General features: G+C 39.4%; 2 protein-coding genes across 2 annotated transcripts; both read right to left on the reverse strand.

Moving 5' to 3' along the window:
* Window positions 1-1,759: 1,759 nt before the first annotated feature.
* Window positions 1,760-108,402, reverse strand: COL15A1 (collagen type XV alpha 1 chain; the record flags this gene model as incomplete). The annotated part of the gene is made up of 36 exons (XM_079533921.1): window positions 1,760-1,976; window positions 2,337-2,452; window positions 4,793-4,978; window positions 5,892-5,951; window positions 7,226-7,285; window positions 7,454-7,582; window positions 10,004-10,068; window positions 15,060-15,195; window positions 16,333-16,443; window positions 18,261-18,310; window positions 20,554-20,643; window positions 25,114-25,159; window positions 28,737-28,778; window positions 29,870-29,938; window positions 31,610-31,669; window positions 31,784-31,837; window positions 34,690-34,725; window positions 34,843-34,920; window positions 35,432-35,494; window positions 36,507-36,542; window positions 38,137-38,202; window positions 44,008-44,091; window positions 44,184-44,219; window positions 45,058-45,111; window positions 52,079-52,231; window positions 52,417-52,452; window positions 55,257-55,319; window positions 55,876-55,983; window positions 57,425-57,487; window positions 62,552-62,667; window positions 63,505-63,631; window positions 73,532-73,627; window positions 74,106-74,180; window positions 77,301-77,848; window positions 107,775-107,857; window positions 108,332-108,402. 36 exons carry the CDS (start codon window positions 108,400-108,402, stop codon window positions 1,760-1,762), a joined length of 3,483 nt encoding a protein of 1,160 aa, XP_079390047.1.
* A 19,655-nt stretch (window positions 108,403-128,057) lies between these two features.
* On the reverse strand, window positions 128,058-131,300 carry LRRC14B (leucine rich repeat containing 14B; the record flags this gene model as incomplete). The annotated part of the gene is made up of 2 exons (XM_079533700.1): window positions 128,058-128,703; window positions 130,396-131,300. The coding sequence occupies 2 exons, from the start codon at window positions 131,298-131,300 to the stop codon at window positions 128,058-128,060; spliced, it is 1,551 nt and encodes a 516-aa protein (XP_079389826.1).
* Between the last annotated feature and the right edge of the window lie 12,879 nt (window positions 131,301-144,179).

Here is a 144,179-nt window from a genome sequence, read left to right on the forward strand (position 1 = left end):
TTCAGAAAGTCATGGCTGTCAAGTAAAGTCCTTGGTGATTTGAAAAAGGGAAACATCACACCCATTTTTAAGGAAAAACGAAACTACAGGCCAGTGAGCCTCACCTCAGTGCCAGGGAATATCATGAAACAAATCGTCCTTGGAAGTATGTTAAGGCACATGCAAGATGAGGATGTGATCTGAGACAGCTGGCATGGCTTCACCAAGGGCATTTTGTGCTTGATCAATCTGGTGGCCATCTAGGAAGGAGCAATGGCATCAGAGGACAAAGGAAGAGCAACTGGTGTCATGCACCTTGGTTTCTGCAAGACCACATCCTTATCTCTAACTTGGAGAGATAAGGATTTGAAGAGTGGATTATTTGGTGAATAAGAAATTGGCTGTATGATCACAGTCAGAGGATTGCATTCAGCAGCTCTGTGTCCAGGTGGAGGCTTGTGATGAGTGGTGTCCTCAGCAGTCCAAGTTGAGACTGGTGCTCTTCAACATCTTTATCAAAGATGTACAGTGAGATCAAGTGCACCCTCAGCAAGTTTTGAGGATGGCATGAAACCGAAAGGGATACCATCCAAAAGGACCTTAACAAGCTCAAGTAGGCCCACATGAACCTAGTGAGATTCAGTGAGGCTAAGTGCAAGGTATTCTACTTGGGTTGGGACAGTCTTAGATATGAGTACAGACTGGGAGAAGAACTCATTGAGAGCAGCCCTGCAGAGAAGGATTAGCAGTTCTCACGGCCAAAAAGCTTGAAATGAGCCAGCAGTATGTTCTTGCAGCCTGGGCTGCATCAAAAGAAGGATGGCCAGCAGGGTGGGAGAGGAGATTGTTCCCTTCTACTCTTCCATTGTGAGGTCCCACGTGGAATACTGCCTCCAGGTCTGGCATCCCCAGCTCAAGACAGATGCAGAGCAGTTGGAGTAGGTCCAGAGGAGAGCCACAAAGATGATCAGGGAGCTGGAGCACCTCTCCAATGAAGAAAGGTTGAAGGAGCCTTGCTTATTCAGCCTGGAGAACAGAAGGCTCAGGGTAAACCTTATGGTGGCTTTCCAGTGCTTAAAAGTAGCTTATAATCAGAAGGGAGAACAACTTTATACTTGGTTAGATAGTGATAGAGCAAAAGGGAATGACTAAAATAAAGGAGATTTAGATTAGATATTAAAAGGATTATTGTTATTAATGAGAGGGTGGTGAGGCACTGGAACAGCTTGCCCAGAGAAGCTGTGGAATGGAAGTGTTGACTTCCACTCCCTGGAAGTGATGAAGGCCAGGTTGATTGGGTCCCTGGGCAACCCGATCTAGTGGTTGACAAGCATGCCCATGTGAAGTCGCTTCCAATTCAAGCCATTCTATGATATATTTGAATAGTGCCTTGGATATTCAAAATCTATACAAGTGAAAAGAAGACTTAACTGCAAAGAAACAGCAGCCATGAAGGCAGGCTACTGAATCTTCCTTGTAGCTCACACTTGACTAGTGACCTTCACGAATCTTCAACTCAGAAAGACAAGAGGCTGTGGGTGAAATGTTGGCATACCTTGAACCATACGAAGGTTGAGTGGAAAGAAAAGCTTTAAGTGTGCCTCATGAACACTGAATGTTCCACCCAACTGGAATATGGTTTGTGTTGAGGTATGTTTTCTTTGGCTATTTTTTCCTGAAATGTGCAATTACAAAAAATAAAATATTTACATCATTGGAAATGAAACTTCTGTGTCAGCTTTTTCTCTCATAACATAGAATATTATGTGCAACAGATGAGTTATTTTCCCTGGGGATCAGATACAAAACTGTTTTCAATACAGAGAACAATAAACTGATTATTACAGCTATATGCTTTCTGATCAAGAAGTTTTCCCATTTTCAGTGGTGATGCTTGTCCCATAGCTGCCAAATCAGCTGTGTGCCAGGCTTCACAGTAGTTGCTGACCATTCGGATCCCATTTGAAGTTGAACCATGCCATATTATTTTTTGAGGCCTGAAAAGTGATGTTAAAAAGTTATTTGCTGAGAAAAATCATTTTTAATACACAAATATTTTAACTGCATGCCTATATATAGTGACTTTGTTCTGTTCATACTATGTAACCATTATTTTTTATTCTCCTTCTGCTTGAAGCAAAGAGTGAGTGTGAAAAGATGAAGACAGAATGCAAAGGAGGAAAAGGAGAACACAATCTGATATCTCAGTTGTAGCCTATCTGAAATGGAGAAGAAAGATTGCAGAAGAAAAAGGAGAATTTTTTACCACATTTCAAGTAACTCAATGTACTGCCACTTGTACTATCTGGTAAAAATAAATGTCATGTAAAATTTAAAAGATAGTAATATAAACTCACCAGAATGGATCTGTCATGACGTTCCTACCATCAAAGGAGTATATTGGAACGTGAATGTTGAATTGTCCACCATTTCCATTAAATATAGATTCCCAGTTGTTGAAAAGTGTTTCTCCCTGTTAAAATTTCAGTGCAATTTTTACAAACAAAATAAATCTGAAAACTGCATCACACCTCATTTTTATAAGACTCCTCTGTAAATCTAAAATCTTATTTTCTTTTAAAAACACTTCGGATTCTAGCTTTCACATCTCAGATTCTGCATGATGCTCCTGAATGAACTCATCTATCATCTCTGTGCAAAGACCTCTCTGATCCACACCTTTGCCTTATAGTTTCATTTCTGCCCTATTGTCACTCCAGATATTCAGCTTGATTGAAAAATTTTGAACTCGACTATTTCATTATCACTGTGACCAAGACAGCCACCTACCATCACATCTCCCACAGGGCCTTCTCTATTCTCAAACAACAAATCCAGGAGGGCTCCTTTTTGCAGTCACTGGGGACTTTACCAGACAGCCATGATTTTTCAAATATGATGGAGAGGAGCTCAACAACCACATCAGCCACCTCTTTCAGAATGCTAGTATGGATATCATCCAGCCCCACGGACTTAAATACACTCATTTTCATGAGGAGGTCTCACACTTGTTCTATTGTCACAGTAAGAAGGAATCTGCTCCTCTCACCCACACCTTCAGGGTCCTGGCAGACATGGGAAGGAGCCTGACCACCAGTCAGGCTGAGGCAAAGCACTTATTGAGCACCCCAGCTTCTTCCATGCCTGAGGAAGCCAATACTCTGCCCTCATTCGTTAGAGGGGGAACACTCTCCTTGATCTGTCTCCTCCTGCTTATGTACCTGTAGAATCTCTTCTTGTTATTTTTCACATCCATCTCCAAGTTCAACTCAATCTGTGCCTTGGCTTTTCTGATCTTACTTCTATACATGCAGACAACATCTCTATTTTCTTTCCAGGCTACACAACCCTGCTTCCACTTCCTGTACATGTCTCTCTTTTCCCTCAGTTCAAGCTGCAGGTACTTGCTTAGCCATGCTGGTCGTCCACCTCCTCTGCTCAATTTCTTCTTCTGCTGCATACTTCTTCAAGAGCTGTTGCGCCCTTGGTTCATCCCATTTATTCCTCATACTGCATGCAGTGGTATACAAGCATTTCAAACGTGCTCCCTGGAGTGGCATAGATGCCTCCATTAACCTTGCCACCCTCACACAGTCATGTGTGATGTCACACCATTTCTTGGCTTGACCTCAGTGTTCCTAATGGTTTCCTCTTCCCTCACTGATCCTAGTTTAAAGCTCTCTCAGTCAGTCTTGCCACGTTTGGAACCAACAGATGTTTCCCCCTTTAAGAGGTTTATCCCATCAGGCCCCAGCAAAAGACACCAAGTGTGTTTTGTGACAATCAAATCCAAAATTCTGTTGGAGGCATCATTCTTGGAGCCCGGCACGAATGACCTGCACTTGCCTGTTTCTTTTCCAGTCTCTCCCCATTAATGGGACAATTGAGGAATACATTTATCTCTCTTCCTGAGTCCTTTAGCCACCTCCCAGGGCCCTGAAATCTCTTTTGATACACCTCTGGCTTCTTGATTCGACATTGTTGGTACCCACATGAAACATCAGAAGTGGGTAATGATCTGAAGGCTGCTGATAATCCTCCTGTTTACCACCCCTGATCTGAGCCCCAGGGAGGCGGCAAACTTTCCTGTGAAGAGAATTTGGTCCCTTGGAGGAGGTAGATAGTCACCCATATTCATCTATTCAGCATTTCCAATCATCATGAGTTATTTCTTTTGGTTTATTTGTCTGTTCTTCTCTGGGAGCCACCCAATACCGCAAAGACGTGGTTTGTTTTCCTCAGTTTTAGAATATGTGTGTTTATGTGAGATCACAATTTGACTCATGTTGCAGACTTCTCCTCAGTCTTTCTCCCCAGGTTCATGGGGGTAAATCTAGAATCACTCCTAAGCATAGAATTTGCTTTTATCTTAAGAAATGAGAAGAATAGTCATTTTAGTCTACTGTGCTCTGTAGTCATACTAGAAATTAGAACATAAAAACTACATTTGAGGAAAAAAAAAAAAAAAAAAAAAAAAAAAAAGCACTTTTCTGTGTTGATCTAAAACACATCCAGAACATGGAGCACCATGCTGTTGCTTTGTCAGCAGTCTACCTGAAGTAAGCCATTCTCATAGATTTATTTCTCCCACATGCTTTCTGACATTGAAAAAAGTAACCCTTGGTAATGCAAAGGAAATGTGAGCCTGTGACTTTATCATTACCTTTTTCATCTTGGAGCCTGACTCCAAAATATGAAGCAAAACTTTATAAAATGCAGCTTGTGTTGAAACTTGAGTGATTTGCTATTTTCCAAGATTTTGGGGCACCCAGAACTTAACATAATCTAGCAAGTACTAAGCACTTGTTTTTACCTTAAGATTGACTACTGGCAAATTGTATCGGTCTGTTTTTCTGACAACTGTGACCAGATCTTGCAAATGTGATGAGAGAAAGGCCCTATAGGTAGTCATCAAACCTGCTTGCTGGGCCTGTTGGAAACAGTGAAAATCTGCTCTCATGTCACCAGAAAATGGTAAGTTTAAAGCCACCAGGTGCAGCTGGGGAAAAGAGAAGAAAACCACAATTTTAAAAGAAGTTTATAACATGAAAAATATATATATTTGAAGAAAACTAGGCCCCACCCCTTGCTAGCACAACATATAGTACCTTCCATACCATATCAAAGTTATTTGCCATCATAAGTTTGCATTTCTTAAATCTGTGCAGTATATAATAATATACTTATTTATTTTTGAACAGCTGGGAAACAGTAAAGATTATCTATATGCTCCTAAAAAATAAAATTTTTAAAAGTAGCTGGTATTTTTAAACAACAATCTTGGAGTTATCACACAAATAAAATCCCAAATCACAGAGGCCTGGAAACAAATAGTAAGAGGTGACCATTCAAAATTTGACTGTTTCCAAATACAAGTGGTAACAGACTAGATTCAAAGGGTACAAATGCAAGAACTAGTCAGTATTTTTGTTTTTACGTGTAATCCTTATTTTACTTTCCTTGACAAATATTTAAAGTATTTTAAATGAAAGCTTATATTCTAAAATATCTATTTAAAAACAAGCAGCATCATAAAGACAGAAAAAATTTGAACTAATATTTTAGTGATTTAATTGTGACACAATTACTAGCTTAAAAATTAATGTGTTGCAGTTTTCTTGGTACAATCACCAAGTGAAGACCTATTCCTAACTCAAAATCTGTTGGTTTTTTTGCTTTTTTTTGTTTGTTTGTTTGTTTTTCAGATATGAAAGAAGCCAGGGAGATTAAAGTAGCCCAGGAAACCATTTAAAATTTTCTGAGATATCTAAACCAATTTTTAAAAAGGCATTTTTAACTTTCTAAAGCAAAATCTGCAAACCTGAAGATGAAATATTACACATCTCCCTACGCACACAAATTATATTGCTTCAAAACACAGCACACAATTGCAATACAGAAGTCATACTTACTGCTGGTTTTCTGTTGTTCATGTTTGATATCGGATTCGGGACCGGAAGAGACTGAAATCCCTGTTATTTTAACACATGCAGAGATATACGTTAAACATGCCACTCAGAGTAGAATTTTAGGCATTCAGTGATATTCTAAATAAAGCAACATTGAACACTGGAGAGTCTGGAGTTGTCCTGTCTCAGAAAAATAAACCCGAATCGTGTATCCACGTATACTTTGCATATCACAAATTTAGTCTGTCACATGAATATGTGTTTGAATGAATGCTGTCTCAGCACCCTGATTTCAGCTTCAACAGAGTTGTTTTAGTCCACAGTGTTTGGTACGATGCTATGTTTTGGCTTTAGGGAAGAACAATGTTCGTAAAACACCAGTGTTTTTGTTCTTGCTCAACGGTGCTGTACAAAGCCAAGGACGTTTCAGTTTTCTCACCTTCTTGTGCTGTCCTGCCAGCAAGAGGGCTGGGGGACACAAGGAGCAAGGAAGGGACAGAAGCAGGACACCTGTCCTAATCTGCCAAAGGGATAATCCATACGTATGAAATCATGTGAGGAAAACATTGAACTGAGGGGAGTTGGCTGGGGGGCTTCTACTGCTCGAGGGCAGGCTGTTCATCAGTCAGCATGTTGTGAGCAATTCCACTGTGAATTACTTGTTTTGTGAGTAGATGTATTATTACTGTTATTTCTCTCTCTTTTCTATCTTAGTAAATAGTTTTTATCTCAACTTGTGAGTTCCACTTTTTTTTATTATCTCTCCCATCCCACTTGGACAATGTGCAGTGAGAGAAAGGCTGTGTGGTGTTAGCTGCCTCCTGGGTTAAAGCACAACACCCAGCCAGTATTGCCTTTCTAGCCTTCTCTTGCCCTTTCATTATTGCAGCAGTCAGATCAATTAATCTGCCTACGTTTCAACAAGCTATATAAAGATGATGAAGATGTATCATGAATAAAGGACTATAAACTTATACAGAAAGCCTTCTTTTCAGAGGTACTTTTCTGAAATTCCTTGGTAGGAACCACAGCTTGATACAACTGACTTCAGTGTTATGAAACAGAACACCGATTTTCTTTTTTAGTAGGCAGTCTTCTTTGTCCTGCTTTTTATAGAGGATGCTTTGTCTCTGTCATGTTTGGATTTGCAGAATATAATGTAAAAATCTAATGGCTGGCCAGCATGAACTAGTCTGCAAGCTTGTTTAGTGGTATTTTGAAATGACAGCTCTCAGTAGAAGATCGTGTTATGCAGGAGCCTGCAACTTCTGCCAAGTGTATCACCTGTTTTCACACATTTAGACTCGGTTTTTCACAGTCCAATATTTTATACTTACATAACTTGATACAGCTGGAGGAGGAAGGCTCTCATCAGGGACAGGAATTAGCTCACTTAGCTGATAGAACACAAAAGGAAAAACAAAGAAAAAAATATCAGTAGTAGCTGCTGAACTAAAAAAAAAAAATAGAACCTTTCCATACATACTTCTCCATCCCTGTAAAAATATCCACAATTCTATTTTGAGTAAGAGAGCTGGAAAGGATAGGACACAGTGCAATAGTACCTGCAATTTTCTCCATCCATTTCGAACACGGATAAAAACATCGCTGGTTTCTCTAAGATAGATTAGTGTACCTTCTGTTACCAAATGAACCTTTTCCAACATACTGTCAATGTTTTGAAATGTTGTAACCTGCCAAACAGCAAAACAAACATTTTGCAAGTTAAATATAATTACATCATTAAATATATCATTATATATATCTATATCTATATATATTATATATCAATATATATATATCATTAAATATAATTACATCATTTCATACAAAAAACTTCAATAACAAAGACACACTTTGGCATATTGACATTGTCATTGTGTTGATTTGAATAGAACTATACCAGTAGTCCAACAAGGACAAGTGAAAGGTCCTGCGCGTGGGTCAGGGCAATCCCAGGCACTGATACAGACTGGGCAGAGAATGGCTCGAGAGCAACTCAAGGAGAAGGATTTGGGGGTGTTCATTGATGAGACATTCAACATGGGCTGGCAGTGTGTGTTTGCAGCCCAGAATGCCAATTGCATACTGGGTTGCATCAACGGAAGCATGACCTGAAGGTCAAGCGAATTTATTCTACCCCTTTACTCTGCTCTTATGAGTCCCCATCTGGAGTATTGCATACAGTTCTGGGGCCCTCAACACAAGAAGGACATGGAGCTGTTGGAGCAGGTTCAGATGAGGCCACAGAGATGATCAGAGAGCTGGAGCAGCTCCCCTGTAAGTATAGATGAGAGAGCTTGTGATCTTCAGCCTGGAGAAGAGAAGGCTCTGGAGGGACCTTATAGTGGCCTTCCAGTACGTAAAGGGGGCCTACAGGAAAGCTGGGGAGTAACTTTTTATAAGAGCATGTGGCAACAGATGAGGGGAAATGGTTTTAAACTGGAAAGAGGTAGGTTTAGACTAGCTATTAGGAAGAAATTCTTTACTGTGAGGCTGGTGAGACACTGGAACAGGTTGCCCAGAGAGGTTGTGAATGCCCCCACCCTGGAAGTGTTTCAAGGCCAGACTGGATGGGACTTTAGTCTAGCAGGAGGTGCCTCTGCCTATAGCAGGGGGATTGGAACTAGATGATCTTACAGGTCCCTTCCAACCCAAAACATGCTATGATTCTATGAATAGGACAAGAGGAAGCAGTTTGGAGTTGCATGAGGGTAGATTTAGTTTGAATATTAGCAATTTTTTTTTTCACTTAAACAAGTTGCGAATCTTTGGAATAGGTTGCCTAACAATGTTTCATCCCTGAAAGTACTGAGAAGATGTGTAGATGTGCTCCTTAGGGATGTGTTTTAATGATAGACTTGGCAGTGCTAGGTAAATGCTTGGACTTGGTGATTTAGAAGTCTTTTCCATCCTCCATGATTGCCTGATTCTATTAATGCTTTATGAATCATGCAGATGTTACTAGCAATTTGCATATTGATTTTTTTAATGTTGATTTTGACCTAACTGGGCTTCTAGCTCCTAGTCTATGATCACATTTCTCTACCCTGAGGCACCAGTCTTTAAATATTTGTTTCTCCCCTCTTCTTAAAATATTATAAGAATTGTCAGGTTTTGAATTTCCATGAGAAAAAACAGAAGAGACACAATACTATGATGCAAAAGCATTTACATTCTCATTAGTTTATTATATGTGATGTAGGCGATCTGAAAACCTGATCATTTATTAGTGCATTCCCAAATGATTGCCAAAGGTATGCAGGTAATCTGAACTTCTGACATAGCATGAGAATGTGGAAAAGATAAAAAATGGCAGTGAAACCTTTGCAGGTTTGAATCTTAAATGAATATTAAAAACATTTAAAAATTTAGAAATCAACAAGACATAAGTTGTCATTTTTGCTTCATGGATATCTGGGATACAATTCTGATTTGAGTCATCTAGTAAGAAAAGGAAAAAACTCAATTTCAGTGTATCTTCTGGCACAACAATTTTTAGATTTCTTAGGGAAAATCACAGTTTTTATTTTATAATCAAATAAATTGAATTGCTGAATTGCTGAATTGCTGGAACAGGCTGCCCAGAGAGGTTGTGGATGCCCTGTCCCTGGAGGTGTTCAAGGCCAGGTTGGATGGGGCCCTGGGCAGCCTGGTCTAGTATTAGGTATGGAGGTTGGAGGCCCTCCCTGAAGCTGGTGGGTTGGAATTGATGATCCTTGAGGTCCCTTCCAAGCCAAGCCATTCTATGAGTCTGTGATTCTATGAATGTGAGGTTGTTTGCTTGTTTGTATTTTTCCATATTGCCAAACTCTTTTGGAGTTATTTCTTTGAACTTGGAATATGCACACCTTTCCATTACTTACTTCCATTACTCCATCACATCCCATTGCATTTCTCCAAACAGGAAATGAACAGACTACTCTCATTGCCTTTCCCAGCTGTATGGGTTTTTTGTTTTTTTTTTTGAAAAATTAAGAGGTTCAGAAAAATAGGAAAAAATATAATAAAAACACAGGACTGAGCTTTCCCTCCTCTATCACTGCTAATAATGGCCACCAATAGAAATTGAAAAACAAGTTTCAATGGCAAAATTCCATCTTTTGTCGTCTTACCAGATTCCTGGTTACAGGTGACCCTGGTTCTCCAGGAGGACCTGGTGGTCCAGGCATTGTGGCTGCTAAAACACAACAAAAATATGGCACATGTTGAAGGTCATCTGTTTTGAGAGAGAGTGAATGACAGAAAGAAAGCACTTGGCAGTGTTGCCTTGGAGTAGTGAGAAGTTAAAATGGCCATAGTCCATACATAGCCAAGTTCTGAACAGCTATGTTCAAGTCAACTACTACTAGAAAATGCATTCGAAAGATATTTATTAAGATATTTATTTATTTCTTTAAAGTAATAGTGAAACTTAAGTCTTTTCCCTGTTCTTTGCAAAGGTTAAATTAATAGATTGGAACATGTCGTGGGCATTCTGCAAATAAAGATCAACTTAAATTGACCAGAACACTCATCTGCTTAAAGATAAGCAGCTCTTACCCATGTAGACTTTGAAAGCCATTTTATCCTTTGCTGTAAAAGTAAACAAAACCAAACTTTTTATGAGATTAAAAAAAAAATCACAATTGTAAGTTCAGCTTATGTTTGAAAGCAACATAGGATTCTTTGGTGGTATGAACTTGAAGCTCTAGGAGTGCAGTCCACAGCACAAATTACCTAGCATCCCTCTCTACTCCAGTACTAAATTTTTTTCACCTTGAACTGAAAGTCAGTGCTTTCTAGAGTAAAAATTACAGGGAGGAAGCAAAGTAATATTTAAAAGACTGAAAGCAAGAATACTGTGTGAATGCATGGTATGACAATGGCACTTTGAAGCTGCTTGGAATAAAGGGCTTCCACGTGCAGACCCTCGTGAGAATCATGGCAAATCCCAGAGAAGTCAGTAGTAGTATCTAGACAGATCTTACATTAACCACAAATAGAAACTCCTTATGTGGAGGAAAAGAAAGACAAAAGTGGAAGCAACAAAACAGGTCCAGGGGTATTCACGGGAGTACATTAGTATACTTGTGGGAGTGAAGGTAAAAGGCTCAAGAAAAAATACAATTAGAAACAGAAAGTCGTGATATGAGCTGGTATGACACAGAAGAAAGAGAATAATTGGTGGATTGCTGTCAAACTATGAGGATTGCTTTGAAAGTAATGTTCTTATTTTATATGTTGTCCCGAGACATTATAAGTGGATGCTGGTGGTAGAGGTTGAACCTTCCCACCAAAATTCCATTAAATTTGGTTGCTGTATGAAAAGTGGCAGCAAAAGGGCAGTCTGACAAAATGATGCCTGATATAAAAGTGTGTAGGAGGCAGAAATGTGTGATTGAATTCCTCTCTGCATAAAAAAATAGCAGTCAGTGACGTTCATTGACACTTGCTGAATGTTTAGACCTAAAAGTGGATGTTAGTACAGTGAGGCAGTGGGTGATGTTTCAGCAGTGGTGCCAAGGACATGACAGACAGCCATGTTCCAGATGGCAATGCACAGCTGTCACTCCATAAAATGAAGTGTGTCTCAATCAGCTCATCCATGCAAATAGGTGGATTATGACCAGGAAACTTTTTGGAGCTGAATATTGGCTTCAGTGCATTAGAAATGACGTTGGCAACATTGGAATATTGCAGTTTGTACCAGATTGTCCCATGAACGTTCACATGGGGAAAGAGAGAACACCATATGCAAATCTCTCAGGACCTATTGAACCAGTTACACATTGAAGGTGACAGTTTCCTGGAATGCACTGGTTACTGGTTACTGGCAACAAGATGTGGTGTCACCACTACGAGCTGGAGTCAAAACGGCAGACCATGGAGTGGTGACATGTGAATTCTGCATGGAAGAAGAAGTTAAAGATGCAGCCCTTATCAGGTAAAGTAATGTGTAATGTCATTTGGGATAGGAAAGTGATGATTCTTCTGGATTTCCTGGAAGCCAGACAAACCATCAACTGTGACCATTGTGATTCTGACTAAGCTGAAGGCTCAAACTTCCAGAGTCAGGCCAGAGAAGAATACGACCTTTCTCTTGCAACGTGATAATGCCAGGACTCAGATGAGTTTGAAGACTGTGGAGCACTCTGCCTATTCTGTCTGGACTGTCCTATCATTCCCACCACATAGTTTGGATTTGGAGCCTTCTGACTTCTATCTGTTCAAGTTGATGAAAGATATACTCTATGGGCAACATTTTCCTAGCAACGATGCCATCACAGTAGCTGTGAAACAGTGGTCACCTCTGCTGGTGCAGATTTTCCTTAGCATGCCATGCAGGTTTTTGTTCATCACTGGCAAAAATGTAATAATGGTGACTGCGTTGAAAAATGGTGTTTTGTAGCTGAGAATTTGCTCTATCAATGAGTTATTGTTCTGTCTGTATCTGTTGTAGTTACCAAGGAAATAAATAGGCATTACTTTCAGAGTGACCTATGTATCTGAGCATGGAGAAGTTCCAGCTAGTGTTCAGCACGCTTGTGAATCTGTTTTATGAAATAAGCAAAAACACCTCCAAGGTTCAGCTCTTAGCCACTTCCCAACTCCTACTATGATAGGCACTTCCAAAGTCTCCAGCTGCTCTTAGCTATTCAAATAGTTCCACAATCCCAAATGTGGACAGAACTGCTCTTCAAAGCTGAAGGAGAAATGGAGGAAATGTTCTTTGAGCCACACTTAGGAGAAATTTGTTTGCACACATCCAGTTGTTCTCCTTGCAGTGACTTAACTGCTTATCCACAGGTTACTGAATAATTTGGAACCAAATGGACCGAAGGAGAGTATCATGGTTTTATGATTTTTGGTTATCGGAATTCCGCATCATAACATCATGTAGTGCACTGGGAGTTAAAGAGTCAACGCTCCAGTTCCAGGTGCCTGTCACAGAAGAGAAGAACAACTACATACCCCAGAGGACTTTCACTGTTCTATTATTGCTTCCACTCAGAGGGAAAGATAAAAACTGTTCACAGACCACAAGCCCTCCCTTTTCCCTTTTTGACCATCCGGCTCATCTCTGTTGCGGGTGCTGTATCACTTCTGCTTACTTAGAGTAAGGCCTTTGGTTTTTGGACACTCTCTCTCATTTTATTTGTTTTATTAGCTTCAATTCTAATTATATTGTATTATGTTGTATTATAGTGTGTAATCTTACATTCTGTTATCTCATTTAGTAAATTAGTTTCTTTCTCCTCAGATCGTTCCCACTGTATTGTTTTTAGGCCCATCTCCCTACCCTTTCCCCTTTTCCCCTTTTTCCCTTTCCAGGGGTTTCCCCCCACACTGCTAGTCACAGAACTGGGCCAAATCAGCCCTTAAACCATTGACAGAGAGGAATGGAAGATAAGCTAAAGGAGAATAAATATTCTGCCTTCATAATTTTCAAAGGATTGGGAACAATAATCTTGAGTGAGAGTGGAGCTATGGATTCTGCCTCCCCTGCAAATACCTGCATTAAGATAAAATAAGCATATTGAACATCTGCTTTTTTGTATCTCTTCACTCTGAAGTAGTTTGATAATCTGAATAGAACAGCCCAAGATTTAAAATATTGATTGTTCAGTCAGTAAAAGCTAGCCCTACCAACAATGCTGCATTCTAGAATTTGTTTTTTACTGAATTAGAACTTTTGAATTGGGAGGCTGCAATTCCATACCAATAAATCAAACTCTAGTGTTCAAATTTTATTTTTTGGTGAAGCTTTGAGAAACGTTGAAATTCCCTTTCACACATAGAACAATCTATGTTCTGAGGATTCTCCAGAGCAATTCCTTAGTACCAATGGCAGGGAGAGCGGGCTCATTTCTCACAAGCATTCAAAGCTACAGATAAGAAATTCCTCATACCCCATATCAGAGTAAGAGCTTTAAAAGTGATGAGTAGGTGCCTTAAAGATACTAAATAAACAAACACCTGTCTTCATGACATTTAGTAAAAGTCTCCATCCATCAGTGTGCTGCCAAAAGAAGCTTCTTACAAAGCAAAGAGGAAGATGCATAGAAGGATGATGGAGACTAGCAGATAAGCTAAAGTGAAAGAGATGGAATGCAAACACACATATATATATTTGTCTGACTAGCCAATATTCAGAAGTACTTGATGTAAATTACGTGAGGAAAGATCTAAAGGCCTCTGTGAACTTTATGGATGCCAAGATTATGTCCATTTTATTATCATCAGAGGCTAATACATAGGTACATGCCTATGTTCCAGTGTTGAACATAGTAAGGATTACTTCTTCCTCACACATTCAGAGGATGAACATTTCTGGCAGACACTCCATCCATAACGTTCAGTGAATGACAGCTTGAAAGCCTCGCCTTGTCCCTGGGAGCTGCATAAACCAGTCTAATTTCTGGATTGTTCTGGAGAGAACAAACTGGGAACACAGGGATTGGCTTCCCAAACCAACATACTGGAAGTACAGATATTGCTGAAAGCAGTCTTATCATTAGGTCTCAGAAACAGGTCTTTATTAAGTAAGCCAACCCAAACGTTAGGCAAGACAAATCTGCATTATAATCTTTCTACACAGTTAACAGTGCTGTTAGTATGCTTCCTTCCTTCAGCTAATATTAGGGAATGCTTTCTGCTGGAGTTTCCTGACAGAGGAACAAGGGTCTCTCACTGATGGCTGATCCTCTGGCTTTACACTTGATGTGATGTCAGTGGAGCCAGGATCCTGTCCATCAGAACCTAGTCTAAGCACTGGACATTAACAGTATGAGGCTTGTGACTAGCAGACCTGTGACCCAAAATGAATCAGGAGTGTTACTGTCTTGAACTCTGACAGTTGATATAAAGCCATGCATACCTTTAATGCAAATATGAGGGAACCTCCAGCACCATCTCATTAACAAAGCTTATGTTATGCATTAGTGCTCCCTTAGCACTAGTCAAGGAAAACTGAGTGTAGAGTTGTTCCTTTTGTGCTTTCAGATCAAATTCACTCTCCCTACAGAAAAAAAAGCAGCATTCAGGAAAGTGGGGAGCAACCTGATTCAAGAATGGAGAGTAGACAGGTAGATGGAAGAACACATACAAAAAGAAAAGAGTGTGTGGGGGGTATGTAAGTGTGCATATGTGCTCACATACATAATGAAAGGCAAAATCACTCCCTCTCACCTGATCCATATATTGCAGGGGGTCCTGGTGGGCCTGGTGGGCCAGGGGGTCCAATTTTTCCATAACCTGGTAAACCAGGTAAGCCAGGCAACCCTGGAGGTCCTCTGGGTCCAACAACTGAATCCCCTTTAGGTCCCTATTAATGATAAAAAGTATTTATTTGAGTGTATCAACGTCTGTTATGGTATGCTCCACACCTCTGTCCCTGAGCTTCCTCCTTCATCCTGGTCATTATGCCCAAGGCCTTGCTCATGCAGTGAGGTGCAAAAGCCCCTGACCTCAGGACTGATAACAATCAAGGTATCACTGGAGACTGCAATACTGTCTCAAACTGGGTGCTCAAAGAAATGAGAGCAGAGCCCTGGTTCAACAGATGCCAAATCTATGAATACGAAGCAATCATCTTACTTCATAAGCAAGGAGACCAAGAGCCCCTTTAAGCTCTCCTAGCTCTTCAGCTAGCTGCACATCAGGATGTCCTCTTGAGTGGGAATGCTTCTCAAGGTTGCTTATGCTTGTGCAGAGGTCCCTTACGCCTAGACATGGTGATGTCTTTCTGACACAGATCCTCAGTTCATAGTTTTAAGCTGCAGTACTTTCACTGAGATTCAATTTTAGATCAGTTGTGCAACCCCAACCTCTACGTAGCAAATTGTCAGCAGCCGTTTTAAACCTTGTTGAAATCACTGCCTTCATTGTTTAAATTACTACATCTGTTTTATATCAATAAGTATCTTCCTGCTTCTCTTGTGATTGAAATGTATACCACTGTAGTTTCCATCTGTGATGATATCAGTGTTGCAGGTCCTTCACCTCTGATGGCAATATTTTCTGACGGCAGGCAACCACACCACTTTTTCTAAGTTGTAAGCATTTTTTTTTCCAAAGAGCCATGGAAACTGAAAAATGTACTCATATATTAAACTAGATTCAAGACATGAAATTTCAGACTAGATAGCTTTCTGATAGTTCTTGCATGGTTGTATCTATTTCCTTGGTTTGTATTGCTATCGATAGCATGAATCTATATACTGATACAGTTGTGTTAGCAGCTGAGCATAGCATCTGTTTCTCAAGGCAAATTAATTCAATTCACAATAGTGAAGTTTATGTGTTTATGCCTAATGGAACTCTGCCTTACTGAGCTAATGGTTAACATATAAGTATGCATATAGTTCTTAATACCATCTTGATGCTTGTCTCTATTAGTGCCCCCTAAATTAAAACAATTTGTATTCACAAATATTTATATTATACAACTTGTGTATCTTACAACTAATCCTGGTCTTCCAGGTGGTCCAGGTGGTCCTGTCAGGTAAAAACCTCCATTTGGTTCTCCTTTTTCTCCTTTTTCTCCTTTTTCACCATTGTCTCCTTTTTCACCCTTTAAAGATAACATAGTATAAAACATTCAGCTGAAGCAAGATCAGAATTCCATGCACTAATCTTTTAAAGTTATCTAAGTTATCTGAAATTTCTAAGCTTAATAAAGAAGAGCATCTGCTTAACGTCTTTTTGACACCACTTCCTTCTTCCATGATATGGAATAAAAAGGAACACTCCCTCTAATGAGGCTGCAGGAATTTCTTAGTGTATAGACTAGGGGAGGTGGGACCTAGGTGGAAACAGAGGAAAGTGCCTCTGTTGCTGTTTCCTGCTATTTTACCTAGCAAAATCTTGTTCCGTGCTGTAGCTGGAGGCAAAAATAAAAAGAAAAAAAAAGAAAAAGGAAATTGGAAGAAACATAAAAGCCATGTTTGTTGTTTTTCTCCCCCGCTGAGGAAAAAGCAATTTAAGATTGATATGAAATTCTCAATTTAAAGGAATCCTATAAAGTGATAACGACAGCGCATAGGATAACACAAAAGGACAGGGGAATACACCAAGATAATGGAAGAGACACCACAGAAAACTGCAGACACTTTGAACTGTGTCCCTTCTATTGTCCTACTTCATTAAAAGCTTAATTAACAGCTAACTGGAGAACAGTGACAGATAAAGAGTATTTAAATTCTAGATTTGTGCAAAACGAGCCACAACAATTATAGGTTCTGCTGCACATTATTTCCTTTTCTTTGTCTGCCCTTTTTTTGTTTCCTTTCAATTTTTTGGTGTCTACTTTTGTTCACCCTTCTGGGAAACAAACCTGTGGATCGAAGCAGTGAAGGTCAAAGCAAGCAGGTAGCTGGAGAAAGCCAATAGAGATGTCCGTACGTAGCTCCCCCTCTGACTTCTTTTTCAGTTTCCCAGTAAGCAAAACTACAAAGGTTTCTTTGTGGCATGGAATTTTGTAGAGTTAAGAATGATACGAAACTATGTCTGTAGCATTACAGCTTTAGCTACTACTTTATTACATCAGTTAATCCATGCATACATGGGACCTTCTATGTCATAGAAATGTCTTCTGTGCACTTGGCCAGATAGAAACAAAATCTGAATACAAGATGGCACTAGGAGTCTTTCAAGGAAATTGACAGTACAGTTATGAATAATAGTTTTTTTTTTCCTAACTAAATGATAACTTGATTCTACTTTTTTTGTATCTTTTACTGATAAATAGCAGCTTTGTTCACTTAAAACTGTGTTGTATATGTATTCATTTTTTGTCATCAACACAGTCATGTGAAAAGAGGATCAGAGAGAGACTAAATGCATCTTGTATGAATATGATTTCTTGTAGGAGATTTCAGGAGACAAGCATCAAGAAGCAGAAGAGTGTTTTCCATCACTCTAAATTATTTTATTCAGTGTGCTGGAAAGATAAATAGTATTAAACAGAACTGAATTTCTTTTTGAATGTTGACAGTTGCTACCTTTGTTCAAAGAAGCCCATTAGATAATGTATGTCTCTTACATGAATTGTCACGAAAACAAAAGCATTAATTATGGCAAATAACTGGTACCAATCTTTGTTAGATAACAGTGAATTGTGGCTCGCTTCAATACCTCTGGGAAGGCAAAAAGCCTCATTAATATATTTTTTAAGAAGTTATTTTTATATATTACTGACAACTACTGTTTCTATCTTCATAATAAGCTTGTCTCTGCAGCTGGAGTTTAATAAATTAACATTATTTATGATTTCTAATCTAGTTATCTGTTTCGTATATTTCACCGTAATATACTATTTCATGCTTAATATGTTATAAAGAATACTTTTAAAAAGCTTAAAGAACTCAAATATAAACAGGATAAGATTACCTTTATGCTATTAATAAAGTGGCTGAAATATGATGGAGGCAGAGGTGGACCTGAAAAATGGAGAAAATACAGAAAAGTGTGATAATTATCTGTCATTTCCTCTTCAAAAGCACTGCTCTGGGTATTTCTGACTTAGAAGTTTAATGGAAAATGATTCACAATATCAATATGAACATTTAAATCTCCCATTGCTAGTTTTGTTTCCTAACAAAGCCAGGTTTACACGCCTGGTCTTGTCTGTTACTCCAACTTAACTTTTGAACCTTGTTGTAGATTGCACTCAAATTTGAAAGCAAAGATGTCTCAAAGATGAAAAGTTCCTAGTTTTCAAATAAATGTCAGCTGGGTGTTGGATGAAAGAGAGGCCTCCAAATTAACTCTGCTAGCAGAAACCAAGAGACAAGGAAAGTCTTCTACATGTTTTGCCAGCAGTGGGGCAGCCAGTCTGTTCCTGCTCAGTTATGAATTAGTTACAGTTGTGCTATCTTTCATGGAAGGACAGTTCCATAGCCAACAACAGAAAGACCCAGGGTTACTGCTCTGCTGCTGATCATAGAATAGCTGACATTTTTCCTGTAACCAAAATTAGTAGCAGTATCAATGATTATACCAGCTCATCGTCAACAGTAGTTCTGCAATGCTGTTAAGCCAGCACAAAAAAATATAAAAAACCTTTAAATGTTCTCTATTCGGCAGATACTTGGAAAATGACATTTTTTCCAGGTGCCCATCACAGCTACAGACATTTTCTTCAAACACATTCTGAACTTTGGGCCCTAGACTTTTCCAGCCACAGATTTGAGATCTCAGTATTTAATCTTAGATGCAGTTAATCATGTAGACAGTGGATACATTGCTACTTTGACTAAATGTATTGCTGCTAGTGCAGCTATTTTGATTTTATTTCAACCTACACACCTCTTACACATAGGTGACTGAAACACAGCATCTCTGCTCTGGGTACTTACCATGCCTGCATCTCTATAAGGAGTAGCAAAATAGAGTGCAGCCTGCCATTTATCCAGGCATTTTGTGTTGGCTTCATAGTTTTGCATGGAATCTATTAATAGAGTTTGTTTGTAAAGTCAGAATGATGACATTCTGGGAAAGCAATAGACAAATCTACTGAATGAACAGTTGGTGGAGTTCAGGAAGCTATTCTCATTGCTGTGACTACAGACAGTTCAGTGGGAGGCCCTTCAGTTATTTGCCCTCGGAAAAAAATTCAGACATTTCCTGTACTTTAATCATGTTCTACTATTCTGCAATTTCTAGCTCGTGAATTTCCACTGTCAGAGCTTATGTGGATATCTGTGACACCTAGAGAAGTTATTTGTATGAAAGAATAATTTAGCAACTGCAGCAATGGGCAAGAAATATACAGGAAAATTTTTAGAGAAGAAATAGAATTGGTCTTAGTTGGTAGGTGAATGAATAAATATGGTTTTTTTAGGAGAAAGATAGAGGCAAGACAATTTAACTAGAATTACTGTTTTGTCTATCTTTAACAAGATAGCAGCTTTACAACAAAATCATAAGCATCATGATTTCTTTCTTGAGTACCTAAGTCACCAGGTATGGAAAAAAAACCACAACTGTAGGCATTAAATTGCATTAAATACAAAGCCTGGGAATGAACAGAAATGTAGATAGTGAATAAACTTGCACAGCAGAGGAAATGTTCTTAATTTCTGTATAGGAATGTTTCTTGCTCTTTCTTTTTCCGAATTTATTAATGACTAGGTAGTACTAACTTCTATTTCAAAGCACTGGATATTGACAAGTAAAGATTAATAAGAACAGGACACGAAAACAGACTCGATTAGGTGTCCTCTTAAAAATAAAGAAATCCAAAGAGATCCAAAGAGATGTCCTTTTAAAAATAAACAAAATGTCTTCAAAGTGAATTGTGGCTTTGGAACAAGTTACAGTTTTGTATTAATTACGACCACATTATATATTATAAATTTTAATATATTATATTATTTTATTATATTATATATATATAATATATATATAATTATATATTAATTTAAAATATATTAATTATATATATATATTATATTATATTAAATTTTAATATATTATATTATAAATCCAGTACAGACGCTTCTTTATAGAGAATATTTTTGATACCATTACATGCTTTTTGTTCTGGACTCCTTAAACAAGAAACTAGGTATAAGTCTTCAAATAGGCAAAGCTGTAGTGGTAAATACCAAAGTACTTTGCTGAACTGCTTTTTAAGTTAAACACACGCCTTTACAGGGTGCCAATGACAGATTTAATGTACCTGGTGGTCCTGGAGCACCTCTATTTCCCTTTTCTCCTTTTAAGTCCACTGAACTGTGCAGACTCCAGCAATCTCCATTCCCCTTAGCCCCTGCAATAAAAGCATCACAAAGAAGCAAAATTAATGAGAACTTTCAAGCAGCAGAGACTAGAGTAGTGACACCCAAACCATTTAAAGTAAGAGCAGATTTTCCTGCAGGATGTCACTTCTGGTCTCTGTATGCTTGTCTCACTCTCCTCGTGAACGCTGAACAGCTACCTGATTGTCCTTCCTTGCTTATCAATCCCAAGGTGTGCAAAATGATCTTTCTCTTGCAAATCAATCTTTCGGTCTGCCTGATCACCTAGGCTATGACCCGCTGAATAAGCGTGTTCTCTCTGCATTTGTAAATTTAATGGGACAAGAGCAGAAATGATTCTTGAAATTAAGGTTTCATATTTGGTAACAAATCTACTGTCTCTGTAATACAGAAGATATCAGTATGATATCTGTAACTATGAATGTCAAAAATATTACACCTTATTGCTCCCCTATATCATAAGAGCATTATTAATGAAGGAAAGATTCTCTGAGATCAGAAAAGCTTTTCTCATCATGTTCCTTCCAGGTGAGCTGAGGATAGAGTTATACGCAAATACATCTGGATAAACATTTTTTTTTCTAGGCATTGTTCAGCTTTCATTCAACCTTACTCTATTAAAGATCTTGATAAACTGACTCCTAGTATTTAGATTTCTTCCATTTTACTTCTTTTCTTTCTGCTTTAGTAGTTGTCAATATATTTACAAAATTCATGTAAAACATCTTTCTGCCACAATAACATCGTATAGCTGCTTTCTTTGGGCAGAAATGCCTTTTCCAGTTTAAGGTGAGGTGATCTTATTCTGAGTGATGAGCAGGAAGGGCACTGAAGTACGACGGCAAGGAGGTACAGGACACATCTGTTGAAGCCATTTTCACTTGTGGTTTCTTCAGCCTGTGTTCACTTGTGACCTATGCTGGGAGTCAATGAATCATTAAGAGTACTGGCTCTTCTCTAATCTGATCCAACTGCATTTGTGAATTTCATGGGGACTAGCACAGATACAACATTTGTCTTGCTTGGCTACTCAATCTATGTTCCATGACCTGATGCTAATTCTAAATAAGACTTTTATGGTAAGAAATAAAGATTTTAATGGTAGCAAAGCCTCTTTATTAGCTTTCTGTGACAGCACTGGTCTCACTCTCTGCCCTGACATGTTTTAAGGTGAAAAATATTGTAAATATCTTTCCTTTTTTCTAGCTGCACGGAACTACCATAAATATAGAAGAATCAAGATTAATTTCTCTTTCAGATTTGCATTTTACAACAGAGATTTCCAGACAGATCTCCTCTGCCTTTCTTCTTCTTCTAGTCATAAAAAGTGAAAGATGGTCACGGATATCACTGTGGTTTTTTTGATGACTCTTGGCCTTCGTCTACAAGTCCACGTTAAGATGGCTTCTGATAGAAAGCAGGGTCTCATTTTATGGTTTGATGCCAACCACATCAACTATCAGGTGTACAGCTAGACAGTGTTGCAGGTTGCCAGCTGAACACTAACTGTCCATAGTCAGAGCACATTCTGGGGTGACATCTTTAGAATTATTTTCAAGGCAGATTTCTAGTTCAGTCATCAGTATTTTAGGCAGTCTTAAAACATCAAGATAAACATAGAACTTATACAAGGAACCTCTAGCTTTCTCTTCTTCAGGAGATCGTCACTTCTCATCTGCTTAATCCACTCCCCTGATCCTGATCCCTTGCATTCAATTTTCCTTCTCTTCCTTTCTTTTTCTGTTTAGACCAAAATGGTTTTGTCTTTCTGACCATCTCAGTCACTGCAGAGGGAGAGGAGCTATTTGAACTGCTGACATCAGACCACTGACTATTCTCTGGACCATGCTGGTGTCCAGAGGTAGTAATTTCTTCCTCCAGAAACAGCCACAAAGCCCAGCATTTGATACCATGTTCCACCTCTGCAATATTCAACTTGTACATGCTCTGATAAATTAGACTGTAAACTCTTCAAACTCCTTTGTACAGTGAGATCTTTAAAGTAAGCTAAATAAAAGGAGGAAGATCAAGCATTTCTGACTTATGTCCTCCAAAATCTCAAGAAGACCTTCCTCATCCCTGAATACTGTTGGAGCATCAGCTGACTACTTCCTTCGGATGCTGTGGAACTTCACTTTTGTATCTTCAAAAAGCTGTGAAGGAGCAAAACTGTCACAGAACTTTGTGCTACTCTTGGAATTGAAGAACTTCTACAGTATTCGGTCATGGCATTGCTGCCTCAGTCAACAGTCACTTAAAAAAAATTTGTGTTGTATGTGCATGCACACAGAATTGCAACTTGTTTCCCTCCACAATTCACATGCAATTGAATCTGTTCCTGCAGCAGGATTTTGGGAAAGGGCAAAAGGCCAAACTGCAGACAATCGCTTGGTTTATTTTTAATGCCTGGGGCACCCAGTAAGCTGCAACTTTGTGTTTATCTGGTGGAGTCCAGCTTCAGAACAGAAAAGTAAGTAATTTTACAATAATTTTTAAATGGGAAGGAATTTTAATGTAAATGGTGACTTTTCTTCCTGAAGCCAAAGTAATTACTGTTTGGGCTGGGAATTAGTATGCATTTAGAGAAACGAAACTATAATGAGGAACTGAATAAAACCCAGAAAGTTTAAGCAACATTGTCATAGTATAAATTCTCACATTCAAGATCTTATTTAGACTGCAGACTGAGAAGGAAGTCCTTTTAATAGCTTGAAATATTGTAGGGAATTCATTTCTTTGATTAATTAATAAATTAATTACCATTTTTTGTCATCCTCTCAAGTAGAGGCTAAAGGACTGATACAAAGAATAATTAATTGGAATCAACTCTTTGAATCAAGGGAAAAAAACATGAACTTCAGGCTCTCTGTGGGCATTTATTCCATTGGATCATGCATTCTTCTCTGTCAAAAGCAAAGATATGCAGAAAGAAATCAGAAGAGCCCCTATGTACAAAAAGAAACAGAGAATTTTTCCAGGTGTCCCACGTGTGGGACTTCTCAACTTCCTTTTCCCTTATTTACTTAGTTTGCCTTTCAGGTTTTTTTTTTTCTAGCTGTTCCTGAACCCCAAGAATTACTTTCTTTTGAACAGGCCTCAACTTCCTAATGTATGAGGGGTATGGCAACATTTCTTCTGTCTCACCCAAAAAACTCAAACTCCTTTAGAGAAAGTACCAATATCTTGTGCTTTATCTGAGCAATATTCTCTCTGGCTCCAGCAATTTGTTCACTCCATAATAGTTTTCTCTTGAGCAATAAGATAGAGAAGCACTTAGGCAGAACAGTAGGCTCTGAACCACAGCTGACCTCTAGACGAACTTCACTACCAAATGCTATACCACATATGCAATACAATCTTTATCTATTTTGCTCAAACAAAATGAATAATTTGTTACCAATCTATATGAGGTCTGTTGTAACACTTACTGTGCTACACTAATTCCGATAGAGGATTTTTCTTTATTTAGAGCCATGTTTACAAGGCAATAAAACCTTGTGAGCAGTGGAACCAGACATGTGATCTTGTTGAGAAATTTGTGGTTAAAGCCCAAACAGACTGAGACATTGCCTTGAGCCCTGGACAGGCTTTGGGTGAAATCCAACAGGAGGATGACACCAGATGTTTCCACACTTGAAATTATGTAAGCTTGTTTATTCAGCTATATAAAAACTGGACCCCGCTGTAGCAAGTTCAGAGACCTCACCTATGAGTGGATGCACTGCATAGGACCTCCCAGTCGCCAGGAAAAGCTCTCCAAATCCTTGCTGCAATCAGGGCTCCCCAGTGATTGTAGATCTGGATGATGGTAAAGTATTTGGGCAGTTGGTGATGTCTCTTCTGTGATCACTATAGTTAATCTTGTGTAGTAATGATTAGGTGCAAGACCTTGCTCTGTTTTATTCTTGCTGTACTATTTCACTTGTTGCTTTATTGCTTTAAGCTTAAGTAAAGGTAAACTCACTTATTTAAATTTGGTGCCTGTGTCCTTTGTGCTGACCCCATTTGTTGCCAAAACAGATAGGAATCATAAAAAGAGTGTATTTTGTTATCAGTTACTCAGAGAAAGGAAGTATTTCAAACCTCATCAATAAGGCACTGGAGGAATGAGAAACTTGGCTGGTTGGTGGGATGTAATATCAAGTGGATATTAGAATTTAATCTGAGGAGAATGACTTGTCACAGCAGTGTGTGATGCCTGCTTCTCTCACAGTGCTTCTTTGCTCTGACAGAGGGCTCCTAAGATTGGAACGTTTGGAACCTGTGCTGCATTGCTTTATTTATAAGTCTTAGCCTTCAAAGTGTAGACATATGCTCATTTGTTCCTTGGTCTATGTATTGAGACTGGACCAAGATATAAAATTACGGCTTCAAAAGAAAAGGAAGTGAACTTCATGAACTCAGTTATGCAACAGCCAAGAAAAAATTGTTTGTTCACAGCAAGAACAGCTTATTTAAACCATGTTACAAGAATTACTCACCATGGACATTAAGAACATTTTGATTTCCAGGGTAAATATTGCTCACCTACAGGCAAAGAAAACTCACTTAAAAATTATCCATACCCATTAACTGACGGAAATGCATCAGTTAGTACTGTTAGAAAGCCTGAAATATTTGCATGCTATCACAGAAAGTACATAGATAGCTCCTAAATGTTTCCTGTTTATTTCTGTGGAAACAACAGATACAAATATAAAACAACGCAAGAGATACAAAGAGCACAACAGTACTATCTGATGAACTCTCAACTAAAAAACACTACTTTTTAACACAGTCGCCACCATTACCTATACATTTTCACCAGAGTTGAACACAGCCTGCATGCCACACTTGTGAAAATCTGCATGGCTGTCTGGAACATGGCTTGTCTTTCACGTCACTGCTGCTGCTGTTGAAATGGACCACCCATCACCTCACTGTGTCAGCATCCACGGTTTAGGCTCCACAAATGTTCAGCAGGTGATGATGAAAGTCAATTGATGCAATTTTTTCCACATGGAGAAATTCAATTATATGCCTTTGCTTCATATGCATTTCCATGTTCACTAGATCAGATCTCATTCTGAGCTAGAACACTTCCCATGATGGGGCACCCAAGATTTCTCTGAGCAACATGTTCTAGAGCATCACTGCTCCCATAGTGCTCTCTTCCTAACATCTAATCCAAATCTATCCTCTTTTAGTTTAAAACTTTCACTCTTTGTCCTATCACTACACTGCCTTACAAAGAGTCTCTCCTCTCTCTTGTAGCCCCTGCCTAAGTAGCAGAATGCTGCTGTAAGATATCTTCCTGGAGTCTTCTCTAGGCTAAATAAATCCAACCCTCTCAGCACATCTTTATAGGACTGGTGCTCCAGCCCTCTGATCATTTTCACTGCCCTTCTCTGGATCACGTCAGACTCAGTACCTTTCATATGTTGGGGGCCTCAGAGCTGAACACAATACTGCAGATAGGGTCTCAAGAGAGTGGAGTAGAAAGGGACAATCACCTCCCTCAACCTGTTGGCCACATTTTATTTTTTTTACCCAGGATACAACTAGCTTTCTGAGCTGCAAGTGTACGTTGTCAGACATCGTGTTCTTTTTTTTTTTTTTACCCCCAAGTCTTCTCCTCATGGCTGCTCTCAATCCATTCATTGCCATGTCTGCATTCATTTTTGAGACTTCCCTGGCCCATGTGCAGGACTGCTCATTCAGTCTTCTTGAATTTCATGAGGTTCATGTAGGACTACCTCTCAAGACCATCAGAGGGTCCTTCTGGATGGCATCCTTACCTTCCATTGCGTTGACTGTGTTACTCAGCTTGGTATCATCCTCACATTTGCTGAGGGTGCACTCAGTTTCATTGTCCACATCACCAACAAAGTGTTAAATAATACAAATTCTAACAAAGACCCCCTGCAGACATCATTCATCATTGTTCTCTGCCTCTCACAAGTCTTTCAGTGCAACCATTCAGCCAATTCCTTATCTGCTGAGTGGTCCATCTGTCAAATTCAGGTCTTTCCATTTTAGATATATGGATGTTGTGCAGGACAGCATCAAAACTTTGCACATGACCAGGCAGCTGGCATCAACTGCTCTTCCCTTACCCACCAGTGATGTAATCCTGCTATATCAGGTCACCAAATTTGTCACACATGAATTGTAATGAAGTGAAACCACGTTGGCTATCACACCACCTCTTTAGTTTTCATGTGACTCAACAGTTTCCAGGAGGATCTGCTCCATGATCTTGCTGGACACAGAACTGAGACTTACTGACCTGTATTTCCCTAGGTCTTCCTTTTTTGCCCTTTCAGAATGGGATTTATCTTTCCTCTCTTTCTGTCAGTGGAAACACTACTGGATCACCAAAACTTCTCAAGTACGATGGATAATGGCTTAGCAGTTTTGTCTTTCTAGTTCCCTCATCGGGTAATGTACTTTCAGGTTGCATGGATGGTTTTGCACCTGATCTGCTCCTACAATGGGCAATACTTCATTCTCCTAATCCATGCCTTTGGATTCTGTGAACTGGGCCTTCTGACTAGAGCAGCTGCTGGAGAAAACTGGGGCAAAAATATAAAGGCATTTAGTATTCCAGCCTACTCTATGTTCTAGGTAAATAAGTCATTTCCATCAGCAGAATGTCCACGTTTTCCCTAGTCTTCCTCTATTACTGATGGTTCTTGCAGAAATCCCTCTTACTGCCCTTGACGTCCCTGGCCACTTCAATTCAACTTTGGCTTTAGCTTTCATAACTTCAAACCTGGCTGAATGTATCTACATTCCTCCAAGGCAATCCGTCTGTGCTTCCACCTTCAACAGGCTTTATTTTTGTGTTTGGCCAGGAGCTTCTTGTTCATCCTCGTAAGCTTCCTGGCATTTTTTCCTTACTTTCTCTTTGTTGGGCTTCATTGCTCCTGAGCTTGGAGGAGGTGATTGCTGTATACTGACCAGCTCTCTAGGATGCCTATTCCCTGCAGGTCTTCATCCCATGGTACTCTACCAAGGAAATCCCCTTGGACACTGAAGTCTGCTTTCCTGAATTTCAGGGAGGTGAGCTTGCAGTACATCTTCCTCATAGCCCTAAGGATATTGAGCTTCCCCAGGGCTGCCTTTGACCTTCACGTTCCCCCCAGGTCTCTCTTTATTAGTTAGAATTAGGTCCAGCATAGCACCTCTCCTCATTGGCTCCCTTATAACTTGGAAAAGGAAGTTATCTTCAAGGCACTCCAGGAACCTTTTGGTTGATTATGCCCTGCTGTGTTAGTCCCTCCAAAAGACATCAAGGTGACTGAAGTTCCTCATGAGGACCAGGGCTCATGAACATGATGCTGCTCCTATCTGTCTATAGAGTGCCCGTTCTGCTTGGACTTCCTGGTCAGGTGACCTGTAGCAGACCCCCACTATAAAGTCATCTAATCCTGTTTTCCCTTTAATCCTAACCCATAAGCTTTTGGTCAGCTCCTCTTATCCATTAGCAGAGTTTCGTAAGCTCTAGCTGAACACTGACACAGAAGGTGACCCCCTTTATTAATTTTCCCTTCCTGTCCTTCCTGATGAGCCTATATACTTTCATTACAACACTCCAGTCATGAATTATATGTGAATAGACTGCATATGAGTGACAAACAAGGAATGTGATCATCCTTTCCTGATGCACTTTCCATGCCACATTAAAATATGTAAAAAGTCTTATTTTGAACAGAGAAATTGGAAACAGTCGGAGACATAACAACATGGAAGCATTACTTGTATGTACATCTAAAAGGCTTATGCATATGTATGTGTAAACATTAGCTTCTCAAAGCAGTTCTCAGACTGTAAAAATGTGGAGTTTTGAAAGACACTGAAATTAGGACAACCAACTAATTACAGTGCATTAAGGGAAAGGTTACTGTGTTTTCAGTTCTCTTGTATTTTTTACATGTGGCTAACACTGAATATCTAAACACTTGAAAATCTGTTATCTCGAATGCTAAGTAAAGCATATTTCTGTTGCAAAGCAGAAGTCATGGAGTAAAAAGCTGCAGATCTACTGTGGTTATGCACAAGCTACTTCGGTTATGCATCATCATGGCCGTGCTTGCTCAGAGCAGATTATTTTTGTACTTACTGTATTCTTGCAATGAGGTCTAGGAGAGACTGGGAAAACTGCCTATTCAAAATAGGATGGGAAACAAGTTTAATGAATGTGAGCAATAATAAACAACATAATATACCTAACAGTAATATCTAGTTGACATGATGAGACAAAGGCAAGAAACAAAAATCAGCACCCCCTGAACAGAGCCTGCTTGCTGCCTGGGAGCTCTCAGGGTTCTGTCAGCATAGAATCATAGAATGGCCTGGGTTGAAAAGGACCACAGTGGTCATCAGTTCCAACCCCCTGCTGTGTGCAGGTCACCAACCAGCAGCCCAGGCTGCCCAGAGCCACATCCAGCCTGGCCTTGAATGCCTGCAGGGATGGGGCATCCACAGCTTCCTTGGGCAACCTGTGCCAGTGCCTCACCACCCTCTGGGGGAAAAACTTCCTCCTAATATCCAACCTAAACCCCCCCCGTCTCAGTTTAAAACCATTCCCCTTGTCCTATCACCATCCACCCTCACAAACAGCCGTTCCCCCTCCTGTTTCTACGCTCCCTCCAAGCACTGGAAGGCCACCATGAGGTCTCCTACAGCCTTCTCTTCTCCAAGCTGAACAAGCCCAGTTCCCTCAGCCTTTCCTCACAGCAGAGCTGCTCCAGCCCTCTGCTCATCTCAGCGCCTCCTCTGGCCCCGCTTCCAGAGCTCCACGTCCTTCCTGTGCTGGGGGCCCCAGGCCTGGACGCAGCGCTGCAGATGGGGCCTCACAAGAGCCGAGCAGAGGGGGACGATCACCTCCCTCTCCCTGCTGGCCGCCCCTTTTTCATGCAGCCCAGAACACAGCTGGCCTTCCGGGCTGCAGGCGCACACTGCTGCCTCATGGCCAGCTTCTCGTCCACCAGGACCCCAAGTCCTTCTGCGCAGGGCTGCTCTCAAGGATGTCTTCCTCTATGTCCCAATCTGTACGCATGGGGAAAAACTCTTATGTGACAGTGGCTCTTCTTGAGAAATTTCCTCCTATGCACACAAGCAAGTTAACCCACTCTAAATGCTCTTGCTTGAAACAAATTTTGAGATTATATTTTGCAAAGCATTTTAAGAACAGCATATTTCTTTTTCAGAGGAAGAAGAGTTACAGATTATTGGATTATTCCTTATACTTACTCCTTTGATGTGAACTACATGTCCTGGAGGTCCGGGGGGTCCAGGGGGCCCAGGCAAACCAGGAATGCCCTGTAAAAGAAAGTGAAATACGAACAACTAGACAGATCTTTTCATATCGGCTTAGGGAACAAAGGATCACAGGATCAGAGAGCACTGTTTAACCAAGAAGTTTTGTGTGAAATGACTTGAAGGAAGACTGATCTTTCCATTACAGGGACCAAGCTAAGCTGGAAGGTGAATTTTAGTATTTAGCCTAAATCTATGGAGAACAAATCAGTCTAAAATTATTATTTCCAGGGAAAAACAAACAGATAAACAAACATCCAACAAAAAGCATTAAAACTTGATTAGGTCTCCAAGATTGATCTGAGAGCCCTAGGACTGCTGAGATTCATATAGTTCAAAGTGTTTGTCAGGTAGCCACACACTACTTAACATCTTCAAGAAACTTTGCTAGCATGGCTGCCCTTTACAAAAAACTGTATCAACTCTTCACTGTGTCATTTAAAAACTTAGCACCACGCCATGTCCAGCTTTCACTCTGCATTGATGTGAGCTTCAGTGAAGCAGCACCTCAGCAATAGCCAGAGATCTAATGGATTTTTTATCTTTCCCAAGCACTTGAGGAAGTGCTATTAGAAGATGTAGTCTGTTTTGCTTGCTTGCTTGCTTTGATCTCCCAGCCTAATAAACTTAATCTAGTGATGCAAGCTTTAATAGTTTTTGTTAAAGTAGACAATCCAGAAAATTAACCTTGACTCTGTTTGAAGATACGGAGAAATCAATTCAATGTTTACTGACAGGCACTGTTCATGTTTTCTGTTTGTTTTTCTCCTGTTAGAATTTGCCTGATTTCTGGTTTCATCTTCCAGCAACTAGGTTTCTATTAACTAGATCATCTCATCTGAAGCTGATTCCTACCGTTGCATGATTTCTATGATAAAGTAGTAAGAGGCCCCTGTCTTCTTTTTTCTTCCAGCACATCTCTTATACAGACAAAATATTATTAGCTGCTGTTGTAGTAAGAGTGCAATTTTTTTTCCCCAGCACAGATTGGTCCATATCAGAGTGGTTACAATAAATACACTAGACTGAAACATTGCTTATCCTCAGTAATGCTTATTGTTGTGTAGCCCAGTCTTCATGTTTGCCATGAGACCAGTGGAATAAATTCTATTCATAAGAACAGAGTTGCAGCAACAGGACCTTGGTTCATCACTTCTTATTCTACAGTTACAGGATGTGGGTGGGCATGTATGTGCTATCATCTTGGGAGCACTGTGCAGTAGTCATTACTCTGGATGCATGTACACGACAACTCAAGCAGGTAATATATGTCAGTAGGCATCTCCTTGTTTGTAGGATAGCTGATACTTCATGACATACTTATGTACTATTTGGACATATGCTAGTTATTTAAAAGCCCATGGGGAAATCTTCAAACAGTGAAGATACTTGTATAGTTCTGAAAAGGATTGACAATCTCGGGTCATTTGTTATTTGAAACACCTGTGTAGTGAATTTCACATATAACTAACTGTTACATCTGGGATCTGAAGTAAAGAGCTATACATGTAAGAATAGTCCAGATGGACCCAGAAGTTGACTTTCAATGCTTGTTGTCACACAGGAAAAATAGCAGGAACATCTAATCATTTCAAGCCCATTTCAGCTTTTTAGTCCTGTTGTCATTTTAAAGGGATTGAAAAAAATCATATTCAATTAACTTTAAGAACTTACATTTAATGCTTCTCCTCGTTCACCTTTCACACCTTTCAGCCCATTCAGTCCTGGACGGCCCTGAAATGAGTATATATAAGCAGAAAAAAAAAAAAAAAAAATAGTAGAAATAACATAGTATGTGTCAGAAATGAGCTGCTCTGTCTTCATTCAGTTTGAGATCTTAATACATACTGGGCGTCCTGGGAAACCAAGTTCTCCTTTAGGTCCAGCAGGTCCTATTGGTCCCTGGAAAAAAAAAAAAAAAGAAAAATGTGATTATGGGAAAAGGAGAAAAAGAAAAATATTGAAAAAATGCTATATGGAATATATCTATGAGACATATTTTATTAGAAAAAGAGGCATAGTTTCACAGTTGCACAAAAAACTAGTCTGCGATTGTTGAAAATGTGCAGAATTTTCTCACTATCTGTTCTTCTAAATGATCTTGAATGCTGAGAGGGTTGCATATAACTGTACTCTGGTTTGGAAAATACTGATCATCTGAAATGAAACCTGAATTCTCAGCCATTGTAGTGTGTGCAATTCAAGAGTAAGTTGCCATGAATCAAAGCAAAATTAAATGTGTTAGTCAGTAGAAAAAAGGCTGCTAGTGGTATATACTTTGTGCATCTGCTCTTGGTTTGCATTGTTTCATTAGTTATTTGTGCTGTAAGTCTGTAAATCAGACCAAGACTTCAGATAGCTCCAGACTTCTACATGTCTCTTGACAGTTTGGATATGTGGACTCATTGGGCTGGCAGTTGAAACAGATCCTTCTTTATACAAGAGTTACCCCTCACGCCTCACAGACTGATCAAAGCAATTTCAGACAGAAAGGTCAAGCAGGTCACTCAGAAAAAATAGTCCAGTGCCATGGATGATCTATGATTTGCTATTTGCAAACATAAATCTTCTAGGCAACCAGAGGTAGCAGATCAACAAAAAGCGGTAAACCTGCAGACAGCACAAGCTTTTGTCTGCTGTCAGCTTCCCAAAACTCACCAAAACCACAACTGTCTAGACAATCTCTTTACTTATGTGTCAATCTTTCAAGTTTATTTTTCTTTTTTTTCCCATTCTGGTGAGATACTCATGAATAACTAGGACTTTAAATGTATATCAAGATTGTACGAGCTGACATCACCAAAGCCACCTTTACTGTTTCCTTTGTCAAAGTCTCAGCCTGCACCAAGCAGATGTTAATGACTCCCTGAGACAGAAGCCAGCAGTCACAGCTATATGTGAAAGAAGGAAGTGAGGAAGCTGCAGAAAAATGCTTATCAGAAAAGAAAATTTCATTTGCAAAAGCAGGGGAGGTGATTTGTGCAGGCTTACACTAGGGTTATAGCTCAGGGCTCCTGTTACATAAATGTGGTGGTTTGCTTTATTGATAGTGAATAGCAAAATCAAGCTGGTAAAAACTCCTCATTTCCTCCTTATCAGTAGCTCTGATTCAGTCTGTCTCTTCCACTTGTTCTACTAACAGCACTAACCTCCTAACTACCCCCAGCCAAAAACCTGTTTGTCTGCACCTAGTCTATTGTGCTCCAAACTCCTGCGATCCTCACTTCTGTTCAGATGAAGTCTCAAAGAGGAGGAAAGCTGGGGAATTATTTTAAATTCTGGAAGCCTGTCTGTAAGTTTGTTCTGCCCCAGTAGCACAGAGGAATGATGATGAGTCCTCAGCTATCCTGGACTGTTCTTGGGGCAGAGCTTTATTTTATACAAAGTGGTACAGAACAATACTTTGATAAGTTGGGCCGCAGACTGTCTGGCCAAGTACTCTGAAATTTGTATATTATTGCTGCATGGGACTCCCAGTGACTACAAAAGGGTTTTTACTGGGAGCAAATGCTAAAAAGAATCATGCTTGTCTGCAGCAATGATCAAGCTAGAGTTATGCATTAAGAATCCCTAGGCACTAAGAATACACTAAGACCAGAAATTGGCTGGTCAAAATCTTGAGACAGGCTCTGTCTACAAAATTATCCCATAGTGTAATCATTCACCAGTCTGGCAAAAAATGAATGGCCCTGTCTCTGCACTAAACTGTATGAAACATCTCGTGGCAGTGGCGATGTAAACACAGAGCTTGGGACTAACAGAAAAAAAGACATGTCCTGAAGGATGCATAGCAGTAGGATAAGTGGCAAATGACACAAGCTAGAACAATGAGAAATTTCAAACAAATGTAAAGAAAAGCTTATTTATCTTGAAGGTTATTATGTAACAGGAACTTGCTGGCCAGAGAGGCTTCCACATCTTCTGAGAGATGTCAAAGACTTGACTTTGGCAAGTCCCTGAATTAAAGAGACTTGCTTTGGCCAGAGGGGTGTAATAGATGACTCTGAAGTTCACTTTCATTCTAAATTACACAGTATTCAAGCAGTTTATCAACACATCCAGCTAGTTGTTTCTAGAGACCACAACAACTGATAGGAAAGTGTCCTGTTCATCTTAATGCACAGAAACCACAGAATCATAGAATCAAACAAACATAGAATCATAGAATGGCTTGGAAGGGGCCTCAAAGATCAACTAGTTCATGGTCCTGAAGTTGGACTTTGTGAGGTTAATATTCCTTGCGATCTTCAACTCAACCAGGTTGTGGTTGCTACAGCCCATATTGCCTCCAGTCTTAACCTCTTTCATGAGCTCAGCAGCATTGGGGAGTGTCAGGTCCAGTAACCAAAGAAGCTACTAACAAGTGAGGCACAATGGAGATAAGGCTACATCAAAAGCAGATCAAAAGCAAAGAAAGACTCAGTATTCTTGATCTTTGACAAATACTAGACTACAATAAATACATTTCTGCTCTAACACTATTGAGTCTGTGCAACTCTTCATATTTTACAACAAAATTACTGTTGTGCTTTCATACTACATTGTGTCCAGTCAAAGATTTTAGGCCAAGTTTGTGAAACAAAGACACTAAACCCCAATTTCAGTAAATGGTCTGAGGCTACTTCCTAATGTGCGGCTTCCTCTGAACCCAAGGGAGTTAGTTGCAAATTCTTGTTTCCTATAGAAATTGGGGCTGACACCGTCTGTTGTTTTAACTCAAATAGAATCAGAAAATAATTTAGTTCTAGTCTTACCATTGGTCCCATTGGTCCTACCACTCCAGCTTCACCCTATTGAGGACAGACACATGCAACAATTACAAGGAGAACATCTGCAGTATCTAGCAGAGGTAGCAGATAACAAGGCCACCAAACATTCTGGAAGAACACAAAACAGTATTAACTCACCTTCTGCCCTTTTCTTCCCAACAATTCAGTTAAAGACCCATCAGCAGCAATGATAACTCCAGATTCTCCTTTTTCACCCTGCAATTATTGTCAAAGTAGTAATACTTGTTTTTCAAAAAAGACTTTCAATGGCTCTCAACAGATCATCTGTATGAAATGTGCTCATAAGATCTCTGCTAAAGAGAAATGGGATACTGGCATCTTCCTGTGTACTGTCAGCTCAGATATTGGTTAGTAAATCCTAATATAACTGTAAATTCTTTACAGAACACTAAGTAGAAAGCAAGAATCTTTATTTCTATGTCCTTGGGACATTATTTGATGTCCTTATCTCTACTTCAATACCACCAATATTTGCCTCTGACATCCTGGGCCAACATAATAAAATAGGAGGCATTACTTTCAGAGCAGCCCTTATATCAGCTGGCTTTGTTCAGCATTCTTTCAAATTCCACTTACTACATTTTTTCACACAAGCTTACTTTCCAGTTCCTTGTAAAATTAGAATAATAAAACTTATAATGTCAATAAGGATTTGTTATCAAGCACATTTTGTTGTACGTATTTTTCCCTAAGCAATTTCTCTTACCTGTTGTCCTTTGGGTCCTTTCAATCCTGGCAAACCAATATCACCCTTTGGTCCCCGTGGGCCCTAAGCAAAATCAAATCCATAATCCATAAATCCATGGTAAAGAAAAGAGGTGAAGTAGGGGTGGTATTTCCATGTAAAAATTTTGAAAGACTGACAATTAATTACATCGTTTACTAAATATTGACAGTTCTTTTTAACTGAAAAGCATATCAATTTTTTTTTAAAATGTTATTTATTTTGTATGGTTTCCTGTGCAGCCTACCATACACAGGACCCAATAAACAATCTTTTGTATAATTTTAGGCAATTTGCCAACATTATTTATCAACTTCCCCAGTTTTGTCCTTATTCTCAGGCCATACAAGTGGTCCTGAGTTCATATGCACACATCCAAATTGTAAAACACTTGTAACAAGGGAAAATAATGCTATTACATTACATATCATATAAGTAAGTTTGATAATATAAGCAATATTATAAGTTGCAAACCATATAATGCTTATATGGGATAGGAGTAGGAGCACAATAGGGAGCATAATATAATGCATCATTTGATAGTCTGGCTGTGTAATGCTTCCAATATGGCATCCTTAAAAAAGTGGTTATTCTAAAAAATGTGTTTAATTTGATATAAGAATATAACCTCTTGTGTTCTTTGTATCATCCTAAAAGACTAGAGGAATAGTAAACCTAGCAGCTCTCCACAGTGGTGATCAAAAAATAATTAAAAAAAAAGGCTTAAGGAATAATATACTTCCACACATTTGAACACAGTGTTTAGAAGCCCATTTTTATTCCTCCTAATTTGCACAGAACTTTTCCTTAGGTAGTAATTTTTCATTAGACTATTGTATTTAAACTACAGAACTGACTCTGAGATGAGCAGAAATGTGAGTTGGGCATATAACAGTATATTTCCTAAAGCTAATTTCTACTCTACACGTTGATTAAAAAAATACTCTCTCGTAAGAAAATTAATCAGACTTCATATGAATTCTGTTCAATATAATTGTTAAAGTATTTAAAACATACTGAAAACCTCTTACTTATACTGCAGAAACAGAATACTTACAGGAAATCCTGGTAAACCTGGCTTACCATCTGGTCCCTGCAAAATGCAAAAACTCACTCACAACCACATAATACAGACTTGCAAAATGGTGTGGGTTTTCAGTGCATTGTCTAATTTGTGAATATTAACTGATCTGAAACTGGATTGAGAACTTCATTCATCCAGCGGTAAAGCTGTGGTCATTTCACAATACCTAATGCTTCTACCTTTTTCTGAGACATTCAGATTTACTTTCCAAAACTGAAGGATATCCAGGAAAGTCTGAATGAACATGATGTTTTCCCCCATGTGAAAGGCATGCAACTGCAACTCAGACTCTTTAAAGTCTTACAGAATCCAACATAGAAACCACAGAGGCCCTGTCACCTTTTCCACTGAACCTCTGGTTGCCAGTAGACAAAAAATAGCATATCTGCTAGATCGTGACTATAAACACGTATTTGTATTTGTACTGGACATTTTTAAGACTGTCCAACAGTGTTATCTGCATATTCACTTTAGTTCTTGTTTAAAGCATGTGGACATGGATTACTTAAGTCACTACGACACTCCAATCTTCTCCCAGTCTACAGTCAAAGACAAGACTGAGGTTGTGAAACCCTTCCAATTGTAACTAGGCTTCAAGCTACAGGGTTTATTTCTTTCTGTTGGGACTGTAAAAACTACTACAAATCAATAAATTTCTACTGGGATCATGTTTATGCCTTTTTGATATCCGGTCTTTTAAGGTTTGAAAGGCAACTAGCTGCAGTAACAGACTTCACACAAAATGGGCCATCCTATGCTGGCATTGGCATTCTGTACATACATCTTCCTTCTTTTGTCAGGGACTGAATGCGAGGGGTGCTCACAAGTAAGACAAGAAGCAAAATAAAATAAACAAACAACAGACTGCAAATGAAACTGGTTTTGAAGCAAGACACTTAGTTTGTGGAATTCAAATTTTGTGAAGTGCAATATATTATAGACCTTCACGCAAGTCCTATCACTGAATAGACTGCAGCTCGGAGAAGACAGGTTTCTAGTCCTAATCTACTAGGATCTAGTCCTAGTAATTTAAAAACCCTTCCAGGAAGCATCCAACTCATCAAATATTTAACCAAACTGTTTTAAAGCTATGTGTCTAGCTGCAAAACAGCCAGAAATTTCACATCTGTTGTTTTATGAGATTTCCAGATTATCATCCACAGATGTAATTGCTGTGAAATTATACACAAGAGTCTAGTATTCCTAGTTGTAATTTCAGGAAGAACTGAGTGAAATATTTCATCCCAAGATTTCATGATTTGAAAAACAAGAGTATAAAAAAAAATAGAAAAAATGCTATGTACATCTGCATCCCTGTTACTGCATCAGTTTCACATTTCTGTCTTTCTGGTCATATTCAGATCGTGTTCAGATTCAGAACTAAAGCAACTGCTTCCATTTCTTTCTTGTAGACAAAAGTTTAAGAACTAATTAATCCACACAGAATATATTTTTCCCTGAAGTACTCTCACATAGCTTACTGCTGAAACTAGCAGTAATTATACACATTTTTAAAGCACAGAAAACTCTCAGCTTTGGATACTTAAAGGGAAAATTAAAGACAGAGCAATTTTGGAGATTTAATAAAGGAGCATATACTCACAGGAGGCCCAAGCAGTTTTTCAATTGTAGTGAAGTTAAGAATTCCTTCTGTATCATTGAGAAGTAGCTAAAGAAGTGGTTAAGGAACAGTTTATTTCAAATACCAAACAAAGCACATAGGGGTAGACGTACATTTTTAGAATTCTGCAGAAAGTTAAAACATCTTGTTTGAAATGTGGTAAGAAAATCACAAGTAAGGTCACAGGAAATGTTAGCTAATACAACTTTTGTTACAGATCTGGAATAACAATACGTAGCACTTGCATTTCATTCATTATGTATGGATTTCACAATGTTTTAAAAACTTTCATTAACTGACTCTCATACATTTTTAAGTTGAAAACTGTGACTTTGTGTATTGTGGTCTGCGGTCATTTCTCCACGGTCAAGATTAAAATAAAAATTTTATACTCCAGCATGTCACTGGCATTCTGAGATGGTGAATCTATCTGACCACAATCTACTGTGTAAGTTCAAAGTTAGAATTATGTTCTGAACATGTTTGCATCACACAATGCAGTGTCATGGTAGTGATTCTTCAGTTAGCTCTGATCATGCTTCTGTGTGTAGTTGGTGCAGCGCAGAGAAATCATTGAAATCATCCGGATTTCCCAAAACTGTGTAGTTTATCTGGAGTAGTACCATAGCTAATGAGTTCTGAGTCTTCAGAAGCCCAAAGAGAGAAAAGTAATAACAGTGCTTTTATACTTCTTTCTATCCTGGTATTAGTAAGCTGTACATTAGCTAGACATCCCTTCAGACACTGAAAGCCCAAAAGGGTGTGTATGCCCCTGCTGCTAAGTGACAGAGGCAAACTGGTAACAATAGACAAGGAGAAGGCTGAGGTACTCAATAAGTTTTTTGCCTCGGTCTTGTCTGATAACTTTTCATCACACAGATCTCGAACAATTGGTTTGGAAGGACGGTACTGAGGAAGCATTGTCCCTCCCATTGTGAGTGACGATCACATCCATGACCACCTGAAGAACTTGAACATCCACAAGGTCCTGTGAGATGCATCCCAGAGTTCTGGGGGAATTGGCTGATGTGGTCACTAAGCCACTCAATTACATTTGAAAAGTCATGGCAGTCAGGTAAAGTCCCTGGAGACTGGAAAAAAGGCAACATCACATCCATTTTTAAAAAGGCTAAAAAGGGTGACCGAGGGAACTACCAACCTGCCAGTCTCAGCTCTGTGCTAGGAAAGATCATGGAGCAGATCCTGCTGGAAGCCATGCTAAGACACATGGAAGACAAGGTAGATGATATGGCAGAAATAGCATGGCTTCACAAAGGGCAAATCCTGTTTACCAAACTAGAGGCCTTCTATGATGGTGTAATGGCATCACTGGACAAGGGAAGAGCCATTGATGTTATCTATCTGTACTTCAGTTAGGCCTTTGACATGTTTCCCCACAACATCTTTCTTTCCAAATTAGGAAGATATGAATTTGAAGGGTGGACTGTTCTGTGGATGAAGAACTGGCCCAGGTGAACATCATGAAGTTCATCAACCCAAGTGCAAGGTCTTATATTTGGGTTATGGGAACCCGCACTATCAGTACAAAGTAGGGAATGTAAGGATAGAGCACAGCCCTGACAAAAAGGACTTGGGGATACTGGTGGATGGGAAGCTAGATGTGAGCCAGCAATGTGCCCTTGCAACCCAGAAAGACAACTGTATCCTGGGCTGCATCAAAAGAAGCACGGCCAGCAGGCTGAGGGAGGTGATCCCTCTACTCTGTGCTGGTGAGGACTCACCTTGGATACTGTGTCCAGGTGTGGAGTCCTCAGTACAGAAGAGACATAGAGCTGTTGGAGTGCGTCCAGAGGAGGGCCACAAAAATGATCCATGGAGTGGAACACCTCTCCTCTGAGGATAGGCTATGGGAGAGCTGAGGCCCTTCAGTCCAGAGAAGAGAAGGCTGCAAGGTGACCTGGTAGCAGCCTCTCAGTATCTAAAGGAGAACTACAAGAAATAAGGGGACAGACTCTTTAGCAGGGTCTGTGGTGACAGGACTAGGGGAAATGGTTTCAAACTGAAAAAAGGGAGATTTAGGTTGTATATAAGGAAAAAGTCTTCTACAGGGGGGTGGTGAGGCACTGGAACAAGTTGGCCAGAGATGTGGAGAAAGGCACGAGTCCATGGAGGCATTCAAGGCCAGGCTGGACCAAGCTCTGAGCAACGTGATCTACCTTGTGGATGTCCCTGTTCACTGCAGAGGATTTGGATTAGATGACCTTTAAAGGTGTCTTCCTCATTTAAAGACTATGATTTTAAGGATAGAATTAAATTAATGAAGTTGGTCCAGGACTTTTGGTCCAACTTCCTGCTCAAATCTGGTCAAACTAGATCAGGTGCAAGAGTCTTGAACACCTTGTGGGATAGAAATGCCAGTTATTAGTAACCAATTCCAGTATTTGAGCATCCTTGGAGAAAAACAAAACAAAACAAAAACACCTCAAATGCCTTATATCTAATCAGAATTTCCCACGTTCCAACTTGTATCCATTCAGGTCTCATGGTAATGCTACATAGCTCTAAGATGAGGCTTGTCCTGTCTTCTCTGTAACCCGTAGTTAGGTAGCTGTAAACAGCAAGAAAGTCTCTCCTTAGCCTTCTTTTCTTCAGGCTGAACAAAGGCAGTTTCTTCAGCATCCTCATATACCATCTATTTTTGACCCTCACCATCTTGGGGTCCTGCATGGACTTTCTTCACTGTGGTAATATGTTTCTTGTACAGGGACACAGATGGATGTGGTACTCCAGATGTGGTTCTATGAATGCCCACCATAACTTTCTGAGCCCAATACTTGACCCAATTTTTCACCTATCTTATCATCCTTTTATCTAATTCATAGGTCAACTGCTTGGTGATAAGACCATGGAACATTATGGTTTAAAACCTATAAGCTAATTTTCTAGTTAAATAGGCGTTCTGAATGCTACATAATACAGTCACACATTATGTTGGAAGAGTATTTAAGTACATTCACAACAACAACAACAAAAAAGCTATAGATGAAAAGATACACTAACTTATTTTTGTCATTTGTTTCATTTCTTCCATGACAACACCCCAACAAAGTGATAATCTAACCTTGTTTTGAATTCAGAAATATGAACCGAATACTTATAGAATCTTGAACCAGTCCACTTGTTCATCAGGCAAGCCTCACCACCTATTTCAAGTTCAATATTTGTGTGCAGCAATATATTCCCATTCAATGGAATGAAATACTTCTGAATTTCACAACAGCAGGGCAGGGCATGTATTCATGTGCCGGGATTCACTCAGCACATGAAGAAGTATGTTGTACTGAAGGTATTGTCAAGTCTGAATGCCTCTTCAGCCTGTAACTATGTCCAAATCATAGCTGTCAGATCACAGTCCTTTGCATCTTTTGTTACGAATGAAGTGTGTGGGACTTAATTTTGAAGTTGGTTTGAAAAGAATTCTGATTTAAATCACTGCTTTGAATGGCTGCTTGACCACATGGTCTTCCTTCCAACTATTGCACAAGTCTCTGAATACTATTTTTCTAACCTGGGATGTGAGGAAGGACACAATTGCATTGTCTTATTGTATGTTCTACTAAGCTAATCTAGTTTATCCATCCAAGCATGGCAGTTTATGGCCAACTGTCTGTGCTGTGAGGTACTACTGGTATCAAGATTCATGCAGTAAAAGCCTGTTACTTCTAACAGGTGCTGCTCCCTGCTCTGTGCCCTCATGTTCTACAAAAAAAAAACAACCACCAAAAAACCAACAAACAAAACAAACCTGGAAATCTGTCATTAAAGAAAATAAAAAGCATGTTTAAGTCCTGCAGGCAGCGCTCCTTTCCCTCTCCTTCCTTCTCTTGTATATACCTGTATATGGTATTAGATTGTGTAGTATTTTGGAATATCAAGCAGCAGCAAAATGAGACTTTTTTGTATATTAGGGTAGATTCTGATTGATATAGCAGAAAAGAGTAGAAGAAGTAGAAAGGATTGCTAGCTTCTGAGGTGTCAAAAAGTACTGAAGAAGCCTGGAAATAGCTAGGGCCTCAGTTCTATCTTAAACAGAAAGAATTACTGCAAGCAGAACTAACAACTTCATTTAAAATTACAGAGCTAAAATACCAGAATCAGCTGTTGTGATGTGGATATTGGTTTGACCTGGGTAGGAAAGATTTCTGAAGTGAACCACAGATGTTTGATGTTTGACTGTCAGAAAAACATGAGAGTGAAAGAATTATTTGGATAATTTAATCTTCTGCCTCAGCGTATGTATTTTAAACAAAGTTCCTGTCATTATACAAACATCTGTGAAGTTGGTAGAACTCAGTGTCCCAAATATTTACATATACTTAAAACCACAAACATGTTTAATCAACTGTTTCAAATTTCAGCAAATTTCAAGTCCTTGGAGAAATCGTCTGATTATCCATAAGTAGATTTTGTAGCGCATGAGAATAGAAGGCTCTTGTTGTACATTCACAGAATATTTGTTCACTAGGAATGTTCATAAAGCCACCCTACTTCGTAAAGGAGCCAACTGCTTAAACTCTAAGGTGTTTAGAAAAGAAAACTGCTTTCTGTACAGATTTGTAATACACTGGATGCAATACAGCTTCTAGTGGGATTTATACATTTCTTTAACACAGTGGATGTAATCCTTACACAAGTCATGGAGAATTCAAAGGATGCACGGTAGGTATCTTCAGAAACATTAGACAGATGTGTGAACTGTGGCTGTCACAACATATAGAAAGCCAGGTTCATTATTACTGCAAACAGAGCTATCTAGTCACTATTAGGAATAAAGGCCCCAAACTAGCAGGGCTGAGAGAAAGAACATAAATTTTAAGTCAAGGTCTCTGTCAATTCCTTTTCCTGTCACAGCTATTTAGGGAAATTCCCAGAAACTTCAATGGAAACGTTATGAAGTACAGAGCTGGCGATACACCCACTTTGAACAGGAGTTTGAAGTAGATGATCTTCAGATATCCTTTCCAACCAACATTTCTTTCTATCTACATTTCTGCTCACCAAGGACTTAGCACGACAAGTCTATGTGAGATGCTAAGAATAGGTAATAGTTTAAAAAAACAAAAGAAGTTGTTTAGGATTGGCTAGTCCATGGGATGTCAATATATTTGCTGTCAACAGCAAATAGTGTAGGTGAATGATTGGACTAGATGATGTTGGAGGTCTTTTCCAACCTCGGTGATTCTATGATTCTAAAGATGTTTTGGTATTCTTTTGTCGGTTTGAAAGGGGATTCATCTTAATCTTTAGCTATCATTACTTCTAACTAGTATTTTTGCAAGGGCTCATGTACAAAAAACAAACCTGACTCCACAAAATACATGCAGATAGAGGATATTGGGCAGTTTTAGCTTTAGCTAGAAGCTGAAGCTTGTGGTATTTTACCCTTTGATACTTTTAGCTTTTGCTTATACTACAGAGTCAGTACTCTGGCTTGTATAGTGAATACCTGCTAGAAAAAACAATGCTATGTGTCTCTCCTGCATGTTGATGTGACTCACATACCTTGTTATGTTAAACATTCCCAGTTTTGTATTTCTCAGGTTTTTTTTTATGTGACTTTCATGATTTGTGCACAATCACTTGGAGAGTTTGAGAGAAGCTTTCAATATTATCCCATAATTCTTGTATGCAAGCTATTTACCCTTTTCCCTTCCTCTTTAATCTTTTCAAGATACACTCATTAGATGCAGAGAGATATTAAGCTCTTTTGTTTGTTCATTTTAAGGAGTGGAATTAGAATCTGAACATCAACACCAGAATTGCCAGTTAGGCAACTGCTTGGGATCTTTAAGTAGAGTTACAAAGAATTTGATGCTTGACAAATGCACTTACCTCTGGTATGGCTATGACTGGTCCTGGTGGTCCTGGTGGTCCAGGTGGACCCACAATATTGTTCCCATCCTGTCCTGGTTCACCCTATTTCAACAACATTACACATGAAAATCCCATTTAGTAAATGCTACACTTCACATAGGTTTCTCAGAAAGAATTAAACCATCCAATCTCACCTGAGGTCCTGGGTCACCTTTCTCCCCTTTTGGACCCTTCGCATGATAAAAAAGAACACAACAGGTGTAAATGATTTTAAACAGAAAATGTTGAAACTTCATTCTAACTTCAGAAAATGCAGAAGAGTGAAACACAGTTACAATCCCCAGCTTTCTGAAAGCACAAATGGGACTCAGATCCTCTGTGGGTCTGATGTTTAAAATTATCTGACAATGTTCACAAAAAACAAATGAAAACACACCATGTGATTAGTTGGGCATTGATTCAACAAGCCTTTATTTCACTGTAATGATATCAGATGTGCCTGGCTGCTTCTTCCTTTTTCATCATTGACCACCTTAGTTATGTTCCAGATTGCCTGATGAACTGAGCAGGGAAACACAAATGAACTGAAGAGTCATTTTTCATCAATAATTATTTCTAAGCTTAATTAGCCTCTCAAGATTCACTCTGCTGGGGATATAGACAGTTCATTTGACATGAATGAGAGGAAGGTGGCACTGAATGAGCTTCCAGCTGAAGAATTATATAATCCCTGGGGCTATTAAGCAGGAAAAATGCACTTAAATTACCTATGAGCATGTTGGCTTCCACATAATTAAAAGCAGAGCTAAATTCTGAATAATTAAAAGCATAAGGATCATCAAAGAAAGGGAAGTGGCCTCTGGAGAGCTCTGTATCTCTTCTGATTGGTGAGGGGGGCATTGGCTCCTATGTTTGGTGTCTAAGATAAATGCTCCACATTAAATGGGACAAATTCAGACCCAGCTCTCCACATGCAGCTAGCAAGTATTGTGAAGGCTCCAACTGTCAGATACAGGTTTGAAAGGAAGTGTGTGTAGGGTGATCATAGCATATGATATTCCAACTCACCACACCTCCAGGATGTCCAGCGATGCCAGGTTTTCCTTCTGTACTTGGCCTTCTCTGATACACACAAGAAAATACTGTTAACCAAGATAATCAGTTTTCAGTCTCATACAAGAATGCATGCATGGGTGAACTAATAGGATACATGGGGGGTTTCCATAAACTCAGAATCAGTTGCTCGGATTAGTCAACAGACCTCTTCACTGATCCTGCTGTTTCCCTGTCTCCAGAAAAGATTTTTCCAATGCAGCTTCAATAATTCTTCATCATTGCTCCTACCTCTGCTTAGCAAAAGGGTGAGTTGTTACTTTCCCATAGGGTTTATTCTGTGCAATACTTCCATTTGCAGTTAAGTGACTCTCAGTCCTGAGGTGGAGGTGGGAGAGGCATTGAGTGTAAATGGGAGGGGGTGGTAGGGATGTTGGGGTAAAAATTTGGTAATTTCTTCTCTAGTTCAATGGAAGACTGCAATTTAGTGCTAAGAATCCAATCAATTACACTCTATGGGAAAAACAGAAAGTATTACACTGCAATAATAATGCAGTTTCCTAGAGAAAAATAGATAAAAGAAGGCTGAAAATTCTTAAAGGAATAGATAAATAGAAAACTACCTTATTTTTTTAAGTCTATTTTTCTCTATGTTACATGAAAGAGCAAAAGAAATTGCACAGAACAGCCTAGTGATTCATGCAAGTGCCAAACTAGCACTGTATTTTTCAGTAGTGGTTTGTTTCTTTGTTTCATTTTATTGCTTTTTGTTTGTTTGTTTTAATGCTGTTTTTGTTCTGACATATTACTCTGCTTCAAAAAATACTTTTGGGTTTTCACTGTAGACATTACCATGAAAATGATAATACTTTTCTAATAGAAGAAATACTGAATATGAAATGAAGACAACTGTAAGAGATTCATTCAGTGTGCAGCTAAGTTGGTAGAGCCCCTTGCCATAAGATCTTATAAGTTACAAAAGTCTATGTAAATGTCAGGGAAGGTATCAAATTAATCTAGAAGAGATCTATGAAGAATTTCAGCAACCATTTCTAGCTGAAGAAGTCCTGAGTCACAAATTGTTGGAGCCTGGAAGATTACTCAGGACAACTGCAATGTAATACATGCCTTTTTCTAAGGTCAAACAGTATCCAAGCATCTGCTCAAACTGCAGCTACTTTTGACTGTTACTGGAAGCAGGATACTGGGATGGATGGATGTGGACTGAGAATTATCTAGTACTCTGCAGGAATCTCTGTAAGAATAACAGAGCATCCAAAGAAAAATAGCCTTCTAGTGTTGCAACTCATGTGTGACAGAAGAAATTAAAAGTTCATCAGATTCCAAATTCTCACTCTTCTTGGGCCTCACTGCACAACCTTCCTAAAAGATTTAATGTGTCCACAACATTTTATTTCTATTTTTGTCTGTGAAAAAAAACCATATGGCAGTTTATTAAGATAATGTTTTGCTTTTAAGATGTTTTCATTTTATACGGCATTGCAGGATAAAAGTTGTTTGTGGCTGTAAAAGGGATTTAGGAACCTAAGAAACTAATGGGGGTTATAGGTACTTGCATGAGTTTTAAAAATGGTACTTGCAACTTCAGGCTCCTCAGTTCTTATAGAAAATGGTAAATATATGCATATGACAAAAGTATTTGGGCAGAGGAAATAAGCTTGAACAAATAGCATTCTTCAACAGAATTCTGTCCTTTCAGGCATGCTGGTACAGGGAGATCAAATTTCTGTTATTACAGATGCTGAGTAATTTCATCAGTTGATTTGACTGAGTAAATTTAGTTTGGAAGAAAAGACCTAGGATAGCATGATGTTTTACTGTAAATAAATTACACACAGACATGCTCATTTCCAACTTCATATTTTAAGATTGTAGACCTGCTTATTGCTAAAATAGAACAGGACTAAGAACTGGGTGGATCTTTTTTTATCTTTTTCTTCCCTTGAGGATTGAAGAGAGATTGACTGTTTTTAAATAACACTGGAACCATTCCATTTGCAATATATGCATGTGATTGAAATATATCTATCACAGTAGCAATAATAATTACTCAAACAGTGACTACAGAACAAAGCAATTGTATTAATAAAAATTAAGAAAATAACTTATGGCTTCAAGCAGATTAAAAAGAAAAGCATAAAACGACTGTCCTGTGCATCAGCGCATCACCTTAAGTGATTACAAATACAAATATCCCTGTGAAATGACAGTGCTAAAAATACATACAGCAGATTAAATTTATGTCAAGTAGAGTCCTGGTACATTATTTTGTTTTATTATTTTATTTCATTTTAATAAATAAGTAGCTGCTGGTAGAAGATCGTAGTAATAATTCTGTAAACATTCAGAAACAGAAGGGTAGATTCATAATTATTTTTATCTTGTTTCATATGGCAGCTCTTGATTACAGTGATGTCTTAAATGCAAGAGAAGCCACTGTTTAATCCTATCCTATCCTATCCTATCCTATCCTATCCTATCCTATCCTACCCTACCCTACCCTACCCTACCCTACCCTACCTTATTCCATTCCATTCCATTCCATTCCATTCCATTCCATTCCATTCCATTCCATTCCATTCCATCTTTCATTTCTAGCTAGAGGTGGACTCCAGGAAGGATTGAAACTCCAGGAAGGATTGAAAAGATGGGGATGGTGATGGGGAAGACTGGAGAAGGCATTTGGCATTGTGCTCACAGACTCACATCCTGATGGAGGATTTCAGCCACCCAGATCTTTGTGGAGAGAGCAACATGGCAGACGGCTAGCAATCAAGGAGACTCCTGGAGTGCAACTTCCTGGTCCAGATATTGGAGAGACCAACCAGAGGTGAAGCATTACTGGATCTGGTGCTCACGAATGCAAAGGAGATCATTCATTAAAGATATTAAGATGCATGGCAGTCTGGGCTTTAGTGACTACACCCTGGTTGAGTTTGTGATCTTGAGGGATGTGGGCCTGCCAGAGAACAGCCAGAATGTTGAAATTTAGGAGAGCAAATTTTGGGCTGTTAAAGGCATTACTGGAAAAGATCCCCTGGGATCCCCTCCTTAGGGATGTAGGAATGGATCAGAGCTGGCAGCTCTTTAAGTACACCTGTCTGAGAACACAAGAGTTCTCCATTCCAGCATATAAAAAATTAAGTTGAGGAGGCAGGAAACCGGCTGGGCTGAGCAAAGTCCAGCTGGTCAAACTGAGGAATAAGAAGGATAAGTATAAGCAAGGGGAGCATGGATAAGTAGCCTGGGAAGTATATCAGGGTGCTCTTCAGACCTGCAGAGATGGGATCAGGAAAATCAAGGCGCAGATGGAACAGAGCTTGACAAGGGACATGAAAAAATAATAAGGGATTCTTTAGCTACTGTCATCAGAGAAGAGACAGGGAAAAGAGAGTGCAACCCCTTTGATAAATGAGAAGGAAGAACTAGCTACAACAGACATGGAGAAGGCTGAGGTACTCAGCAAGTTCACTGCCTTCACTGGCAGTCAGGATTCCTAAGTCTCTGAACCTCTACCCGGGGGTTGAGAGAGCAAAATTCTTCCTGCTGTAAGAACAGAGCAAATCCAAGACTGCTTTGTGAGTTTTGATGTGTACAAGTCTACGGGGCCAGACAACATGTATTCCAAGATCCTGAAGGAACTGGCTGATGTGGCTGCCAGACCACTCTGCATCATATTTGAAAAGTCATGGTTGTCAGGTGAGAGTGTCAGTGACTTGAAAAAGGGAATAATTACTCCCATTTTTAAGAAAGGGAAAAGGAAGACCTGGGAAATGACAGAGTGGTGACTCACCTTTGAGTCTGGGAAGATCATGAAGCAGATCCTCCTGGAAGAAATGTTAAGGTACATGCAAGATGATCTACAACAGCTAGCCTGACTTCTCAAAGGGCAGATCATGCTTAACCGATCTGGTGGCCATCTATGATGGAGCAATGGCATCAGTGAACAAAGGAAGAGCAACTGATGTCATGTACTTGGGTTTCTGCAAGGCCTTTGGTATGGTCTCACATCACATCCTTATCTCTAAATTAGAGAGATAAGGATTTGAAGGTTGAATTATTTGGTGTATAAAGAATTGGTTGTATGGTCACAGCCAGAGAGTTATGGTCAGTGGCTCTGTGTCCAGGTGGAAGCTGGTCTTGAATGATGTCTCCTGGGTGTCTGTACTGGGACCATTACTCTTTGACATCTTTATTGCCTAGACAGTAGGACTGAGTGCACTCTCAGCAAATTTGCATACGACACCAAGCTGAGTGCTGCAACTGACACAATAGAAGGAAGGGGTGCCAAACAGAAGGACCTGGACAGGCTTGAGAAGTGGGTCCATGTGAATTGAAGGAGATTCAACAAGCCAGTGTGCAAAGTGTTGCACTTGAGTAGGGGCATCCCCAAGCATTGCAGACTGGAAAAGAATCTCACTAAGAGCAGCCTTCTGTCAGTTCCCTCTGTACTCTCAGGTGGATTCCATTCAACCCCATGGACTTACAACAGACCAGCTGATGTAGCAGTTCACTGTTTCCTCCTGAATTGTGGAGGTTTATTCTGCTCTCCATCCCTGGCTTTTTGATCAGAGGTCTGAGCACCCAGAGGATGACTGGCTTGACTATTAAAGACAGAAGTAAAGAAAGCATTGAGAACCTCAGCCCTTTCCTCATCTTCAATAAAAACATTCCCTGCCACATCCAATAAAGATGGGAGATTCTCCTCAAGATGTTAGAATAGTTCTTTAAACAAACAATAGCATTTATATCTGTTCTTGGAGAACTTGAAGTATCTCTAGAATAAAAAGAGAGATACAAAAGGAACAGTGCAGATACCAGCAGAAAAAAAAAGCATTTATCTGTGGGTTAACTAGAATCTTTTAACCACCTCCAAATTACCACTGCAATTCTATAGATGTTCAGTAATTTTGACCACTGCTTTTTTCCTATGGAACTGTCCTCAGTTTATATGAAGCCTTATATTGTATCCTATGAAATAAGTAATAGTAAAGCAAAGCAAAACAAAACAAAACGTGGGGAAGATTTCCCGAGCAGAACAGCTAGATTAAAAAAGAGAAAAGGGTAAAACAAATGTTATTGTTGATGCAGACAATCTCTTAGATTTGCTTCATGAAAATGTTAATGTAGTAGCTCAAGTTCCTGAATCTGAGTGTGCTCGCTTTGCCTTTCTGCAAAGTACTGCAATCACCTTCTGCTCTAAAAAGATAATTTAAATAAACAGCTCTCTAATAACATGTAAAACTCAGCTTGAGTTGACCAGATCTCATATTTTAAAGTGATGAAGATAACATTATCAGAAGTAGAATGTAGCATTTGAGATATCTCTCTATGAATAGATTATTTTTCTTTTGAGTATAACATATTATGAAGTCACAAATGTAAAAAATGTGCCTCTGTATTTCCATCTTACAGAAGAAACTAAATTCATGGCCTCAAATATGACAGCATAGGAAAAGCAGTAATTTAAATGGGACATGCAGCTTGATGTTAATGAATGCTGGCCATTCTGTATGTACATTTAAATCTTCAAATTATTTATGTGTGAAAGATAGTACCAAAGTTTTTCCTTGTAATACAGTAGTAGCTTTGAGATCCCGATATTAGTAATGATAATTATGTACAGCATACGATGTTAATGGCTAATTACTGAACAATTTAATGAAAACTGCCTAAGTAAGAATCAAATAAAACAGTTCAGTTGGATGGGATCTGCAAACATCTTTAAGTCCAACTGCCTTATCTCTTCAGGGCTAACTGAAAAATAGACATGTTGTTGAGGGAATTGTCCAAACGCCACTTGAATGCTGATGGGCAGGGGGCATCAGCCTCCTCCCTAGGGAGCCTGTTTCAGTGTTTGATCATTCTCACAGTCGAGAAACAGTTCCTAATGCCTGGTCTGAACCTCCCTTCGTGCAGCTTTGTGTCGTTCCCATGTATCCTATCATTGGTTAGTAGGAAGAAGAGACTGGCACCTCCCTCTCTGCTTTCCCTGTTGTAGAGAGCAATGAGACTGCCTATCTGTCTCTTCCAGACTGGACATCCCAAGTGTCTTCAACCTCATAGAATATGCTTTCCAGCCTGGAAGGCATGTTTACTGACTTTGTTGCCCTCCTCTGGATGCTTTCAAGTACCTTGCCATCCTTTTTGTATTGCTGAGGTCACAATATTGAGGTGAAGTTGCACAAGTTCTAAATATAGTGCAGTAATCAACTCTTTTGGCTGGCTGGCTATGCTGTATTTAACGCACGTCAAAATGGAATTTGCTCCATTTTGCTGCATTCAAATCATTGATAAGAATGTTGAGCAGAACTGACCCTAGAATTGACCGGTGCTAGTGATTATCTGCCAGCTATATGAATCTCCATTTACTACAACCATTTGTGCTCTGCTGTTGAACCAGTAAATCACCAAGCATAGTGTGAAAGTGTTTACCTCACAGTTGGACAAAATGTCCAGAAGGATACTGGGAGGAACGATCTCAAAGGCCTTACTAAAATCCAGAAAGATTATCTCTGCCACCTACCCTTCAGACACCAAGTGGCTGACCTTTGACAGAAAGAGGTCAAATTACTCAGGCAGGAATAATTGATGAACTGCAAGATTCATTAATGAACCCATATTGAGTATGCCTGATAATATCTTTGTTCTGTACATGCTTTTCAATATCTCCCAGGACAGTCTTCTCTATAACTTTTTCAAGGACTGAGGTTAGACACATTTTTGTAGCTTCCTGGATCTTTTGTTATGTCCTTCCTGTAGATGGATATAACTGTGACTGTCTTCCAGTCATTAAATAAATCCATTCCTTGCATGATCAATTACATTGCCCAAGTGCCCATAGTAAAAGGAATTGCAGGTTTCCCATAGGAATGTGTCAGTCTGTAACAAATGATTCTATCTGTAACAAATGACTCATCAGTTTCTTCTTGGACAGTTGTAAATATAGAGATGATTACATTTTCCCTTCTTAAGAGAGTACATCCACAGCTATAACAAAGTGACAGTAAAATACCTCAAATCCTAAACTATAGCTTACACCTGTGGGTCCAGGAGGTCCAGGGGGTCCCGGGGGTCCAGGAGGTCCAGGGGGTCCAGGTTTCCCAGGAGAACCATCAGCACCAGCTTCTCCTTTAGGGCCCGTTGATCCAGTGACCCCAGTGTCACCCTAAAATAGAAGGTCAGTCTACTGTTAGTTATACTGAACATGCACAAGCCGAGGCAAGTAAGCGCTTGGGTTTCAAAATCATAACCTATTACACTTCTTAGCCCTTTCCTTTGGTAAATTGCAAGTAACATGTTGTATTGGAGTGATACAGTTTTCCCGTGAAGTCACTGTCCTTTTTTTTTTACCTTTGCACCAACAGAACCAGGAAGACCTCTATCACCCTGTAAAAGAAAAGCAATTCTTATTATTTAAAGTAAGAATATTAATCATGAAAAAAAAAAAGCAATTGTGACTGTGATTGCTTAATTTAAATACCCACAAAATTCTGTTTTGTTTAACTTGATGTCAAAATGTGCATTCCATGAAATATTAGACCCCTTAATTAAAAAGAAAATAACCCATATTTCAGAAGTTACAGTAACAGGTGAATAGTTCTGGTCTGGTATGCATACAGATGGCAATTTCATATTTCAGTTTTGCTGGAGATTTTGTTGGTCTAGAGAATCAAACACTATGGATCACGTCTTCATGATTCTCCACTTACATGAGGAAAATCCTCGTGGACAGTAACCAGAAGCCGAAACTGATGCCACGGAGGTTGTCTGGGACACCAAATAAAGGATCACCATTATGATTACCAGATGATTACCAGTATGGTTTTAGGTTCTTCTGCAGTAATTAAGTTATTTGATTTGCTTTTATATACCTCCCTTAAATATCATTTTCTAATGGATAGAAAGGACAGAAACGCAGCGTGCAAATATTTATGGGGCATTGAAGCGAATGGGCTTAATTGTTATATTGGCAATCTCTTGTCCTTATACATTCAACAAAAACTGCATGAATGAGATCTGAAAAAAATGGGTAATCAATGAAATCAATGAAATCAATGAAAAAAATGGGTAATCAGCATCAAAATGATAGCAATGACTTCTTCCAAAATTAATGACAAAAAAAAACCCAAATATATTAAATATCAATCCAGGGAACAAACTGGCTTTACTTTCCAATCTTTGGTACCTTCAGCAGCTTCTCCCACTGGTCTTCTTTATATTAACCGTGAAAAATGTTTATAATTAGATATAGCAATATAGATTAAGCCAAGGCTTTAAAAAAAAAAAATAGTAGGAATGGAGAAATCCTATTATTCCAAGGTGCTGGGGATTGTATGGAGCAGGAGCAAATATACAGTAATTCACTTTTAATTACATTTTATCAATATATGTAGAAAACATAATCAGGAAACAGGTACAGCAAGGGGAAAATTTTTGAAAATTATTATTGTTTGTGGGAATTCAAGAGAGGCTATTCAGAACTGATGCTGTGGAGCAAGATAAACAGCATGAGAAAGCAAGGCTGACAACCAAGGACATCTCTAGAAGAAGAAAAAAGCAAAAGGAAAGGCTCAAGCAGCTGGATGTGTGCCTACCCGCACAGTTAAGAAGTGTCAGTGGAAGACTTTGTTGGCATGTAAAGGCAGATGGGAAAGTTGTAAGGGTGGATGGGAAAGTTAAAAAAAAGGAAACTTGTGAGTGTACATAAGTGATGTGAGAACCTGTAATAAATGATTTGGATCATTCACATCTGAGTCCGTGCCTGATTGCCACAATTTTTCTTCCAATTAATACAATTTCCACATCAAGATTTTTTCCAATAAACAGAAATTCAAGTCCATTGTTCTTTCGGTAGACTTCTTTCTGCTTACACTACTGATTATAGTAGGAACATTCTAATAGTTACTATTCAAACATGCATTCTTTATTTTCTGGATGGCTACTAGATCCCATCTGTGCTGCAGTTCTACTAACCTCAACCTTTTGAAATCACAGTTTAGAACCTTCATTCTTCACATGTCACATTAAAAAAACCCTTATTATTTAATAAATTAAAAAATTGTGTCAATGTTCTGGTTGTTTAGGAGTTGCTCCTTGTGGTATGTGAACTTTCAATGTGCTCTTGTGAATGTACTTTCAACTCTTGTGCATAAACCTTGGTATATAAGGTCACTGAAAAATGAAATTTTCCTCTGGTTATTTAAATCTGGGAGACAAAATCACAGAAAGAGGGTTGTACAGGGCCTCTGTAGGCCTTCCAATCCACTGCTCCCCTTGAAGCAGAAACATCACCATCTCTACATCAGGTCAGCTATGGCTCTTTCCAGACTGAGCATGAAAACCACTGAGAACGGGGCTTAGATATCCTTTCTGGGCAACATGCCACAGTTCTGCTCCCCAGGTAGTGAATAGGATCCTCCTAAAGGCCTCTTAAGACGTAGTTTTTGGCCATGATAATTTGCTGCATCATCTGGCACGATGAGGAACTGTTTGGCTTCATCAGCTTTGCTGTGGGCCCTTCAGACATTTGCAGACAGCTGTTAGGTCACACCTTTCTCTGCTTTTAGCCAGATGTAACAGCCAGATGTAACTCCTCCCCTTGTGCTGGCTGTAGTACTTATTTAACCCTGCATGAAGCCATTCAGCACGTCAGCAGAAAACTAAGTAGTCCCCTGCTACCATTTGGAGTATCTCACCAAATGCTGCATGAAGGCTTGAGTTGCCACCAGTGTGGGGTTGGGATGTCGTGGCTGAGAGTGACAGCACTGCAGCAGCCATCAGTTAAGACAGGTATGAACTACTACAGAAGTACACACAACTTGCTGTTAGCAGTCAGCAGGCCTGCTCTTGTGCAGCTTGGGCTAAAGCACATGGAACAGACTACAGAATCCAAACTTAAGTAATTCCAATGCCCATATACACATACAACTAGGAGCTGGAGTTCTTCCTACAGACTTGCCAGTTTTTTATTGGTGAATCCCAATCATACTGCATTTAGAGCATTTCACGCTGCAGAAAATGAGATTGCAACCACCTGGATTTCTCAAAATGCCTTTTGTGATATGTTGTAATAATCTGGATTTTGAAAAAAATGAAGCCAGCCAACACTGTGTTGCAAGGATAATAATTTATGGCTTTTTTAGCTTAAAGATATCACATCGAAGTAGGAGCAACACAAATGTTTACCTTACCTTTTCTCCCTTCTGTCCTGGTGGGCCAACCACTCCATCAAGTCCAGGAAGACCTTGCGGACCCTGTAGATGATAGCAGATCTATAGCAGGTGTGATTTGATAGTCTTTTTCTTAGGAAGGTATTTTGGACCAACTCACGAAACAGCAGTATAAAATACTAAAGGTGATGGTCCTTCACATGGCACCAGGAAGCAGCTCACAAGTACTAGCACTTGTATTTCTTGTCTTCTGACAGTCTGGTTTTGTATCAAAGCATTATTTAAATGTATACTAGTACTAAATTATATCAAACAATCACATAATAAAACAAAAAGTAATTAAATATTATATAATATAAATATGATGTTTGCATGTAAAATAGCCAATTTATGCAAACTGGAACAGGTTGCCCAAGGAGGCTGTGGATGCCCCATCCCTGGAGGCATTCAAGGCCAGGCTGGATGTGGCTCTGAGCAGCCTGGTCTGATGGTTGGTGACCTTGCACACATCAGGGGTTTGGAACTAGATGATCATTGTGTCCTTTTCAACCCAGGTCATCTGTGATTCTATGATTATGATTCTACAATCGTGCTTTAGGGCAGGAACAACATCAAGGCTTGTCTGTGAATTGTTACTCACTTCAGGGCTCAGTTCAACAGCGGATCCGTCTTCCCCTGATGACTCAGGATGCCCTACATCTGAATCAGGGGCTGGTTTTCCTGGAAGGCCATGCGATCCTGGGCTGCCCTAATTAAATTGGTAGCATTGTTAGAATGCCCTGACAAATATGTTCAGTTCTCTTTTGGCCAAATTCATTTATTTGTTACACAAAAATGGGAGAATTTCATACAGACTGTTCATGTTCATAAAACTCTTGGCTTTGGTCCCTATCCCTCTTCCACTTCTAGTTTCACAGATGTACTTGTTACTCATGATCATACTGACTTTCTCCATTCTCGCTTTCTGAATTGTGCCTCTTTGTAATAAGTTATATTTTGAAATAAAAAAATGAGAAATTCTGTGCCTGCTTTCTGTAATCACAAAAACATCTTAGAGATATTCCACTGATTAATCTGAAATGAATTCAGGGGGTCACTGAACAAAGGAAAATGGTTAGGTATTTACCACTGATTTCCAAGAACTTCTTCTATGCTATTAATAGAGCACTCAGGACCTTACTCATGGCTAAGACCTGACTGTGCTTGGCTCTTTTTTAATCCAGAGCCCTGCTTTTGTGAGTTCTGTCTCTCAAAATATATCAGCTCTCAGTGAATGGGAAATACAACAGTGCAGCCCTTCAGTCTCTAAAACAAGGCTTACTTGAGGTCGTTTACACAGTATGGTGAAAGTGACAGATTTAGCTATGTTAAAGAAGTACTCATCATCCTACTTGTCTGATTCTGTGTGTGGAGCCTGTTGATCCTGCACAACCAGCTCTCAACTACTGCATTTTACAACACTACCTACTGAAATGAAGCTAGATAGTGTAGCTGCAAAATAAAGTGTTTTAGTTGATTCCTAAGTTATGCAAGCTCCTTCTGAAGCTGAGGTAGCCATCTCCAGAAGATGTTTTGACTACCCTAATTAAACCAGTGGTCAAGTATAAGTTAATGGCCCAAGACTCAAATTTTGCCCAGCATGAATTCTCCTTTTTAACTGTTGCTGAGCCAGAACATTTCTCTTTCCTAGCCAAACTTCATACAACAATACTATTCTTCTTCACAAAGGCAAAAATATAGGAAAGTGCAAACGGCAGTAAAAATCAAATAACAGTGGAAGGTGTTGTGTAAAATATTTCATGCAAGCAAGCATACATTTTATAGCAGGCACTCTGAATTAAAATAAATAAATGATATAATTCCTATCTCCTTTTTACTGCCTTCTCAGTGCCAGATTAAAAGCGTTTTCTCCTTTAAGGAGTTTTCTTGAAATTACTTCTTTGTTGTCCTTTTCCTTTCTCACATTTCTTCCCCACTTACGTACACTTATGTCTTTGAGATCTTTACATGAAATCCCCAGTGTTTCCTACAAAGCATTTCTGAACGCTAGGTATTAAATATATATTTATATTTCTTTGGGAAATTGTAATATTGTCAATTGGAAAAGAAAATGGATCATCTATTATCTGGATGGGTAAAATGAAGCTCTTTGTTAAGCTCATGTGAAATAAGCTTCACGATATACTTACTCTTAAAATCTCAGTCTCTCTATCAGCATATCCAGAACCCAGTTCTTCAGGTTTCAGTCTAATCTGAAATTAAGTCAATCCAGTTTTAAAATACTGCTTCCAAAGATGAAAAAATATCACTTGTCAGTTGCAGCCAATACAGTTCTAGTCAATATAACTGTAGCAGAATGTCACTGATGAAAGAACTTATAATTCAACAAAAATATTTCAGTTGTGTCTGGTGATTTCATACTATTGTATTTCATGAATACCCATCTCCGTATTTACCTAATCATGCTTTATGAGTTGTGACACAGTCCTTCAGGACGCACACAGAATGTAACTATTTAAACTGATTGAAGACAAAAGGATATCTCAGACAAATTTTAACTTCAGAAGGATACCTGTCACTATTAAGAATACAATAAAAATCATATCCAAAACTTAGCAACTGTTTCCTACAATACCCTAGTTTGAAAGCCAAATTCTGAGATTCTCACAATTGCAATCCAAAGAAACTTTTTACAATGGGAAATTGATATACCAAAGCATTTTCCAAAACATTTCATTTGAAAATATTGTTTAGTTTTAGTATTACAGTTTGACTGTACTCATCCAAATGGAATTTTCTTTTCTAACCTTGGTGAATCTATGATATTTCTTGCCACAGTTACATTTTACTGTGCATCTCACATTTTACTGTGCACTGTATGTCACTCCAGAATAAATGAGTAAGTACAAAGTTTGGTTACATTGTGGTACTTAGTAAGTAGATTTCCTCTTTTTATCACAACAACCTGTAATGCCTTTTCCACTTCAATCACGTAATGATTATTTATCTGTGCATTTACCTTTACCTACTGTCAACACTATGAATGTCTCTCTTCATTTTATTTCATAACTGCTACCATCTCTTGTTCTCTTTCTTATACAATCTCTGCCATTTTTGCTGAGGTTAATTTGAAGTATCTCTACTTAAGGGATTCGTGGCTTTTACAACCATTTATTCTCAACTTCTGTCAAAAAATCTTTAATAATGTATCTTTTCATTCTCATCTATGCATGTGTCGTTTTCTGTAGAACTCCCTAAGATAGATTTGGCCTTCGTGTTTTAAAATCTTTTGGAAAAGTGATGTGTCTCCGCATCACTCAAATTGAGGACAATAAACAAATGGCAGACCAAACAAATCATACTTGCAAAACATTGTGTTTGCTTAATACGCATGTTGTTTCTCATCAAACAATTGGCACTCATTTAATTTCAATTTTTTTTTTTTAGGTTTTGTATATAACTGCAAGTGTTTGATCCCACTTGTTTTTTTACCTGATACATCTGATGGACTGAATGAGGAGAAAAAATACATTGTTGTCTTCCCCCCATCTCACTTCTCTTGCATTTGACATTCATCAATTCAATTCTGTGGAGTTCTTCAATGCACATTTTGGACATCTGCCCTGCATGATGGTCCTGGTTTCAGGACAAGTGTATATTTAAAGGAAAAGTAAATCAAATGTAGGTCTGCTTGTATCACAGGGCATCCCTCATCTTTGGGAGTGGAAAACTCAGCCTTTGTGCTACTCTACAAATGCATGTATGTAGTACATATTCCTGCCCACTTGTCCTGACACTGCAGGGACACAAGGTATGGTCTTCCCACCTTGCAGCAGGATTAAAACAACCTGGTTGGCATAAAGCATTCTTAAAAGACAGAAGTCAGAGAAATACAATTCACAGTATTAGCTTTTAATGGTCTATGCTTCAACCCCAGTTATTACCTGGGGTTACTTACCTGGATTTACATCTCTTCTTCTTACCTGGACTTACATCTCTTTCCTTTTTCTTTCCTCAGGAAGAGAAAATACTCTTTCTGAGTATTTTAATTATCTTTTCTGCATTTACAGAGCAGCAAGATCTGAATTTCAGCTGCATCTTGGTCTCTTTCCCTCTACATTTGAGAATTCACTGGATAAATGCATTCATCCATTCTTTTGCTCCCTGTAGCTTTCCCAAATGGTTGCTACAATGGGAGCACATTTTCTTAATTTAGGTCTGTTTTCACTGTCTGGCAGCATGTCCATTTCCATTCACTTTGATATATCCACACAGCTCCTGTCAGTGTTTTGTGCCTGTTTTTCTGGAATTTCTACCACTCTGTATGTACTACAATGATGAGAAAAAATCCAGTTTTCACATTTGGGTCACAGTCATGTCTAGTAACTCAAACTGTGTCAATTCTTTACGAGCACCTCATGACTGTATCTCTGCACAAGAATCGAAGTGAAAAAGTGACAGTCAAGGACAGAGAGATCCCTACTTCTAGTGAGACGCAGAACTCCATTCATTCCCAGCAGTGGCTTCTGTGAGGAGTCTAGAAGCTGTCCCATATCAGCTCCTGTTCCAGATGGCTCCAAAATGGACCTACTGCTGCCAGAACTGAGCCTTGAGCAGTGCCTCTGTGAGAGCATATTTGAGAAGAGGAAAAAGTGCTATGCAACAGCAGCTGGGAGAGAGGAGTGAGATGACGTGAGAGAAACAGCCCTGCAGCCACCAAGGTCAGTGCAGAAGGAAGGCAGGATGTGCTCCAGGTACAGAGCAGAAGTTGTTTGTTTGTTTGTTTGTTTTTGCATCCATATTTGTGCTTGGTTACAACCAAGAACTAAGGATACATTATTTTGAGTTATGGCAAATGCATCTAGAATTAACCGGGCATCTTTTATATTAGTTCTTTCCTACTGAGGTAATACATCAGATAACAGGTGCTGGTTTATGCCCAGTGCTCATAGGGAAGACTGCAGGGCTGTTGCATCGTGTATCAGTCACTTGTTGCATCTCACACCCCATCTTTGTTCTTCATCCTACATCTCCCAGGAACTGGGGAGTTGGCTGGTACTATCGCAGTCCCTTTCATTTCCTGAATGTATTTCATTACTGTACATAACCACAGATGAAAGGGTTAAGCATCTGTCAGAATGAGAATTTGGTCCCATACTCCCACTATACCCCATATGGGCATGGGACCATGGCCACCCAGTGAGTGTGATAGGGTCAACATAAGCAATTGCAAATATTAATCCAAAGAAGATGGCTGCCCAAAACAGTGACATTGATGATGCCACAGGGATCCCAAAGAAAGGAGCAAGGTGAGAAGGGTTTGGCATCGTGTTTTTCTAAAAGGTTGAGGAGCAGATTCCCACCCTTATTCTTTTTTTTCATTAATGATCATGCCTCAAAATGTAAGGTGATCTCTTTGGGGGGAAAAACATATTCTCAACAACTCAACAATTTGTACCTTACACCCCCAAGGGGTACACATGTATTCTAAAGCCTCAAAAGTGAAGTCATCTCCTCCAGGGAGAAACAGGTATTATCAACAAATCAAAAATTTTGCTCCTTGCATCCCCTGAAGGGTACTTACATATTCTAAAAAAACAATCCTCTTACCTCAGGCTCTGTCTCAAGGGGTACACTCAAACATTCAAAGAACGACACTCTCACCTCAGACTATATCCTGTCCTGTGAGGTCAATTTAAATGTCTTGATCCAGTTATTGGAAGAGATGGTTCAACATACATATATGCTGAGGTTAAGGCAGGGGAGGCCAAATGCTGTCCAGTGATTTATTACAAATTCTAAGCAGCTAGGGAATGCGGGGAAGATGGGGAAGTTACTGATAGTAAAGAGAGAAATCCTAACAAATGGCTTACAGAGTGAGGATAGTCATCACCAGTGAGTCAATAATGAAACAACATAATTAAATAGAAGGTGTTAATTTTGGAGCAAACCTCATATATTTGCTACCATAACATTGGTCAGTAATCCATCATAGTTGTACCCGTTGCTATCATATTGATAAATTTTGAACTTATAACCCATCTTTGTCTCCTCCGTTCAGTAATGTACAGGTACACACAATTTCTAGATTATTTTTCTATCAAGAAGGACCCTACTAGGTATTTCTACTTGGACATTTACAAAAAAAAAAAAAAAAAAAAAAAAGAGCCTGATCTGGATTTTTGGAAGTCATCTCTGATAGCTGAAAGCTATCCAGTTATCTCCTCCTCTTGAGCACTTGTAAAAAATGTACTGGCAGCCTATAAAGAAGCTAGGTATAGAAGTAAACAGCATCTATTCATGTAATTAATCTAACACAGAGATGTAATACAAGGAACACCAAGACGTAGATCAAGTTGACTCAACTTTGATCCTTTATAAAGTGTCCTAGTTGTACAGTCTCAATAGTTCATTAATCAAAGCATCTTTTATGTGTAAATATCAGGATACCTGCCAGTTACATTTCAAGAATTTTTCAGCTCCAGGTTCAGTTGTCAGGAGGCAGCCCACACTGCTTTCATAAAGGAATAAATAGGAGCTGCAGACATTCAGGAGTGCAGTCCACTCTGTCATTGCCTTTTCAAGATGCAAAACATAGGATTTACATCTTGGCTGGTCATTCAATTAAAAATGAGTTTATAACTACATTTTCACATTAGTCTGAGGACAACTAAGGAAAACCAGTGGCATGCAATACAGGCATGGATCATTCTGGAGTTTAGTCCTCTTTCCTTTTGGTTTTCTGCATGGATTCAACTGCTAATAAGACACTGACATAACAAAGTGCTTCTTTGCATTTGGTCCTTCACACAGAAATACTTGAAGAGCACCCACAGAGTGTCCTTCTAAATCTATTTATATGCCACATTTCTTAAAAAAAAAAAAAGCAGGACTTTCAGCTGTAAGGTAATCACTGTGGGGTAGAACAAGATGCCTAGTTTCAGCTAATTAAAAATCACGGGTTTTTGTGGTGAGGATTTATCTTGGTTATTTTTTTTGTTTGCTTCTCACTCCCTTTAATGCAAAATGGAAGTGGTGCAAAACTCATAGAAAATTTTTATATATGAATGAAAAATATAAATTCCCTCTCAATAGTAGAAATCATTATAGATCTGGACTTTGGCATAGTGTGAACACTTTCCAATTTGCTGTAATGAGAGGACATTCAAAAATGTACAAAGCAATGTGCTTTTTTGGTATGCTGCTATGATGTAATAGGTAAAGGCAACAGCTCACAAAAGCAATTAAAGTTCATTTGTTCCTGCTCTTGAGAAAAAAAAAGACAGGGTAGATATTAAATCCATAGTACAGACCTTTTCTCTGCTCCCTCCTAGCAAGACACTAGCACCAGAGCCATCTTCTTCTCTTAAGATTTTCTGCATGACAGCTGTAGATTCTCTGTTGCTTTGTCCAGTTTCCACAACAGCTGAGTCTAAATAAGATAATCACTTATTACTGAGAGGGGAAAATTACTCTAATTCAGAGATTATTTATCTTAACATTCTGATTGCATTTAGTTACAAGAAAAATAAATTACTTAGATCATTACCAAAATACACAGAGAGAAACATTCCAAGAATTGGTGTTAGTCATTTTATAATTCTGAAATATTTAAAAGGACAGAAAAACAGAAGAGAGAATAAAATTATATTTTGAAAGTTTACTTTAAACATCTTATTTGCCTCAAGATCATGTCTAACAGCAGCCTATTTTTCACCTCTGTAATGCCAAATGCCATGCTTCTCATTGACCTGAGCAGAACAGAGAGGACTTTTCTCCTTTCCTTTCCTTTGCCTAACTCCTGCTCAGTGCTGTAGAGTATTGCAGCCATAGCTCCACATGTCAGCTTTGTTTATTTATCTACCTGTGTATTTAAATTTGAACTTTAAAATATAAACTCTTGTTCCATGACTTAAATTTCTATACTGTAGAAGGGTAAATTTATTCTCTGCATATTTAACAGTGGCTGATGTAAGCATGGAGTGAAGTGAGAGATGAGTTGAATGGTGACTGTATTTGCTAACACTTATCTTTGCTGCTGTTAAGAATCTGTAGTGTAAGAGATTGCAGTTTCAGTGTTTGAGAAGCCAATCCTTTTCTAACACACAAGATCCTCAAAATCTTAGGGTTTTCAGTTTCTGACAGCATCTAAAATATGTCAGTGGCTTTTCATGTATGGGAAAACTACTGACTCTGACCTACATAACATAAATGACAACTCTTCCTCCCATGCTCCCAAACAAGAAAGCAGACAAAAAAGAGGCAGTGCCTTGTTCTTTAATTTTAGCTGGTTCAGAGGTTTCTTCTGCTCTGTGATGTCCTGAGAAATCATTTTCTTTCAAATAAGATAATATGGTTGGAGGTGCTTCCACTGCCTCAGCCAATGATTCTTCAGGCTAAAAAAATGTAAAATCCCAAAAAACAGTTTAGAAAGAAGTCTTAGCACATGCTATAAAGCAAGAATCAACTGATCATGTTTCTCAAAGCATAGTAATTAAAAGTTCTACATTTATGAAGTAAACCAGAAATCCAGATCTCTCCCAAATAATACCTTTCAATTGCTATCATTACAACTGAAATTTACTAAATGTCAGCAGATACACACTCTTTATTTTAAAAATTTTTATTTCACCTCTTTTTTTCTTCCTGACAGTACACATTTAGCTTCTGCCGAGCATCAGATGTCACACAGATTTGGTCAGGATTTTGAGAAAAGCTAACACGGTTAGATCTGTTCTTCCAGACCAAGTGATCTACACTTGACATGCCTATGGAGATGGAAAAAAAATACAAGGAATATAAAGGTACTACTAGAGAACTAAGCCCGAAACTGTCTCAGGGTCGGTAAAGAGTGGTCAGTTTTGTAACCTGGTATAATCTGTGAAGAGGAATATAACTAGTTTACCCCCTGCAGGAGTTAGAGAACTGGAGAAGTGTCAGCTCAGTGCCATGACAATTATTTTATGAGGACCTGAATTTTCCATTTAATTAAAATTTAGATGTGATGCCATGGTAGTTTGGAACTCACTTAATGGGCAAAGAATTCTGCTCTTGAACCAGATCAACAAGTACAACATTTTGTAATATGGATTGCTAAAATATTTACTGAATGTTGTGTTTTAACCCTGGTAACCATACAAGCTCTGATGCAGACTCCTAATTACAATCCAGAACATACTTTAGAATCTCCATTAAAATATTTTTATATATATGTGTAACATTTTTTAATTTTTTACATTTCTTGTGCTCAGTATATGAATAATACAAAAATAGCTTTAAAAATGATAAAATCTATTTGGAACATTTACTTGTAGATTATTCAATTTACTTTAAAGCCAAAAGAATAATCCTCACCAGTACAGACTGGTAAGCCTTACTTTGGACACTGGAAAAATCATGAGGCAAAATCTCTTGGAACACATTTCTAGACATATGAAGAAGCAGCTAACCAGGAACAGTCAATGCTGATTAATGAAAGGTAAGTCATACCTGATCAACCTGATTGCCTTTTGTTATAAAATGACTGGCTTTGTGGGTGAGAAGAAAGAGAAACACACAGCCATCCGTGTCTCAGGCTGCAGAGTGTGCCTGAGCTTTGTTTCAATGTCTAATGGCAGAAATCAGCATCCCTGTGGGAATTGTGCCCAGGTAGAAGAACTGCTCAGCTTGGGGTCAGAGTTTTGGGAGAAGGTGAACAGGCTGAGGAGCATCAGGGAGTCAGAGAAGATCAACTGGTATCATTGAAATCAACTTGAAATCATACTTTGCCATCCCTGAGACACATGCATCAGCTGGCCGCAATGGAAGAAGAAAAGGACCCTCAAACTTCTTGCAACCACACAAAAAGAAGGAAGACCTAAGAGACAGGGAGAACAGAAGCATGTTTCTACTTGTGGTGGCAGGCATATCCCTTCCCAGCCTCCTTTAGTCCCCCAAGTGTCCTTATACAACAGGTATAAGGCTCTGAAACTTGATGAGCAGTCAAGGAAAAAAGAAAGATTATTGCAATAGATTACTTCCTTCTGGGGGGAACAGAGGCCCAATATGCTAACCAAACCCAATCCATAGGAAGCTGCTCAGGAAGAAGATGTTACTAGAAAACTCACTATCCTGACAGAGCGCTCAGCTATTTCTGTTTTTCATGAAGGCAGCAATTAAGTAGCAACGAGAAGTCCTAGGGCAATCAAAAGAGACTTCAGGGCCTTGAAATGATTGGTTAAAAGACTAGTAGTGTTTTTCTGTCTCTTTCTAGTAGCAAGGAATCATATTGGAAGAAACAGACATATTCAGCTGATCAAAAAATGGCTCTGATTCTGGTGACTGGTAGAATTAGATTTATTTTTTTGACCGTGGAATGGTCTACACAATACCAGGTCTGCTGGTGCTTGGTGGAATACACCTTTCCCAGGGAGGGAAAAGAATTTTTGTGCAATGATGACTGAAAGAACTTTAAACAAGGTTGCTAGGGGTAAAGTGCAAAAATAGGCTTGCCAAGATTTCTTATTTGTAAATGGAGGGTGTCTGAGATGTGAAGAGGTGACTGCTAGCCATCTTGGCCATAGTCACTGTGAAATAGTCAAGTTTAAAATCTTCGGTAGTAAAGGAAAACTTCCAGAAAAACATTGACTCAAAACATTGAAGTGAGTAGACTACAGGCTGCTCGGGAATAAGTTGGTGATATCCCCTGAGAAAAAGCTTTTCATGATCGTGGGCTTCATCCGTGCTGTTCAGTTTTTAAGTACCACTTCTTAAAAGCACAGGAATAGGTGATTCCAAAATGTCAGGAGTCAAGCAAGCAGGGCAAAAGGCTGTCCTGGCTGAACAGGGATCATTTTCTAGAGCTTAGGCAGAAGAAGAAAGCGCATGGCCACTGAAAGCAAGGTCAGATGACGTGGGAGGAATACGGAGATGCTATTCATCATTGTAGGGAGATAACTCACAAGACCAAAGTTCAATTAGAGTTGAAGCTGACCAGTATCTCAGAGGACAATAAGAAGGGCTTTTTGAAATATATAAACAACAGAAGGAGAACCAGAGATAATACTGTTCTGTTATTTGATGAGGATGAAGCGCTCACAAATAAGAAAAGCCAAAAAAGCAGATATTTTTAATGCCGCCTTTGTTTCTGTCTTCAAAACTGATGATGGGTCTGGGGTTCCCAGAGCCCTGTGGATGTTCTCTCCTAAGTTGGGGAGACTGTGGCTGCAGTAATGATCAACTCCCAGCAAACTCCAAACTTGTGCAGGATTTGCTGCTCCACCTGGATGCACATAAATCTATGAGGCCTGATAGGATTCACCCCTGAGTACAGAGAGCTGGCTGATGTCATTGTGACATTTCTATCAGTAATTTTTTAAGGGTCTTGGGAATCTGAAGAAGTGCCTATTGACTGGAAAGTGTCCCTGTTTTCAGGAACAATAGGAAAGTAGACTCTGGTAGCTACAAGCCTGTCAGTCTCACTTTAGTGTCTGTTAGCATTGTGGAGAAGATTATTCTGAGAGTTACTGAAAAACACTTGAAAGGCAATGCAGTCATAGGTCACAGCCAATGTGGGTTCACGAGGGGAAAGTCATACTTAACTAACTTAATTTAACCTTTTATGACAGGGTTACCCGTCTAGGTGAGTAAGAGAAGCCAGTTGATACAATCTTTTTGGATTTTAGCAAAGATTTTAATACCATTTCTCACAGTATCCTTCTGGATAAAATGTCTAGCATACAGCTAGACAAAAAATCATTGGATTTTGTATCTGGGTTGGAGCAATCCTCGATATATGTACAGGAAGAGATCTAAGGATTCTTGTTCAGGGCAAGCTAAATATGAGTCTACAGTGTGCCCAGGCAGCTACAAGCGCCAGTTTTACTCTTCCTGTACTTCATCCTTGAAAGCATCTGTTCACAAATGTATGTACTGCCAAAAAAGCAATGACAAGAACAAGGACTGGTTTTGCATCATGAGATATTTTTTTCTCTGGTAAGATATATCTCATGAAAGCCCAGTAAAGAGACACGATCATATTTTTCTTTGAGTTTTATGTCTGATTGCAACTCTACACATTCTATTTAAAAATTTGCTGGTATAAATGTCAACTGAAAATGGAACTGCAAATATACAAAAAACTGATTATTTTTTCAATAACCTTGAAACTTACTCTCAAGTTCCATTATCAAAACGGAAAGCAAGATTTTATCATAAAACATTTAATCTATTATGTTACTTTCATACAAAAAAAGAGGGTGCACTAGATACACAATTGAGTAAATTTACAAACTCTGTGAAAAAGAGAAGAAATGCAGGTATAATGTCCATCTTCTGTAATGGTGTCTTTAGTATACTTGTATTATTGAGCTGGTTTGAGCAATTATTACATGTATATTGCCCCCATATGTCACAAATAGCAGAAAAACTAATCAAATACATATTAAAAACTAAAAACATATCACAGATTATTTTATAGTTTTTGTGAGCTTTTTAAGACTTTGAAAAATAGAAAATACATCAGCACCACATGAGTATTCTGGATACTTCTTTTTCAGCTAATATATTAAATTATTAAACTGGACAAGATATACGAAGAGCAACTGAGGTCATTTGATTTGTTCAGCTTAAAGAAAAGATGGAGGTGTGACTCTATGGTCTATAGATTCCTGATGACAGGAGTGGAAGGACAGGTACTGATCTCTCTCTGCTGACCAGCAATAAGATCCAAAGGAACAGCATGAAGCTATGCCAGAGGAGGTTCAGGTTGGATAGTAGGAAAAGGTTCTTCACTGAGAGCGTGCTTGGGCACTGGAACAGGCTCCCTAGAGAAGTGGTCACATCACCAAGCCTGCTGGAATTCAAGAAGCTTCTGGATATCTCAGATATATGGTTTCTTTATTGGGTGGTCCTGTGAGTAGTGAGGAGTTGGAGAATATGACCCTTGTGGGTCCCTTTCAATTTGGGATATTCTATGGTTCTGTGATCCTTGTGAGCCCTTTCCAACTCAGGATATTCTATAAATCTATGAAACTGGAAATCAGTTATCCAAAGAAGGACCTGGGGTTGACAGTGGACTGAAAGCTGAAAATGAGCCAGTAGTGCATTCTGTCAGCAAAGAAATATATATTAGCAGGAGTTCTGACTAATAGATCTAGGGATACTGTAAACTTCTTTCATTCAGCAGTTGTTAGACCACATGTAGAATGCTGATCCAATTTTAGTCCCCAATTACAAGACAAATATTAGTAAACTGGAATGGGTCCAGCATATGCCCAGCAAGACAGACAAGATCTGGAGCACTTTCCATGAGCAGTTAATGAAGGAACTGGTGTTCTTCAGTCTGGAGGAGAGAAGCCTTCTGGCTGATCTTGTGGCAGCCTTCCAATGCCCACAGTAAGATTATGAGGAATATGGAGCTAGGCTATCACAGTAGTGCTTGGCAGCAGAAGTGACAATGGGAACTGAGCTGAAAAAAGTGATGTTCTGACTGAATGTAGGGAGAAATATTTTCACCATGAGAATAGGCATGCATTGGAATAGGTTGTACAATGAGACTGTATAATCAACAACCTCCATTGTTTCCATGACCAGATCAGAAAAAGCCCTTAGAAGTGTGATCTAACCTGATTGTCGATGCTGTTTTGGACAGAAGGTTGGACTACACAAACCTTCCATCTACCTGAAATGTTCTGTGATACTTGATTGTATTTTTATGATTGCTAATTGATGAATACATAAAACTAATGAGAAGAATTCTGTTTCTGAGGGGGAAAAAAAAATCCTTATAAAACCAATACTCCAACACAAACCAAATGGCTTCAAGATTCATGAACTAAAAATGAAAACTCTTTTTTTCCTACTTTTCCTTTCTGGCATTGTCTGTCATTACATTTCTGACATACAGAGTGGTGGTATTTTTTTCTGAGAATTCCTATAGATGTGCCAAAGACAGCTTTTGGCTGAATAGCAAACTGTCAGGGAAAACACAGAAAGATTCTTTACAAAAAAAAGACCTCTTACAGAGATTATGAACACCTCTTTTTTTGCTGATTCACTGAGCTAAAAATTATGTAAGGTCCATTAAATGGAAACATGCTGAAACAATCCAAAGAATGCTATCTATTCCAGGGCTCCAGTAAGGCAACTGGAAGCAGAGCCAGCAATGTGCCCTTCTGGCAAAGAAGGCCAGCATCATCCTGGTCTGCAATGAGAAGAGTATTGCCAGGAGGCCAAGGAGGGTGATTAGGGTTAGGAAATCTACAGGAGGAAACTGAGGATGCAAAAATTCCCATGAATTGAAAAGAACAAGCCAAGAGATTCAAGGGGACATATGCAGCTGAGATCCACTAAACACATACACACACACTCCTGGCTCAAGCACTTTCTGTATCACTGCTCTGGGAAGGAGGAGAAGTGAGCAAATGACTGTATGGTGCTGAACCACCTGCCAGGTTAAACCACAAAAGGCATTTTGGCACTCAGTGTGGGAGTCAAAGTGTTGAGATAACAGCAGATCTGACTGCAGTGTGTTAACAAAAGGTGTTGTGGTAGTAATTGCTGATCATTATGTTAATTTTTCCCCTAATTTATGTAGACTCTTTGAGAGACTACTCATACTACCGTGTAGCATTTGGCTTGCTGTTTACTTTCCTTGCTGTGTTGTTGTTGTCTTCTCTGAGTTGCATTAAGGTTTCTCTTTTGCTAAGCTGTGTGGCCTTTGCCAATATTATGATAAAATTTGGCAGCTGAGAAACTAACATTGTGTGGGTATTTGGCATTGCAGTTGTCTTTGGGCAACGGAAACCAAACTGATAGTATTAGTAATTACAGCCTTTGCTTTGTCTCCTCAGGGAGCTTAGCTATAAAGGAGATAGAGGAGGGCACTTTCCAGCAGTTCCTCAGCCTCTCTTTCACTTTCTTTCTTCGCCTAGAGCTCAAGAGCAAGCTACTACAGCTCTTGAGAATTATGAATACCCGTGGGATGTTCAAACCAGAGTGCTCCTGTTGCAGTGTATCATGAATGTGTTTCAGGTTATATTTGAGATTAAACAATTATTTTAGAATATTGCCCAGAGATCTGCCCTGTGGTGGGATAGTTCTGTGTGGCAGAGTGCAGAATGGTATGGGCAGTTGTCTAGAGCACTGCACCCCCAGTGGTTTGAAACTTTACTTCTGAACAACTGCAGAAACCTGAAAAATTAATAAAACATTTGGAAGAAGTCTGCTGTTGCCCTAGCAATCCTAAAGAGCTACAAAACACTGCAGTGTGCTGAACTGGCCTGTGCCTACTGAGCTCTGTTCAACACTATTCAGCATCCTCAAGGCAAAGAGAACACATCTGGATCTGATAACAATGCAATGGACCCTCCAACTCCTATGGCAGCTGCTATTCCTGCAACAGGTGCTGTGGTTGCTCTGAGGGTTGTGATCACTGCTCACCTACTGCCACTCCAATCCTTGTGATGAGTTCTGTGGTTGCTTCTGCTGCACGTCCTGTGCTGTTCCAAGTACTGTGTCAAAAAACAAACAAACAAACAAAATTCCTCCCAAGGGAGGTGCACCATGCCCAGAAGTTCAGACCTGTGGTTGCTCAAGCCTCTTCAGTGAGCTCAGTGGCTGCCCCAAATTCTCTGACAGGTCCTGTGGTTACTCTGACTCCTGCACTAAGCCCTGTAATTGCTCCAACTCTGATACAGATTCAGTGGCTGATCCAAGCATGTGATGAGACCTGTGACCACTCAAAACCACTCAATGAGCCCTGCTGTTGCTCCAGCTCCTGTGACAGGTCCTGCAGCTGTTCCAATCCTTGTTACAGACCCTGTGGCTGCTTTAACCCCTGTGATGGGTCCTGCAGTTGCTCTAACTTTTATGACAGAACCAGCAGTTGCTCTAACCCTTCTGGTGGGCCTTGCAGGTGCCATGACCCTCACAATCAGCCCTGTGATCACTTCAATCCCTGTAAAAGTTCCATGGTTCAAGCAGAGAATCAATCAGTGCCAGTATCAGCAAGATGAAGAAAAGTCTATGAAAGTCAGAACATTTAGTAAAGAGAAACTTATAAATTCAGAGAAGAAGCAGATGGAAGTGGATCCATCACAAAGGCAAAAAGAGCAAAAAACAGAAACCATCTGACTCCTAACACTGAATGAGCTGCGAGATTTGTGAAAAGATTATGGCTGCTGTACAGGTGATGGTGGAGCCAGTATCCTGGACCTAGCTGGCAGTGAAGCCAAGCAGCTGAGATCCCTTTCTAGGGAAACTGGCACTGACAAAACAATTGGAAAGGAGACACAGTGTTTCACCGAATGGCAGCCACTCTTGTCAGTCGTGAGGGAAAGATGTCTCTTCAAGGAAGACCTGGTATTTAGCTCAGGCAAATAGATTACCATGGAGAAAGGTATTCAGTACTTGAGGGAAATAGCTTTGGTAGAGGTGGTGTATGGAATTAACTTGGTTGATAATACCAACTCCCAAAATCCAGATGACATTCAACATATGTGACTGATGTGGAGGAGAATTGTATGGAATGTACCATCATTGTATGCCAGCACCCTGTCAGGAATGAACTGGAAAGATAATGAAAGACCAACAGTGGATGAAGTGGCCACCCTACGTGGGCAAAATGAAGACTCTCTTTCTCCCTATGTGCCCATGTCTCTGTTGTGGAAGAAACTGACTCAGAAGTTTGAAGAGAAAGAAATAAAGTTCAGCAACTCACCCACCTGTACATACCAGTATTTCAACCATTAGAATTCAGAGACAATAATGTAGCAGTTCAGACCTCTGGCTAGGTAGACAATCTGCTCTGCCTTGTGACCAGGTTACAGGATGAAATATGTCGATTAAAATTGTCACTGGGGACAAAAAAAGGAACAGGGAAACCACAGTTCAGCCATGCACAAACAGGTTGTTTCAAAGGAAACAACACAAACCCATGGCAGTCTGTATTTAAACCCAAGGCAGACTGTCACATCAGGTTGAAGAAAAAAACTGCAAAGCTGGAGGCAAGAACACAAAGGAAGAGAGAGGATGGAAGCAACTCTGTGCCCAAAGCTGCAAATGAAAACCCTCCTTGCCTGCTCCACTCCTCCAGGTGCCTCTCTACCACAGGTATGAGGTCCTGAATGTGAAAGACCTGTCTGAAGGTGGTAACAGCCCACTCAGTCCTGACATGCTGATAAAACCAAACCAGGAAAGGCCTTCCCCCAACACCAAGACTACTACACTGAAGAAGAGATGAGAATTGTGGGTGATTCCTGCCTACAGGGGGCTGAGTATCCAATATGCAGAACAGAACGTCTTCTGTCTTCCTCTTCTTGTAATGAGGCAATGCCCGCTGGTGAAACAGGAGAAAGTAATGGGGAAGATCAAGGAAAAAGCCTAAAAAGAATTAAGAAGTTATCTTTTAAGGAAGTGACAAGAGCAACTGCCTAGCTGAAGTGCCTCTACACTAAGGCACACAGCTTGGGAAACAAGCAGGAGGAGCTGGGAGCTACTGTGCTGCTTGAAAATCATGATATAGTTGTGGTCACCAAAACCTGGTGGGATGGTTCCCACAACTGGAGTGTGGCTGTTGATGGCTATGAGCTTTTCAGAAGGGACAGGCAAGGAAGGAAGGGAAGAGGTATTGCTAACTACATCAGGAAAGGAATGGAATGTGAAGAGCTGTCCCTGAAGAACAATCATGAGCCAGTTGAAGGTCTATGCGTGACAGTTAGAAACTGAGGCAGCAAAGGAAGCCAATGTATGAATCGATGAATCGACGAATCGATGTAGGACACCAGATCAGGCAGAGCCTGTGGATGAGACATTCTACCTCCAGCTACAGGAAACATCATGAATGCATGCACTCGTCCTGGTGAGGGACCTCAACCATCCAGACAGTTGCTGGAAAAGTAGCACAGCACAAATTCCACTTTTTAAAAATTCTCTTCCACATCCCACTGGGAAAGGGGAGAGTAAGTGGAAGTCTGTAGCACTTAGCCACCTACCAGGTTAAAACACAGCAAATGATAATTGTTCCAGATAACCGTCATATTTGCATTTTATTTTTTCTTTGTAAAGAAATTTTTTTCTTTTTTTTTATTCTTTCCTTGTTGTTATATTCTTCTCAAGGCACTTGTTGATCCTTATGAAATAAACCATCCTTTTGATCTGATGTAGTGCAGTCACTCTTGTGGATGAGTACATATTGTTCTCAGAGGTGCCTTTGGAAGCTGCTATAAAGGAAAAACTAGTGGCAGAATCTACACCTTACTACCTGAAGAAGCAATATTAAACCAGAAAGGTAAAGTGAATAAATCCAATAAATTTACCCTCATGAGAAGGTGAGAAGGCACGAGTTCTTCTTGTGTCTCAGTAATGTCTTCATATTCTTGAACGCTGCCATTGCCACTGATATTCCCCGAAGCCTGTGAAAATCCAATCAGAACAGCCAGTTCATAAAAATCAGAGGAAAAACCATGTTCTCCAAGGAATTACCTACTTCTATGCAGAAAAAAACTTATATCTACGTATGTACGTACGTATGTATGTATTTATTTATTTTCCCAGATTAGGGAAGCCTCAGTCTCATTATGATGTTAACTTGTTTTGACGCTTAGGATATTTCATGAAGATGAACTTTCAGATAAATATTAAACACTGTTCTGTTTTTCAAGGATGTTACAAAAGAAAAGGATGTTTTATATTAAATCACAGCTTTACAGACTTCACAGTAAAAAAAAAAAAGATAAGATACTTTCGTATAGAGAATTTTTAAAATCGCATTGTCTTGACAAGAGGATATAATACAGTTAGGCCTATGAAAAATATCCTACGGTAAATGACTTTGAAATCAGATATACAGGAACTGAGGATAGATAAAGAAATATTTGTAAGAATGCTCACATCTGGATCATCATCTTCACAATGATCTTCAGTGGCTCTTGGGTCAGATCTGATTGTCAGATGTTGAATTGAACCCTACATGAAACAAGAAAAGCAGTTCTAGGAAGTAGTATTTCATCGAGTACGCACAAGAAAGAAAATCAAATGGAAAACAGACTATAAAATCCTCTACTTGCTTGGAAAATTATTTGAGGCATGAATTTATTTATATTTTTAAATAAACTCAATTTAAAAGTATAAATATGTTTTCATGTTCTGGTCTTGCAATAAAATTTGAAGCTGCCAGACTATGAGTTTTAGGTCAAGAGAACTGTTAAATTGTTTACATACTTTGTCTTTCATCTGAAAGATAGATTTCTAGATTCTGACTAAGAGCCTTTGAAGTGCAGCCTGCTTTTTTTCCTGGTTAAAAAGTACATTGCTACTGCAAAAATTGCAAGTGAAAATCCATAAAAAACAGGCAAAGGATTGTGAGGGAATACAGGTAATTGGTGAAGAAATCAGGGGAGAAACAAGCTGTAAACCTCAAATCAGAAAGAAAGGAGATGGGATTTTTGATTAACAAATGTTTCTGAGTTGCGATTTACATTTCTCACTCTGACATGCTGAAGAAGCAGGAACAGTCATTTTAATCATTTAAATCTTGTCTTTTAGATCGCAAAGATTCAAAGAAATGTGCAGGACATTCCCTTGTTATGAGGTATCATGGAGTTGGGCATGATAGACACATAGGGTAGAAAGACAAGTATGGACATCAATCACCATGATCTGTGTCTTCGTGTTCCGCTCACTCTACGTATTTTGCCTTCCTACTCTTGCACTTTTTGTAGGCAACAGCCTGAAGAAGCTGCCAGATTTAGCCTTTGTCTCCACATAACTCCTAAAAACGTGTTTATCTGGTGACTTCAAGGAACTATAATGTTTACACTACGCAGCAACATTTTGGTTGTGTTCTGTGTGCTGACTGTGGTCACGGATGCATAGCACATCTGCTCGTTCAGAGGTAAAGCCTGAGTCTTGGTGAGGAAAACTGCAACCTTTGTTGAGATAAGAATCATAGGACGGTTTGCTGTTGTTTAATATAACAAAATAAAATAAAATAAAAACAAAGAGAGAATAAAGCAAATTCCAGTGCCATGTTTGTTTGCCATGTCCTACTTTCTGGCTCCCTGTTTCCACTGCTGCTGTCTTCTCTGCCTTTCCTAGAAGCTTTGGGGAATTATAAGCAAGGGAATATTTTGAAAGCAACTTTTCTACTGGATTTGAGAATATTCCAGAAAGGAAAAAGAAACAAACATTGAGATTCTTTAGTTGTCCTGTAACCATCAAAGGCCATGAAACTTATTACTTTGGTACTTCCTGAATTTGCAGACAATCTTAGATAGCAACTCAGTGATTTGAGTCACCTTTTTTCTCCTACAATTAGACAGTGGCCGAATCAGATATTGAACAATGTTAAACTAACAAGTTTACTGAAAACTACACATGAAAGGATATGCAAACAGATACCTGAGCTATCTCTTGGAAGTGATGAGTAATTTTCATGTTATGAGTAAATCATGTTTGGAAAACAAATTTTCCTCTCTTGCTTTTATCTGCAGCTCTGGAAGGCGAAGGAAGCAAAATGAAGAGCCCTAAGCTCTTCCAAGAAAAGTTACTGTCAGCCATATATTCCAACCAAGAAAGTAATGGTCAAATCTGTTACAATACAGAGGATGGGTATGAGGTACTGTAGACACTCTCTAGGTCTTGTGCCTGCGGTGCCTTCTCAGTTAAAGCTGTTTGCAGACACATCATCACTAATTCAGCATGATTCGGTTCATTTCTTTTTTGCACATTTTTTACAGGAACAAGGGTGAGAATTTCCTTTTTGTTCCATAAAATCTGATTATAGTTATGTCCTTTTGTGTCTGGCAACCAGGGCTTTGGACAGATGAATTTCCGTGAGCCAGAACAAAATAGCAGCTGACCTACAGAGACATCTGTCCAATCTGCTGTGAATTGTTTCTATTTGGGGCAAAATGTTCTTGTCTGAGCAGCTAATCAACAACGTAATTTTTCTACTTTGGAACAATTCTGACATATGATGCATGAAGAAATAAAAACACAAGGGCACTGTGTGAACTAAAGTATACATCACAATTCATAGCAATGAAATAGGCAAATGACTGAAATTTGTGTACTCAGTATAGCATACAAAAAAAGCCTGTTTCAGTGGGAAATACCTTAGGGTGTAATCCACTATGCATTCCTTCCACAATATTTACAGGTTTATTGGTGATAATCTCAGAAACTGATTATCAAACATGAGTTGTCCAGGTAGGGTACCCAAATCAACTGATTTTCTTGAATGTTTCTTACTCCTACTAGTAATCAGGGAGCTCCAATAGTCCAGTCATTCTAACTGTCTGGGTAGGGAAGCATGAGCAGGCATTATCCTACATATCCCTTTTTACCATTTATTTGCTACTAATCAATATATCTATGTAATTCCTATTAGAAACAGATAAATTACAGATTCCTATTAGAGACAGATAAATTACAGAAACACATTATTTTTGTTGCTTATCTACTGGAGCTCACAACCTGTCAATACACTTGAGCTTCGGAAATAATATCTTGTTTTCCTAAAACAAATATGTTTTTTTACTTTTTGTACTGCTCTACCTCTTTTTGGGAAGAGGTATACCATAAACTACCATGCAATTTTTGAAGTACAGAAGAAGTACAAAAGCAAGAAATAAAAGGTGTGACATTTCCATTACAGTTTGGCAATGAGTTGGTCACCTGCTCAATAACCTTGGAAGCTCAATGGCTGAGATTTCCAGTCTGAATACAGCTGAAAGACCCTTACATTCAAGTTTTGCAATAGTGGTTTAGGTCCATTCCATTTTTCTAGAACTGAAAAGCTTCAAGTAGTATATAAATCGTAGAAACAGCTTTATTTTATGTATATCTTTATCTCTTCCTGATATTGTGTAAAATAAACGTACCTAGCTAGTAAGAATTTAAAATATTGAATTTTTACAAAGGTATTATTCTCAGAAATTAAACAAATGTATATGCTGAAATCTGCCTTTCAGATAAAAGACTATACAAATGTAAGTGATATATTTACTTTGATATTCTTAGTACAAAAACCGAGCATTGGGCACAATATCTGGATCAGATGTGAATTTATTGCATGGTACTTACTGTGAACTTTTCCAGGCCTGTGGCTCCTGCATTACCAACAAATATCCCAGAGCCAGACTCAAATACCAAGGCTCGATCCGACCTCTGAAACTGAACTCTCTGATACTCTTCACAGTCCATGAACAAAGCAATGCTATTTCCCTGAACAGTCACTGTAAATCTATTCCACCTATTAGTCATCACTGGCACTTTAAATGAAGCCGCTTCTCGGGAGATACTAGAGCCAGGCTCGGTATAATACATAATTATTCTCTGGGTGCTCTCATCAACTGGTGAAAGTCTAATTCCCAAGTAAATAGTTTTCTGGAAGGCATCTGTTATTGCAAATAGCACTCCTCCACGATCACTGTTTGGTTTCACTGTAACTACAATTGCAAAATCTCTATAGAAAGGCAATGGTATTATAGCACTTGTCAATCGACCAATGTTGGCATCTGTACCAAAGCTATACGCTGGAAAACCTCCGTAGCCAGTGACAAAGTAGACAGAAGGAGGGAGTGGAACTCCTATTAACTCTGTGAGATCAAGATGTTCTTTTGAGCCTCGTTCTGTAAAGTATGAGAAAAAAAAAAGTTATTTATTCTTGACGTTCACAACCCATTTAATTTCAATCATTTAATGAAGATCTTAAAAACTGTGAAGCAGTGTTAAGCTACCGTTGACATGCTGCTAATGCTTTATGTCCCAGTTCAATTAGTGCTTAAACATGCCTAGTTATGTGTATATGTCAACTTTTGTTATTTGACTAAACTGAGATTACTCACATGCTAAAAAAAGGTCCATGTAAACATTTGGTGAAACTGGGATGTAACAAGTACTTCCTACAAAAGATATTTTATTTTAGCTGGCTATAAACTGCAAATAAATTTTATGCAAGTGCTTACAGCATGTATTTAGCAAAGATTTTTTCAAATTAGATGAGAACAGAGAACAGGAAATCTATACAAAGTGCATAGCACAGTTTCACTAAGCCAGGATAAAAATTGCGGTGGGCTTGTTGTAACCCTTGCAATTAGCCCATCTTCCAAAGCCAATTTCAGATTTTAAGTCTTTTTCTTTTTTTCCCCCCTCAAATTTATCTCCTTAGTTTCACTATGTACGTAAGAAAACCCTTCAGTATCAGAATGAGAGAATTTCTACTTAACATACAGAAGTAAGTGTCTCTGGCAAACAAGCCCAGAGAGCAGATTCCTTACTGGCAATGCAGCAACGCTGATAACATCCAATTTTAACTAAAGTTTTGGGCAGGCATACTTTAACAGTATAACAGGAAAAAAAAACAAACATGCAAACTAGCATCCTACTAAGAAGTGAAAAACAAGCAGAAAAAGGTGCCATTTTTAATCCCAGTGAGTGATTCATATTTGAATCTATTCAGAGTTCCACTCAAAACTAAAGCCTTTCCCTTCTTTCTTTCGCCTTTGCAGTCTCCTCTAACCTTGTATTTTTAATTATCTAATTCTATCTAAAAGTCCCTGTTCTTTAGGTTGGTGTATATTTTCACTGGTTTTAGAACATTTATGTTATGCAAAAGCAAACAAAGTTCTTAGGGTATGTCTTAATGTAGCTACACCATATAAAACTATAATGACTCATGCTGTAAACTCCAGTAACTAGGTAACTGTTGACTTTCTCAGCAGACATAAAAAAAATTACCCTAACTCCATGAAATTCAGGTTTTTAAATCACTTTCAAGATCAAATGCACCCTAGCTTTTTTTCTAAATTCTTCTTTCTTGAATATCTTCAAACCATAGATAAAGAAGGGAGGCATTTGGAATTGTGTAATTCCCTTCTTTCTCTACCTCAAACGCCACATTTCTCATATGAAGTACATCACACAAAAACTGCAGCATGGAAAACATGTCTTGTGTTAGAAAAATATAGATGAGGCAAACAGTCTTAAAACATCACTAAGAGCAAATACAACCTGTGATCCAAGCTTCACGTTTCCATTTGTCTACCATGGCAGATGTAAAGAACATCTTCCAGGTAATCTATGGTGTTTAGGTGCTTCTTTGTACCTAGTTGGCCTGTTGTTCACCATGGCTACCACTACTAGTGTTCTTAAGGCTTTTTCTTGTGACAACATCTCTGTATTATGAAAATTGATAAAGATAATGGACGTGACATTAAGCAAAATCAGCTTGCTCAGATCAATGGTGTCACCTATAGTAGGATGATGCTACCTATGTTAGAGGCCAGGAGCTAAAAGCAGACCGCTTGCTTTCAAGTACATTAGCCACAACAGGTGGGAGCTAGTCCCTAGATCTTTTTTTGTAAAAGTACTTACAGAAACTGAAAAGTTCACCTGAGGTGAGTAATGTTGAGGCACATGGAGCTGGCTTCTATTTCTACCTGCCTGTCCCCAGATTCTGATACACTTTATGTGAAATTATCCACATACACTACAGTCATGGTTTGAGCTGAATTTTTCTGGTTGTATGCAAACTAATGGGATGTACATGGTTCAGAATAGTTAACAGTTGGTTTCTTAGAATCTATGTTCTAAGTCAGTATTTTAATTTCAGCTCAGGACATCCTGGCAACCTGAAATACCTCAAGTTCAGACCTGTGTCTGCTTCCAATAACTGTACTATCTCTACACGCCCCTCTGCCCCACTGTTCCAAGCACTGTGTTTTTGTATTAGCTAATCAACTCAGGCATGATAATTGGCCATCCAGAATGAGAAATTGAACAATTAATCTCACAACTTTCACCATAGATTCTCATTAAGGTACTAAGGTGCTACTAGCATATCATGAGGTTGGAGGTTTCAAGCATACAACAGGGTGGATGCCTACTATCTGCTTACATAGGGAATCCTCTGTTACAGAGGACTTAATGGGATGAAAATAAATGGAGAAAAGGACAAAATTATTTGAAATGAAGAGAATTTTACTGACAGTGCCACCTCTTTGCCTGCAGTCTAATCCCTCAAGGGAGACAACGACCTATCCCCAGGCTGACAATTTGAAACAAAACTGTACAAAACAATAAAAAAATGATTGTAGGGAATAATATAAAAGTCAGTTAGAAAATGACTTTTTGTTCCATGATTTTTAAGCATTCCCAAGTCTTTCATAATGTGTATATTTTTGTAGCATGGATTGATACAGCATCTTAGTCTTTTTAAACTTATTCAGCTATTGTAACTGCAGCAGTTATATAGGCTGAAAAAATCCAAATGGAATAGTAATGGAAAAGGTATGCTAGTCTATCTGAACCCTGCCAACAAAGGGAACTGAAAAGCTTTGCTTAGAATACCCAGTAAAAGTCAGGTAAAATATGTACAGATTGCACTGCATTCTGAAACCTTGCAAGATGGTTCTGATGAAAGAGGAAAATAGAGAGAGGTTTTTCACCTGAACTATACTTCTCTTATTCATTACTCATATGGAGTATCAGACTATGTGTTGCAGCGTTTTTCATTGTCCTAGTGTCACTGCAAAGATATAAAAAATGTTTTCCCTGTCCCAAAGATGAAACAAATTCTAATCTCTTCTCTGTGCATTAGCTTCAACATTCACTTGCTTCCACTGACTGGATGAAGTCTGAAATTCTCCATACATAATTTTTAGAAAGTATCAAAGCTATATTTAGAAACAGAAAAACTAGCTCCTTCTCTAGAAGATATTTTTTCCTCAGACATCTTTTTCCTTTTCATCTTTAGGTGAAAAGAATATTAGGAGTTGTGTTTATGGTGGTTTAACACTGGTAGGTAGCTTAGCTTTACCATGTTGTCTCTCACTCCAACTCCTCTAAAGGGCAAGGGGAGAAAATGTGTTGAAAAATGCTCAAATGCCGAGATAAAGACAGAGATCACACATCAGTTACTGCCACAGGCAAAACAGACTAATCATAAGAGAAATGAAAGTAATTTATTGCCTATTGATGACAAATTAGAACAGTGAGAACTGAAAATAAACTCCTTCCCATCCTCCCACTTCTACATGCCTTCCTTTGAGAGTCATAGGCAAACTGGGAATGGAAGTTAAGGTCAGTCTGTAAAGCTTTGTCTTTGCTGCTCCTTCCTTCTCACTCTTTTTCCCTGCTTCAGTATGTGGTCCTTCCAATAGATGTCATCCTTCCCAAAACTGATCATACTTGGACTTCCTACAAGCTGCTGTTGAAGAACTGCTCCAACTTGGGTCTGTACCCTGGGGCCCATCCTGCATAAGCAGATTCCCCCAAACTCCAACTTCACCACAGACTTCTCTCCACAGTTGCAGCTCTAGCTGGGAGCCTGCCCCTTTATGGGCTCCTCCATGAACTGAAGAGGACACTCAGACATTGTGAGTGTCTACTATTAACCACACTCCCAGGGAAATAGCACGGATGAATTGCAAGCAGTATGGATACACATGTGAATCAGTTGCCCTAGTCTTTTTAGGAGATTTCAGTTTCCCAGACAGAAACTGGGAGTATCAAACTGCTGTGACAAGCAATTCTGAAGAATTCCTAAAGCACAATGAAGACAATTTCCTTTGATAAACACATAGTGAGCCAACTAGAAAAGATGATCTCCTAGATCTGTTTGAGAACAGAGATGACCTTGAGGAGATGTGATGGTAGGTGGCAGTCTTTGCCACAGCGATCATGAAATAGTTCAAAATATTTTGGTGTAACGAGACAAAAGTTCAGCAGAGTTGCCAGTTGGCAGCTTAAGAGAACAAACTTTAAGTGACTAAGAGCTAGTTAGCAGTGTTCACTAGGAATTGGCTCTAGAGGGTTTAGGGATCCATGAGAACTGGCCCCAATACCACATTTAAAGGACAAGGAACAAGCAATCCCATTGTGTAGCAGGTCAAGCTATTTATAGCAAGCCATTTTATTGAAGATCTCAAGCAGATAAAATTCACAGTGGAGGCTTGTGATGGGAGACTCTTAGTTGAGGGTCATAACCATAGCAAAATATCACGAAAACAAGGACAGGGAGAGTTGGGGTGCTCCACGTCCCTCCATTTCCTGAGCAGGAAGGGTGGAGCCCCTGATGAGACGTGACTCTAACATGATGTGAGCAAAGTCAGTAGTATTGGCAGAAGCTCCCCACATATACAAAGGCAGCCCCTAGGGAGCGTGAGTAACTGGAAGCATGGCAAATAGGATGTATAAACAGGGCACTGCATGTCAGTAGATCATGACCCGGCAGTTTACATGGCAGTTCATGTGGGAGGGCAAGAAGAGAGGATGCAGTTTCCTCTCCCCACTTGAGAGGCCAGCTCAACTATTGGTCCTCATCTTTTCAGTAGAATTAGATCTAGCAGTGGTCTACATTCAGCCGAAAGGCATTGCTAAAAACAATACGGTTACTCAGACCAATCACCCACACAAGCACGCAGCTGTCCAGGTCTCTGGCTGTAGGGGCTGCATGAGGCTATCGCAAGTATTGGACAGATACTGCTTATGTGCAGTGTGAGCAGGTGGGTGATCTAAACACTTGCACAGCTAAAAGAGCAGGTAGAAAGATTAAGAAGCATCAGGGAACATGAAAGGGAGATCAGCTAGTGGAGCCACACCCTTCCACTTCTTCAAGAAAGTCACTGGCAGGACACTCTACAACTATCAGAGAACCCCCATCCTCTTATCATTAGGCAGAAGAAGGGGACCTAGGAGACAGGGAAGAGTGGAAACAGGTCCTTGGTTGGGATGGCAGGCAAACCCCCTCCAAGCCTACATCATCTCTCCAGGTGCCCTTGTAGAAAAGGTAAGAGGCCCTGGGACTTTAAACATAGGTAAGTGAGGATGCAGAGGGTTTTTGAGGGTGAGTCAGATACCTCCATGTCTTAAGACTGCTTCTACCAAGAATAAAGCAAGTGTAATTGTCATAGGTGACTCCCTTCTGAAGGGAACAGAGGGCCCAATATGCTGACCAGACCCAAATCAGACTGAAGCCTGATGCCTCCCTTGAATCCAAGTCAGGGATGTCACTAGGAAGCTCCTTAGTCAGGTATGGTCCTCTGATTATTATATACTTCCGATAGTGAAGGTTGTCAGTGCTGAGGTTGTGGGGAGAAACGCAAGGGCTATCAAGAGGGACTGGAGGGCATTGGGATGGTTAGCTGAAGGAGTGGGAACTCAGGTGGTCTTTTCCTTGATACTGCAACAGGGAGGGAAAAAAAACTGAGAAGAATAGGAAAAGCCATCTGATAAACACTTGGCTAAGAGGTTGATGCCACAAGGAATTTTGTTTTGTTTTGCTTTTAGTCAGGATTGTTTATTCAGCACCAGGCTTGCTGGTGACAAATGGATTTCACCTGTCTCAAAGGATGAGAGGAATTCTAGTCCACGTGGGCTTGTTTAGAGGTCTTGAGACTAGGTTTCAGAGGGAAAGGGGATAAAACCAGGCTCATTAGAGATGAGTATACGGGCAGCATACTAGGGTTGAGATTCCAGACTGGAGACTTGCCAATGTGACACCCAGCTACAGCAAGGATGTTGGAAGGAGGATCCAGGGAACTACAGGGCTGTGAATGTGGACTTGGTATCAAGAAAAATTACAAAGCAGATTGTCTGGAGTGTGATCACATGGCATGTGTGCAACAACCAGGGGATCAGACCCAGACAACATGGGTTCTGCTTGACCAACTTGATCTCCTTCTGTGACCAATGACTCACCCAGTAGATGAGGCAAAGGCAGTGGATGCGTTCTGTCTAGACATTAGCAAAGCCTTTGACACTGTTGCCCCCAGTATTCTCCTAGAGATACTGAGAGTCTATGGTTTGGACAGATGTACTCCTTACTGGGTAAAAAAGTGACTAGATGGTTGGGACCAGAGAGTTGTGATGATGGGAGCTAAATCTAGCTGGTGAGCGGTCACTGGTTGTGTTCCTCAGGGTCTTGAGGTCATTCTTGTTTAGTATCTTGATGACCTGCATGAGGGAATTGAGTGTAAGTTTGCAAGTGACACCAGATTGGGAACAAGTGTTGATCTGCCTAAGGGTAGGAATGCCCTACAGAGGGATCTGAATAGTCTGGATTGATAAAATGAGGCCAACTGTATGACTTTCAGGAAGAGCAAGTACCAGCTGCTATGCTTTGGTCACAGCAACCCCAGGCTTCACTACAGGCTTGGGGCAGAGTGACTGGAAAACTGTGTGGAAGAAAATGATCTGAGGGTTTTAATTGACAGCCGCTAATTCATGATCCAACAGTGTGCCAGGTGTCCAAGAAGGTTTGTATCAGAAATTGTTTAGCCAGGGAGGTGATCGTCCCCTTGCCCTTGGCACTGGTGAGGCCATGCTCTGAGTATTGTGTTTAGTTTTTGGCCTCTCACTACAGGAAAGACATTGACACCCTGGACTATGTCCAAAAAAGGGCAATGAAGCTGGTGAGGGGTCTAGAACATGAGACTTATGAGGTATGGATGAGAGAACTCAGATTGTTTAGTCTGGAGAAGAGGAGGCTCACAGGAGACCTTGCTTGCTGCACTCTACAGTTACCTGAACAAAGGCGGTAGAAAGGTGAGAGTAAGCCTCTTCTTCCAGTTAGCTAGCAATAGCACAAGAGGTAATGGTCTTAATTTGCACCAGTAGAGGTTCAGGATATTAGGAAAAATTTATTTTCAGAAAGAATGATCGAGCATTGGAGCAGTCTGCCCAGGGAAGTGGTGGAGTCACTGTCCCTGGAGTCCCTTCAAGACAAGGATAAATGCTGCGCTGGAGGACATGGTTTAATGACCCTGGTCGTGATGGGCTGATGACTGGAGTAGATGATCTTGTAGATCTTTTCCAACCTTATGATTCTATGGAAGAATGTCATATGTGACCAAGGACATTAGGGTTGTCAGTATGGAGAAGAGCAGGCTCAGGGGCAACTCACTGGTCTCAAACTTCCTGAAGAGAAGTACAGGTGAGGTGATGGTCTCTTCACCCTGGTCACTAAAATGACAAGACACATCAGAATGGCACAAAGCTGCACCACAGAAAGTCCAGATTTGATATTTGGAAATACTTCTTTACTGTGAGAGTGATCAAGGACTATAGCAGGCTTCCTAGAGAGGTGGTTGATGGTGGCATCAACCTGTCAGTGTTCAAGGGGTATTTGTACAATGCCCTTACTAATATATTTTAACTTTTGATTACCTTTGAAATGGTCAGGCAGTTTGACTTGATGATCTTTGAAGATCCATTCCAGCTGTGTGTTGTGTTCTAATCTATTTTATTCTTTTATGTTGCTAGAGTGCTTTTTCTCCAGATCAATGCAAAAATCTTTTTTTTTTTTTTTTTTTTTTTTTTTTTACAGTGACATTGTAAATCCAAAAGGAAGGCTGCAGTCAGTGGGAGCTGTAATACTTACACGGAGAATCAGGCTCAGCATTCTTTTCTGCAAAATGTTTTTCAATACTTTTTATCAGCTCCCGCTGTTACGTCATTATCACTCTGCCCTCTATTGGACAAAAAAAACAACCATGTAGTTCTTGTAGCTAATACATTACATAAAATATGCATCTATACTGCATAGAATATTCTTCCTATTTTTCTCTCATCTGATCTTGCTGGAGAAATGTTGTTTCAGTATTACTGTGTCTTCAAGCTAATCAATAGATTTGTTTCTTTTCCATACAAGCTATTTTTCAGTTTTTCTACTATAATCACATACTTGACTGCTGTTGGCTGTTCCTTATGTATATATATATATATATATATATATATACACACATATGCATATATATTTATGGCTGTTTGTTTATAGAACCACAGCTTTTTAATGTGCATGAATATTCTCCTTTGATGACAGAAGTCTGTTTAAAAGATAACCTTTTTTTTCAGCCATAGAAGTATAAGCTATCAATTATAGCATAGGCGTTAAATAGTTACTGTCCTTCTTTCATCAGAACAGATGAGAGGTCAAAGTGGAAAATATTTAACAATTTGATTACGGTGTGTGATAAAGCCAACAGAGCTATTAACCAGTTGATTGAAATTCATCAATTGTTTGTTGCATTACTTAGGGCAACGTTACGGACTTTCTGTATTTAATATAAACATTCACCTACTTTAATCATCGTGAATGGTTGTGTGCATAAGTATGTATGCGACTGTAAAGAAAAAGAAAGAACCCCAAAGAATGAGGACATGGGAATTATCTATTAAAGAGTTCTGCACACAGATAAATATATGGCTTACAAGATGTCATGCACAGAGCATGAACAAGGCATGGAGGGTAGTAACAAATATAGGAAATGGTCACAAGAAGAACGAGTACTTTGATTTTCATGTGCAGTAGAGCAAAATACAAAAAGAAATTAATAAAGATCCCCTTTGCAGAAAAAGATTCCGTGCTTACAGGAATATTTCTCCGTTAAGAGACATTCCATAAAACACAATCCACAATCCCTCCCATCTCACCAAATTTTCCCTCTGAACGTTGCAAAACATGAATTTAGAAACCTACAGGGACAGCACAGCAGATCACAAGTAGTCTAGCAGACTTCCCAGGTGCATTAACAATAATCTGCTAGTAGATACTACTGAGGATCTGATGAAAGTATGCTAGGCCTCATGCTACAAATAAGGAAGAAATTATGGGGGATGTGAAAGCTGGGGGCAGCCTTCACTGCTCTGATCACAACATGTTCCGGAGGATGAGAAGGTGAAACAAGGAAAATGCAAGTACTGCATCAAGAGATGTGAGTAGATCCAGCTGCTTTGAGCAGGAAGCATTGACTAGAGAGTCTTCAGAGGTTTGTTTCAATCTCAGTGATTATTTATTCCATAATTCTAAGCATATTTGTAATGTCATAGTAGTAATTCCACTGCCTTCTGAAAGAAAAATTTTGAAGCAACCTATATTTTTATTATTTGCACCTGTATTCTCACAACCAGAGTGATAACAGTTCTGCAGCACTGTAACAAGCATTTTGCAGATCTATACCTGGCAGTCACAAACTTTTCTAAAGATGAAGTAGCCTTCTTTCTATGTGCTGGAATTGTTATTGTCATCACCTGCTGCCAAATTTCTGCATGAGGATGTAAGTGATTCCTCCACACTTCCTTTCAATAGTAGAAGTCATGTGACGTCTACACTCAGTAAATTCCTCAAGCATATATAATATACCATGCCTAAACTTTCTTTCTTTACACTTGTCATTATTGCTTAACATTAAATACGAAGGCTACTCGTAATACCTCCTCTCTTATTATGTTGGCCCACGATGTCAGAGACAGATGGTGGTGGTATGGTAGTATTTCATTAAATTTGTTTGTCGTGTGAGGAATGGCAGCAGAGAAGAAGCCTGAAAAAATGGTGGCTGGCATGGAAGTGCATATGAAGCAAAGGTGTATAAATTACTTCTTCCATGTGGAAAAAAATTGCACCTACTGGCACTCCTCAACTTTTGCTGAATGTTTATGGAGACTGAACAGTGGATGTTAACACAGTGAAGTGGTGAGTGGTGCATTTTAGCATTAGCAACAGTGATGTAAAGGACAAGCCATGTTTCAGATGGCCAGCAGATTTTTACAAGCTCTTGCTTATCAGTGGTGACAATGTTTAAAAATAATGTTTTGTAGCTGAGAATTTGCTCTATCAAATAGTGTGATTGTGCTCTTTGTATCTGTTGTATTTTCCATGGAAAAAAATGGGAAACATCACTTTTTGAGTGACACATGTACATTCTTGTTGGCCATTTCTATCTTGAACAAACAGCCTGTACCTACCTGAAACCTATTAAAAAGCTCATGAAGCAAACTCTTAATGAGTACCAGTGGCACAGTAAGGAAAAACAGCCACAACCTGCAGTATGACAAATTGTTTGACTTCAGGATGAACTTCTTTGTTAAGAGGATGGAGCAATCCTACCACAAAAAAGACTGTAGAATATTCTCCTTGGAGGTTTTCTGGACTTGGCTAGGCAAATATACAGTCTTGGTGCTGGTTACAGTTCCCATTTGAACTAACATTTGTTTGACCAAAAATAGATATCTTGGGTAGCATAATGGTGTAGTAGAATAAATACTCAGGCTAAATGGTCAACTGTGATGGAATCTGTAACTTGTCAGATGACAGTGATGGAGAATACTGTCATTATTCTACTTTAAATATTAGTAACAGTGAAGATCTAAAAACAGTCTTTTGGAAATCTGACTGAATTCTTCTAAATTGTACCAACTTCTAGTTTTTGGAAATACTGATTCTTTACCCTTTCTCAATACTCCAGTAAGGTTATCTAGTGAATTGCATCAGGCATCCACAAATATTTTCAGCTTGCTACACTAGGAGTTATAATTTTAATTACTTCCTGTATAGCTTTCATCTTCTTAACTGACTTCATGATTTGAGTTGGTAGAGTGCATGAACTCTCTGAATCTACTTTTCTATCTGTGTATCCACCAAGGAAAAGACTGGAAAAGAAACAAAAGTTCCTTTTCTCTCTTGCCTTTTCATATTTATATGACATGTGCCTGTGGACAGTTTGCAGCTGTTGCTGCTGTAAACTAAAGCTAGCTTTAATTACTTGCAACATAAGTAATCATATATTAACCACATCAGATAGCAGATGTACCATAAAACTTCTTCCTTCTTGAGAAAGGAAAGCTTGTGATCTCAAGCAAAGAGTTGCTCTGTAGCATCAGGATGTGTTTAGTTATGTTAGTCTTGCTTTGAATTAAGAGTCATTTTCCTTCTTTGGTATCTGAAGTACCGCTGTGAAGTACAGACTTGTTGACAACCCGTATCCTGAAAGATAACTGAGCTTTGTACAGAGATTTAACATCCAGTTATTTATTATCATAGAATCATAGAACGGCTTTAATATTGTCTAGTACCAACCTCCCTGCCATGGGCAGAGTTGCCACTCACTATCGGGCTGCCCAGGGCCCCATCCAACCTGCTGTGAATGCCTCCAGGGATGGGGCATCCACAGCTTCTCTAGGCAGCACATTACAGTGCCTCACCAGTGAAAAAAATTCCCCCTAACATCTAATCTAAATCTCTGTTCTTTTAATTTAATACTGTTCCTACTTACCCTATCACCGTCAGACAGTAAAACATCAGTCTCCCTTCTAATTATAAGCTCCCTTTAAGTAATGGAAGACCACAGTGAGGTCTCCTCAGAGCTTTCTCTTCTCCAGGCAGAACAAGCCCATGCTCTTCAGCCTGTTTGTAGGAGAGATACTCCAGCCCTCTTCGGAGCCTGCTCCAACAGCTCCACATCTTCCTTGTGCTGGGGGCCCTAGGCCTGGATGCAGTACTTCAGATAGGACTTCACAAGGGCAGAGCAGAGGGGGACAATCACCTGCCTCGCACTGCTAGCCACCCCTCTTTTGAGGCAGCCCTGGGTACTGTTGGCCTTCCGGGCTGCAAGTGCACACTGCTGGCTCATACCAGCTTTCAGTCTACTAGAACTCTGAAGACTTTCCCCACAGGGCTGTTCTTAATGAGTTCTTCTCCCAGTCTGTACTCATGTTTGGGATTGCCATACCCTAAGCGCAAAATCATGCACTTGACCTTGAAAATTGCCCACCATTTTTTCATTCTTATTCACTGTCAAGGGAGATACTATACAGCAACATCCCCTGGCTCTGCTGTGAACGCACAATTTTGATCTTGGCAAACAGCAGCAAACTACGTATCACCTGCAGTACACAGCAAACTCACATAGCCCTGCACAGAACAGAAACCCTGATATGTATTCACTTACGCCATCTACTGAGACATTCACATTCATAAAAGCAGATGTTTTATGAAACATGATAGACACAGAAATATGCAGAAGGCACCTCTGCAAGCTCAATTTAATATGGAGTTTAAAATGTTTTCACCCACTAGTAGGCAATACAGATACATTATCAAGTTATTATTTATATTCATTAAGGGTTTTGTGTATTTTCTTGCAATACTTATTTTTAATATTTTTTTTGCTAATTAATATTTCACATTTAAATAAAAAAGTATTCTGTTCTGCTAGGATATATTGTTTTTCACAGAGATAAATTTTCCCAGTGAAGTTAATTCTGAGAACTTGGGTAGCATTCTAACTCATCCAGCTCACTAAGCACTATTTCAAATGAGCTCTGGCAGCACAGCAAAACGTTTTGGTGATTTTTTAAGATCAAGAAGAAATCAGAACTGATCAGTAAGTTTGTCTGAACTTCAAATTTACAATGCTTTCACTGATCACTGCCCTTTAAAAGAAGTCAGATTTTCCTTAGAGTCCTGTTAACTGATTTTGACTTCAGTAGGAATGTTCTCATAAATTTCAACAAGCATGACTTTTGATCTTACAAAGATTTTAGCACTGTTTATACCCTTTGAAAATGCGTTGATCACGAGTAGCAAAATATCGTAGCAGAACCCTACGCTCAGCAAATTTTCATGACAGGGCTACCCAGCTTTTCTTCTGAAAATGAGCATACAAAACTCTAGATGTCTAACTCTGGTAATGCAGCTCATGTTTCTTTATGCCTAATGCTGTCACTCAGTAGATCACAATAAGGAGCCTTCTTTGCTGGATTTTAAATCAGATTACTACACCTTACCAGAGAAGGCAGTCTGCAGGTAATTATACCAACTTAGCCATCGTCCATGTGATAAATCATTACTGCCTTCCTTGTCTGAAAGACCTGGCTGTGGGAGAAATGGTTGAGTCAAAGAAGGTGAGGGGGATGTTTTCAAAACAAACAAATGCCACGTAATCAAGCTTCACTGAATTAAAGGACATTTTCAAGGCAATGCTTTCACCCCTAATCTTGGATATGGAAGAACCTTAGTTTCAGCTGAGATGGAATTATTTTCTTACAGCACCTGGTATGATGCTATTTTTTGTTTTTGTTTTTGTTTTTTTTTGGTTGGAAAAACAATGTTCATAACACACTGATGTGTATAGCTTCCTGTTAAGCAGCATTGTATAGAGTCATGGACATTCTTAGCAAAAGGCTCAAGGAGCTGGGAGGGAACAGAATTAGGACAGCTGACTTAAGCTGGCCAAAGGACTATCCATACCATATGACATCAAACAGAAGGAGTTTTGTAGGGAGTGGAAGTGCATCTCACTCTCTTCTGCCACACAGGGGGCCTAGCTGGGCATTGGTTTGGGGTCAATTTCTTGTGCAACTTATGTTATATACATTTATATATATACATATATTTGTCAAAATTATTATCCTTTTCCTTTTCTCCATCTTAGCATAAAGTTTTCTCTCAATCTACAAGTACTACTCTGTTGTTTTTTTTCAGTACTCTTCCCCCATTCCTCTTGAAAGGAAGGGAGTGAGCAAACACCTGTGTGATGCTGAACCACCTGCCAGGTTAAACGAGAAATGGTAGCTTTGCCTTCAGCTAAGGATGACATTGAAGGACAATGCACTTTTAATATTAGGCTTTACTAGAACACACTATCTGTATTTAAAAATAATAATGATGACTGCAAAAAAAAAATAATATGAATTTAAAATCTAAAGCTTTTCTCTATCTTTGTGTAGCAATTCTGACCAGGATTCTACTATATGTGGAGGAACTGGTGATTTATGTGGTAGTTCACCTGCATTGGTGCAGGACTGTGGTGTGTGTCATATCCAGTCCTCAGGCTATGGTGCACTGCCATGTCCCTCAGCAGCCTTATCTAATAGTGCACAGACCAGGATCTCCAGTGTCTGAAGGGCTGTGAGGTTGTCTAAAATATCCTCTCCTTCTTTACAGTGTTAACTCTAATAAATAAAAAACAAATAAGAATAAATAATAATAAATATCATAGAATCATAGAATCACAGAATCATAAAATCAAGTTGGAAGGACCTTTAAAGGTCATCTCGTGCAACTTCCCCTGCAACTACAGCAAGATCAGGTAACTCAGAGCCTGGTGCACCCTGGTCTCCAGGAGTGGGCAATCATTACATTCTGAGCAGCTTGTTCCATTGTCTCACCACCCGTCATTATAAAAAACTTCTTCCTTATATCCAATCTAAATCTCCCTCTATTATTTTGAAACCATTTTCCCTTGTCCTGTCACCATAGGCCTTGCTAAAGAGTTTGTCCCCTCCTTTCTTGTATCCCTCCTTTAGGTACTGAAAAGCTGCTATCTGGTCTCCCCAGAGCCTTCTATTCTGCATACTAGACAGTCCCAGCTCTCTCAGCCTGTCCTCATAGTAGAGGTTTTCCATCCCTTGGATCCTTTTCGTGGCTCACCTCTGGATGCACTCCAAGTCTGTGCCTCTCCTGTACTGAGGACTCCACATCTGGATGCAGTACTCCAGGTGAAGCCTCACCAGTGCAGAGCAGTAGGGCAGGATCACCTCCCTCAACCTGCTGGACACGCTTCTTTTCATGCAGCCCAGGATACAGTTGGCTCTCTAGGCTGTGAGAGTGCATTGCTGGCTCATGTCCAGCTTGGCATTCACCAATACTCCCAGGTCCTTTTTATTAAGGCTGTGCGCAATCCTTTCATCCATAAACATTCTGATGACTACAATATGTTTAAAATTCTGCAAAGGACATGAAGAACTCAAACTGAGCTGCAGTTATTTCAGGCTCAAAGCAAAGGCTGATAGTTATTCTAAGAATCTTGTGTTGAAGGCATAGAGCCTGAGTTGAGCTTTAGTAAAAGCTCAGAAATAGTCACCATGTTGAATGCAAAGGTGGTGCTGGATGCCAACCTAAAAGACTATACAGGGTTAAGTGTAGTTTCAGTGGGAATGCCTGGCAAACAATAACAACAGCAGGAGGAAGTGACAGAAAGGAGATTAGCTGGTAACGATGTACAAACATGTAGTATGTTATGCCAGCATCTGTGTCAGGAAGAATATGGCAACTAGCAGGATTAAGGGAACAGAGTTCTGGGGGTACTGGAGACACCAGTGAAGAAGGACTTGAACTGCTAAAGGGTGACAGAAGGGACTGGGCTTGGGATAAGCAGGTGCAGGGAAGGGTCTGACTCAAAAGGGATTCAGTGCAAGGTGGTAGAAATAAATGAGAAAAATATAGATTTGAATAACATTACAATTTCTGTAGAAGAACAGAAGTCTATCCCAACTACTTTCCTGTGATGAAGTCAGCACTGAGACTGGTTTTATTCAGTCTGCACTTAGTATGACATAAAATTGCTACTATATCCAGTCTTGCTCAGGTGTAGGTGGTGTGTGTATGAGAGAGAAGAGCAGGCTACCGGGACATCTGTGCTCCTAAGGATAACTAGGCAAAGCCAAACTATGTAAGAATTACAGAATCTGTATTGAATATTACAAGCTTTCCAATAGAATGGATCTGTGGCATGCTTAGTCATGCTTCATGGAATGAAAATTGTGTGTAGTGCAAATATGTAAACTACATAAACTGTGATATGGTTGATATAATTTCCAGCTTGAAGGACAAGGAGTCTTTAATGGTTGCAAAGCAGCAGATGCTTTTACATTTCACCACTAGGCAGCAATACAGCATTTCATAAATCAGATTAGAGTTGGTTTTGGAAGGGAGAAAGTTATTATGAATCATCAGTGCTTATGTCTCCTGTGTTTGCTCTTTCACAACATCTAAACTAATACATGTTTAATTTCCATTATGTTCATAACAAAACAGATGTGAATTATCTCCCTGTCCTTTTTGTTTCAAAATAACCTTGGAAATCAGGCAAAATACTATTAACCAAGTCTGTTGTGTATTTCCACGGGGAAGGACTACATTGGTTTTCTCATTTTCTCTTTGCCTATCTCTTTTTGTTTCTTGAATGTTAAAGGCACAAATTCCCACTGGATCATGACTAATGCTCTCATTACCAAAATATGTGTTTTCAAGATTATGAAGACAGTTCTTTTTAAAAGTGCTGGGAGAGGCGTTTGACAGTTTTCCAGATTTAACAGTTAGAGGTGCCAGCAGAGCTGTCTGCCTAAATGGGGAAAAACTGCCATGTGTTTAAAGACACTGAACATGGTCTGGCACACTGACCTGGAGCAAAATTTTCATCTCATATTTGATCTCATCTCAGACTTAAAGGGAAGCTAGGACAGAGAACAGTTACTCGGAAGATCCTACTGTTGCTCATGCTGTCTTTTCTAGCCCCTCGCTACAAGTTTCTGTCCTTAGATCAGTGACAAAAGGGGGGTTATACGAGCCAATAGGAATTGTGAATAAGAGTTCATTCTAGGAAAATTACAAAAGTTAGATTCATAGAATGGCTAAAGTTGGAAGGGATCTTAAATATCATTGACTTCCGACCCCCTTGCTGTGCTGTTGGCAGGGTTACCACTTACTACATCACGTTGCCTGGGGCTACATCCAACCTGGCCTTGAAAACTTCCAGGGGTGAGGCATCCATTCTTTTCTCTGGGCAACTTGTTTCAATTTCCACCCTTTCAGTAAAGAATTTCTTCCTAACATCTAATCTAAATCTCTGTCCTTTTAGTTTTAATCTGTTTCTACTTGTCCTATCACTATCAGGCAGCATAAAAAGCTTGTAAGCTCCCTGCTTGTAAGCTCCCTTCAGCTACTAGAAAGCCATAATGAGGTCTCTAGGGACTTCCCTTCTCCAAACTAAACAAGACCAACTCTCTCAATCTGTCCTCATAGGAGAGATGCTGCTGCCCTTTGATCATCTTCATCCTCCTCTGGACCTGCTCGAACAGCTCTGTATACTTCCTTGGCTGGAGGCCCTAGGCCTGGACCCAAGATACAGTAGGTCTTATAGGCTGCAAGCACGCACTGTTGGACAATATTCAGCTTTTTGTCCATCAAAATCCGAAAATCCTTCTTCACAGAGCTGCTCTCAGTGACATCATACAGTGACAGCAAGCTAATCGGAGAAGACTACTTTACTAAATATGACAGAGGAATGCAAAATAACAAAATATAATTGGAATTAAAGATAATAAATAAAATAAAATGAGAGAGATGGTGTCCAACACCAAAGGTCTTACTCCAAGAAGGCAAGACGGCTAGGGAGACACACCACAGCTATGAGCAGGAATAAAAAGAAGGGCAGCACTGTGACTCCCGAGCAGTTTGATCTTTCCCTCTGAATGGAAAACAGAAATGGAGCAGTGAAGTCTTTTGGGATATGTAGTTCTTTTTCTCTTCTGAGAAAGACGCCCAAAAACTATCAACAATCCACAGAACTGGAACATTAACTCCTTAACTCCCAGTGCACTATGGGATGTTATGATATGGAATACATGCAACAAAAATAATAAAATCATGACAGCATACACATATAAATCAAATACCCACTTTGATAATAGTGTCACCAATTGATGCAATGTCACTCTCTTCAAACTGAATTATCCAGTAAGAGGAACAAAAAATAGAAAGAATGGAAAAAAGAAAAACAAAGACATAAGGTCACTTGCTAAGGAAGCACAAAAGGAAATGAGAAATTTTAAAAATGCAATTTTATAATTATTCTTTTCATCAGCAAAGTGACCAATGAAGGCAGAATTCCAACATACAGTATTTCACATATGAATCTTAGAATGTCAGTAGAATTAAGCAGCACTGAACAAATACCATTCATCATATAAGAAAGAGGGAAATGTATCCTGGACCACACTTTCAAACTCCTCCTTACTTTGATGAATTGGAATGAAAAAGTATATTAATGGGCACAATTTCAATGACAAGTAAATTGTTTTCTCAGTTTAAATTCCCGATCAGCAGGACTGATCATAGTTCTAGGACATCAGATTTGCAGATGTACATTTTGGAAGGCAGCATAAAAAGATGAAACAGAGAAAGATGAGTTAATTTTGCCAGAATTTCTTCCCAAAAACGAAAGGCAACTCCGGAGGAAGTAAGTATGGGGAGTGGCTGAAATCCCTAGTTCAGCCTAAGGAAGAGACTGAGGGAAGATAACATGGTGGCCTACAGCGTCCCCAGGAGGGGAGTGGAAGGACGGATGCTGATCTACTCTCTCTGGTGACAGCAACAGAACCCAACAAAATGGCACGGAGCTGTGACAAGGGAGGTTCAAGTTAGATATCAGGGAAAGGTTCTTCACTGAAGAAGTGGTCAGGCACTGGAACATGCTTCTCAGGCAAAGGTAATGACCTGAAGCTACTGGAGTTCAAGAAACATCTGGAGCCTATGTGGAGCCAGGAGTTGGACTTGATGGTCCTTATGGGTCTCTTCTAACTTGGGATATTCTATAATTCTTTCATGATTCTGTATTTCTCTCCCCTGTTGAGACAGCAATAGAGTTTGAACCTTCCCACCAATATTCCATTAAATTCCATCAATCAAAGGTCCACCAGGGGATCAGGCCCAGTCAGCACGGGTTCATGAATGGTAGATCCTGTTTGACAAACCTGATTTCACTCTATGACAAGGTGACCATCTTATTGGATGAAGGTAAGGCGTCAATGTGGTTTGTCTACCTGGACTTCAGTAAAGCCTTTGACACTGTCCCCCACAGCATCCTCATGGAGAAGCTGGCTGCCCACGGTTTGGGTGGGCATGTGCTCTGCTGGGTGAAACACTGGCTGGATGGCCGGGCACACAGAGCTGCGGTCAATGGAATTAAATCCAGTTGGGGGCTGGTCATGAGTGGTGTCTCCCAGGGCTCAGTACTGAGGCTGCTTCTATTTAACATCTTTATTAATGATCTTGATGAGGGGATTGAGTGCACCCTCAGTAAGTTTGCAGATGACAACAAGTCGGAAGGGAGTGTTGATCTGCCAGAGGGGAAAAAGGCAATACAGAGGGACTTGGATAGACTGGATCGATAGACCAAAGTAAACTGTATGAGTTTTAATAGGGCCAAGTGTCAGGTCCTGCATTTTGGTCACAACAACCTCAGGCAACCCTACAGGCTTGGGGAGGAGTGGCTGGAAAGCTGCCTGATGGAAAGGGACCTTGGTGTACTGATGGACAGTGGGCTGAATATGAGCCAGCAGTGTGCCCAGGTGGCTAAGAAGGCCAATGGCATCCTGGCTTGGATCAGGAATGGTGTGGTGAGCAGCACCAAGAAAGTCATCCTGCCCCTGGACTCGGCACTGGTGAGGCCTCACCTTGAGTGCTGTGTTCAGTTTTGGGCACCTCAGTACAGAAGGGACACTGAGGTGCTGGAGCAGGTCCAAAGGAGGGCATGTTGAATTACTGAAACAATTATTTTTTCTCTGCAACACACTGCCAGTAGTTCTCCATGGCTTGTCCACCAAACATGGAATAACCAGTAGATGTTGTCTTGAAAAACTGAATTGTCTGTTAAATTTGAAGTTGTATGACTAGAAGTTTTATACATATATATATAATTGTATATATATATATATATATATATAATTATATGTATATATAATTAGAGAAAGAATATGTAATGTTTTGCACATGTATAGCCAAAAATGACTTAATATCCTCTAGAATGTTGAATAGCAGAAGTCTTAACAATTTTACTGGTGATAAGCACAGATGTCTGTCATGAAGTAGTAGCATAACTGTGATGCATAAAATTTTAATCATATCCGAGTTAAAGCATGTACTTCGATGTGTCAGAATTTCTACAGAAATCTTAACGTAGTTGCATTTATAGCATTATGCAAGCTAGGTTCTATGCTTTCCAAGTTCTGAGCAGTGAGCTCTCCAGATCCTGCTAGTTCCTTTTTCTCCCACCATCAACTGGAATCACTGTCCTTCTCCATCTTCTCCTGTTTCCTACTCGTATTTACACAACTGTCAAGAAAATCTAAAAGAGAACAGGATCTAGATGTTTCCTCTCTCTTACTAGTCTGTCAACAAGCTATAGAAGTACTGCAAACATATCATCCTGCAAATAACCAATAAAACACCCACACTTGAGTTCATCCCCTGAAATCCAGGCCTCAGGATTTCTAGTGGCACTCTGTGATCTGCTAGATATCCAAAATCTACCAGTAATAATTCAATTATTGGCAGAATACCGCAGTAGATTAAAGCTGAAACAATTCTGAAAAATAGGAGGAAGGACTGACTTTAAACTGCTCTCTTGATTATCAAAATCTGAGCTGTTTTGGGAAAAACAGATTAAGGAAACTAATAATCAGATGTGGTGAATTATGATAGTTCTGCTGGTTTCTCTACAGTTGTGGTAATTTTATACAATTTAGGATCTACACCCAGTACACAAACTGAGACTATGTAAAAGTAAAAACATGACTGCTGGTAAAACTAAACCTGTATTCAACAGCTATTTTCATTTAAGTGCTAGGTATGTTTCATAGAAACATTAATTTTACATGATAATTGTCGCTAAAAGTAGAAAGTAAAACCAAAATACTGAAATATACAGCACTGAAATGAAAAGTATCAATTCCCTTACACCCTCTCCAGGAAAGTCACCTGCCCACAAAAATTAACTTCTCTGTAAGCCTGGTCAGCTCCCCAGCGGTCTGTTTGGCAGCTGTATTGCTTGATCAGGAAAGACCAACAAACTAGTTGATACAGCCTTTGGAGGGTTTTTAATGTTATTTTAAAGAAAGGAAAACAAACACAAAGTAATTTTGGCTAACAGAATGCAGCTACACAACATTGGACTCAGCGGGACAAGACATTTATCTTGGGTGTGCCCGGATGTCCCTAAAATTGAAATGCTGTGATCCTATTGCATGACCACAGAACCTAAGCTACACAGATGTGAATGTATCTGGTATGTGAACATCTACGGTGACCTGAAGTTATCTAGGGCATTCTGATAAGTAAGAAACAGACAGGTTTTTAAAATAGAGGGTATAGATATCTAGAGTTGTGTCCTGGTGAAGGGGTCTATGCCTATCACATAGAATCATAGAAATTATTCTACTTGACTGACAGACGTTCAGTTTTTGCTTTCTATTTATTTTCTGTAGAAAACAGTGATATTTAATCAAGTCTGTGGAAGATTTACAACTAATACATACTTCCCCATCACATATATATTCATAGTAAGAATATTTCCAGAGTTCAGCTTCTCTAATGAAATAAACTTCCTCTACTACAGAGAAGAAATAGAATGTATCATTTTAGCTTTTGGGAATCTAAAGCAATGGAAGGGTAAATTCAAACTGCATTTGAGTACTTGTCAGATCTTTCCTCTTAATTTCCAAGCGCATTCCAAGCTGAGAGAGGAAGCAGGGTAGGAATGCCTAAACACGATTCTCCTCCACTTTTGATTTCATCTCTTTATCCTTTCATCATACATATTTATGACAGTTGTGTTCTTGGCAAGTAGATTTAAAATTCCCTTACAAATCTTCATTTTAAAGTGAAAATAAATAGTAATTTATTGCTTAGTTTTGTAATCAAATTCACTTCTGACAAAAGATGTTACAATTCTTAAAACAAAGTTTAACATCATATCATCCATTAAATATATTATCTAAATGCTAAATGCTTCAGTCTGCATTATTTCTAAAACATATCTATAAAGTGAAAGGATTTTTTCAAAGCGCACACCAGTAGACTCTTTGCTTTATATACACTGCTCCAGTGGCTACCTTTCTTTTCCTATATTCCATAGGAATCTCTTTCATTCCACAGGCTGATCAATGGAGTTACTGTTTGAATTACAGTGGTGTGGATTCAGAGTTTTCAAAAGATGTTTTTCTAGGTGCAGACCTATTAAAAAAAATCTTCCACAACGTTAACTTTTTTTTTTTTTGTGCAGCTACACTTCATTTATCTCCAGCATGCAAAGGGTTATGAGAGGCCAGAAGGAGTGAAACTATTTCTTTTAGATTCACATTTTAATAATTCTCACAATTTTAAGCACAGATTTTGCAAACAATGTTTATAATCCCAAGGCAGTCCCAATTCTGTGCTCATTCAATATATACTTCAGATATGCACTGCAAAATAAATACACAACAAAGGAAAAACTGATTGAAATACAATATTATTTAAAAAGCAGTCCCTTATATCAGTTACATCGCTTATGTACCTAAAACGTGAGCAAGTTTAATTTTAATTGCTTTCTCTTCATTTCACACACAAAAACTACTAAGGAAAAGTAAAACCACATGCAACTCTTGCTAATTCCTTTCCAGTCACTGGAAAGCCTTTCATAACTTCTGTGGGTGTTGAAGCATACGTAAATGCTTATGGGATATACCGTAGTCCTTCAAGGCCCCACGATCCCTATGCTGGATTTCACTTTCAAAATAAATTGCAATTCAAGGCTCACTCTTATGAAAGGAGACTATTTCATTCACTAGTTCTCAGGGTACCAGCCTCACCGCAGTTCTTCACCTGAGGAGGAACAATCTCATGGATGAATATACTCTGCAGATCAGTGAGCAGGAAAGCAGCTTAGCAGAAAAGGACCTGAAAGACACCAAGTGGAACATGAGCCAGTAGTGTGCCCTTGCGTTAGCAGAGAAGGCTAATGATGTCCTGGGCTGCACTGGGAGAAGTGATGTCAGCAGGTTGAGGGAGGTGATCCTTCCCCACTACTCAGCACTGGTGAGGTTGCATCTGCAGTGCTATGGGTTTCCCTGTACAGAGAGCTACTGGACAGAGTGCAACAAAGTGCCAAAATGTTTAAAGTACTGAAGCACCTCTTCTATGAGAATGGATTTAGAGAGCTGAGACTATTTAATCTAGAGAAGAGCAGATTAAGGGGGAATCTCTTAAATGAATAAAATATCTGAAGTAAGGGCAGAAAAAAAGATGGAGTCAGACTCTTTTCAGAGTCCTCTCTCCATGCACAACACTCTAATCAGATCTTATGGTGTAAACCCAATGCACCATCAGGGCATGGAGATCTCACATGAACATGTATGCCCTGTAATACTGCAGCATTCTTCAAGTGCTTCCAGATCAGATGAAAAAAAAAAAAAAAGGTGTAGCAAAAATACTGCAGGATGGAAAATACTACTTCTTTCACCTACCCAAACATAAAGTGCTGCTGTACTGGTGAAGCCTCTCCTGGAGTACTGTGTCCTGATGTGGAGTCCTCACTACAGGAGAGGCACAGACTTGGAGGGCATCCAGAGGTGAGGCACAAAAAGGATCCAAGGGATGGAACACCTGGGCTATGAGGACAGGCTGAGAGAGCTGAGACTGTTCAGCCTGGAGAAAAGAAGGCTCTGGGGAGATCTGATAGCAGCCTTTCAGTATCTGAATAAGAGCTACAAGAAACAAGGGGACAGACTCTTTAGCAGGGTCTATGGTGTTAGGAGAAGGGGAACTCCTTAAAAGGAGGATAGGTTAAAAAACTTAGAGGATAGGTTTAGGTTGATATAAGGAAAAGATCTTTTACAGTGAAAGTGGTGAGGCACTGGAACAGGCTGCCCAGAGAGGTACTGGATTGCTGGAGTCTTCAAGGCCAGGCTGGACCAAGATCTGAGCAACCTGATCTAGCAGTAGATGTCCCTGTTCATTGCAGGGGAGTTGGACTAGATGACCTTTAAGGTCCGTTCCAACTGTAAGGATGCTATGATTCTATTATTCTGTGCTGTTTCTCAGCAGCACACATGGAACAGCTCACATGCATTACTTTTCTCAACATTTTCCTATATTAAAATCTAAATTCAGACTTATGTAAGTTTAAGGTAAAACATTTGTCTCAAGAACTAAAGTCTACCACTCCACAGATCTCCACATCTCCACAGATAAGATTTTATTTTTCTAAACTTTCATTGTGTGGATGTTTTCAGTAAGCATTCAGACTGTTTTGAACAGAAATGCACATGTATTGTATCAGTACAATTAACTTACTTTTTTGTGTCAAGATTGTCATTCACTGTTAACCAAGGACATGACTGACAGCACTAGACCTAGTAAGCAATGGAGAATGCATTGCTTTCTCCAGGAACAAGTCTTCACTTTTAGTAAGGCTGCAGCACCAACGAATCATTAACAAAACAACTGTGCTCCAAAACCAGGAAAATTTCAGTGAAAACACAACACATTGTATTTGCCATTTCCATCCCTGTTATTTCAAGATGAAGACAAAGCTGCCATAAAGATACCTCAAGCAAGAAATAAAGTGTGTTTAGAACTTGCATCTGACTTATAAAGTTAAAAGCAAAGCAGGCTGCATGTAAGAATATCATGCCACAATAAATGGTTGATTCCTAAATGGAATAGAAGACATACCTAAAACCTGTTCATTGATAACCACGGAGTGAAGACTTGATAGCCAGTGGAGCCTCTTTTCTGTGTCTCAATCAAATGATCCTGGTCAAACTATTTGGACGCATACCCTAGTGCTGGTAGATTTTTTAAAAAAAAAAGCACTTCCAAAAGTCCATCCAAAAATCTACTTAGAACAAGCTTGAATAAAAATAAAAAGAGGAAATATTTTAAAAGTAGAGTTTCCCTTGACTGAGAAGATGTGCAGGTGCAAAGGGGTATGATATGGTATCTCCCTCTATAATGGAGAAATTATGTATAATCACAGAGTCTTCTTCTACAGGAAAGCCCTTGCAGATTCCCTTTCCTGGGGTGCAATATAAAATTCTTGGTGTGCTGAGGTAAGCATCTCTCTCACCTGCTCACAGTGCACACTTGGTCCATAATAGCACAGAACAAGCTGACATAAGCAGAGCAAAACAGATTCTATACTTTGCATAAATCCACTTCACATAAGGTGGAACATGCTCTGTATGGATGTAGCACAAATATGGGATGGCACAATGTGTTCACTAGTAACCATGTCTGCTGCATAATGGCATATATCTAATCTCACCAAGGAGAAATACAAAGCCATAAAAAGAATTAATTCATTTGGGTAGACAGAATGCACCACAGACCAAATTGCTAACTTCTGTTTGTTTTTAAACCAGAGGCAATTCTGTGTGTTGGTCAAATGAGACAAAATCATTGAAATAGTTGTGATAATTAGGCAACTTCTCTTAAATAGATAATATTAATGAAATTTAAAAACAAAGCAGTCAGATTTCACTGAACAGTACAGTATCTTTCTAGTCAAGGCATATTGCATAAATTGGCAAAGCACTGCATGAATTTGGGCAACGGTGATTTGCCATTTGGAAAGAATCAATCCACATTTCACACACACAACAAAGCAGGAAAGGGGAAGAAATCATAGCCAGAAGAACAGCAAAGTTCAAAGGAAGTACTTAATTTGGAAAACATGTCACAATAAGAAATAAGTTCTTTGAAGCTCTTTGAACATTTCAGACATGAAACTTTTTTTGCTGTTCTTCTCTTAAAAGATTCACCTAACAGAGAGAGAAGCAGCATTAGGAAGATATTGCCTGTTTTCTGCACACTGAAGCTTGCATTTGATGCAATAACAACCTCAGATTTTTCTGGTAGAAATTGCATCTATTATGCAGAAGGGTTTCTCCCACCTACCTCAGAAACACTAAGCAGGGCCAAGGATTCAAAGCAGCTGTGTCTTAGGGATACACTGAAGCAACTTTTAGCCTAGATTAACAGTTGTGCAGTAGGAGTCCAGTAGTTCGCATCCAAAAAAAATTTGGACTGTGAGAGACAACAAAAAGGGGCTAAAATCTTTCCTTTCCCTGTTCACTGATTGAAATGGCAGTTGAAATATGCATTTGTGCCTGCATTCAACTGCATAAACCAAGGCTGTTCTTAAGCTAGCACACAAAGTAAACCACTGTTTTCTGCTATTCCCAGTCACCTGAAACAGTACTTCATTCTCTCCAGTCATGCATCCACTTCAGCAGTGAGGAGCTGTAGTTCAGTATATAACACAAGATCACCAAGATCAGACACCATGCTTAGTGTATAAAAAGTAAATCAGAGTTAAAGTATTTTAGTTCAATTGATACTTCTTAGAAAATACTACAAAGAGTACCAGGAGCTAGCACTTTGTACACAGCAACTGCTCCATAGGACACAGATTGACTAACAGAGCTACAGAATAAAGCTATGAGAAATCTATGAATGGGCATGATAGTGAATAAACAGATGTATATGCATTCATACATTTGGGTGGCCAATAGGACTTCAAGAAACTGTGTTGCACCATCTACAGCTGAGTCAGAGCAATATAGAAAGAAACTACTTCATGATGGACTTTTCAGCAGAATACATCCTTCAAACACCCATGAACATAGAATTGAAATTTTAATTTCTGTTTAGATCATGGAAACAGCTGCTTGTTGCAGGCTTCCTGTGTTCCTCTGTTCCTTCAGAGAGGAAATGAAGACAGCTATTACAACACTACATCCACACCAGGTGGTTTTCTATTAAGAGGCTTCAAGAAGGAACATCTGCTAAGTGGTAGAAGCGCTTAGCAAACAAGAAGTTTATTGTCCTAGGGAATTATCATGTAGAAAGTATTGCACAGAGGACTAATCCATTTAGAAAAGTGAGAAAATGGAACAAATTTATTAAATCATGTTTGTTCTGCTGCTCATACAGATGATGCCAACTTAACCAAATGATTTTCTATAGTAAATTACCTATGTTCTGCATGGAAAGATATTTTTAATGGCTAGGAAATCAGGTTCAATTCTGTGTTAACTACATGCAGAACAGCCAGTAGCAGGCTGAAGATGTGTCTGAAAAATATATGGTGCCTTGTTCAGTTTAAATTCAAGTGCAGCTTGATGTTGCTCAAATGCTCAACGTGAAACAAGAATATACAGTGGCGTCTAAACTACTTTAACAAAACACTGTGCTCCATACAGAACAGAATTACAGTAGTTTTCCCATCTTAGAAAGGAATACACTAGGCCATCCTTATCAATGCATATGTCAGTGTGATTTTACACGTGTAAATGCAATGCAAAGCACATACAATAATTACTTGAGAGAAATGAACCTTTATATCATAGAATGGCCTGGGTTGAAAGGGACCACAATGATCATCTAGTTTCAACCACCCTGCTATGCGCAGGGTCGCCAACCAGCAGCCCAGGCTGCCCAGAGCCACATCCAGCCTGGTCTTGAATGCCTGCAGGGATGGGGCATCCACAGCCTCCTTGGGCAACCTGTGTCAGTTCATCCTGGATTAAAAATGCAAGCTAACCACTTGTATGCATTACACTACTTGATCAACAGCCAAAGGACATCAATAATTCAGCATTTCTCCATTCAGCCACCTAATGACAGCCAAGCTATTGCTGAGCATATTATTTAGGGCAAGAAAATGCTGTTTAGCAGGCTAATAATAATAAAATGCAGATGTTAGTGAGAAATTTGTAAAGCTTCTTTTAAAGAACAGAGGCATGACAAAACTGTAGTATCACGCGCACTTGAAAAATTTGCCTTATTTATTTGAAAAAAGGCTCATGCCAACTTGAATGACAGGAACTGAATAGCATTGGTAACTTCATAGATCTCCTGGAGGAATTAAATATGGCTTCTGCAAGAGGCTAGAGCAAATCAGAGGGAAGATCCTCTTATTCAGCAGTGTTAGGATTCAGATTTTATATATTTAATACTGTTCATAACCTGGAATGTTTGGGACTGCCTTCCAAGAATCTTCTATTCACTAAATTGTGGTTGAAAATTCAAAGCAATGCACAGAAAGCAGCCATAGATAATCAAGGTAAATCAAGTCACATGATAAGATGTGTAATTAGTGAAGAACTTGCACCATGAAGCGAGACCAGATAAAGCCAGACTTTTTTTATTTTATGTACAGGTGCTAAACTGTCATTTGAAGAAAGGAGAAATGATGAGGTAATTCAGTAAGACCCCAACATGTCTTCAACCTTCACACACAAACCCAAGCAGAACGGAGTATTGCATCTGCACAGATTTCATGAACGCAGGAGGAAAAACTGCTGCAATCTGTGGGGTTCAAATGGCACTATTCATGGGTGAAAAGGAAGGACTGGAGGGAAGTGTGCATGTATGCATATATTTGTACTGGTACAACGCTAGCTGCAGTAAAACAGACTATAACCTTCCAACAAAATCAGGATGTTAACTCATAGAAACTGATAAGATTCCATAACTTGTATTTATTTTCACTCTGAAGCAAAATCCAAGCATTTTTTAGAAGTTTTCATAAAACAACGACCAAATAGCATACATTTGCAGAAGATACAACAGAATTTTAATATTATGAATATTTTATTTTTTACATTTTTACATCCTGGCACAACACATAGCATGATCTTAGTATTACATAACAGATACCTAACTTCCTTAAAAAATGCTAAACATATCCATTCAGCCATAGATGCATTATGAGGACAGGGAGGAGAGGTCAGCCAACAGAAAGATAGCACAATATTCAGCGGGGTGGAGAATCCTGGAAAGCAGTAATACTAAAGGAGACAGTCACAAAAAAAAAAAAAAAAAAGGATATCGTGTAAGTTCAGCAGCAGAAACAACAGGTTTAATGGCAGGTCAGTTGATCTCTTTTGACTATTCAGCAGTGACAGGGAGAACTATAGCATTCATATATTTGCAGCATCACAGATCAAGGAAGATCTTATTCCTGTTTCCAGCACTCAGTGCCTAATTTTAGCAGAAGAAAACATTCAAACCAAGCACCAGGAAAAAATAATCAACAGCTCTCTCCAGTTCAGATCCCATTCACCACACTGCCATTTATCAGCTCAAGAAAAACTTACTATGTAAGAGATGGAGGTATCTTAGAAATACACATGTATATCCATACTTTGTATCTACAGATACAATTTTTTTTCTCTTTCTAATAACTGAATATAGCTTGTCCTCTTAATTATCTGTAATATAGCAGAACGTGTTCCTTGACTGCACTTACAGCACTTACAACTGAGACAGCTACTTACATCTTTGATTCTTTTGTGCACTGTGTCTGATAACAGGCAAACAACCTGTTCTGAGTAATACTGAGTTCTTTATCACAGTACCTGTTTCCCCTAGATTATTTCCAATTCTCTTATCAGATAGTTACTTAGCAGTCATATACTTAACAAATTCACAGCTGTTTAAGTCTGAATTAAGAAAAAAGAGCATATTTGAAACAAGAATAATTGTCCATACTGCAAAAGTAATATACAAAGTTTTTGCATCTTTTTCAAAACTGTATATAGACTTTTAAAACAGTGCACTCTTTATTGAACTGACATATGAGGCTCTGTCTTCCAGAGAAGTGATTTGGCTCAGTTATGGGAATATGTGATCCACAATTATAGAAAGACTTTTCATTAAAAGACCAAAAAGGCTGGTAAAAATAAATATATAACTCAAGAGATCAGAAAATCACAATTTGCTCAGACAGTTAGTGAGAGAAATCTCAGTACAACTTGGAAAGTATCAATCACATCAGTGCTTGCACTGTGCCTGGCATGTTTCTTACATTGCCAGAGAAACACACCTCTTCACACAAGCTGCTTTCTGCTACATTTTCCCAATTTGACACATGCAAAAATATCCGTTCTTTCAAGTGCTTTCTGTTGGCTATTACACTCTGAAGCAATCTTGAGAGAGCAGCCATAATAGGCTATCATACACATGGGGACCAATGCATCTATTTTCCTTTTTCCAGAAAGAACAGCAATTTAAGCTCTTAACTTGCAACAGCTTCCCTGTGTGAAATTAAGAACCATAAGCAGCAGAGAAAATGAAGAACTTCAGTTTAGAGTCTCTTCCTATACTCAGAAAGCTTATCTTAAAATTAACTCTTACTCTCAATTCATAGATGTGATTTGGAGAAGTCTTACCTTCTATGACCTGAGCTGCTGAACAAGCATGGATCGACAAGCCTAAGAACAGTAGCAGCACATTCCAGCTCCACCAGGCACGACTGAAGCAGGTGTGCAGGAAAAAAAGAAAAAAAAAAAAAAAGAAAAGAAAAAAAGGAGGAGGGTAGGAAAAGAATGAGACAAAAAACGTAATGCAGAAGCATGAGGGTTAAAAAAATAACGTAGAAGTGAGAATTCTTACCATGACAGCATTTTTTGAAAGTCAGTTGAAAGACCTCAAGGGCGGAAAATGTTCAGTGAACATGAATTTTATACTTCTGAAAATAAGTTACAGAAAACTGGAGCCTGCTGTTTCTCCTCCAACGTTCAGACACAAGTGGAACAAAGGCAGCTCTCAGGCTCTCTGTGTGACTCACTGCAGTTCAGGGCTCCAGCTCTGAAATTTGACTCCACGTAGACTTTCCGTCAGACCACAGCCTAAAACTTCCCACCTCTGCACTGTAAGGATGGATGGACTCCCCTCTCTGCCGTTCACCACCCCAGGGCCGTCGCTCTGTGGCACTGCCTGAAGTTACTGCGTTCCCTGAGAAATGGCAGCACAGCATTTCTCTGATTTCAGAAAACTCGTTGACAAAGGAAGCGACATCTCTGCTGCTCCCACAGATGTGACGCTGTTCCTGCAGATGATCCTCACAAAGTGCTGCTGAAAGAGCCATTAATGTGGTGTGGGCACATCAGTGTGCATTTCTGACCAGTGCTGCATATTTTTAACACCGCTGGATAAAAGAAGGCAAAGCAAAGCATTTCCCCTGCAGTCCATTAGCTTTAAATCCCTAAATATAAGCAGTCTATTAATTCACTCTTGCTGGATCTTGAGATTCTGAGAGTTTCTGATGGTCATTTGTAGCCTTAGGAGCCAGGCAGTATTAACAGGTCCCTGATGTCAGCTAGTTATACCCTGCTCTCAACGTGGGCAGTAAGACTGGTACGTATCCACTCTGGTTTAACTTAGCTGCTTGTCTCTTTTTTTAGATCCAGCAAGTCTCATTTGAATGAGGACATGAGTGTGTAACTTGTCTACCGTTTCCAGCTGTCTTCATCTATGCTGGAGTTTTCCTGCTGGTTAAAAACCTCTGTCTTCCAGGCAGAAGTTCTGTTTACTTTTCTCAGCTCTGCCAACTGTTTGCATTCCTTAACATTTGAAATGGAAGACTACAATTCTGCTCTTGCAGTTCTCACTTGTTCACTGAGTTTGCCGGGCTGGGTGTTCTTACACTTCTGGTCATCTCTCTGTTCAGCAGTTCAACTTTTCCTCCTCACTCTGCAACACAAACTTTTTAGCTGCACACTTTCAGCCTCTATATTCATAAGACTAAAGAAGCATGAGAATATTCTCTGGTAGGAATAGCATTAGAGAAGCAGCATGCACCAAGGCTCCAGGGAATCAAGAGCTGTGCTAGACAGAACAAAGTGTTTTTCTTTGGCCCAGAGCACAGGTAAATAAACGTCTGACATTCACAATATCCAGCCACAAGGAGGCCCACTGCTCAGTTAGGCCTTTCATAAAGAAGTCCCCTCTGTCCTGTTTCAAACTTCAGCCCTGCTGATGTTCTTTGACGCCCCCAATTTCTAGTATTAACAAGGGATCGCCTGTTCACTGTCACTTCTCTTTCCTTTATGCTCTTTGTGCTTTCAGAAACCTCTTTCATGTGCCTCTTTCAATTGTTTGCTTTCTGTGCAGCAAGAAATTACAAACTTTCTTGGTCATTTCTTCTACTGCGGCCATTCTAATACTGCCAGTCACCTTTTTTGCCTTCTTCACAGTTCCTTCTGTTCCAGTACATCATTTTTGATCTTTGGTGGAGATGGAGTAATTATGATTGCACAGATGCAAACAATCTCAGGAATGATCAGAGGATCCGAACGTAGCAATGTTCCCTCCTGATAACAACAGTTTGCCTCCTGATAACAACAGCTTTACTTTCTTGACTTCAGTTGAGGTGAAGTTTTCATGGAATACTCGTAAGCCTAATAATTTACTCTTGAGAGGTAACTTTGTATGATTAGCTTTTTTCTTCCCTCTGTCAATACATTTATAACAAATAACAGGAATGAATTTTATCCACCGTTTGATTTTCCATTCATTTACACTTAGAAGTTCCCTTTGTAGTTCTTTGCAAACTTTCCCTGTCAATATTAAAACTGCAACAGCAATGGCAACAACAAAACTGGCATAATCCGCAAACATAACTGCACTCCCTGGAATACGTGGACAACGTGTTGGTGTCCTTTCTTTAGTGCAGGGACTGACTGCATATTCTTCATTCTTCTATCTCTCTTTTAATCAGCTGTTCATATGTAAACCTTACTTCTTGTGACATGACTTCCTGAAAAGCTGTTGCCAATCATAATATGTACTGCATTACTGCATTTAAGTGGTGCATTGCTGCAGGAGATACCAGTTCGTCCAGAAGCACTGAATGACCCTTTGGCATTGAATATCATCAGCTAACGTTAGCTAATCTTTCCACAGTGGTTTGAATATATGATTTTATAAGCATAACAAAGTTTATAAATGATGTTTTTAATATATATTTATGAAGTAGTATGAGAGTACATTCTCATATCCAAAGCCTGTACCATGTCATATCTTGCAATGGGTTCAGACTAAGGTTGCTGACTCAAAAAACTTTGGCATTTTCTAATCCTTTAGAGCTTCATTTCACATAACTTGAATGTTTCTGCCACCCCTACTTCTCTGTCACAGTATTATAAAAAACACTAGGAAAAAAAAAGGTAAAATCTTTCATGTGGTGAGGCAAGCAAAGATATCAAAGAGGAGTCAGGGCTTGAAGAAGAAAAGAATCTCCTACCAATACTTACACTGGAAGATGATTTTTAGGAGGTATGAGACCAGGTCTGCTGGTCACATGGACAGCTTTGAGAGGAATCAGATAAGTGGGGAGAATGGATGAGTATCACAAAGAAAAGCATGCAGAAAGAGGTTTAATCCATTGTGGAAAGTGTGGGACAAGAAACTGGAAAAAATGAGGACATACTAAGAAGAGCACTGAAAGCCAGTTAGAAAACTGAAGGACAGGATGTCTGGAAATGTTAACTGTCACTTGGTGGCAAAGAAAGCAAGTATAAATATTCAGACATACATATTTCCCCTCTATAAACTCTGACTCAATCTTCAACTAGACAGCATGACTAGAAGGGAAAACACTGTATTCAAAATGAGAAAGTTGTGGAATGGAAAAAAGGTAGGCAGTGACAAGTGGACTAGAGACATAGCCAGAAAAAGATTTAAAAAGGGTATGGTAACAAGGTAGACTCATCTACCCTCCTACTGTGAGTCACACCTACTAAATCATTACTGTCATAACTTGTCATACTTCTGCTATAAGCCTGCACCCATGAAACCTACTAGCAAAGCACATCACAGTGCTTGGGCAGTATTTTAATAGTTGCAGTAATATATACTATGAATGAAAATATTTCAGCACTTCTGATGGCACACACAAGACTCACCATTACATTTTAAGTTTGTGCTCTGAAAGGCAAAAACACCAGAGTTGTTAACCAAGTCTGTGGCTATTTATTCACACAAAAACTATGCTTTCCAGAAATGGCTGAAGTCTTCCTGATGAAGTTTGTTGTACAGGGCATGAGACACAAAATCAGAATGCAAAATGCTCGGTGTCCAGGAAATGCAAAAGTGATTGAAATTATTCAGTGCTTTATGGGAGACAACTCTACAACTGAACATGAGAAGATATTCTGCCCATAATTTAAACTCACTTGCATATTAACACTGATCCTATTGCTACATTAAAGTAATTTATCATTGGCATAAGAGTACATAGTTTTAAAGCATATTCAGGAAATAAGTCTTTGCTATATTAAGGGCATGCACTGAATTGAAAGACCTTATTCATACAAAATGTCATGCATTCCTTTTCTACAGTGAGATCCATAGCCCAGCTGAAGTGCATCTACACTGATGCACGCAGCATGGGCAACAAACAGGAGGAGCTAGAAATCATTGTGCAGCAGAAAAACTATGACATGTCACCATCAAAAAACCTTGTGGAATCACACAACTGGAGCGCTGCAACATCTGATGGCTATAAGCTCTTCAGAAGGGACAGGCAAGGAAGGAGAGGCAGTACAGTGGTCTATGTATGTTAGGGAGTGTTTTGATTTTGTGCAGCTCAAAGCTAGTATTGATAAAGTCAAATGCTTATGGGTAAGGGGATGGGGGAAGGTCAGCAAGGCTGATATCCTTGTGGGAGTCTGCTATGGACTGCCCAACCAAGATGAAGAGGCAGATAAAGTATTCTACAAGCTGCTGGAAGAAGTCACAATATTGCTAGGCCTTGCTCTTGTGGGGAACTTCAACTTCCCAGATGTTTGCCAGAAATACAGTACTGACCAAGAAGGGAGATCTTAAAGGCACAAGAGCAGGCCGTTACCCTATGCTGTGAGACAATCTGGCAGAGAAGAGGGTTGACCTGGCTGAACAGGGAGCTTTCATGGTAGTGCTATTCTGTACTAGTTGTGCAGTTTCATCAAGCATGCTCAGTTCATCTTCAGAATGTTTGAGAAATGAGTTTGACAAAAGCATAGAAAATAAAGTGATTCTCACTCTATGCAAATGAACTTGACTGAAATATTTCAGTTTTTAAAATATTTGTAGATGCTGTATTTATAGTGACTACTTTTTACACTTGAGTTGAGCATGTTGAAGCACAGGAACTTCCGCACAGATGCGTGTAAGAACTTCTTCACAGTAAGGGTGATGGAGCACTGGAACAGGCTGCCCAGAGAGGTTGTGGAGTTTCCTTCTCTGGAGACATTCAAGACCTGCCTGGACACATACCTGTGCAACCTGGTCTGAGGAGCCTGCCTTTGCAGGGGGATTGGACTAGATGATCTCTAGAGGTCCCTGCTAGCCCCTACAATTCTGTGATTCTGTGTAAACAACATCTCTACAATGGGAGAAATCTCTTATCCTATTGTTTTATATGAAATAGGGTTTTTCTGAAGAAAAAAAAAAAGCACTGCTTTATAAGTCAGTCAGAAGGTGATGTAAATATTGGCTTTGCCTGTAATGTTTTCTTTGTAAATCATCCTGATAACATACACAGAATCAATAATCCATTTTAACTTACAAAATGAACTTACAAGTATTTAGTTTAAATATAAGTTAAAAATTAGCCTCAGTTATCAAAGGTTGTCAGACATCAATTGTTTGACAATTTCAACCAACATACTTTGATACCGATATATATTTAAATCACTAATAGAATGAAACGTGGAATTTCTAACAACTGTATTTTTGATGAAGGCATGATAGCAGAGAAAATAGTAACTTTTTCATCCAGATCTAGCTGTCATTCTCAGAATGAGGGAAAGGCTGTGGACGCTGTCTACCTAGACTTCATCAAAGCCTTCAGTGCTGTCTCCCACAGTATTGTCCTGGATAAGCTGACAGCCCATGGCTTGGACTGGTGAACTCTTTGCTGAGTAGAGAACTGTCTGGACAGCTGGGCTGAGTGACAGTGAATGGAGTTAAATCCAGCTGGTGGTCAGTCACTAGCGATGTTCCCCAGGAGTCAGACCTGGATGAGGCACTGAATGTATCCTTACTAAGTTTACAGATTACACCACATTGGGAGGATGCATCAATCTTCCTGGAGGTAGAAAGGCCTTACAAAGGAATCTGGACAGGCTGGATAGTTGAGCTGAGATCAATGGGATGAAGTTCAACAAGTCCAAGTGCTGTGTCCTGCACTTCAGCCACAGTAATCCCAGGCAACACTACAGGCCTGGGGCAGAGTGACTGGAAGACTATGTAGAAGAAATGAACCTGGGGGTTGGTCAATGCTTGGCTGAACATGAGTGAAGACTATGCCTAGGTGGCCAAGAAGGTCAGTGGCATCCTAGCTTGTATCAGAAGTAGCACTGCCAGCAGGATCAGGGAAGCGATCATCCCTCTGTACTCAGCACTGGTGAAGCCACACCACGAGTTCTATGTTCAGTTTTGGGCCCCTCACTGCAAGAAAGACATTGAGGCCCTGGAACACATTCAGAGAAGGGCAACAAAGCTGGTATGGGATATGGAATACAAGTGTTATGAGGAATGGCTGAGAGAACTAGGATTATTTAGTCTGGAGAAGAGGAAGCTCAGGGGTGGCATTATTGCTTTCTACAACTACATGAAGGGAAGTTGTGGTAAAGTGGGGGTCAGCCTCTTCTCCCTTGTTAGAGGGAGGGACTAGAGGGAATAGGCTCAAGTTGCACCAGAAGGGATTCAGAGTGTCTGGATACCAGTCAGAGCCCAGGAAGCTGCAAGCATATCGAGCAGGGTCAACTAAGGAATTGCATTAAAACTACTGCCACCAAAAATGGTGAAATCTTAGTAATCAGAGATTCCTTGCTCAATGGGACTGAGCCCCCATCTGCAACCCAGATAACTTTTCTTGAGACATTTGCTGTCTTCTAGGTGCACACGTCAGAGATGTTAAGAAAACTCTAGCACATCCAATAAAACAAGAAGACTACTACCTGCTCATTGTCATTTAAGTAGAGTCGCAAGAGACTGCAACAATGAAGTTACAGAACTTTCAAAGGAACTTTGTATTCTTTGGAAAGATGTTGAAGAGATCAGGAGAACAAGTAGTGTTTTCCACTGTCCCTCCCGCTGGCAGCTGGGGCCGAGAAGGAAGGAGGAGAATAGGAGTATGATCAATGAATATTAAGATGTTATCATTACAAAATAAACAAGAGAGCTAGGCAAAGCAGATTATGATAACAAAAAGAGAATAGATAGAAAGCTTACCCTTACACTGGGCTTGCTTATGAAACTCCAGCAGAACAGATCTCCAGAAGAGATCCTTCATTGAGGTGAATTGAACCTGTGCTCCCATAGCTGACTCATTGCTTGCCTCAGGTGACCAATCAGAGGTTCAGGCCATGATTCAGCAGTTCCCATACAATAGGTCAGGTAAATTACTGGCTGAGGGGATCTGGAGACATGGTGGGACAGTTCACATGACTGAGATGCTGTGATAGATGGCTAAATCCTCTGTAGGAATGACAGGCTTGTGAGGTGAGGTGTTAGAGTTGCTCTTTATGGGAGAGCAATTAGAACGTGATGAGCTGCACATGGGGGTGAATCATGGATGAGTGGAGCTTGGGGGTAAGAATTATGGGGCAGGCTAACATAGGTGACACTTGTTGTGGATGTGCACTACAGGCCACCTGATCAGGAGGATGAAGTTGATGAGGTCTTCTACAAACAGCTGGAAGTAGTCTTGCAAACCCAGGCACTGGTTCTTATGGGGGAATTGAATCATTCTGGTATTTGTAGGATAAGCAACGTGGCTAGGCATACATGGTCCAGAAGGTTACTGCAATATGTTGAAGATAACTTTCTGACAGAAGTGGTAGAGAAGCTGATGAGGAGGGGTGTGCTACTTAGCATTGTTCTTACTGGCAAGGAAGGGCTAGTCAGGGATGTGAAGGGTGGGGGCAGCTTGGGATGCAGTGGTCATGAGATGGTGGAATTCAGAATCTTGTGTAGCAGAAGTAAAGCAATAAGTAGGATTGCTAGCCTGGACTTCAGGAGAGCTAACTTTGACCTCTTCAAAGGCTTGGAGGTATCCCATGGGCTAGGGTGTTAAAAATTGATGGTGCCCATAAGAGCTAGTTAACACTTAAACACCATTTCTGAGCTTAAGATTGGTGCATCCCTTAGAGTAAGAAATCGGGGAAAGGTATTCAGTGAGTTCTTTGCCTCAGTCTTCACTGCCTGCCAGGATTCTCCTATTTCTCACATCCCAGAAACTCTTGGTCAGTACTCAGGGAGCAAACTGCCCACGACTGTAGGGGCAGTGCAAGTCTCATGAGACCGCCTCATGGGACTGAATGTGTCTATGGGGCTGGACTATATGCATCCAAGGGTCCTAAGGGAGCTGGCTGATGTGGTTGCCAAGATACTCACCATAATATTTGAAAAGTTGTGGCTGTCAGGTAAACCCCCTGATGAATGGAAAAAGGGAAACATCACTCCCTTTAACAAGATTAACAAGAAAGTGAGGAAGGAGGACCTGGGGAGCTACAGGCTGGTGAGCCTCACTTCTGTGACTGGGAAGATTATAAAACAGATCTCATATAAAATATGTCTCCTAGAAGACATGTTAAGGTACATGAGGGATAAGCAGGTGATTTGAAACAACCAGCATGGCTACACCAAGGGAAGGTTGTGTCTGACCTAATTTATGGCCTTCTATGATGGAGTGACAGCACTAGTGGACAAAGGGAAGGCAACTGATGTTATCTATGTGGACTTCTGCAAGGCTATTGATGTGGTTCCCCCATCACATAATCTCTGAATTGGAGAGGCATGAATTTGAAGGGTGGACTATTTGGAGGATAAGGAATCGGTTGGAAGGTCATAGCCAGAAGGTGATTGTCAATGGCTTTGTTTCCAGATGAAGGTTGGTGACAAGTAGTGTCTCCCAGGCGTCTGTCTTCAGACTGGCACTCTTTAGCATCTTCATCAATTACATCAATGGTGGAATTATGGGAGGGTGGTGAGTTGCTGAAACAGGTTGCCCAGAGGAATTGTGGTTGCCCAGACCCTGGAGGTGTTCAAGCCCAGGCTGGATGGAGCCTTGGGCAACATGATCTAGTATTTGATCTAGCAATTGGCAATCCAGACTCCAGCAGGTGTGATGGAACTTGATGATCCTTGTGGTCCCTTCCAACTCAAGCCCACTCTATGATTCTGTTCTAGCTCTGACTCTCAAGCAGTCTCCAGTTGCAAGGAATGAGTGAATGGGTTTCTAAAGCAACTTCAACTAGCAGTTATGTAGCACAGGATTTTAAGGGCGGTAATGGCAAATACGTGCAAGGAGACATTAAGTATGAAAGGGGAACATGGCTGTTTGAATGGTTACTGTTCACAGCAATTACATCTCTGTGAGAGATTCTGTCCAACTGGATGCACTGTTCTGAGTGCAAGGAAAACAAGTAATCCTTGAAAGATCTAGGGAGATCTTCCCTAAAGTGCAGCCTGAATTCTGGTATGGTGAGCTGAATGCACCTCTTTTGGGGGAGGGGAACTTCTTCAGTTTTGTTTCTCTGCCTGGATGCCAACATATAACTGGGGTGAGAAGATAACAGGGCTGGGCAGTCAGGAATGGAAACAAAAGCTTGAATGGCATGAGTTAAGCTTGCAAACAATAGTCAAAAAGTATACTGAGAACAGGCAAACCAGTCAAATCTTTTACTGTACAGGTGCATAACAAAGCAACAGGGTTAGTCTTCACCTGGGGACATGTGTAGATGGGAACCTGGTTGCAGTCAGTTACTGGCCTGCAGCTGGTTAGTGGCCCACAGTTGCTATAGCATACTAACACCTACCAAGTGCATCTCCATACTCAAATGAAAAATGTATTTATTCATGACATTATGTTACAGCCTGGGACACACTATAAAAAGGCATTCTACTGTTTGCAGAGGAATTAGAGCAAAAAGAAAGAGCAGCAGAAAAATAATACGGAGCATTTTTCATAGTTAAATAAATTTTTTGTGTCTTTGGTGTCTGGCACAAGTAGAATGACAGGTGTGGTTGTCCCTCCTTAGTTGATAGCCATTAATGAGACAATTTAAGTCATACGGAAATAGAAAACCAAAGAATAAAAATAAAATTTATTATCTTACTATTTAGCAAAAGCTTAGTGTTAGAGAGATTCTAAAACACAGTACCTGAATTTTGAGTAAATTTCTACTGCAAAGACCAGAAACAGAAGTGATGTATAATCTGTCACTGAGAAAAAAAAAAAATATTTTGACTATTATTTTTTAAAAAATTCAAAAACTAAGAACAGTAAATTAACTTTATTCTGGTGCCATGATTTAGCAGATAAACATATTCTTCACTCTTATTCAGGTAGGTCTGTTCCAATATATTCAAAATATATTGGTATATATTCTGAAAATGCTTTCTGAATTGCAGCCTGCTTTCATGCAGTTTTATGAACTGCTCTTCCTCTCTTTGCTTGAGTAAATTCTGTTTTCTGTGTTGTCTGTGTCCACAACTGCAAGTGTGACTTTTATCTTCAGATCATTTTCTGGCTGAGGTCTCTGGAATGCCAGTTACTGAACAGATTTTCATCCAGAACAGGGTGAGGCAGCACATGTTAAAAATAAAGCTCACCCACAGGAGGTATAGCCTACAAATAATGGAGCAGGGAGAAGAAGAAAAGCAAAGCACTTAGGTACCACAAAAATGAAACACATAATGCCAGCAGGAGGCTGCTGTGGCTGTTAAAGAATAGCTACCATATAGTTATGAGATAGAAATAAATGCATTTCTCTGGTACTTGACTCTTTTTCCAAAATTTAGTAAGTGTAACTGTAGCAAGCGTGACTTTTTATTCTTTATTTTTATTTTAGGAAAAATTGTTCAGCACGCAAACATGCCCACCCAACAATGCTTGACAGAAAACTATTCAAAACTAAAAAGAAACCCACCATATCCTTCCCTTCCTTCACAACCCAAGCAAACGCGTATTTTCTGACACACTGATAAGAATGGTTCAACACTTCTAGAAGGATTCACACGGATTAAGACAAAGCGTATAACCAGAGCTGATCCATTGTTAAATGAGCCATGTCCAGAAAAAGTAGACTTGTCACTGATGTCCCACAAATTTCCACCAACTTTACCCAGTTTGACTGTCTACAAGAAGATACCATTTCTGTCTTCAGATCACGATGCTTTTGTCCAAGTGTGTTAAGCTTTTCATACAACAAACGCTATGGCCAGACAACCTGGATAGGAAATGGGAGCAGCTAGTTAGTCAAAGCGTAACAAAGCATAAATTCCTTATGGACTTGAGCACTTCGACAAGCAGTTCTCCTCAGCAAGAGTACAGCACATCCCCAAAGACTTCTAGAAATTTAGTCAGCTCTCAGATGAAAAAAAATACCAACTACCATTTGTTTTCTGTCTTTTATTTTTATCAGTTTTAAACTAAATATGCACAGGTAGAAGCTTGAAGTGTGTGACAGAACTGAATGAACAGGAAAGCTGAAACAAATCTAAGATACAGAATTACATTTACCAGCATAATGTCTGTGATACCCACTCTGCTACTTACTGTACTTGGAAGCCAATATATTGATAAAATATATTGATATTGACAATCACTCCTCAAGACTTTGGACCTTAATTTCTTACTTGTAACATGTCCAGAAAAGCTAGGTTTTTCAAAGTGTTGAGTAGCCAAGTGAGCTAAAGCTGAATTTCAAGAAAAAGGAGGAAAAGCAGAACTTAGATTTTTCATTTGCAGAAATAAAATATAGCAGTTATTTGTAGCTTCTCTCATTCTTTCTGTTTTTAACTCAGAGTGTCCAGAATATTCTGCTTCTTGGAGAGAAGCAAAAAATAAAACAGGACATTTGCTTAACAGTCAAATTTGCTAATTAGAGTAACAAAGTGCCAGTTTTACTGACTTTTATCCTGCCCAGCTTCTATTTTTGGTTTTATACTGAAGAAACCAAGCAGTATGTGTTAACAAATTACATCTCTGATGGCAACGAAAGCAGAATGAGAAGTGTCCCAACTCAGAATAAGTGGGATCAAGGATTTACTTTGTGACAGTAAAATCTCCATGTGATTTTTGGACCACAGGTGCAGTTGCAAAAAGCAGAAAATAGTCGAATTTTTTAATGTAAAACTTAGCGCATTAAGCATCGTGTGACTAATTTGCAACCAACACAGGCTCCGTGCAAATGCATGAAGTTCTTCCTCAGACCAAGATGCATGTTCTCTCTGTTACTCAGTAATTTTCTCCTTTGAAGTGCTAAAAACAGCAAGAGAGAGGGCACTAAATGAATCATTTCCAGGTTATATTAGCTGTTACGACTGAGCATAATTGAGGCTTGCATCTACGAAGGTGACTTCTCAAAAAAATAACTGAAGCTTTGCATTATTTTTCATTGTTGCTACTAGTCCTGATTTTAGCATATATAAAAATGGCATTTTACAAGCACTTGTTTGCACATCTGGACAGTCATGGTACTAATAAAGAAACTGGTGTTTCCTTGGATCCAAGAAAGTACAAACAAAGAAGAAATGGAAAGAAACCAAGTAAGATTAACAGTGTTCTTTTAGCATAGACTCGTTTTAGATTTCCTGGAGCATTATAATCCAGTGCAGATGTTCATTTGCCTCATTCTTGGCAACTCCTCAGTAACATTTTCTCAGGGATTCATTATCCCCTTGTTAATTTGACCTCAATTTTCTCATTCCTTCTATGTGACAATGAGCACTCAGAATGGTGTGAAATAAAGCTGAATATATGAAGAAATTACAAGATAACTGTAACACTATGTAAAATTGCGTACAATATTGAGGTGATTAAAGCAAAAACTGAGATCTGTGTTTTTATTTTATCATTTCTTACAGTGACAACAGCTCATATTTATGAAGTCAAAATGAGTAGTTACAAAAGAAAATAAGAGAGATGAAACTGGTAATAAATGTAATAGTATGGACAGCGTTTACACATACTAATAAATTTATATAAATGTGCCTTACCAGAAGTTTTTTGAAAAACGGTCTTATGCATTAATCTCTCAGATAATTTATTTCTAGTCACAACATGATAACATCTAGGCAAAGAAGGGCAGTCAAGATCAGCTCTTCATTTCCTCCATAACAGTGAAGCCCGAACCACAGCTAAGAAGCAGATTCTGACACTCTTAATATGGGTGTAAAAACATACTGCCAAGTTCTTTAACTTCTGAGTTATTATTTTCTTAGATTAGTTTCCCTTCATTTTGATGAAAAAAGAAGAAAAAAAAAAAGGTAGCAGACTATTAGGATATTAAGCATATTAATTGATCATTGTAAGAAGCCTCATCAGGAACCTCTGCACATTCTCTCTCCTTGTTGTGCCAGGAACTCTATTGAAGATCAGACCAAACATTTCAATCTATGATATATGCTACAAGTGTGACTGCCCATCTCTGGTGCTACTGCCACCTGAGCTGGCTTTGGACCTACCTTAATGGTAGTTTGTCTTCTGGTTGGACTCTAGGACCTACACTGTAGCTCTCTCACTGGCTCTGACTCCTGTTTCTGACTGGACCCCCTGAATGGACCCTGGATCTGAGCAATTACTTTTCCAGAACTGTCAATGGACCCTGTTACTAGTACCCTACTCTGATTGACTAGATCAGATGCAGTAAGATCACTGCTTGTGTTGTGATCACTTTGGCTCCTGTCTTGCCTTCCCCTGCAGAGCAGTTTGTTCTAGCTTCTCTGTGACATAGCTAAAAAAACTAAAACTGTGCTGTTGTATTGCAATTCTATCTCCATTAGAGTAAAATAATGTTATTAAAAAAAAATTCAGCTGTGAGAATATTTTAGGAAAATGTCTATTTGGATGAATTTCTGTTGAAGAGAAGAGCTGTTGGGTATAATTTTTTCTCATATCTAGTTTAATCACACCTTTAATAAATTCACAGAGATTTTTAGGAAGCTTTGATCTTACAGAACCACAAAAGAAAAATGTTCTAACAATGATCTCTTTTCTGTGGATCTTTCCTGAAAATCTCCTCAATAAAAACCAATAGTTGTATCTGTCAGGTTGCCAGGTAGTTTGAGTGGAGTGAGGATGCTAAAGTGCCGATTCCTCACTCCACACATGTTTTAGAAGGAGTATTTTCTTACTTTTTCAAAATTAATGAGTCCTGCAGAAAGTCTGATATCATGATACGTTCTGGCTTTGGGAGAAAAAATATTGATAATGCACCAATGTTTTAGTTGCTTCTGAGCAGTGCTGCACAGGGCCAAGAACATTTCAATTCCTTGTACTGTCGGGGCAGAAAGGAAGGCTGAAGGGGCGCAAGGAGCCCCTTGCTGGATGTTAGTGCATTGAGGCAGTGGATGGTGCATTTCAGCAGCGGTGACAGCGATGTGAAAGATAAACCACAATCCAGACGGCCACGCACAGCTGTCACACCATGAAATGAAGAGTGTCTCAATCAGCTCATAAATGCAAAATGAATAATGGCGATGGCTGTGTTGAAAAGCATTGCTTTGTAGCAGAGAATTTTCTCTATTGAATGATGTTATTGTGCTCTTTGTACCTATTGTAGTTTCCATGTAAATAGAGGAGACATTACTTTCATAGATATCTACATATGTGAGATACCACATTGAAATATTGCACTAAGAGAGTGTTACTGAATCAAAATTATCAGCCTTTGGAAGTCATGCCTGTCTTTTGGTTGCCGTGGGGAATGGAGGTATGATAAACTGACAGCAGATAGCAAACTGGGTGAAAACTTTTGTACAGTGAAACAGAGTTATCAGCTTGCAGCTATGAAATGGAGAATAAAAAAGTGTCAGGAATTAGGAGGTTTAAACTCTCCTCTTAAGAGGAAATCAGAAGCAAGCTGTTTCTAAGTTAGGCACAACTTGTCGCAGGAGACTGAACTTCATGAATGGCACCTCCAGAAGCTGTGTGGCCAAATGCAGAGTACATTGACTGTTATTCAGTTCTCAGCATTCTCTTAATACAGCTATGAAGCTGACAAGCAAACCTAGTGACTATGTTCACTTTACAGACTGCTTCAAGTTTAGGAAAATAGAAATGCATTGATGTGATATTCAGCCCTTAATCCTATACACATTCAAAGCTAGCATAGAATCTAGAATAAGGAACCTAATCTAACTTGAAAGCTGGCTCTGATTTGAGTAGGAGGGATGATGAGAGACTTCCAGATGTCTTTTTTATGAGACAAGAAGCCATTTCTCCTCTTTCACTTGTCCTTCCTAATCCAGCACTTTTTGTCGGTTCTTAACCTTCTTCCTGTTCTCACTCTTTTACTACATTCTCCCTCCTAATTTTCCTTCATTTTCTTCTTTCTGCAAATGCACAGTTGGTTTTTCCGTGTGTACTGATTTGACTGGGATAGAGTTAATTTAAATAATAAACAGTGATTTGTATGGTGTTACGTTTTGGATTTTGATCAAAACAGTGTTGATAATACACTGATGAACAAAAGTAACTATCATAGAATAATTTGAGTTGGTAGAGATCCACAAGGATCATCGAGTCCAAATCCTGGCTCCACACAGGACCGTCATAAATTGAAGCCATCTTTCTGAGAGCATTGTCCAAATGTTTCCTGAACTCCAGCAAGCTTGGTTACGACTGTCCTGAGAGGCGCCCTGTTCCAGTGACCAACCATTCTTTCATGATATTTACTCAGTTCACAATTAATTTGCATAAAAATCTTCAAAACTGGCTCTACTGTTCCTAGGTGCTTTAGTCATTGCTGAACAGTGCTTACAGAGCATCAAAGCCTCCATTTCTCATGATGCCCCAGCAGAAGTAGGCTGGGGATGCACAAGAAGATGGGAGAGGACACAGCCAGAACATCTGGTTCCAGGTGACCACAGAGGTATTTGATACCACATGATGTCATGCTCAGCCTAAGAGCTGGGTGAAGGAAAAGGCAGAGTGGGGAATGCATCCATAGTTATGGCATTTGCTATTATGCGTGGTGAAGCCCTACTTCCTGAAAATGGCTGATCATCAGCCTGCCAATTGGAAACAGTGAATCTTCATTTGACTTTGCTTGTGTACGTAGATTTTGCTTTACCTAATTAAACTGTCCTTATCTTACTCCACAAGTTCTCACACTTTTACCATCTCAGTTTTCTCTCCCATCCCACTGGGGGAGAGGATGAGTGAGCAGTTGTGTCTTGCTTAGCTGTCTCCTTGGAGTTAACCATCCTAGTTAACTCCAAGTTAACTAGCCCACACTTTTGGAGAACTTATTCCATCTGTCAGACCTGTTACTTCTTTGAATTCCTATAACAGAACCACGTTTCCTTCCCCACACTATCTACAACATATTCAGATTATCTCATACCGCTGCAGACCATGTGAGACTGAGGAAGGATGATTCTGCAAAAGAGCAATCTATCACCTTTCCAAAACTCTCAGCCCACCTGGATCATCTATTTTATAGAATTCTCACCCTAGAAACCCTATGTAGTTTCCCTCACACTCTGAAGGGCGGTCAATTGGTAAACTTGTGGATCTCTGCTTTGTAGAGGCAGAAGCCAGAGTTCTAAAGCAAATGAGGTAGGGGCTGTTGAGCAAGCTTTGTCTTATGAACTATTCTATTTAGTCAGTAGCTTCAATTAAAAAACAAACCATAGCTTTCTAGCATTTATGTTGGCATGTATGATTTTATTATCTCATCTAAAGGGAGTATTATCTTCAGTGCCACAGTAGCACCCTCCTGTTTTCAGTCCTCTGCTGTTCAGTCTTGCAGTTACGCTATCTTCAGAGATGCTCTTCACCAAGGCAGATAAAATGTAATAGCGAAGGAAGACTTTCAGGAAGGGGGTTGGCTTTGCTCCCAAACTCCAAAGAATTGGATATGAATAGCTTTCCTCACGCAGCATGACACTTCTGAAAGTGGTTGCACTAAAGAGAAATGTGCACAGCTGAAACTGTTAAGGCAGGTAAATTAAAAAAAGTCAATGTGAATCTTTGGGATTACAGAAGACAGTAATACTTTGCATGGCTGATACGGCACCATAGCCTGTGTGGGTTATGTGTGGGTTTCAGGGCTTCTGAAAACAAAATTCTTCACAAAGGGGAAGGATCTTTATAACAACTTCCACTGATTTTGTCAAAATAAATCTACACATACAGAATTTCATAGTGTTTAGTATTTACAAGCATTTGGAACTGTTGAGTGACCACAACTTTAGAAATCTTATTTTATTTAGTATAAATGCTGCATAAATGGAGCATTAGTATCACAGTATTGTGAAACTGTACACATTTTTGTCCTATATTGCATTATTTTACTGCCTAAGACAGCTCAAAATTTGCAAACATAAGAATTTCATCTTTTGCAAAAACAGCAAAAGGAGTTGATCCTTTATTGAACTTTGTGCTCAATAATAAATCTAAATATGAGAATTGCTTACCATATAAACCTGTAGTTGACAGCATGGAAGTAAAACAATAATAAAACAAATTTATTTTAAAAATCTCATAGCATTTTGAGTCCTGTTCCATAATTTAAAACATCCATAGCTAGCAATATCGACTACAAGGCTCCAGGTTGCTGCAACATAGAAAGATTGTCCTTTGGGAGGAGATGGACTAAACTGATACCTGTCTACTCCTGCACAGGATAACCTTTAATACTTAGGTAGCTGTTGCACTGGAGCTTCTACTGTAACAACAAAATGCGAAGTCCCACACACATGGCAAGAGGAAGAAAGACCAGGCCCAGAATACAAATAGCAGTTCTTGAACAGGAGATACACAGGAATCCTTCTGGGAGAGAGCACACGTTCTTGTTACAGTAAGCCTGGTCAGCAAGAAAATGTACGTCTTGGCTTGTATTTAAAGGCATCACTAATAACCATAATTAAGGAAGAAACTGAAGAAATGAAAGTTAAATGCCTGAGAGCTAAAGATGGGATTTTTGCAAAGAAGCAACTGTTATCAAAGCAAAAGTAGAAGCTTTTCAAAATTTGGAAAAAATTTGGCTGTAAAGGGACAAACAAAATTTAACAAAACAAAATTTAAAAAAACAACCAAACCAAAACAAACAGCAAACAAAACAAAGCCAAAACTGACTCCATTCCATAACGGTGGAAATCAGACTAGCAGGGTTTCACGGCTGTTGAAGTTCTGCCTTTTGGTTTCTACACTACCAAAGCAGGTATTTTAGTTAATACTACACTTCATAGACAACAACTTTACCGCATAACTGTAAACAATAAAAATTTTGCTTCGGTCCTATCAGAATGCATTTCATGTCGCTGCTCTGAAAAAAATGCCTCCTATTTATTTCCATGGAAACTACAATTGATACAGAGAGCAGCATAGTACTACTTGATTGAGCTAATTCTCAGCTACAAAACACTATTTTTCAACTTAATCACCAGCAATGAACAAGAGCTACACTCATAAAAATCTGCACCAGCAGAAGTGACACACCGTTTTACAGATGCTATGATAGGAAAATGCTGCCTGTGGAGTATATCTTTCACCAGTCTGAAAAGATGGAAATCACAAGGCACTAAATCTGGACTATTAGGTGGGTGTAGTAGGAAAGTCCAAACAAGAGAGTCAATGTGCTCCATAGTCTTCAAACTGGTACAGAGCCTGACATTATTATATTGCAAGAGAAAGTTTTTATCCATCTCTGGCCTGACTGCAAGTTTGAGCCTTCATCTTAGTCAGCATTGTGATGAAGTGGTCAGAAGTGGTTTGTCCAGGTTCTGGGAAATCCTAAAGGATCACCACTTTTTTGTCCCCAGTGACATTACACATTACTTTACCCTCTGAGGACTGCATCTCGAATGCTCCTTTCCGTGGAGAATTCACATGTCACCACTCCATGGACTACCGTTTTGACTCCAGCTTGTAGTGGTGACACCACATCTTGTCACCAGTAGTGATGCATTCCAGGAAACTGTCACGTTTAGTCTGTAACTGGTTCAATAGGTCCTGACAAATTTGCATATGGTGTTCTTTTTTTCCCCATGTGAGCAAACTTTGCAATATCCCAGTGTTGTCACCATCATTTCTAATGCACTGAAGCCAATATTCAGCTCCATATACAGTTTCCTGGTCATAATCCACCTATTTGCATGGATTAGCTGATTGAGACACACTTCATTTCATGGCGTGACAGTTGTGCATTGCCATCTGGAACATGGCTTGTCTGTCATGTCCTTGATGCCACTGCTGAAACACATCACCCACTGCTTTATTGTACTAATGTCCACAGTTTGGTTTACATAAATATTCAGCAAGTGTCAATGAATGAGTGTAAACAACTGCAATTTTTTCCACATGAAGGAACTAAGTTCCAATTCTTATCTTCATATGCACTTCTGTATCAGTCATAATTTTGTTAAACTGCTCCTCTGTTGTCATCTGTTGCATTGCAATGAAATATAATGGAATCTTTGTGGGAAGGTTTGACCTCTACTGCCATACCATGAACATCCACATCTGATGTCGTGGACCAATATAATAAGATAGGAGTCATTACTTTTGGAACAGCCCATGTAGAAGCTCACAAAGCCTTGAAAATGATGCTGCAGAGCAAATGGCTTCACAAAAACAGGATCCAAGGATACTGGACACATGGATCCATGTGCTCCAACCACGTCAGTCATTCGTAATCACTCTGCATGTAGTGATGCATGTGCATTACTTCTTTAATGCTGTGTCCCCCATTGTTCATTCTAAAATGGAATATTTGAAAAAGACTTAACAACTACTAATCCTCAGTGTGGAATGGGCACTAAAACTTTTCAGTGTCTCCACATCCTTCTGGCCCAAACAAACATAAATTGACAGCACAGTGTGCGTATTATTGATAATGGAGAATGGGGAGAAGTTTGTGATAAATAAGTAAACAAAAGTGTGGGTCAGGATTGTTTTTTGGCAAGAAGAAAGCAGTGAGAAAGCTGCAGTAGTCATAAGGCATATAAATACTCCTAAATAAGAAGTAATCTATGAACAAAGTATTTTGTGTGCATTGAAATAGGCAGGGCCAGGTTGTTGGAGCACAGTATGCTTCTAAAACAGTCTTCACTTTCAGACACAGTATTTTAGCTAGGCTGCTGCCAGTATGCAGAAATTACTACCTGTAGGTTTACATCTATTCTAAAGGGAATAATCTCTCTGAGCAACAAAATATGCTACTTCTCACACCAAAGATGCAGGTCTTCGGTCTCACAAAATTCAAACCATCTATGTTTGGCTGAGAAAACTTGAGTCTAGACCAGGATAGAAAGAACAGCAAGATCAGAGGGAGGAAAATGTTAAGAGTAGTAGTCAGTTGCCTAGGTCAGCTGTCAGTCCTCATACAAAAGGTCTTTTCTGTATAGTTGCAAGCCTCATTCCCAAGTCTGGAGAAAACTGTAGAAGAAAGTAGCCAATTTCAGACACCTTGTTTTACTAAGAAACAAAATGCTTTTTGTGTAAAATACTAAACTATTGAGGGTTTTCCCCTCTTTTGAGAACAAGCTGTATTTACATAAATATTATGCAGTAGGATAGTTAAAAAACCTCTGATGACCATGAGCTATTAAAACAACATAAATTCAGCCCAGAAACTAAAGAAAACTGAAGACTGCTCAATGAAGGACACTGTTCCAGAAAAGAATAAACTACCTTCTGATTGTCAGGTCAACACTGAAAACATGTTACACATTTAACTCATTTTGCTAAGAGAAGTTGTTAACTTTTCTAAAGTCTCTTTGAAGGACTTGATCAAATAAGCTCCCAGTTCATCATTTGTCTCCTGAACGGCTGCATCATAACTGCCAAAGAGTGGAGTTGAAGCTTTCACATCCTCCCGATTTGCTTGGAGTAAAATGAAGTTAAGCTCCTCTGCTATACTGTCATATTTTTGATGATCAAATCTGCAGAGACTGGCATCTTCAATTGGGTAGGTGATGTCAATAGGGTAGCAGTCCTTTGGAACTGGAAACTCCACAATTTTCAGCACTGGCAACTCACAGAGAAATGTGAAAAGGTGTTTAAGTGCTTGGGATGACAATGGATTTCCAAGAAACTTAAACTCCTGTAGTTTCTGACAAGGGCTTAATGCTGCGATCAACATGTTGACATGAGTGTCTTGGATGTTACAGTCCTCCAAGACAAGACTCCTAAGCACTGGAGAGGAATGGCTAAGAAGCTTAAAGAGTGTTGATGGATAAAGCTCGGGAATATTGTGCCCGCTCAGGTCCAGTGTTTCCAAGTGATAAGAATGGATACTATTGGCTAAATAGATCATATCAGCATGGTTCAATGAGCAGTTAGAAACATCCAGCATCTTCAGTGGAGTTTTTAGTGGGCTGTAGAATTAAAAAGAAAAGGTTTTATGCCATGAAACTCTGAAAAACTATTTTCACAAAATTTCACACTCTGTATTATGAGTGCAGCCATCAGCTGCAATCACTTTTTTTTAATCTCCTTTTAGAATGAAGCATATGCCAACAATGGGAAACATATTTTGCTTCCCAAGCCTTTCATAACTCCAAATGTTTCGGTTTAAAGGGAATTGATTTTGTAACAATCTATGTGTATATTTTGTAAACATTTATATGTTGTCAGGTTCCATTCCTTGCTGAATTAATAACAGATCATTACTACAATAAAAACATCAGTGACTTCTTTCACAAAGATGTTATCATTCATGAGATTTCAGTCATGTCTGTTAAGGAAGGATTCAGTCCAAGAGGAAAGCCAATCAGCATTCTAACATATCAGTATTTATTTCTAGTTTTGTTTTTACTTTATGTGTCTAAATGCCCAAGAGTTTTACATGTAATTTTGTTCTGAATTTTGAAACAGACATTCTGATGAAGAAGATGGTTGGGAAAAGCGTACCTGGGATTGTATGCAAATGTTTTAGTTGAATATAAAATAATATTAACTGATGAAAATAGAAAAAGAACCTCAACAAGAATTCTTCCACATGTCTCAACTGGAAAAAGATTAGAAACTCATCATTTATGCATGTCGCTCCAAAAGTAATGCATCCCATTTATCTCCATGGAAGCTACAACAATTACAAAGAGCGCAATAGTGAGCAAATTCTCAGCTCCAAAAATTATTTTTTCAACATAGTCACCACCATTTTCACCAGTAATGAGCAATAGTCTGCATGCTGTGGCCATGAAAATCTGCATGGAAGTCTGGAAAATGGCTTGTTTTTCACACTGTTGTTGCCACTGCTGAAACGTACCACCACCTTCCTCTGCTAATATCCACTGTTTGATCTCTTACCAGCATTTAAGTGAAGTGTGTTCTTTGTACAGGAGGAATTTTAGACCAAGCTGATTTGTTTCAAAACTTTTGTCTGTCTTTTTTTCCGATGCTCTGGAAAGCACATTTTCAACTTGATTTTCAGTTCAGATATGAACACAGTTCACTGGTAGCTTGTTATATTTTTAGGAACGGCCATTCTTTTATGGAAATAATTATGAATATTCATAGGTTAGCTTAATTTGCAGTAGAGAAAGGCATCAGATCTTTCCTACCCTGAGACTGGAAAATGCAATGAACAATTGAAATCAGTTTCTAATCAGTTTAATATCCCTCTAGCTGTCTAAAAATAAATTATCTGTGAAATCTGTATTTACTGTCCAATTTTTAGAGGAAAAACATTCACTAGAAATCCTGAAAAAAACACCGAGTATGACTTAGATCTTGTATCAAAGGCCAGCCCAAGCTGATTGAGATATAAGTTCGATTGTGACAAACCTAGGTGTATCTCTATCTTGTGTTAGGAGCCAAAAGTGTATTCAAATCATACTTATCAGGTGGGCTCTGGAAGACTAACAAGAGCAATCAGCTCTTCTGATTACATTTGACAATATATTGACTTCTCCCCAACAAATACTCTTTCCTAGTTTTCTGCTTCCCATACTCACACACCTGAGATGAGATATTCTCACTTCACATATTCTATAATGCTCTCAAATTACTGATGGCACTCGTTGCTGTTCTTTACATTTTGACTGACAGTAAGATAAGCAAGTTACCTGAGCAGCTTCCGTATTCTTCCTGTGAGTATAGAAAATGCCAGACTGAGCTCAGTCAGTTGTGTCATTTCACCCATCTTTTTTCCAATGGTAGTAAGCATCAGTTCATCTGTAGCTGTGAGCCTCCGCACATTAAATGTTCGAGCTGGCAAGGTCAAAGACATCAGTAGAGGGAAGTGAATACTGTTGAAGAGTATTTCCAAGTGTTCCATTTCCAAGCGAACATTGTGAACTACTTCCAGTTTGCGCAACAAAGAAGGATCAGTGAGCTTTATGATGTAGAAGAATTTCTGCAAAGCCAGGTTGTCAGCTCTAAATGCCACACAGCAGATCTTCAGTGGACAATAACGTTTCTGCAGCAGGGCCTGCACTACCAGCTCATAGTTGCGTTCTGTGACAAACAGGTCTATTAGCACATCAATACTGATTTCAAAGGCACGTGGCTTGCATTGCGTTTGTTGCAGGTGGACCAGCACTTCTAGACAAAGCTTTGAGAGCAGCTTAGTCCTGGCCCACCTCCCCATTGTCTTCTTACATTCACAAAGCTGAACTTCGACATCCTTTATACCTGTCAGGTCCACCACTTTCAACCTTTTCACACAGGCAGAAGGATGATTCAACACATAGTCTCTCAGCCCTGTTAGACAGCTCTCCAAGCACACTGAGCATCTTCTATGGCTCAGATCTTCCTGGTAGTCCACAGTAGTTCCCAGAAGTTTTCCTATATTAAAGTCAGCAAGTGGCCAGGTCTCAACCAAGTCATGAATCACTTCCGTTTGCTCCAGTAAATAGCTGGCTTTAAAAAGAAGAGGAAAAAGATTATGGGCAACACTGCCAAGATTCTTCCTTGCAAACTCAGCATCTGACACGAACGCCTCAGCACTAAGGAACTGGAGAGACTTCATTGTTTCTTTGAACTTCTTGCTGTTACAGAGGGTGACTTCTGGGTTTAATTAAAGATCCTAGTTGCTTATCACTTTCTATTTTTAACTACAGCTGCTGTTTGCTACTGAGGGAAGCCTTGTTGGGAATGTAGAATGAAGAATCACATGCTGATCCTCTGCTTTCTATTTTGGAGCTCTTACTCCGAGTCTGCAGCACATAGCTTCTAAGAGACCTTTTTTTTGAGAGCATTAATTCATTTAAACGTTCACATTTATAACAAAACTAGCAACTAAGCATAAACGAGCCATAATGTTAAGATCAGAACAAGGTATACATATAAGAAAACTTCTGTATCTTTCCTATGCCATGCAAAATGCATTCGGTGTTCCAACTTATACAAAGTGATCTTTATTCCACTTCCTTTCATGAAATATGCTACACTAAGATGAATAAAAACAAAGTGTTTCCTTTACATGCTGATTTCAAGAGAGATGTCTCAGCACTGTACTCCTCCTCAAAACTATAGCTGTAAGGAAAAACTGTGGTGCTACAGTCACTGAGCTACAAAATGACCCTCTTTTGTGCCTGTCCTGTTCAGCAAGAAATAGTTAAATAGAGTGATTACAGGCAAAAAGAAGAGAGATATTAGAAAAGCCCAGACTTTTTGTGACTAGAACACTTGCCTTGGTGAGAGACTTAGGCTTAAGTACAAGATAAGGTGAATAAGACAGAGCACAAATTGAAAACATTCTCAATTTCTAGGCAAGCATGCTGTTGCTGTTATTTTGAGCAACAGATGGTCTTTTCTTTCCTATTATATGAGAAATCATGGTTTCATTATGATACAGAAAGGGAAAATATTTGAAGTCTATTACCTGTTAATAATAGCAGAGATGAAGGTTCTTACTTTCAACCTGGCAGTTGATTGACATACAGTCATTTATGCTGCCTTTTTTGGGCAACCAGCGAAAAAGGGTATGAGCATAACTTGGAATTACTTCAAACATTATAGAATAGACTTTACATATATGCATATGCATAAATGCCTTACACTTGATGTTTTGTGCTGTGTATTTTGTTCCCTCCTCTTTTTTGTCTGTGTGATTTCAAAATCTACTGGGATACCTTGAAAACTGTGCAAAAAAAAATCCTGTAAATAACTACATTTTTCCTCTGTCACTTAGAAAAATTCTTGAATACAATAAAATTAGAAAGTTTGCAAATGCTTGCAATCCCAACTCACATCCACCATCCCTTCTCTTCCCTAAGCCACTATCTTTACCTTCCACCCTCTGCAATCTCTGCATCTTCCACATTTTCCATCTCTCTAATGCTACCTGTACAAACTAACTGAGATAATAAGCTGGCTGGTGAAACTGTCACTGTCTTGAGCTATGTTCATATCCAGATTATTGACCTGAGCTCCATGCTATGCCTCACCTTGCTGTTTGAAATGGCCAGTATGAAAGATTAAACTTCAACTGAGAAAAGGACTAGGAACTTACAGCACCAGTGAGATGATAATAACAAATGTAACGCAGCAAAAAGTTTATATTCTGTTTCTTTATAAGTAAATAAATAAATAAATAAATCTCAAACTCTCTTCCCCAGCGGACAAGCAATAGTGTTTTCATATTTTAAAACTGCTACAGGTATTTCATGTTTTACATCATATTGCACTGATTTAAAATGTGTGTTTATGTAAATAACTGCCTGTTCAATGTTGAAATACAGTAAAACTGTACTTACAAATGATGCAAGATGCAAGCTATTTGTGCCTTTTTCCTGTTAGACACGAACCGGGTACATATTTCTGTTTTCATCATTTACAAAACTGCACAAAATACAGAAACATGGATATCATCGTATGCCACATGTGAACATAAGTTAAGAAAAGAGGAAAAATACTTAAAGTATGTAAGTTCTATCTATTTAATCTTGCACAGTTTTTAGTAATTTCGTAATGCTGCTCATATATTTGTAGGTAACACTAACTTAATACAAACAAAAAACCTGCAAAAGTAAAATCAGAATAATACAGATTGATAAACATATTCCTTCCCTGAGTATATCTTCCTGTAAATTTTGCATTAAATATACCTAGGAATTTTATTTTGCTATTCACAAAATACTCTATAATGGATTTACTTAAAAAAAAAAAACAAAAAAAACCCCTGAATCCATGAACTGTGGCACTGGTTCTCCACAGGAAAGCAGACGGATTAGCTGGAGACACAGCATAGTTTGAAGAAAGGATTTGTTACCATGTGATTCAGAGATGTCAAAAATATTTTACTAAATATTTAATACTTTATTTAGTGGTAGAGGAAATCATGACAGATCACTTAGAAAAATTTGACTAAAGTAAGTTCCATGACTTTCCAGCATTCAAGATCTTTTAGTGCTGTTTTAATGCTTGTATGGCAATAAATATTCATTCAATTAACAGAATAAAATGTTTTTTGCAGTTATTTCAGAAAGACTGATCAGAGCACTGTAAAAAACACGGATTTTGATTGGCTTTTAATTAAAAAACAGTGAATTCAAAATGTATTTCATGATAAAACAGCTGCTTTTCAGATTTACTTCTGGCAAGTTACAAGAGAGAAATTCAGAATTGTCATCTTATGAAGAAGTAAATTCTCCAACACAGAGGATCAAACACAGAATAGGGAGATACTTGTGAAGGTTTTTTACTTACTATGCCCTGTGTGTGTGTGTGTAGGATAAAATAGTTCTTCAGCTCAGCTGAACATGTAAACAGACAGCAAAAGTACTGAAGATAATTTTTTCTGGATGAGCCATTTGTGGGAAAAACTGCACCCATTGACATTCCCTGATGTTTGTTGAACATTTATGGAGACCAAACAGTGGATGTGAGCACAGTGAGGTGAGTGGTGCTTTTCAACAATGGCGACAGTGATCATGGCTCACCTCTGCATCTTGTGGTGCAGATTTTTATGAGTGGTGCATGCAGGCTCCTCCTCACTCATCTGATTCCCCTCGAAGACATCCATGTGACAAGCAGACCTGGTCTCAACCCTTCATCTTCCAATATAAGAAATGGAAGGAGATCCCTTTCTTCTTCAAGTCCGTGACTCCTCTTTGATATCTTTCCTAGCCTTGACCACGTGAAAGATTTTACCTTTTTTTCCCAGTGTTTTTTATAATACTGTGACAGAGCGGTAGGGGAGGCAGAAAGATTCAAGTTATATGGAATGAAGCTCTAAAGGACTAGAAAATGCCACAGTTCTTTGCCTCAACAACCTTCATCTGAACCCATTGCAAGATATGACATGGTACAAGCTTCAGTTACAAGAATGTATGCCCTTACTACTTAATAAGTGTATATTAAAAACAGTATTTATAAATTTTTGTTTTCTTAAAAAATATCTTGATTAAAGGAGGGAAAAGCAAAGAAGTGGAGTAGTGAATCAGTTGTTATGCTTATAAAAGTGTGGAGGACCTGGATAATTATAGACCAGACAGCCTCACCTCCATCCCTGGAAGGATGATGGAACAACTTCTCCTTGGCACTGTCTTTAGGCATATCAAGGACAACCGGGCCATTAGGGACAGTCGACATGGCTTCACCAAGGGGAAATCATGCCTGGCCAACCTGATAGCATTTTAAGCAGATATAATCAGGTGATAGATGATGGCAAAGCAGTGGGTGTGGTCTATTTTGATTCTAGTAAAGCATCTGGCAGCATTCCAGAGCATCCTCACAGATGAACTGAGGAAGTGTGGTCTGGACGACTGGGTAGTGAGGTAGACTGTGAATTGTTGGAAGGAAAAAAGCCAGAGAGCTGTGGTCAATGAGACAGAGTCCAGTTGGCAGCCTGTGTCTGGTTGAGTCCCTCAAACGTCAGTACTGGGATAAGTACAATTAAATATATTCATCAACAACTTGGATGGAGGAAGAGAGTGCACAGTTGGTAAGTTTTCTGATGCCACAAAACTGGGAGGAGTGGCAGATAAACCAGAAGGCTGTGCAGCCATCCACTGAGAACTAGACAGAAAATAGATTTTCCTGTAGGAAAAAGCCATAGTAGTATAGGAAGTCATGTCACAAGAAGTAAGGTTTACATATGAACAGTTGATTAAAAGAGAGATAAAACAATGAAGAATAAACGGTCAGTCCCTGCACTAAAGAAAGGACACCAACATGTTGTCTGCTTATTCCAGGGAGTGCAGTTAGGTTTGTGGATTATACCAGTTTTGTTGTTGCCATTGCTGTTGCAATAGTGACAGGGGAAGTTTGCAAAGAATTACAAAGGGAAATTCTAAGTGTAAACGAATGGAAAATCAAATGGTGGATAAAATTCATTCCTGTTATTTGTTATAAATGTATTGACAGAGGGAAGAAAAAAGCTAATCATACAAAGTTACCTCTCAAGAGTAAATTATTAAGCTTATGAGTATTCCATGAAAACTTCATCTCAACTGAAGTCAAGAAAGTAAAGCTGTTGTTATCAGGAGGGAACATTGCTACGTTCGGATCCTCTGATCAATCCTGAGATTGTTTGCATCTGTGCAATCATGATTACTCCATCTCCACCAAAGATCAAAAATGATGTACTGGAACAGAAGGAACTGTGAAGAAGGCAAAAAAGGTGACTGGCGGTAGTAGAATGGCTGCAGTAGAAGAAATGACCAAGAAAGTTTGTAATTTCTTGCTGCACAGAAAGCAAACAATTGAAAGAGGCACATGAAAGAGGTTTCTGAAAGCACAAAGAGCATAAAGGAAAGAGAAGTGACAGTGAACAGGCGATCCCTTGTTAATACTAGAAATTGGGGGCGTCAAAGAACATCAGCAGGGCTGAAGTTTGAAACAGGACAGAGGGGACTTCTTTATGAAAGGCCTAACTGAGCAGTGGGCCTCCTTGTGGCTGGATATTGTGAATGTCAGACGTTTATTTACCTGTGCTCTGGGCCAAAGAAAAACACTTTGTTCTGTCTAGCACAGCTCTTGATTCCCTGGAGCCTTGGTGCATGCTGCTTCTCTAATGCTATTCCTACCAGAGAATATTCTCATGCTTCTTTAGTCTTATGAATATAGAGGCTGAAAGTGTGCAGCTAAAAAGTTTGTGTTGCAGAGTGAGGAGGAAAAGTTGAACTGCTGAACAGAGAGATGACCAGAAGTGTAAGAACACCCAGCCCGGCAAACTCAGTGAACAAGTGAGAACTGCAAGAGCAGAATTGTAGCCTTCCATTTCAAATGTTAAGGAATGCAAACAGTTGGCAGAGCTGAGAAAAGTAAACAGAACTTCTGCCTGGAAGACAGAGGTTTTTAACCAGCAGGAAAACTCCAGCATAGATGAAGACAGCTGGAAACGGTAGACAAGTTACACACTCATGTCCTCATTCAAATGAGACTTGCTGGATCTAAAAAAAGAGACAAGCAGCTAAGTTAAACCAGAGTGGATACGTACCAGTCTTACTGCCCACGTTGAGAGCAGGGTATAACTAGCTGACATCAGGGACCTGTTAATACTGCCTGGCTCCTAAGGCTACAAATGACCATCAGAAACTCTCAGAATCTCAAGATCCAGCAAGAGTGAATTAATAGACTGCTTATATTTAGGGATTTAAAGCTAATGGACTGCAGGGGAAATGCTTTGCTTTGCCTTCTTTTATCCAGCGGTGTTAAAAATATGCAGCACTGGTCAGAAATGCACACTGATGTGCCCACACCACATTAATGGCTCTTTCAGCAGCACTTTGTGAGGATCATCTGCAGGAACAGCGTCACATCTGTGGGAGCAGCAGAGATGTCGCTTCCTTTGTCAACGAGTTTTCTGAAATCAGAGAAATGCTGTGCTGCCATTTCTCAGGGAACGCAGTAACTTCAGGCAGTGCCACAGAGCGACGGCCCTGGGGTGGTGAACGGCAGAGAGGGGAGTCCATCCATCCTTACAGTGCAGAGGTGGGAAGTTTTAGGCTGTGGTCTGACGGAAAGTCTACGTGGAGTCAAATTTCAGAGCTGGAGCCCTGAACTGCAGTGAGTCACACAGAGAGCCTGAGAGCTGCCTTTGTTCCACTTGTGTCTGAACGTTGGAGGAGAAACAGCAGGCTCCAGTTTTCTGTAACTTATTTTCAGAAGTATAAAATTCATGTTCACTGAACATTTTCCGCCCTTGAGGTCTTTCAACTGACTTTCAAAAAATGCTGTCATGGTAAGAATTCTCACTTCTACGTTATTTTTTTAACCCTCATGCTTCTGCATTACATTTTTTGTCTCATTCTTTTCCTACCCTCCTCCTTTTTTTCTTTTCTTTTCTTTTTTTTTTCTTTTTTTCCTGCACACCTGCTTCAGTCGTGCCTGGTGGAGCTGGAATGTGCTGCTACTGTTCTTAGGCTTGTCGATCCATGCTTGTTCAGCAGCTCAGGTCATAGAAGGTAAGACTTCTCCAAATCACATCTATGAATTGAGAGTAAGAGTTAATTTTAAGATAAGCTTTCTGAGTATAGGAAGAGACTCTAAATTGAAGTTCTTCATTTCCTCTGCTGTTTATGGCTCTTAATTTCACACAGGGAAGCTATTGCAAGCTAAGGCACATACAAGACAAAGAGATGAACCGAGAGAGCCAGCATGGCTTCACCAAGAGCATATTGTGCCTAACCAATCTGGTGGCCTTCTATGATGGAGTGATGGCATCAGTGGACAAGGGATGGGTAACGGATGTCATCTTCCTGGACTTCTACAAGGCTTTGACATGGTCCGTCACCACATCCTTCTCTCTCGACTGGAGAGGTGTGGATTTGAAGGATGGACAGTTGGATGGATTAGGAACCGGCTGGCTGGATGCAGCCAAAGGGCTGTGATCAATGGTTCTGTGTCAGGGTGGAGGCCGGTCACCAGCGGTGTCCTTCAGGGGTCGGTCTTAGGAGCAGTGCTCTTCAACATCTTCTTCAGTGACAGATGATGGCATCGAGTGCAGCCTCAACAAGCCTGCAGATGGCACCAAGCTGAGCGGTGCAGTCGATGCATTGGAGGGAAGGGAAGCATCCAGAGGGAACTGGACAGGCTGCAGAAGTGGGCCCATGAAAACCTAATGAGGTTCAACAGGGCCAAGTGCAAGGTGCTGCACTTATGCTGGGGCAACCCCAGGTATTGATACAGACTGGGGGCAGATCTCCTTGAGAGCAGCCCTGTGGAGAAGGACTTGGGGTCCTGGTGGACGAGAAGCTGGCCATGAGGCAGCAGTGTGCGCCTGCAGCCCGGAAGGCCAGCTGTGTTCTGGGCTGCATGAAAAAGGGGCGGCCAGCAGGGACAGGGAGGTGATCGTCCCCCTCTGCTCGGCTCTTGTGAGGCCCCATCTGCAGCGCTGCGTCCAGGCCTGGGGCCCCCAGCACAGGAAGGACGTGGAGCTCTGGGAGCGGGGCCAGAGGAGGCACTGAGATGAGCAGAGGGCTGGAGCAGCTCTGCTGTGAGGAAAGGCTGAGGGAACTGGGCTTGTTCAGCTTGGAGAAGAGAAGGCTGTGGGAGACCTCATGGTGGCCTTCCAGTGCTTGGAGGGAACGTAGAAACAGGAGGGGGAACGGCTGTTTACGAGCATGGATAGCAAAAGGACAAGGATAGTAGTTATGACAGTATATTTTCATATATATGTATATAAAGGTGAGGCACAAAGAATTGCTCATCACCCACCTATTGATGTCCAGGTGTCCCCCCAGGAAGCAGAAGAGAGCCAGCTGAATTCCCACTTTGTTCAAAACTCTCCTTCGATATGTCTTCATATGATATGGAATATACCTTTAGTCAGTTTAAGTCAGCTGTCCTAGCTCTGTTTCCTCTCAGCTCCTCAGGCCTTCCAGTGAGAGCAATCTTGGCTCTGTACATCAACTGTAGGCATGTGTGTTTTACCAACATTGTTTTCCTCCTAGAACCAAAATATAGCATCATATCAGACACTCTGAAGAAAACAATGTTGTCCCAGCTGAATCTAAGACAATATCCACCCTTTATTCCATACCACTTGCATGTTCTCTGCTCCCACAGCATCTACACATCCTAACTAACTACCATCACCTATTTTGCTTTTTGAGATACATATACACACATATTATTCCCATAGTCTATGGACCATCCATGTACATGGTCCATGGTATTCATTCAGTTCCTAACTTTGAGCTCCATCTGTCATACTAGACCGTAATATCATTGATGACATGCAATATTATGAAGTAATTTAACATCTTACAATTTAAATCATTGGCTGTTCTCACACAACATCAAATCACTTTGAGGTACACAATGGATATCCCTATCCTTCCACATTAACCACCATATACATTAACCATCCAGGCTGTCGAAAGTTTGAAAGTCCCAGCACTCATTACTCTAAGTATAGTTTTGAACAGTCCATTGCATTTTTCAATTTTTCTAGAGGCTGGTGCACGATAGCAGATGTGACATACCCACTGAACGCCACACTCTTTGGCCCAGGTGGATGAGAATTTTTTTCAGGTATTAGTACCTTTTTCTGACTCAGTTCTTTCTAGGATGCCATGTCACCACAAGACTTGCTTATCAAGACCCAGGACAGTATTTTGGGTGGTGGCATGGGGCACAGGATGTGTTTCTAGCCATCTGGTGGTTGATTCTACCATTATAAGCACATGGCATTTGCTATGGTAAGTTTATGAGATTGGGATATAATCTACCTGCCAGGCCTCCCTTTATTCATATTTTAGTCATCATCCTCCAGGCTAAAGAGATTTTATCTGCTTATCTTGTTTAATTATGACGTTTCACTTTTTTTTGCTCTCTCGTGTAACTAACTACACATGTGCCAGTGGACAAGGTGTTTTTCACTTGCATATAAATGCTATTTGAATGGCACAAGTAGCTCTACAGACAGAAATGCCCTGTTTTAAATTGGGATTTTTAGGAGTTGGTGCAACAGAGAACAAACCTTGCACTGATGTCTTTCTGTTGACAGCCTGAAGCGTGTGTTTAGATGATAATGTCCACTTGACATTCAGGGATTTTAACAGAACTGCTCTTCCAGTCTTCAGCTCTGATAGAACATAAAGCCCAGTGCTGCCAAACAGTCTTGTTTTAGCAGGGGGTTAGGTTGTTTCAAAAGCTCTTCCAAACTGCTGTCAGCATTGAGATGATTTATTTCTGTAATGCTATGTCAAATGTTTCAACAAAAGTCATGAAAAACATTTTAAACTATCAGATATTTCCTATAGGTAATTACTGCCTTACTTCATAACAGTTTTATTAAATACAAAATACAGAACAAGTATTCCTGAAACTCAATGCTTCTGTTATTATTTTCTTCAGAAATACAGAAGAGATTTCAATGATATGTCTCTTCCCTCTGGCCCGTACTGTCTTTTCAATTACTTCAGTCATAGTACAAACTTGCTTTGTCATCTCCCAGCAAGGTACAGGTTAGTTTCAAAAGAAAACACCATGGTGACTTTTCCCATTACAGCTTTGTCCATGTTCAAGGTATTACTTTCCACTGATCAGCTGATCTGAATTTTGTAGAAATCATCATCTTCATCCAATCAAAGGTAATACTCAAGTGTTGGACTTATCCCTAAGTAATGTTCATTTCAGAATTTGTACTAAAACTGTTACTGAGAGGTAGTGATACATCTTGAATGCTACACAAAAGATGTACTGAAAGTGGTGCATGAATGCCAACAAACCTCTTTTCTAAACCTCAAAAATGCTGTGGTGTTGTTAGTAAGGTAAATAGCAGAGTTTATTTGGCCCAGGTTCATACATAGCCAAATGAGTACAGTCTTTTCTGAAATCTCTTCCATGAATAAGAAACGTAAGCGATTTATTGTGAGGACAAAGCCTGGCAGGATGTGTCACAATCAGATGTGCAGGGCCATCGAAAAGCTGCAAGACTGGCAGCTGAGATGGCATCAGTGGTTTCAGAAAGTGACCAAAAAAATGCCAAGCATTTGCCATCATGTGCACACACTGTCAGTTGGAGGAGACCTGGAGAATACCAAGTTCAACAAAGGTATGAAGAAGCATCCATATGATTACCACTTGGAAGAATCTCCTTGGATGGAAGGAAGAAAATAAAAAAGCCACATCATTATCATATCGATTCAACATCTCTTTGAATATATGATTTCATTTCAGTTTCATGTATTGTTCTCTCACCAAAAACATTTGCTCCTGTTGTGAACTGAGACTCTTTAACTTTGCTCCTAGAAGGACAGTAAAGGAAAACTGCAAAATAAAATGGAAACTACTGTGATTTAACTGCAGTGACTTCAATGAATCTTCTAGCACCTAACTTTATCCTTCCTTTAGCTCCTTTGATTACATTTATTTATATCCTCTAGAAGGAAACAAGGTAAATAAAATTCTCATATGTGTAAGATGGTGTATTTGTAAGATCATGTTTTGATTATGCAGTACTTAACTAGTATATATCTGTAGAATCTGGATTTAAAAAGAATAATAATCTTATCTTCAAATAATCTGTATATATCTATATCTATCTATCTATCTATATATTAACATTAGGTCAATGGTCACCTTTACTATTAAGTGGCCATTATAACACAGATCACCAAAAGGCATAAAGCTACAACTTTAGTTTCAGTCAACAGGAATAAAAATTTGTTTGCATCGGCTTCTTCAGCAGATCAGAAAAAAAAAAAAAAACCCTGCAAAGTAGGCAGCTAAAGCAATGATGACATCTAGTGGTGAAAATAGATGGGATCGTTTTCAAGTTGTGGCAAGTTAAAATTTTTAGGGTGACTTTCAGGACAGACAATTAAAAATTAGTTGGCTAGGTTTGACTAAAACTTTACGACGTCTCATAAGTAAGTACAAAAGTTTTATATCATCTTTAAAATAACAATTAATTAAAAATAGTACCTAGAGGATGATGTGCCTAGAGAATAAGGAACATTAAATCCTATTTGGTGTATATTTATTTATGAGTAGATATGATGCTGACAGTGTGAGACGAAGAATAAAAAATGAATATTATCATTCACTAACCTAATGGAAATATTAGTCCAACAGGATTCAGCACCTTAAATCTCTTGGAAGTATTCTTATTTTCCTGAGTGAAATACATAAATGCTAATCAACAGTTGCTTTTCTGAGAGGTATGGAATCTCAAGATAGATTTATGTTGAAAGAGATGGCTGGAGGTTGTCTGGTCCAATCCCTTGCTCAAATAGAGCTACCTAAAGCCACTTGCCAGCTATCTGCAAGAAGAGAGACTCCACAACCTCTCAGGTATACCTGTACCAGTGCTCAGTCACCCACACAATAAAGAAGTGCTTCATCATGTTCAGACAAAACATTTAGTGTTTCAGTTTGTACCTGTTTCTTCTAGTACTGCCTCTGGACATCACAGAAAAGAGCCCAGCTCTATCTTCTGTGCATCCTTCCTTCAGGCATTTGAAGGCACTGATAACACCCCCTGAGTTTTGTCTTTTCCAAGATGATCAGTCACAGTTCTCAGACTTTCACCATAGGAGAGATGCTCCAGACTCTTTACTATAATTGCAGCCCTTCATTTGACTCTTTCCAGTATGTTTGTATTTCTAATACAGGGGATCCGAGAACAGAACACATCACTCCAGGTACTTCTGAGTAGAGGGGAAGGATCACTTCCCTCAACCAGCTGGCAGCACTTTGCCTAATGTAGCCCAGAATATCCTTGCAATCTTCTTTGTAGCAAGTGCAAATTGCTGGCTCATGTTCAACTTGGTGTCCACCAAGATTCCCAGATCCTTTTCTACCAGACTGCATCCCAGCTGGTTAGCCTTCAGCATATACTGCTGCATGGGTTGCTCTCCCCAGATACAGGGCTTTTCACTGTATGTTGAACTGCGTGAGGTTGTTGTCAGCCTGTCTCTCTAGCCTGCCTCTGAACGTCAGCAGGGCCCTCTGATCAATCAGCAAGCTTTATCTCATCTTCAGTCTTGCTTCAAACTTTGCCCCATCAGCTAAATCAGCAGTGAAGGTGTTAAACAGGACTGGACCCGCTATTGACCTCTAGGGTACACTACCACTCAGTAGTCTCCAACTAGTCTTTGCATCACTGCCCTCTGCATCTGCTCATCCAGTCAGTTTTCAATCCACCTGACTGTCTGCCCAACCCAATTATGCAACAGCTTGTCTGTGATGATAAAAGTTAACTGTTTTCTTACTGCTTGCAGAGAAGGCTTTAAAGTCAAGAAGAACTTTGTTTCCATTTTCCTTGTTTGTGTAATACATATAATTTATATATGATTTTTTTTTTAATCGGATTTTTCCTTTTTGTTTTTCTAAATAATATTTCCTTTCTATACATGACTATAGAACAGAAAGAACTAAGGTGTCATCAATACTATAGAGAGACTATGAATAAAATAAGAGAGAATTTGTTTATAAATTCAGCATCTTAAGGAGGGCTATAAGAAAGGACAGACTGTTTAGCAGGGTTTTTGCGTTAGGATTAGGGGAAATAGTTCCAGACTAAAAGAGGCAAGATTTAGACTGGATATGAGTAAAAAGTTTTCAACAATAAGGGTAGAGAGGCACTGGAACAAGTTGTCCAGAGAGGTGATAGATACCCTTTCCCTGGGGACATTCAAGGTGCCGTCTCCAACATGCTTAAGGCAATAGAAAATCAGTCTGTCAAGTAAAGAAGTGGTGGTTTACTGAGGAGTCAGAAGAGCAGCAATATTGAGTATGTAGAGTGACAGAAATGTGAAAAATGTAGCAGGACAAAGAGAAGCAAGTGCTGTATCAGGATAGATTTCTTTTCTAATCTTACTCTCAAAACTGATAAATATTTAAACCTCTGGCTTTCAGATAACAAGGGAAAGACTTACCACATCTGAAATACAAGGAGAGAACAAAACCTTACATGGTAGGACGTTTGAAGCTCAGACACTTCTCTCACTTT

This window comes from Tetrao urogallus, assembly GCF_951394365.1.
Source record: "Tetrao urogallus genome assembly, chromosome: 3".
In the NCBI taxonomy this organism is placed as follows: Eukaryota; Metazoa; Chordata; class Aves; order Galliformes; family Phasianidae; genus Tetrao; species Tetrao urogallus.